This window comes from Thermobia domestica, chromosome 8, assembly GCF_964235325.1.
Source record: "Thermobia domestica chromosome 8, izTheDome1.hap1.1, whole genome shotgun sequence".
NCBI classification, from domain to species: Eukaryota; Metazoa; Arthropoda; class Insecta; order Zygentoma; family Lepismatidae; genus Thermobia; species Thermobia domestica.
In genome coordinates this window covers 33,629,266-33,773,444 of record NC_137461.1, presented here as the reverse complement: position 1 = coordinate 33,773,444, position 144,179 = coordinate 33,629,266, and the positions used below count along the sequence as shown (strand labels likewise).

General features: G+C 34.6%; 1 protein-coding gene across 1 annotated transcript; it reads left to right on the top strand.

Annotated features, from left to right (window-relative positions):
- The first annotated feature begins 52,999 nt into the window (after positions 1-52,999).
- Positions 53,000-89,889, top strand: LOC145691609 (uncharacterized). Its single transcript, XM_081767012.1, has 3 exons — positions 53,000-53,115; positions 72,053-72,197; positions 89,466-89,889. The coding sequence occupies exons 1-3, from the start codon at positions 53,073-53,075 to the stop codon at positions 89,608-89,610; spliced, it is 333 nt and encodes a 110-aa protein (XP_081623138.1). The 5' UTR covers positions 53,000-53,072; the 3' UTR covers positions 89,611-89,889.
- The last annotated feature ends 54,290 nt before the right edge of the window (positions 89,890-144,179 follow it).

The following is a 144,179-nucleotide window of genomic DNA, read 5'->3' as shown; positions in this document are numbered from 1 at the left end:
GCTCAGTGGTAGAGCGTTCACCTCCGGTGCTTGGGGTCCCTGGTTCGATCCCAGCTCGCGTCGTGTGGACTTTGTGGTGGACAAACACCGTGCTCGTGGGCTTTCTCGGGGCTCTCCCGTTTCCTCCCACTTTCTTCATTTCACTCATTTCTCATTATCACCGTCTCCTTTAGCCTAACCGGCATAACCGTGGGACGTAAAACTAAAGATTTCATTTCATTTTTATTTCATGTCACATCAATTTATCATCAAGCCCGTATTTAGGTAAGTGCTATTCTGTGCTCGAGCAAAGGGCGGCAGAATTTAGGGGGTAGCAAAATTTTGGATTTCTTTTTAAAATTCACAATAAAATAATATTTAAAACTAGCAACTCGTAGAGTCCCGCGCAAGCGCGAGAAAATATTTGTTTAATTCGCTCTAATTACAGTATTTAGTAAGTAGCCAGCTTATCTGATTATTTTTAAAATGTCATCCTCTCCCACCTCCACCCCAAGGGGTCAAGATGAACTTGAACATCATGAAAACCGATACCGTTAAACTCAGCGACTTTCAAAACTATGAATTCAACACTAATATCTGTCTTTTTCGATTACTATTAACCCTTTGCGGATCTCATTGTACAATTTGTACCATACGGGGTGTTTCATGGTACATTGCGTTATAACTCTCCTATTTGAGCTTTTTCGTCCGGTTTTTTTTTTTTTTTTTTTTTTTCAAGTCCAGAGGTATTGCAGAAGACATTACGGATGGTTTCACACCTTCCTGTGTCGAGACATAGGAGGTGATGACGTCATAAGTCTAAAATTTATATTTTCGTGTAATAATTTTTTTTGGGGGGGGGTATGTAAAGTATTTTTGGCGGGCTTATTTTTGCGCGTAGAAGATTGAAATTTTGCACAAACATGCAGTCCACCGAGTAGTATTTACCAGATTTTTTTTCAGATTTCTGCGTTAAAACAGGGGGGAATCCAGAGGGTCAAAAAGTTGAAAAAAGGGATATTTTTACCCAAAAATCCTGTTTTTCCTCATTTTCCCGCCTTAGATACATGATGGAGACAAGTGAATGGTACCGCCTGAAAGGCAGTTCTATTCTGAAGAGAATGATGTGCAACACATGGCCCTAGAGTAATTAGGGAAGTGTCAGGGAATTTTTATCAAAATATATTTCTGTATAGGGGAATTTTGGACATTTTCGGTACTATTTTTGTGCTGGCTTATTTTTGCACCTAGAAGATTGAAATTGTGCACAAACATTCAGTCCACCGAGTAGTATTTACCAGATTTTTTCATATTTCTGCGTTAAAACAGGGGGGTACAGAGGGGCTAAACGTTGAAAAAGGGAATTTTTTACCAAAAAATCCCTTTCACGGGATTTTCATGCCTTAGATACATAATGGGGATAAGTGAATGGTTCCGCCTGAAAGGCAGTTCTATTCTGAAGAGAATGATGGGAGAAACATGACCCTAGGGTAATTCGGGATGTTTCAGGGAATGTTTAAAAATTTCCCTCTGTATACGGGAATATGGGACATTGTCGGTATATTTTTTTTGGCTGGCTTACTTTTGCACCTGGAAAATTGGAATTGTGCATAAACATTCAGCCCACCGAGTAGTATTTACCAGATTTTTTTCAGATCTCTGCGTTAAAACAGGAGGGGTCCAGGGGGGCTAAAAGTTGAAAAAAGGATATTTAGACCCAAAAAATCCCGTTTTTCCTAATTTTCCCGCCTTAGATACATGATGGAGACACGTGAGTCATACCGCCTAAAAGGCAGTTCTATTCTGAAGAGAATGATGGGCGAAACATGACCCTAGGATAATTAGGGATGTCTCAGGAAATTTTTTACCTGAGATCATGGTGTTTTACGGTAAATTGGGGCATGGTGGGAATTCCTGATAAAATTTCTCCCGCCCTTGGTATTCAAGATAGAAACTTGAAATTTGGCACACACATTCAGTATACCAAGTACTATTTATCAGATTTTTTTTAGATGGCTACGTTCGCACAGGGTCGCTCCAGGGGGGCCCAAAATGCGAGAGAAAATTTTTCCCTCCGAAATTTTCCCTTTGACATCATTTTTCCCGCTCCTCGTATATGGTATGAGCATGAAAATGATATCATTTGAAAGCCAGCTCTATTCTGAAGAGAATGAGGTATGAACCATGATCCTAGGATAAATAGTGACGATGCACTAGCTGCTTGACTGAAAGTCTAAAAAATAGCCCCAAAACCCCGGATCTCTTAAGGGTTAAAATCTCGTCCCGGGGAGTGAAGTATGACCATGAAATTGAATTGGATTAAAACTGTCATTATTCATGTCAGCGACCCCTAAAGCTGTGAATTCAACTGTAATATAAGTCGTTTTCGGGGAGCGGCAAATTATTTAGAGCACAGGGGCTCACAATATATAAATACGGGCCTGGGTATCATACATCAAACACTGCAAAAATCACAAAATTTCAATTTTAAAAAAATCATGGGAATTTTAGAAGAAAAGAAACTGTATCGGTGTCGTTACTCTAGCTAGGTTTAACTATAATACCATATGAAATTACAATAAAAGTCAACATTGATATTTCACTCCTTCATTATCTCAGCCCTAAACTGTAGAACTTGCTAAATTTCGATACTAAACTTAGCGAGTAATTACAACCTATTAGAGTTGAATTAGGGCTTTCCGTGCTAAGAGACAAAATTAAGAAATTGAAAATGCTTTGAAAATGATGTTCGTTGCAATTAGTGCTCTCAACGGGTTGGATCGGATCGGGTTGAAGACAACCCGACCCGAGGTGACCCGATTGACCCGACCCGTTTGAGAGCACTAGTTGCAATGTTTTTGAATACCCCAGTCCTAAGCTGTACAAGTTTTCGCTAACGTCTGCAAAATCATTAATTGACAGGCAGTGCTTATCACAAATAACCGCCACTCACAAACTGGCTGAGATCAATTTTTTTTTTTAAATGTATATGATAATAGTATATAAAAATCTTTAAAAATTGAAACTGCTGAAGCAACCTTATCGATACCAAGCAACTTTATGTGGACTAGCCCATTTTTAAAGTATAGTATTTATTCTGGTAGTTGAAATCTTACATAATGTAGATGAATTTAATATTTTCGTATAGATTAAGAACTGCGCAGCGTACAAAATATGGTAACAAAATAATGTTTATTTTTGGCCAAAAAAATCACTTGGAGCTTTAAATACCTTTATTCTATTAATGAATTTCCATTTCGCTAAATAGTCTCGAGAAGTCTAATTATATTTGTGATGTTTTTGTGTTGGTTTTTACTATCAAAGGATCGTAATAAGCTTTTAGGCTAGTTTTAGACGGAAGCATTTATCGTAGCATTTCACGTAGCAGATGTGGCATCAAAAGTATATGGTTCTTTTACATGGTAGCATTTTGATAAACATCTTGTCGTAACGTAGCAAACAAATAACTAGTGAAGAGCGCAATTATGGCTCCGAAACTAAAACGTGAAGTAGCTAAAGCTATAGTGGTTGTAACAACAATTCTCGCCGGTTATGTTAAAAAACGAAAGCCACAAAGAAGTATGTGGACAAAGAGTATCCCTACTTCACTTCATTTTTCTTTACTACAATTCAATTTCCCACACAAAACAAAGAGCATGGATATTTGGCACAAAATCTTTCGCTTCCTTTTAACACACCACTGCGCTGCAATCGGACCAGAAATGCTGGGGGAAATGCTACGAAATAGGGCAGGTTCTATCGACAAGAAATGTCATAGGATATGCCATGGCATCGGAAATGCTATAGCATTTGCTACTTTATGCGGTAGGAAATCGATGATACGATTTTTCGCAAAATTCTGTGTACAACAATGCAATGCAAAAATGCAAAAGGTCATTATAACTGCTGTATTTATTATCGCAAAGTAAATCACAAATTTTGCTTTGCATTAACGCAAATCGTTTTGCAACGTGCGTGCAACTGAGGCCGAAATAATTATTCCTTTTCTGATATCGCCTGTGATAATTTTCATTACGTATTGCCAAAAAGATCGAATATTCCAAGGATGTTATAAATAGAGGATCTGCCCATATGCATCTTCATCCTATTAAATCGGTGAAGCCAAAAAGTAACCGAGCATCGGCACGTCTGATTGGCTACTCTCGTTTCTACCATAGTCTGATTGGCTACTTTCGTTTCCGCCATGATTGTTGGCTCAAAACATTGCGATCCTATTGGGTGGAATGGGCAGAGTAGGGGGTGGCGAAACTGTGACGTATGGCTTCAAGATTTTGTTGTAAGGGCAGATCCTCTATTTTATAAGATCCTTGGTATATTCATTCTTTTTTTCTTAAAAAAAACGTAGAAACAATCTTCAATTATTATGTCTCCGTTGTTTGACCCACTTTTGTGTCTACCATATTGCAAAGAGTTCAACTCTCTTATCTAATAGCGCAGACAAGGGAGTCAACACTGGGAAATGATAGGCTACTTAATTGCAATATGCAACATACGTTGTAATTGGCCATTTTCCCGAGCATTGGTCAACTAAGCATAACTACGAAAGAAGTAATAATGTGATTGGGAGTATGAAGACGAAGCTATTGGATAAATAACGGCAAATTATTGGTTAGCCAACAATAATTACACAGCCACACTTTAAACTACGTTGAGCTAACGTAATACTTTTGTCATTTTCAGATACAAATCACATGTCGTGCATTAGATTACTGTTGGATAAATGATAGCAAATTGCTAGTTGGCCAACACACACTTTAAACTACGTTTGGCCAATGCATAATTTTTGTCATTACCAAATGCCAATCATACCGACCATAAGTTTGGATAAATGACGGCAAATTGTATTTTTCAACTTCAATTTTGCAATTACCAATTGACAATTATGACGACCATTAATCTACGAGTATGTACGTCCCACCAAGTATGATGTTCGGGTTAAGTGTTGCCAGCATACCACTGCTAATCAACCTAGTCCTAGGCTATGAGCTTTGGTTCTTCCATAGAAAAACGTGTATCGTCCTTTGGAGAAGTTATCATTCCTATAGTCCATAATAATCTCTGAATCTCTAGTACATTTGTATGAGCCCTTTTTATATTATAGGGCTCATACAAATACCAAAGTTATATTTTAAGGTGATTTCTTTTGTAACTGTAGATTTCCTGCAGTACTCCGGCCCAGAAGATCCGATTAGGGACTGCAGAATCTTCAGAATACTTACCACAAGAAAATCTATACAGCTACTTTTTGTTCTATTTTCCTAATAGTAACTTTTCTGTGGACATTATTGTCAGGCGTACGTCCAGCCTCCAATATGAATGGTGGGCTGCACCTGTATTGGAACTATTGGAGAGTATAGTATTGTCCAGGATAAAAAAAATCTATTGTCTCGATTACTACGAAAAATAGACGAGTCGAGACGAGAGATATATTTTGAAATTCGAGAAAATTACAATTACTGTCTCATTTTATAGACGATTACCGAGATGCGACTAGAAATGTCTCACGTCTCGAAGGCAATACTAGTTAACCAAAGTCTTGGATCTGTTTTGGTGTTACGCAGCGGTGCAAATCTGTCTTCAACATTGGGGGGGGGGGGTAGACTATTTCCATATTTTTTTCTTTTTAAACAATGTTCAAAATATTCATGAAGTTGAAAAATAATGCTGTTGAGGATCAGGGGAGCAGAGTTCTCTTCAACATTGGGAGGCCGCAGTGTTTAGGCCTTTCTGAGTGCGAGTTGTTTTTCCCTCTCCGTTGTTTATGATGGTGTAGAAAACTTAAAATTGTGGCTTTTAACATTTGTTCTTTCTAGGGAAAGGGATGGACGCGGCAAATAATGCCATTGTACAGGGTAGTTAATTACGCCCCTGAACTTGGCACTAACGAGGTTTGATTTGATGCACTAATTATAAAATTAGTGTCAATCGTTAGTGCTTCTTAGTGCACCAACTCCTAATGTTAGTGCTTCATTAGTGTTGAAGCTACTAGTAAAACGCCTTTGGGGTGGCCAAGTTCACGCTGCAAACCACTTCAAGTACTAACGAAATAACTAGTGCCATTCGTTAGTGCTTCCTAGTGCACCAACCCCTAACGTTAGTGCTTCATTAGTGTAGGCTCTAGAGCCAAAACAATGGTACACTCTAGTCCCCACTTCAAGCAATAAGGAAAAATAGTGCCGTCGTTAGCGCTTCTAGAAAATACTAAAAGTTTCGTTAGTGTTTTACTATTAGTGTAGATATAGCTAGTTATAAGTCACGAAGCTCCCATAAGAAATCCATGGGGAATTTTCATTGCGTTAAATTACCGCCAAATTCAAAAGCACTAATGACCTCTTCTAGTGCAATAGTTAGTGCATCGTTAATGATTCTTAGTGCACCAACCGCTAACGTTAGTGCTTCATTAGTGTAGGTGTTGTAAGTTAAAAACATTTGGAAGCCAAGTTCACGCTGCCCCCCACTTCAAACACTAACGATAAAATTGGTACCATTCGTTAGTGCATCGTTAGTGCTTCTAGAAAACTTATTGTTTCATTAGTGCTTTACTATTAGTGTGGTTATGGCTAATTGCATGTTACGAAACTTCCATAAGAAATGCATGTGGAGTTTTTCATTGCATCGAATTACCGCCGAATTCAAAAGCACTAATTATCTCTTCTACTGCGATCGTTAGCGCATTATTAGTGCTTCTTAGTGCACCAATCCTAACGTTAGTCCTTCATTAGTGTAGGAACTACAAGGAAAAAACCTTTTGGGCCTAGCGTGAACTTGGCACCCCCACTTTGAGCACTAACGAAAAGATTAGTGCAATTCGTTAGTGTATCGTTAGTGCTTCTAGAAAATACTAAGAGTTTTGTTAGTGCTTCACTATTAGTTTAGATATAGTGAATTATAAGTCACGAAACTCCGATAAGAAATGCATGAGGAATTGCGTTAAATTACCACCAAATTCAAAAGCACTAATAATTTCTTTGAGTGAAATCGCCAGTGCATCGTTAGTGTTTATTAGTGCGCCAACCCTAACGTTAGTGCTTCATTAGTGTAGGAACTACAAGTAAAACCTTTGGGCCTAGCGTGAACTTAGCCCCACTTTGAGCACTAACGAAGAGCTTAGTGCAATTCGTTAGTGTATCGTTAGTGCTTCTAGAAAATACTAAGAGTTTCGTTAGTGCTTCACTATTAGTGTAGATATAGCCAATTATAAGCCATGAAACTTCGATAAAAATGCATGGGGAATTGCGTTAAATTACCACCAAATTCAAAAGCACTAATGATCTCTTCTACTGCATTTGTTTGTGCATAGTTAGTGCTTTTTAGTGCATCAACGCCTAACATGAGTGCTTTATTAGTGTAAGTGCTATAAGTAAAAAACATTTCGAGGGGCCAAGTTCATGCTGTCCCCACTTCAAGCACTACCGATAAAATTAGTGCCGTTAGTTAGTGCATCGTTAGTGCTTTTACAAAACACTTATAGTTTCTTTAGTGCTTTACTATTAGTGTGGTTATGGTTAATTTCATGTCACGAAACTCCTATAAGAGATGCATGGGGAATCATTCATTGCGATAAATTCCCACGAAATTCAAAAAGCACTAATGATCTCTTCTAGTCCAACCGTTAGTACATCTTAGCGCACCAACTCAAACCTTAATGCTTCATTAGTGTATGAACTACAAGTAGAAAAATCCTTTGGGCCTTGCTTGAACTTGGCGCCCCCACTAAGTACTAACGAAATGATTAGTGCCATTCGTTTAGTGCTTCTAGAAAACACTTATAGTTTCGTTAGTGCTTTACTATAAGTATAGATATAGCTAATTAGAAATCACGAAACTCCCATAAGAAATACGTGGGGAATTTTTCATCGCGTCAAATTACCGCCAATTTCAAAAGCAGTAATGATTTCTTCTAGATTAATCGTAAGTACTTCTTGTCGTGAACGCTTTTGTGGGGAATGGCTAGCATGTTAGTAGCTTCCCCTATGTTTCACCTAGCGTCTATACAATTGAAGCACTAATATTGAGAGTTCAGCAATAAGACCCACTAACGTAACAGTAACCATTACACTAATATATGGCTATTAGTGCTTTTAAATTTGGCCAAAGAATTTTACAAAATGGAATGTGCTACGTGTCTAAATTTAGCCCCGCACGCATCTCAAATCCTAAAAAAACGTTTCACATGGTTAGTGCTTCGTTAGTGGCCATTAGTACACTAAACTCTAACGTCAGTGCTTTGATTCACCTCTGTATTAGTGAATATCATTTTCGAGACTAAATTAAAATTTTTCGAATACTACAATTATTGTCCTACAAAGGTGAGATAGACGTCAAAAGTTTGTGCATCGTTATTGCTTCCCGAAACACGAAGCATTAATATTAGTGCTGTTATAGTTTAAGAGTTATCAGTGAATAATTGACTCGGTGTTAAATTTAATTTTAGCGAATTTTACAATAATTGTCCCACAAAGATGGAATAAACGTCAAAGATTAGTGCATCGTTAGTGCTCCGAAAAACACTAAGCATTAACGTTACTGCTATCATAGTTTAGGAGTTAAAAATGAATAACCCGGGGGGAGACAACTTTAGATCTTTAAATTTTAATACAATTTTGCGCTAATTGTCTGACAGAAATTGGACAAAACCAGAGGTTAGTGCTCCGCTAACTAAGCACTATTCTTAGAGTTATCATAATTTAAGTGTTATTAATGAATTATTCAAATTTAAATTTATCGCATTTTACAATAATTGTCTATCAAAAGGTAGGATAATCGCTAAAGGTTTGTGCTTTTTTAGTGCTCAAAAATACTAAGCACTGACGATAGTGCTATCATAGTTTAGGAGTTATCAGTGAATAACCGGACGAAACTCAATTAAAATTTATCGAATTTTACACTAATTGTGTAAAACTTGAAAAACCTGAAGTTAGCCCCGCTCGAGTTATTTGTTAAAACTCCTAAACTGTGATGGCACTGACGTTAAATGATTAGTGTTTCATGGAGCACTAACAGTGCACTAATCTTCGGTGGTTATCTTACCTTTGTATGACAATTAATGTGAAATTCGATAAATTTAAATTCAATCCTATCCGAATTATTCATGAAAGCACTAACGACAATGCTTAGTGTTTTATAGAGCTCTAAAAATGCAGTAAGCGTTTGTGTTAGACCTACATTTGTGGGACAATTAGTGTAAAATTGTTTAAGTTGAAAAATCTAAAGTTAGACCGGGTTGAGTTATTCATTAATAAGTCATAAAATATGATAACATTAACGTTAGTACTTATTACTTTTGAAGCGTTAAGGATGCACTAACCTTTAGCGTTTGTACTACCTTTGTGAGAAAATTATTGTAAATTCGATAATTTTAAATTCAGTCTCGTCCGAGTTATTCATTAATAATTCCCAAACTACGATTTCACTAATGTTAGAGCTAAGGTAGCATTAACGTTAGCGCTTTTTGGAGTATTAACGCTGTACTAACCTTTGACGGTTATTCCACCTTTGTGAGACAATTATTGTAAACTTCGATAAATTTAAATTTAGCCCCGAGTGTGTTATTCACTTATAACTCCTAAACTATGACAGAACTAACCTTAGGGCTCAGTGTTTTATAGAGCGATATTAATATTAACCACTGGTGTTAGTCCCACTTTTGTGGCCAAATTACTATAAAATTGTGTAACAGTTGAAAAATCTAAAGTTAGCCCCGCCCGAGTTATTCATTAATAACTTCTAAAATATGATAATACTAACGTTAGTGTTTAGTGCACTAATTTGCAATAACGAAGCACTAAACATGTAAAATTTGTTTTGTCTAAATTTGTCTTCGTTTTACTTTCAAGACCTTCATTTCCCTTCCTTTTCCATTTGTTTCTGTCTACTTACCTGAGGTGAGTATATCTAACCAAGTGAAAAAAGAACTTGAGGCACTTTTGGATATTGATATTTTTAATTGTAATAATAGCAATAGGACTTATACTACTACTTGGCTTTCGAGACTTGTGAGTTTTTAGAGGAGCTAACTACTGGAAAAATTACATTTTTGAACCACTGTAATATATAAATTATTATACAAAAAAATGAATGTAACTATGTGTGCCTGATCATCACGGTCAAATTGCAAAGTCAAATGAAATTACTTTTGATATATAGCTAGGCCTTAATCCAAACTGGGATGTTATATTGCTTTCATTATAATGCATAATATCATAAGGAGGTAGTGAGGATCCGAATTTTTTATTTTTAAAAAAATATCTCGCACGCCGTTAAACTTACGGAGCTGAAATTCAGTGTATTAAATCTTTATTGAAAATAAACAGAATGTGTCCTAGCATTTTTCTTTTAATTCTCCTATATGGGGTAGGGGGCACTTTCTATATACGGAAAATTGGTAGTGAGTTGGTTTGTAGAAATGATCGAAAACAATCGATGTTATTTAAGAAAAAAAATCAGAAACAAAAAATATAGTGCCTGGCTTCATATACCCATTGCTTTCTACTATAATAATTGCTGAAGCTTATGTCTATTATATGGAGCGCTTCCAGCACAGGGCAATCAAACCATAGGGGACGCGGCAGAAGTCCTAAAAGGCAGAAGTCCTAAACGGCATTAGACCTAAAATGCACAAGTCCTAAAAATTATTTCGCGGCACAAGTCCTAAATGGCAGAAGTCCTAAAAGGCACAAGTCCTAAAAATCATATCGGGGCAGAAGTCCTAAACGGCAGAAGTCCTAAAAGGCAGAAGTCCTAAAGTGCAGAAGTCCTAAACTGCAGAAGTCCTAAAGTGCAGAAGTCCTAAAAATCTCTTGTGGCGCTACCATCGCCTCCGTAAGAAGAATACTGTCAATCTGTTAGTCAAAGTTTTAGATATACTGTTTCATATTACAGAGCCTTAGTTCTTACAAGTTATTTGTATAAATACATATTCTATCGTTCTGAAATAATAAATAAATAAATAAATGAAGCCTATTGTCCTTTCTTACTCTTTCCATGATATATTTCTATGTTGACAAAATTTTAACTTTCTACCAAATGTGATTCCCAGATCTTTCATAATGTCTGTTTTTCTCTATTTCCACACCATTGACTTCATATTAGTAACATAATAATGTGTTTTAGTTATGTACTCCCATGCGCAAAAAAAATTGCACGTATACTGTAACTCACGATTTTCCGTATTTATTCCTTTTTCCTTACGTTTATGGGTAAAATTGAGTTATTAGTATGTGGAGATAATAGAGAGCAATCCATCTAAGGAGATATTTCCAAAAAATATAATAAAATAATAAAAATATAAACAAAAAACAAAATTATGCTCGGTTTTGTGTATACTGGCAACGATGATTTCTAGGGATTTTTTCAGTAGTACAGCACGATTGCGGAGGGAATTCAGTAGGGAAGTCGAGGAGATAGATACTGAACTAAAATGTTGCATTTATTGGTTAAAACCTAGTGTGTAGATTGCCTGCCAAATATAAATTAGCTTCTGTAACTAAGATGTCGTACGAAAATATAGAATTAAACAGAAAAACTCTTATGTTAAGGTTCGAAGCGATACGCACCATGGTTATGAAGATTATTTCTTAAGAAAAAAGAACAAACACAACGTAGCCTCTGTGGTTAGGTGGATAGAGTGGCGGACTCGTAGTTATTTTATTATTTTGACACCACATCGAATCCCATCCTATCCCATCCCATTTTTTTTTTTAACAAAACATTATTGGAAGTGTATAACTTTGATGTTAATAAGAATCGAAACAGTATAATAAGGAAATAACTTATTGATAGTATCCTTTAATCGACGTATTTATTAAGTATTAGAATACGTGTACTATTGTAAACAGTTATTGTTTTCAGTTTATGGTCTTGTATGTTACCCGCCCGTTCTTGAACAGCAGACAACTCACTTCGGATTCGTGTGTCAAGAAGAGGAAAAATAACATACGCGACCTTGACAGTCTTCCCAAGTTTACCCCTTGTTATATCGACATGACGTTACATCGAATGATGCTTGTTGCCGTGAAAAAAAGGAAGAAAGGAAAAAGCTGATGTCAAATTATCGTTTGTCTGTGTGTGTGTGTGCTTGTGTTTGTTTTTTCTTTTTAGAGTATTGACTTTCTCCCTCTCTCTCTTTTTTTCATATCCACAATTGCAAGAAATTATGACCGACCTTTGTGGGTTTATTGGGAATAGGACGATTTATTTTGGATTGCTAACAGACGACATTTTTTAAACCATTTGCTTTAAACTTTGGCTTTGAGGCTCTTAGCACCCACAAAAGGTCATTATAAACTATATAAGCAGTTCCCGTTTTCACCGGCCGCTGAAAAGATATTGGTGAAGAGAAAAGTGCTTGCCGTAAAGATAATGAATAAAAAAAAAAAAAAACAAATTAAAACAAATAATTTATAAATCTTTATAATACACTGTAAAGTTACGAGCGATTACGGCTAAGAATTTAACGTGAGATTAAAATTACGAGTATTATGTATTATGATTAAACAAATAATATACAATAAGTAAACTACAAGCAAATTATATATTTAACAACCTGAGTGCTTAAAAACAATTACTTTATTTTTAATTTTTATTTTTTTAAAATTATTTACTTTGATTAGATGGCCTTTTTGATTTATAGGAATGATTTTTTTAAAATTTTATTTATAATTTGCGCTAGCGGCAACGAATGAGAGTAGGGGATAATTTATATAACACTTGCGTTTTATTATGCACTGCACAAGGAGGGTGGGGATAAAGTCAGCCGGTTTTTTTCTTTTGGGCTTTTTTTTTTTTTTTTTTTTTTTTTTACAGAAATTTGGTTTTCTGTAAAAGTCAAAAACTAATTTGAGTGTTATGCTTATATTTACTAAATTCTAACGACGACAAAAACACGATTTCAAAATGTAATCATAAATCGGTGTAAGGAATGTTTTCGTTGAACAAAGCTAAATTATACAGATCTATGTATGCGGAACACGAATATTTCCAAAAGATAGCATGAATATGAACGATAATCATACCCTATTTCTACATTATATAGTAGCGTGAAAAACTGATATTAAAATGATATAACAAACAGGCAAAGCTTTTTTTCTAGCACGGCAACACATTAAACTTAACTCATTAAATTTTGGGAATTACAAATTATCACCTTACGTGTCGTTGTATTCCTATTCGTTTTCACGTTCGAGCGACGAAAGAAGAAATTGTAGTAATAGTGATAAAAATCGAATTCGAGATTTCAATGAATTCAAGTTTCACGCCCCCACATACCGAAAAAGTAATTTTGATGTCTGTCCATCTGTTCGTTTGTCGGTTCGTCACGCTTTTTCATGTATTCAAATAGAGGCCATACTGTTCGACGTATCTGGACCGAATTCTAGACATGAAGTTTTTATAACACTTTAAAAAAACTAACTAACTATATGGCCTATGGAACCCGGAGGTTCAATGCCGCGTTCACAAAAGCTCTCCACTGACTTCTATTCTTAGCTAACTGCATCCAGCTTCTACTTTGTATTCCAATCTCTGCGAGATCCATCTTAATATTGTCCTCCCATCTGCGCCTAGGTCTTCCTAATGGTCGTTTTCCGATTGGTCTTCCAGTCAAGACTTTGAAAGCATTTCTACTTTCTTCCATTCTAGCTACATGACCCGCCCACCTAAACCTCCTAGACTTGACGACCCTAACAATGTTGGGTAGATCATATAAATTGTGTAGTTCCTCGTTATGAAGTTTCCGCCATTCACCATTCCCATTCCTCTTGGGTCCGAATATTCGTCTCAGGATCTTGTACTCAAATACTTTCAGTCTATGTTCTTCCCTCAGGGTAAGCGACCATGTTTCGCAACTATACAGAACAAAGGCAAGATTATCGTTTTGTATATTTTAAGCTTCAAATTCCTCGACAGAATTCGCGACAACAAGAGATTTTGAACCGAATAGTAACACGATTCCCTGCTTTGAGTCGACATTTAATTTCTTCGTGAATATGATTTCCCTCTCTTAATATTGATCCTAGATATTTGAAACTATCCACTTTACCAAAAGTATTATTTAATATTTTAACGCATCCATAATTTGCTGTATTCCGGTCCCGACGCACTTCCATGAATTTAGTTTTCTCTGCATTTACTTCTAAACCCATGTCCCTGCAAAAGTTTAATAAGATCTCTGCATTTCTTTCTATTGTTCTCCTATCATCCCCTATTAAATTTACATCATCAGCATATGCCATAACCTGGTCAATACCGTTCAACTGTAGGCCCTGGTTGCTATCTTTGATTTTCCTTATAGCGTATTCCAGAACGAAGTTAAATAATAATGGCGACAACGCATCTCCTTGTTTCAGGCCATTTTCGACGTGAAAGCTCGTGGACAAAAATTTTCCTACCCGGACTTTACTTTGGGATTCATTTAAACATATCTTAATTAATCTAATTAGCTTTCTCGGTATTCCAAGTTCTGTAAGAACGTTGTATAATGTTTCTCTCCTAACCGAGTCGTACGCCTTTCTAAAATCAATAAATAGTTGATGTACCGGGGTATTGTATTCCCACTTTTCTTTCGAGTATTTGGCGAATGGTAAATATTTGGTCGATAGTTGATCGATTTCGTCTAAATCCGCACTGATAATCTCCAATAATTTCATCTGCGTATGGGGTCAGTCTTGCTAACAGAATATTTGAAAGGATTTTATAGGATGTTGATAGAAGAGAAATGCCTCGATAATTATTACAGTTTTGTCGCCTTTCTAGTAAATTGGAACAATGATTGATTCTTTCCACTCTTGTGGCAATTCTTCCTTGTTCCATATAAGGAGAATGAGTTTGTGTATCTTGTTCCACAATTTTTCGCCCCCAGCTAAAATTAACTCAGCCGGAATTTCATCTACACCCGGAGATTTGTGTTCATAACACTATCGTTTCGAATTCTATATCCTCCGACACCTAAAAATAAGGGTAGTTTACTGAAGGATGAAAATTTAAAATCATTAAATTGTCTCGAAAACGGCTGTAAAGATTTTGTTTGTATTTTTACAAATATAGTATGAATCATTGCTCTGAAAAAATACGTAAGGTGTAATTTACTGTATGGGATGCATTTTTTGAACAATTTTCTCAATCACATTTTATAAATAAATGTATCATTAATAACCTGACAATATGACACAACTCGTTCGTCCTGTAAACATTCAGAAGAGGTAGTTTAGCCTACTCTTCGACGATTTTCCCATTAACGCCTGACCCAATTTTGTTCATATTTCATAAATAAATGTTACATAAATAACCTAACGATATGGTATAATTCCATCATCCTAAAAAGCTAGAAGTGGTATATTACTTTTCGGAGCAAGTTTTACCCTACGATTTTGTCGATAATTTCTCTGGCAATTTTGTTCGTATTTCATAAATAGCATAACTCGTTTGTCCTGAAAATATATACAAGGGATATTTTATTCTTGGGGATGACTTTTTTAACGATTTTCTCAGAAAGTACTCAAACGCTTTTGCTCATAGTTCACATACAATTATCTGCTTAATAATTCTAATGTATGGCATAAGTTATTTCTAACAGAAATATGACGAATGGGTACTTTACTTTTGGACGTAAGTTGCTTCGAACAAAGTTTTCTAAAATACATTATTTTATTGGCATTTCCCAAATAAATGTTTCAGTAATAGCTGCAGCCTAACACGAGCCAGTTTAAGAAATTCGAGCGAGAAAATTCAGTGCGTTTCATCCGTACCCATTCTTAAATATATTTTTAAATGTTACACCCAATCACAATTTTCCTAAGAAAATCGAAACTTCTTTTTAAATGTGCCTTGCTGTGGCCAAATGGTTCAAGTCCATTGGTTCTGGATTTGATTCCCGGTGAGAGCTAGTGTATTTTTATCCAACGTTAAGGAATAGGTGCAAAGAGAAAAATGTTTAAACAAGTCTAACCAAGCTAATGAATAATACAAAGAAATAATACAATATTACGAAATTCTAGAAGAAACGTTGTTAATATTAGATATTTGCGTGTAAAATTCCAACCCATGACTGTCAACTCCAAAGGTAAGAAAGTGAAACATCCAATACCAGGTTAATCAGTGGTCTCTAGTTAAAGCTATCCTACTAGGAAGTGATTGAGATACCAAAAAATATTGTAATCGCTGGGAGACATGTTAGGAGAATACATTGGGTGAGAGAGTTTAATACTGGAACTCATGAATAGTCTCTGCACCTTCGTTTAATATTGAAGTGCGTAGGTCTATATAGGTTTGCATTGAAATGAGCATTAATGCACAACATCTGTTGAACATTACGGGGGGCTTGCGGACAGGTTTGCAGTACATTTTACGGGGTTCGATATTGTAACGATCCTAGCAAACTCCTCAGCCTTTCCGCACTGTACTCTATAAGTTAAATTCGTGCTTAATTAAAACTATGTGTTTAAATTTAACACTGTTAACCGTTAATACCTGTGCACAACGGGCAACAATCCGCCAGTAATTCTTTATTTTTGCCCTTTGTTTTAGCGCCATAAATGTCTTTGTTCATAAATTTCTTTGTCTATGGTTTTGCATATACGTAGCGTGGACATTAAATTTTGACTTCTACGCCATATGCATCTAATTACAAACACACCTATAGAACGAACACAACAAACTTGGAATATATAGTTTATGAATGGAAAATCATACACGAGGCGCTGCACGGGAGAGCAGTGTGCATACATATGGCAGTCAACTTCCTAAGAAATTTATAATAATAATAATAATAATAATAAAAACAGAAAACGAAACAGTTATTTACATAATGTATTTATTTAAGCATGGAAGTGCAATAGACTTAAGTTATTTCTCTCTCTCTCTCTTTGAAGGCAACAACCTTTAGGGTGCCAAGACGTAGAAAAGGACTTGTGGCACTCATGACTATAGAATGGTGTGTGTTTGGCATATCGGGTTCCTTCGTTGTTAGCCCCAGCTTTCTAGGCCGGATGCAGTTATTCCCGGTAGAAAATACAAGAAAATATACCTTTCTATTACTATTAAAGTAAATAATTACACTCATTCCCTCAACGTGATACTTGTTTAACTGTATACAGACAGCTGATCCATGGGAGAATCGTTGATAATAATAAATAAAATAAACTCGACAAATAATCTTGTAATTTGCTGGACACGCCAGTGTGCCTGTTATCCGGTTGTGGTACACTGGAATATAGGGTATGGCTTTCTATTTTTTCCCCAACTATTTTAACTGCTTCAATTGAAATTAATCTATAATAATAAGAGTGAATTTAGTCTTCTTACCATTCGATTTAGAAATGTCCTCTAGAATTGTATATATATAAAAATAATAATACTCAGAATTTTATAGAGTAGTTTGTTTTATTCGAAATGACATACTTCCTGCAACTGTTTGGGTTGGAATTCTTTGAAATCAAATCTTTAAGTTTTACGACCCACGGTTATACCGACTAGGCTAAAGGACACGGTGATGATGAGAAATGAATGAAATGGTGGAATGAAGAAAGTGGGAGAAAACAGGAGAACCCCGAGAAAACCCATGCACATGGTGTTTGTCCACCCCAAAATTCACTTGGTGCGAGCTGGGGTCGAACCAAGGATCCCATGCACCAAAGGTGAACGCTTTATCACTGAGCCACCGCGGCCCCTCTGAAATTATTTATAGGAGAGAGTGACTACTTTATGAAAACTTGATATCGAACACATTTGTTTAAAAATACCAGCTTTTTGTGAAATATTGCTTAATATTCAGGAAAACCTAAGTCAATAAAATAATAATAATAATAATAATAATAATAATAATAATAATAATAATAATAATAATAATAATAATAATAATAATAATAATAATAATAATAATAATAATCTTAAATTAAAAACTCTCTGAACCTAGTGCATTGGCACAATTCCACGAATTAAAAAGAGTTTGTTTACTTCTCATGTAAGTGTAGAAGGACTTAATCCCTGTTGCTTTCAATATACGAAGAAAGTGTCCAACTGTCAAATGATATGCTACATAAAATGCCCTATGCAACATAATGTAATATAGAGTCATCATTTCAGATTGTCTAAAGAACACTTTCGTTTTAGCAAGAAAGGAAGAAAATAGAAAATACTCAGTTTTAACCTAGTAGAAAGTTTGCAGATTTAAGAGAAAATGTACAGAGTTGTTGGATATTAAATGTAGTTCGGATTAATGGAGTAAGACACCGTAGTTCATTGTATGAAATATACTGGGAGTGACCAAGCCATTGCCTATAGAAATATCGAAAGAGATACGTTAATGGTGTTAGTTGCCAACTGTTGTAGAAATGAAAAATTTAAGGAAATTTCTAAAACTCTAAAATCACAGATCCAAATTGACTAACTGCTAAGTAAAACTGCTAAATCTGACTAAAGCAAAAAAAAAAAAAAAAAAGTCTTAATGACCTGTGTTACAGTTTCAGACACATCATTCTCATATCAAAACTACGATAGAAGTAAATTATGAATACAGGTGAATTTGCAGTTCTGGAATACCAACAAATGATTTTGCTAGATGTAAATTTTGGGAAAACATTTTTATAAGGTTTTAGATTTATTTATTGGTTTGTTTGTTTATTAGCTTCTCCATGCCGTAAACGTCGCCAACACCTAGTGGCCCACTTGCTGGTAAATTGCGATCGTCAATATAGCGACGCGTCGAAGGATTGCCGCTAGTGTGCCACTAGTGGCAGGGATTCGTCGAGTCGAAGCAGATATCTAGAATCGGGGATATTGAAGTTACCACCACGTAACAGCGAGGACTTCATTTTGATCCCCGCTCCTTTGATTTGTCACGGAGAATCGCAAAGGGACCAACACGAACTATCCCAGTCATGTGCATGCGGTTATTATTATATATTACTTTTCCCTGACGAATTGTTATTATAAGGACAATACTTGAGCTCCGGGGGTCAAGAGAAACTCCTGCCTTTACATCATGAAGTGAAAAATCTTGAGATGGGTGCGTATAATTGTATGAATTTAGTTGGCAACTGTCGCCGATCACTAGCAAGTGAATATGGGAGAACTATGAAAAAAGTAAATAGACGCTTGCCATTTTGTTATAAAATTACATGACGAGTGCATTTGATCTGATTCCAAACAGTTATCGTCAAATATACACGGTTAATGGAGCACTCTGATTAGAAATATTAAAAATACTTCAACGATTTATCACTCTACAAGCTATGTCTTCACAATCGCCTCCGTGGCGAATTCGGAAGAACACTCACCTAATAACCCTAAGGTTGGTGGTTCACGCCCAGCTCAGGGCACTTTATTTTTACTTTTTTAAAAAATGTTTGTAGACTAACCTTAATGCAAAGGCGATTTAACGTATTTTAGGGGAACAATTTTGTGGTTCGTTGGCGTTCCGTCGCTTCTCTGCCAGTGGTGGTATAGTTTTCAAAGCGGAAGTGGGACCAAGTTTTGGCTGCGGGATCATCAATTTTTGGGGACATGTCGCTAGTTGCCTATCGGTAGTCCACCGACGCTTACGGCATGGGGTTGTCCCCTCACAAGTGAGGCAGATTGTAATCGACCAAGAGTGTTTGGGAAAAATGGGAAACATCTTCCGACTTCGACTTCTGAATAATCCGTTTAGGATCAAGTCGAATCAAGGCTGAGTCACGGGAAGGTAGAACAAGTGAGGCAATCTTTCCAAGCATTACGCTGAAGAGCCTCTGTCTCATTCAAGACAGACTCTTCAGGAAAAGTAACAAGTTTATTACTTGTAATTTATTCTTTGAGTCAAAGTATTTTGCAATAAACCATCGTTTTGTAAGATATTTTTACGATTGTATACTATTAATTTCGAAAATTGTACACATAATATAATTTCCCATCATGGATTTGAAAAAATCAAAGTTCGAACAAAGAAAGATCTTCGATCCACATGTCTCTTTCATTGTTGATCCTTAATTTATTTTAGTCCTAGGCAAAGCGAATCGACGGGATGGCTCTAAGTGAAAACATTCATTTAGATGGTTAAGTAATCTGGAAATTCCTGCTGTTATTTCACGAAACATAACAAATCTTGAGAAACAAAAACAATTTTGCTTACCAGGGGAAGGGAATAAATCATCTGCTTACGTTTGCTTAACTAGGAAGAAGGCAAGGGCACCGATCCTAGGGGGCCGGGCCCCCCAAAGCTCATGTAGGCCCCCTTTGTATTTATGAATATACAATATTTGGCATAATTTGAATGCAATTTGCCTTAAAATCCTAATATATATCGTCTGCATTTGAATGCCCTCCCAGAAAAAAAATTTACAGAGAAATCGGCGCCCTTGGAAGAAGGTCTAGTGAAAGGAATAAAAATGTGATAACGTAATGCTTGAACAACTCTATCTAATGGAGCAAAGTAAATTAGTATTCAACACTTCTTTCAATTTTAAGCATTTCAAAGATTCTCGTAATTTAGTAGCGTCCCGGATTTGCATTTTTTAAGTACGGGTACTCTATCTATACCTTAACGTTTCAGACCACGCACTTAAGCCGCTTTGCCACAAGAGGCACATAGGAGTTTTTCTTTCGATTTCCTTAGTAATATTGAGAATGGTATGACTTTTAAAACTATGTTTAAAAAAAGAATACATATCGACACAATAAGATGATAATCTAATACCTAGGAAATATATTGAATTGTTTTTAATTTGTTCTCACGGTACCAAAACAGTATTTATTTTTTTTATTCCAGCCTTTTAATATAAGCATTTCACACTATTGTCTGTTCTAGGACAATACAATTCTAGTTCATGTATATGCTAGCTTTGGAAATACAGTAGAATTTCGCTTATCCGACATAAACAGGCAGGCAGAACGCTGGATAATATGGATGTGTTAAGAAAAGACCTGTTAAAAGTAAAACTTATAATATAATTTTACATATTACACATCTAATAATAATGTTTTATAACAAATAACTGCACTGCACTGAATCAGGGACGTATCCAGCGTGAGGGCCTGAGGGCTGTCCCCCTCCGGAACTCAAGCACTTTTTAATAAACATGCTTTTACCCTTTTGAGATTCTTTTATATCAGTTTACTAATAGTCAGTGTCCAAACTTTGGGCAATGTGCTGTCGTCTTGTTATAATTCTAAGAACATACATTAATGCCATTATACCATTTGGAATTAAAGAACAGGAATTAAATAGGATTAACATTTCTTTTCCGTTCTGTTTTTAACTTTAATATATTAGAACGATACACTCCATGTCTTCTTGCTATTTTTGTTATGTGATATACGTAGCAGACAGTTTTCTTTAGTTACATTTCTCTCGAAAATATGTTTCATTTTGTTTGTGCTATAATGCAGTTTCCAAAGTAAACCGGTTTATAAATGAAAAGTAGGAAAAAGTTTAAGAGAAATACAGAACTGTTGCATTATTATTATTATTATTATTATTATTATTATTATTATTATTATTATTATTATTATTATTATTATTATTATTATTATTATTATTGATATTTTTAAAACATTAGAATTACGTGCTTACGAGGATTCGTGTTGGGCCCCCTCCGAATAGAAAACCTGGATACGTGTCTGCACTGAATGATAGATGTATGAGTCAACGTGTAGACGGGCGCGCTAGGCGATATACTCCAGAGCATGAAAAATAGATTAAGATCACAACTTGCAGTTCTTCTTGCCGATTGGTGCTTTCTGCAATGATATATCGGATCATACGGTATGTGTAACAAAGGATGGTCGGATAAGCGAGACCATTGTGTGTTGGTGTTTCACGCACCTAAACCTGTAAAATGTTTGTATAAACGATTATCTTTCACTCCCTAGCTAAATTTGTGGGTATGATCACACACCTTGGCTCATAAAGTATAGTCTTATAAAGAAAAAAAATATTTTTTTTAGCTAAAAGCTAAAGGGAAGTCAACTTCAGTAATTTACTTTTTTTTTTTTTTTTTTTTTTTAATAATGGCAAACTAGTCTATTTCATCACGATAAATCACGTTTGATATTAAGATGTCTTTTTCTGTCCGTATGTATCCTTTACATTTTGTTGGAGACAAAATTGTTATTTTCCCAAGAAAACAGCGTGAGAGAAGCTATACAACAACATGAACGGAAAACAATAGCTATTACCAATAATACTGTAATCCTGGATATCAATAAGTTGTCCTTAGTATGTTGCTTCGGTTCTTATTAACATGAAAATTATAATGTTTTGTAAAAAAAAAAAAAAAAAAAGAATAGGATAGGATGGGATTCGATGTGGTGTCAAAATAATAAAATAACTACGAGTCCGCCACTCTATCCACCTAACCACAGAGGCTACGTTGTGTTTGTTCTTTTTTCTTAAGAAATAATCTTCATAACCATGGTGCGTATCGCTTCGAACCTTAACATAAGAGTTTTTCTGTTTAATTCTATATTTTCGTACGACATCTTAGTTACAGAAGCTAATTTATATTTGGCAGGCAATCTACACACTAGGTTTTAACCAATAAATGCAACATTTTAGTTCAGTATCTATCTCCTCGACTTCCCTACTGAATTCCCTCCGCAATCGTGCTGTACTACTGAAAAAATCCCTAGAAATCATCGTTGCCAGTATACACAAAACCGAGCATAATTTTGTTTTTTGTTTATATTTTTATTATTTTATTATATTTTTTGGAAATATCTCCTTAGATGGATTGCTCTCTATTATCTCCACATACTAATAACTCAATTTTACCCATAAACGTAAGGAAAAAGGAATAAATACGGAAAATCGTGAGTTACAGTATACGTGCAATTTTTTTTGCGCATGGGAGTACGTCATAAATTTTGCTTTCCTTGTGTTGTTTTGAAGTAAATTATTTTTACACATATATTTCTTATACAGAAGTCTTTCTGTAGCAAATAATTGTCATACTCTTAATTAACTACTCCTGGGATACGGCTGTTTCGGTGTAGGACGTTTTGGTGCAGGGCGTTTCGGTGTACGGATTGCTCGGTGTAAGGACGTTTAGGTGTGAGGCTGGTTCGGTGTAAAAGTTCTAATGTTTACACCGAAACGTCCACTCTTCGAAATGAAAATTATTCGTTAGGGAGAAATAAATTCACGAAGTAGAATATATAAATTAATAAATAAAATAAAAATTAAATGTTTCTGTAATTGGCAAGGGTTACTTATTTATAGTGAGTCCCCTCGCTTCACTCTATGTCAGAACTTCTTATATCCTCAAATGTTATAATTATTAATTGATTGGGAAAACGTTTTACGGTAATGATATATAGTAAAAAAGTGGGTGATGCATAAACATTGTGTACACCACACACACCTTATTACGGCAATAACTGTGCTCAAATCGCAAAATGCTGCACAATCTTTGAAAGAAAATTTTCAAACACAGGTGGTTTTTCTTCCAATAACCGCTTTTATATCATGCATACCCAATAAGATGAGCAAATCTAGGAAAAGAAAACTGATTATGAATCAGTGATGAGATCTTAATTATATTGTTACGAAGATGTAAATTCATGTTATACTTGTAGAGAAGGACAGTGTCAGAAAAATGTCTCAAGAAAATTTTTAACGGCCTAAAGAACACAAGAGGCTGAATCCTACCAGTTGTTCCTGCAGAAATTGTTTCTATTATGAGTTACTCTTTTGTTCTTAAAATAGGTCAAAGTTGAATTGTGACCACTCCTCGAAACTAATAACACAATGGACTTTGCATTAGACGCTTGAAGAAAAATCTCTTGGAACCATGATCTCACAAGACTTGATGTTAATTTTTCCGGATTTGATGCTTTTACAAGGATATCTTCAAATTTAAAGAGGTTGTGTTGGACTATAAGACCAAATGTTCCATTGTTTTCCTACAAAACAATTAAAAGTGTTGATAACAAAACATTATTTGCAGAAATTAAAGGCTGTATGATGTAGCTACGAGTCATAGAATTTACTGACTGTACCACACTTTCTACTGTTTGTGTCCCTGTAAACACTAGAGTACGTCCCGTCTGCATTTAAAATTTAAACCCATTGATCAGAGTTATAAATATTTAATTTTCCAATATGTGTTGCTTCACATTCGCGACAAATGCATTGGCATTTTCTTCTAACTTTTTGGCTATAGATTTAATCAAAAGTCCTGTTAAAATAAGTACAAAAAGGGGTTTCAAATCAGTCTGCACCTTCTCTCAGTAGCCCCTGCCAATTATAATTGTTCTTGGCTAACTGCAGAACATTTCAAACCAGAAGACTATTTGTAATTGTAATCATCATATTGGATCCGCCAATTTGAATTTTGTAATTTCAACGTCAGGTTCTGAATCACCTGTCCTAAAACCTCCTTGACAGTAAGCTGATCGTATCATTTAATCTTCTATTTTAATGATTGCTTTCTGTTTATGCTTGGAGGCCACCTCTAGCGTTCAAAGAGTGGTTTCTACCCTTAAACCCGCACCACTGCCAAAAATAAAATTAAAAAAAAGTGACGATTATTTTTTGATATTCTACAAGTATGCAAAGTTTCATTCAAATCAGTAAATTACACTTCCGTAAGTCTCCTTGTTAGTGCTGTTCAAATGGAAAAAATAAGTCAATTGGCGGATATGAAGTCAGAACAAAGAAAAAATACGCCGATGTTACGAAGAGACTGAACAACGTTTGTGAAAATTACAAATCTGACGATGTGATTACAGTCTTAAAAGGAATTGTGTACAATTTTAGATTCTTAGTTGAGTGATTCTATGTAATTATATTTTTTTCAACAAAATTCCTTTGAGTTGAGATGAGTTGATTCTGAGTTTAACGCCCCGTTCAGCAGTAAGGCTATATGAGACGTCCACATACTGATTAACGTGGAATCCGAACCACATGAGCTCTAACCGGAAATCGAACCCGGGTCTCCCACGCCAAAAATTCCTTTAAGGTATTATTCAGTTTGTATATATTATTACTGTGTCTCAGGAACTTTGTACAATATATTTATTTCAATTTAGAAATAATGCTGAATATTTTGCAGTAAATTTGATTATTATTCTATAAAACTCGCCTATGGACATCTCTGAATAGAAATTATTGTTGCGAATGGATTGGTGTTGTATTATTATCCTGTCTCAATAACAATGAGACTCAATAACAATGTTAATCAGTTTACACTATTCCAGATGGCTACACTATGACACTTCATGCCTGTTCATTACAAGCATATGATTAATGCAATCAAATATTAGGCTATACACCGAAACGTCCTTTACAGCAAGTGTCCTTACACCGAACCGTCCTTACACCGTAGCGTCCGTACACCGAAACGTCCTACACCGAAACATCCTAAACCCTTACTCGTTATCATTATTAATAATAATTTTAGGGTTACTAACATAGTTGTTACCGTTGGAATTAAATACGTTCATATTGGTATTGTGGCAACTACTTAGTACTGAAATGCTTTATCGAATATTTAAGTCTGTAGTTTGTAGCAGGGTGGCCATAGAAGTTAATGGCTTATAGCCCATAATGCGTCACTGAAATTTTAGAGGATCTTTGAAAAGCAACTTAATTGAAATTAATGAGAAATAAATATTTAAAATACATTTATTTAATACAAGAACATTACATTTAATCAATTCCGCAACCATGGTTGAGGAAGGGATGTATTAAAGTAAGAACCATTGAAATAGTGCAGAAGCAATAGCTGAGTTTTTTATAAACATATATATAAATGAAAGTATACTAGAATGTAACTAACTAGACTAGAAATGAAAGAATGTAACTATATATATATATCTATATATATAAAAGAGAACGCACAAATCCTTTGTTACCTCATCACGCTAATACGGCTGAACCAATTTCTTTTATTTTTGGGGGGTTATTAGGATTTGGACCCTAGATGGTTTTTATCATATCACTTTAATTTTTAATTACCAGTGTCTTGAGATAATTGACCATTCAAGTGTCCATAACGTACAAATCCTTTGTTAGCTCATCATAGCTAAATCTAACCGTATTTATATGCAACCCACATGACCGTGTCACTCGGCGGGTTAACATAAATGACAGGCGATATAATGTTAACATTCTTCTATGGTTTTTATCATATCACTTGAAAGCGAAAAAGTAAAAATTATCTAAGTAACAAAGTTTATTGCGTTCCAGGGTGACCGCAGCGAAGCGGGGTGAACGCTGCTAGTATATATATATATATATATATATATATATATATATATATATATATATATAAATGAAAGTAACTATATTTTAAACTTAACAACACTTGAACCACCAGACTGATCTCGACAAAATCTTTCAACATAGATGAGGTTCGGGCCTGAGATGGTTTTATCATTTCACTTTAAAGGTGCAACTTGGAGGAAGGAAGTGCGGATATATATTAAAAATTATCGATCTTAGTGTCGAACCCATAGTTTTCGGGGTTGTGAGATGAACACTGATATCTCCGATGGAGCTTAAATTCTAATTCAGCACTGCAACTTGGTGGAAGGAGAGGAAGATGTATAAAATGATCTAAAATGACCGCTATAAGTGTCGAATCCATAGTTTTTGCAGTCGCTGAGATGAACAGTTACACTTTCGATGCCGTTTAAATTCAAATTTACTCCCGCAAATTGAAGGAGGTACATAAAAATGACGCAAAATAATTGGTATTAGTGTGAATCCATAGTTTTTGGGGTCGCTGAGGTGAACAGTTACACTTTCGATGCCGTTTAAATTCAAATTTACTCCCGCAAATTGAGGGAGGTATATAAAAATGATGAAAAATAATCCATATTATTGTGAATCCATAGTTTTCGAGGTCGCTGAGGTGAACAGTGACACTTTCGATGCTGTTTAAAAAATTTTAATTTGTCCCCGCAAATTGAGGGAGGGGGAGATACATTAAAATGTTGGAAAATAATCGATATTAGTGTGAATCCATAGTTTTCAGAGCCACTGAGATGAACAGTAACATTTCCGATGCAGTTTAAATCCAAATTCAACGCCGAAACTTTAGGGAGGGGGAAGGGGGTGATATATAAAAAATGATCGAAAATGACTGATATTAGTGTTGAATCTATAGTTTTTGGGGTTGCTGAGATGAGCAGTGACACTTCTAATGCCGTTTAAACCCAAATTAAGCGCCGTGACCTGGGAACAAAGGAGAGGGGTATATATATGTATGTATATATATGAAATAGTATATATATATATATATATATATATATATATATATATATATATATGTGTGTGTGTGTGTGTGTGTGTGTGTGACCGATATTATAGTCGAATACATCGTTTTTGGGGTTGCTTTGATGAACAGTAACACTTCCGATGCCGTTTACATCCAAATTCATCTCCGCAACTTGTAGGCGGAGAGATATATAAAAATGATCGAAAATGACCGATATTAGTGTCGAATCCATAGTTTTTAGAGTCGGTGAAATGAACAGTAACACTTCTGATGCACTTTAAATCCAAATGCATCCCCGCAACTTGGAAGCGGATATATATATATATGATCCAAAATGATCGATACTAGTGTTGAATTCATGGTTTTTAGGGTCCTGAGATGAACAGTGACACTTCCGATGACATTTAAATCCAAATTCAGCACCGCAACTTGTGGCGGGAGAAGATGTGGGTATATAAAAATGGTCGAAAATCGTCGATATCAGTGTCGAATCCATACTTTTCTGGGTGGCTGAGATGAACAGTGACATTTCCGATGCCGTTTAAATCCAAATTCAGCCCCCATTATTACTCCTAAAGGGAGAAGATGACATGTAATAGTAAGTGAAAATGACTGATACTAGTGTCAAACTCATAGTTTTGGGGTCCCTAAGTTCACTGGTGACAGTGTTGATGCTCCTTACACCGAAAATGAAACTATTCTCCCCGTATGAAGAACGGGTATTCTGCTAGTCTTTAAGAATAACGAACGGAAGTTTCACATGTTAAATTCTTTAAAATATTTGTCGCTGCTCAAATCTACGCACTTATGCGGTGTATGTGTGTATATGTAAAGAAAATCCTTTCTCTTTTTGAGTTCTTCGAAAAGTATACAAATAATAAAGAGGTATTTTTTATCAGAAAACTAAAAAGTAAAATTAAAAGATGTTGCTTTAATTATTTTTCCTGCTAGCGAAATACGTTGTATGTATAGATGCTGCAGACACGTTACAGCAAATAAGATTAGCATCAGGCGAATAAATAGTTTTTAAATTACATTATCCGGGTTTTGCCAATATTTCCGAACAAAAGATTTTTTCTAATGGGTTCAAAATTTACAAAAATTTACAGAACACAAGGAAGATACGTGTATCCATAAAATAGATATTTGATTTTAACATACTGGTATTAACTAAAATGATTCTGGCCCTGTTATTTTAACACTTCCCTGCCATGAAACGGTAACTTTATAAGATTACTTAAGATAATTTAAGTGCGTCTATATTATTTAATCTAACTTCGATTATATTTCAGAATTTTTTGTAGCCATAACTCCATTCTATCACGGTGCTAACTTTAAAGGAATGGTGTAAATATATTTATTGCCATTAAATTTCCCTATTCTAATACAAGAAACATAACTACTCAATGATCTTAACTGTAAAGCAGTAATTATAAAATAGTGTAGTTTTCATTTTAAAAGCATAATGTGTGAAACATTCGAATATTTCAATTTTTCCCAATCTTTTCGTTTTTTTCAGGTTCGGGAAAAACGGTAAAAAACTGTTTTTTTAACCCAAAATTTCCTTTTTGTTTTTTCTAGACCTTTGCAACACTAGTCGCACATATTGTGAACATTCATCAGACACCAAGATATGATTCATCACTGAAACTCCTATTCTCCAATCATCAGCAGTCCAATGTTATTTGCCATGTGCCCATTCGAGGCACTTCTTTGTAATGATTGGAGTAATTTTTGCTTTCTTTCTTGGCCTGAGTGCTTTTAGTTTTTTGATACCTCTTAGCAATAGCTTTGGATCTCACCCACTGTTCCAAAGCATATTTTGCTTTGGAACAAAATATATATTATTTTAAACTCTGTTAAACTAACTTTTGTGACACACAGAGTTTGACCCTGGTTTAGCAGATACGCAGTAGTGACCAACAGATTCCCTTTTGTTGTATGTATATCTTATATAAATAAACAATCATCATCATTATATATTTCCTTTCTTATTCCATTTTGCAATTGTTAAATAAGATTAACAAAAGTTTGTAAGAACTAATAGCGTTATATTAACAAAGGTTCACCAAGTAGTTTATAAAATAATTTCGTCCTTATTTGTAATGGAATTGCAGGGGCTTATCGCCCATCCTTGTTAGGAAGAAGAAGCATATACAGTTTATTGCATTGCAGATAGCATACCCTACAGGGAAATTAAATTATAGGTCACACTCTATCACTGTACTACCACATCAAACTAGTAATATTCCAAGACAAGAACGATTGTCTTGTTCTACAAATAACACTAAACTAGCAAGTGATAACACAATACGTGTACAGAAACCAATAAATAGTCATTCAGGGAGTAGCCAGCAAGTTATTCTAGAGGGCCTTGATTTTTACAAACAAAAAACAAATCCAAAGTTTCTTTCAAGTTTATGAAAGAATTAATAACGCATAGATACATACGTATTTCAGAAGTGCATATTATTATTATTATTATTATTATTATTATTATTATTATTATTATTAGTAGTAGTAGTAGTAGTAGTAGTAGTAGTAGTAGTAGTAGTAGTTGTAGTAGTAGTAGTAGTAGTAGTAGTAGTAGTAGTATAGTGATAGTAGTAGTAATGGTAGTAGTAGTAGTAGAAGTAGTAGTAGTATATTTCATATATGCTACATTTCTGAGACTTGAGTCTTGAGAGTACGTGAAGTTAAAATCAAAGGTTATGTTACGGACCGCAAATGATGGCTTAACACCAAAAACACATTCCTGACCGGGACCAGGGGTTAGTCTGTTTTATGTTTACTAAACGTGTTTAATAATTACAGCAAATGAAGGATGTTTATAATAGAATGTGAAAGAATACAGTTTTAAAAGAATTAAACTACGTCAACATGTTAAAATAATTAAAAGAACCTAATTAATTAGCCACTTTGTACTCTAGTTTGCTTAACTGGATGAACCGAGGCCTAAAGGAAAAGAGTTTTCTGCCCAAATCTTATAAGCAGTGGGATATTTTAATATTATGGAAATTGACCCTCCTTCCCCTTAGAAGTGTAATTTTCAAGATGCTGAAACATATAGTATTTTATTACTTTTAGTTAAAAGTTCAAATACCGAGTTTCACGCATCTAGCTTAAACAAATCCTTCCTTAATTTATTTACATATTTTCTGAGTAAGTAATGGGGAATTCGAACATAAAAAAGTGCTCCCTTTGCTCTTTCCTTTTTATGTGTTCAATTTTCAGTCTTTTTTTAACAGGAAAGTTTATATGCCAAGTTTCATTTTACTAGCTTCAGAAACTTGCGAGATACACTACCCTTTAAAAAAATGTTGCCCCACCCTTTTTACGATACTTATTTCCAAAAATTATTTCTTATGTCCTGCTTTCATAAGAAAATTATATTTTATAATTAAAATTTAACGACTCTACTTGTAGTAGTATGCCCAAAAAATTAGTCATCTTTACTCTTTTATATAAGAGTACAGAAGATAAATACAGTCAAACAAATGGATTTCCATGAACAGTTTCCGATTTCTTATAACTACTTGATTCGTACATTTCTCACAAGCTGTGATTTTAAATTGACGCTCTGTCAAGGTCCAGGTTTCAAAAAAGAACTAACTGGAAATATAATAATATTATGTATTTGTGTACATGTGTAATATGTATAAATTTATTGTCTTATTGAAGCTTTCGTAATCTGGAAATAAACTTTTGATTTACTTTTAATATATAAAAATCATGCTCCCCTAGAAAAATTTGCAGGCTACACCCCTAAATGATTATGTAGTAATTTCTGCAAAAATGGCACAGGACCTAAAATTTAGGTCTAGTGCCTATATTTTTAGGACTTGTGCCGTTTAAGACTTATGAATGTCACTCACTGTATTGCATAATAAATGTTCTTTGCTCAATTTTAAATTTACTGCGTTCTTTATGTATACAGTTGGTATTTAATGTTCACTCGTGAAATGTCTAGTGAGCTTTTGTCCTAATTAAGTAAACCGGTGGATTTTTGTCCTACTCTTAATAAAATACGCTCCGCACAGTATATATTGCAATTCTGTATGTTTGCTTGGTTTCAGAAGTCTGGTAAAATATGCTTTTTAAACATTTTTTTATTATTTATTTATTTATTTATTTATTTATTTATTTTTGTTTTAGGAATTTGTCTTGGGATTCTCGTATCTCCATTCGAAAGAAACGAATTTCTTAACTAATTATGTAATTAATTCTTAGAATGAAATAGGTTGTATTATGTAATTTCTGTATAAGTGCAGAACAGATAGTGATAATAATAATCTTAGTAGTACAAATATAGCTGTTACTGTTGGAATTAGATACGTTCGTAACATTATTGCCAACTAGTTGCTGCATCGTCCCAATTTCGTGTGGTGGTGGCGAATTTCAGAACTAAAGCAAGTGAATGAAAAAGGCACAAGTCCTAAATGGCAGAAGTCCTAAAATGCACAAGTCCTAAAATGCACAAGTCCTAAAAATCATATCGCGGCAGAAGTCCTAAACGGCAGAAGTCCTAAAAAACAGAAGTCCTAAACGGCAGAAGTCCTAAAAATCACTGTTGGGGACTTCACTGAACTCTTGAAATGCGCACGTCAAAAATCATCACAGCTGTTAACACAATACACAAAATCACGCTGCTTAGCCAGCAGACGCCGCTTGTGGATCTTCTCTTGCGAACTATTTTATTGTATACCTCCGAATTCAACTGTGGGTGGGGCTTAGGGCCTGTCGAACAAGGTGTCGCTACAGTGCAGAGAAATTTTAACTTATTACAAGGGTTTTGTTTTCCACGTACAGTATCAATATATGGAAACTTACTTTAGAAGTTATATTGCGAATATGAAGTGCAATGAACAATGGACAATTCCTTCAAAACGGTTTTCCATTAGCATGTAGGGTTCTGGAGATAATTGCATGTGAAAATGACGTTTTTCCCCATTTTCATACCAAATTTACTCATTAAAAAATGATACTTTTTAAATTTTTGTTCTGAAGGATTTGTGCGGACATGTCTTGTGAAGAATATATATATATATAAAAAAAACTCGACAGTTCTATCTTTAGGCGTAACTGAGAAATCTGTTCGAAACGGAAGGTCTGTACTGCGCGTTTTTCTGGAGGTATGGAGTCCTCTTAAGGGGTCCTAATTGCAGAAGAGAGGACAATATTAAGATAGATCACTCACAAATAGGAATACAAAGTAGAAACTGGATCCAGTTGGATAAGGATAGAAGTGAATGGAGAGCTTTTGTAAACGCGGCATTGAACTTCCGGGTTGCAGAGACTATAGAATTAATTATGAACAACGTAGAAGAAGAACAAGAACATATTGCCCGCAGTAACACGCCGCATCATTTGCTAATTCTTGTTTCGTCTATGCTGACTTATTCAATACTCAAAATTTTGAGCATATGCCTATATCTAAAAAACGCAAATAATACCTTTATCATACACAATTAACCACAGTAGAAACAAGCTTTTTTAAAAAACAATATAATTAAGCTTCATGAAAAACGGTCAATAAAAACAATGCTCTCTCGTAGCCTTTGCTAAGCCTTACCTTGAAACAAGAAACAACTGATACACATCTCGCGTCCGAAGTCCAGTAAAGTCAAAACAACTGTCTTCAGCGACAAACTAATAGCTCACGCGACAAACACATTTCGTCAGAAAAACCACACTTCTTGTGTCTTCCACATGCAACGTTTATTCTTCGTATACAATTCAATGAATAATTGACCTCCTTTTATGTTCGGTCTTAATATATATTGCTTTGTATCGATTTACTCTGCATCAATATTTCATAACGAAAGACCATAAATAAGAACTACGTAAGGGATATGGTAGCAATTGAAGACAAAAATAAACACTAAAATCAAAACTTTGTTTTAGAAGTATTTCTTTTCTCTACTTTCAAGGTTAAAATTACATACAAACATAGTTTGATTGATCACCTATCAAATGGAGAATATTTATTCAAGTTTCTGTAAAGCCATTGCTATTTTGTGTATATGAATCACAAACCTTGAATATTATTGGTTTCTTTGTGGACAGAAAGTACGCAGAAGATTTATTATGTTTTCAGAATTTCGTTCCAGTTTTTTTTTTTTTTCAGTATTAATATCCAATATTAGTTTTGAATTTAAAGGTAAAAATCTTATATAATACTAGCTTTGATTACCCGCTTTGCTGGGTTGAAATTAAAACTTCAAATGCACAATTCCTTATGTCATATGTTTCGTAAAAATGACAGTAAAAATTAAATATTACTATTGTGGGCTGAATTTCGATTTAAATAGCATCGGAAGTGTCACTCTTCATCTCAGTGACCGGGAAACTTGAATTCGACACTAATATCGGCAATTTTTGGGTATCTCCGCCTCCCCCAAGTTGCAGGGCTGAATTTGGAGTTAGATGGCATCAAAAGTGTCATTGTTTATCTGAGCGACCCCGGAAACTATGGATTCGACACTAACATCGGCCATTTTTGGTCATTTTAATATCTCCTCCTCCTCCTCCCCTAAGTTGCGGTGCTTAATTTGGATTTAAACGGCATCCGAAGTATCAATGTTCGTCTCAGCGACTCCGAAAACTATACCGACTTTCATCTTCCTAAATTCAGGAGCTCATGAGATATCTATGTTTGGCATAAACTTTGAATCCATATCCCCCTTTAAACAACGTAACATGAGTAGTTCTTGGTTATACATAATAAAAACTACCTGGAACGTAATTTATGGACAAAAAGAAAATAAATAAGTAAATAAAATAATAAATATAATAATAATAATAATAATAATAATAATAATAATAATAATAATAATAATAATAATAATAATAATAATAATAATAATAATAATAATAATAATAAACAATGTTTTTAGTTTTCCGGAAGGAAACCAAAATTTCCTGGTTTTTGAGACCTCAAAAACACTAGGAGCAACACATTTTTTTTTGTTTTGTACATTGTAGCTGGCCCTCCTTCAAAAACGACGGGCCCCTCCTACTTAAACCTGCTGGCTACACCCCTGGAGATATCCCATTTATCGCACGAATTATGACCCCACTGCTTTCTTTGGATATGTATTTTAATGAAAGTAAATTGATAAAAATCCTGTTCGGATACAGTAAGTGATAACTATATCCAAAAAATCATTTAAGTCAGTTCAACCGTTTTCCCGTGATAGATCCCAAACAAGATGACTTTCATTTTTGTATAATAGAATATGGTCCATCTCCGTACAGCCCGTCCAACTAAATCAAATGTTTTAGCAAAGTGGAACTTAAACTGTATGATACCAAGTTGTATGCAACTTTTGAGTTAATTACATCATTTGATAACTCTATTCTAAAATAAAAGATGTTCTATTCCTATTCAACAATGCTTCAGAGAAAAACAAACAAAAATCACTGTGCGGTTAGAAAACAAATGTAACAATTGAATGAAGAATTGTAAACAAATGAGCAACAAAATTAAGTTTTGTATTTTATCGTTTATATTGCGTGGCAAAATTTTAGCCAACTTATTTAATCATATGATTATCAAAGATAAGTTCGATACAACATTTGAGGGAAAACTATAATCATGTATAATATGCTTAATGTTTCCTTAGCCTTTGTCTTAATTCTTCATCTTACCGCACAAAACTTGTGTAATTTTTAAAATCTCTTTTTCAGCTGGACTATAGGAAGAAAAGTTACCGAGTTTCGCAAACATGTAGGGAAGGAAACCAGCAAAATTCAACAAAAATTGAAAATAAAAGACAATAAAAATATAGTAAAAAAATCTTACAAAAATGTTTTAAAAAATAATGAAGCAAATCGTTATAAAAAAATGTTGTCAAAAATTACTTTTAAAGAATTATTAATGCATGACTATAAAGCAAAGCATGTGTAGCGCTCTCATATACAATCAATTTGTAAATTCTCCAAATATAATATAATGTTTTAGTTATTATTAGTATGTAATATCTAAACAGGAGTACAGGGCTAATATCAAGGGCGCCGATTTCTCTGTAAATTTGGGAGGGGGGGGGGACATTCAGATGCAGAAGATATATATATATATATATATATATATATATATATATATAAAGATTTTAAGACGAAATGCACTCAAATTATGCCAAATATTGTACACTCATAAATACAATAGGGGGGCCAACATGAGCTTTGGGGGCCCCCTCGGCCCTCCAGGATCGGCGCTCTTGGCTAATATACCGTAATTCTATATGCTATACCAGTCATAATATGAAATAACATTCTGCACTGTATTATAAATGTTTTATAATATACAATATATGAAATATTAAATTTTAGTATATTTTTATGCAGGGTATCTTACATAAAACCGGTACATCTCACGTACCGTTTAACAATATATTAATCACATTTAAATTTGTAAATTGAGATGCCCATACTAAAATTCTGATCTAATATGCAATTGAGAGTAAAACTAGCTGTGTAATGGAGAGAAAACTAAAAGTAACAGAAATAACCACGCTTAGCTTATCTTATGAAAGTAATGTTTCTTACACTAAATTAAAGAAAGAAAACTATTCAGAAGAAGTTGTCTTTATTTTTCTTCTTCAAGACAATATTAGTTTACATCTTATTTTTTTTATTATTATTTATTTCTTTTGCTGATATCGAAAGCATTTCTTTCACAAATTCTTCAAAAAAAAAAAAAAAAAAAGCATTCCCACTTTTACTTGTAAAATAAGAAAACAAATTTTTGCTGAAAACTCATCGCAACACAATGGATGTTGAAAATATTACAAAATTACAAAAAAGGTGAATATGTATTAATGGAAAATAAGCGCTGCAAAAGTAAACTACAAAATTAAACCTCTAATTATAAATAAAAAAATTCAATTTTGGATTAATTATTGTTTCTTTTTAAATTCGGGCTTATTTTGGGCTCATTTGATTATCACTCGGACTGGGGTCTAAATTCTAAACATATTTCGGACTCGGGTCGGGCCTCATATTATGAATTCACGGGCCGGGCTAAAAATTCCGGCCAGTGTAGATCTCTAGAACAAGTACACGCAAGAGGTAGCTACAAATGAATTTTTGAAAACGATTCTGTTACTCAAGCTTATATTATTTTCTATTTTAGTATTGATTGGTATAAAGCAAAAACAATAAGATATAGCGAGAAGCGGTTTCTTAGAGTTGACTCAGCACTGAAACAGTAGGATCCATTCATTTCGTGAAAACTCTATTCAAACGGAAAATTGTAACTATTAACTATTTTTGACTTCAATGTTGATCGGCAAAGAGCAGAATGGTAAGATGTAGTGACAAGTGATCTTGTGCAATCGATTTAGTGTTCCAAGAATAGATTCCATTTCTTCCGTTAATCCTCTATTGAAACCGGAAGTTGTAGAAATCAACCGTTTCCGGTTTTATCGTTCATAGCCACAAAATATAATAAATAGCATCAAGCGTGTTTTTTTTTTTTCGGACCGGTTCGATGTCTGAAAGAACGAAATTTACCTGTACCTGTCTAAGAAACGGGAAAGTGGTGTAAATTTATTACTACTTCTGGTTTTAATACTGATCTCTACAGAGTAAAAACGGTAAGCGATAATGAAAAAGGTCTGTTTTAAATCTGGGCTGAACACTCCAACGGTTTCCAGTTTCAACACTGGTCGCTAGACTTGCCGGATTTCTGAAACTCCAACAATGTTAACGCCAATATTTTATGAAAAGTTCTCGTGATAAATTCTTAACAAGAGACATGCAGAATGAAAATTTATGGTGCATGTTTTTCAAAATTGTAATATAGAATTTCTTTTTAACACCACTCAAAGTTCAAAGGAACTTACACTACATAAATATTACTATGACAAAGATAGCATTTTGATTTAATAATAATAATAATAATAATAATAATAATAATAATAATAATAATAATAATAATAATAATAATAATAACTGAGGAATCAGTATGAGGTATTTTAATCTCAAAATTTGCTGTTCAGTAGGTCAAATTTGCGTTCTAATTTCTCAAGCAACTCAGAGTTTCTCTCAAGTCCCGTTTCTGCTGTATTATACACATTATTTAAAAAAAAAAAAAAAAAAACATTTTTTTAACCAAAACAAAATTTAACAACTAACTTAATTAAATACAATACGACGATTCAATATACGATCATAGATGTCAACTCGTAGAACTTAAAAAGGTTGCCAGATCATAGATCTAGAATGTCACTAGACCACAATAAAAGAAAACACTAGAAGTTGTTAAATAACATTGGGACTAGAAACTAAATTTCTCCGTCTGACCGGGATAAAACACCACATCAGCCGGGATGTCTGGACGACTCGTCGAAACTGACTGTCTCAGCCAAACCGGGACATCTAGCAAGCCTACTGGTCGCCATAGTGAAAAATGATTATAAATATCGAGAAACAACCTTTTTTGAAGTGAGTTCGTTACCAGGAGAATAGATTCCATTTCTGATTTGATTCCTTTATTGCAACCAAAAGTGGTAAAACGTAAATTACTACCATAGAGCACAGATTCTCAACCTTTTCCACTGATATACCACCAAAGCATATTAATTATTCGTACGATCATAAGTCGTATGTGCCACCAACTGCTCCTCGCTTCCCACCAGTGGTACGCCTACCACAGGTTGAAAAACTCTGTCATAGAGCTACATAATAACAACTGTAAAAGGTAGCGAGAAGCTGTTTTTAATGTGAATTTAGCGTCTAATAAACTGGTACCATCATCTCTCATATTGCCCATATAGTGCATCCGGAAGTTATAGAGGAAGTACTTCCGGTTTCAATATTGAATTCATATAGTTTAGAAGTCTACTGTAGTGAAACAAAATTCGTTGTATATTGCAGATTTCGAAGTTTTAGTACGAAGGAAAATAACATGTTATATCTACATCAAATGGTGAGCACATATTGTTCGTACTCTTTTCTCCTTCAGAGCTAGTTTTTAGGAGGTATTGGGATTTAATATTGACTCATGACTTATAGGGCATCTGAAAAAAATATAAAACAAAAACTACAATCTATGTTTTGGATATCATGTCTTGAAGAACAACCACCTACAGTGACGTATGCAGTGGGATGGTTTAGGAATCCGGAACCTCCTCCCGACTTTCCTGTAAATTTAATCTAGTTTTGGGGGTGACAAAAATATTCTCTATCGACGTTAACTTAATCAAGACAATGTTAAAATGACAAATTTAATAATTTAACTATGCGAATACATTTCTGTTATAAACTGCTCTAATCTCAATGTTACTACTAGCTAAATAATGAATATTTTTTCTAATGAATAATGCTAGCTTAGGTTTCAAATTGTTGGCCGGGACATTTGAAACTTAAAAACGGCGTTATTTAGCTAACAGTAACATTGAAATTCGAGCAGTTTTCAGCAGGAACAATTCGTTTGGTCAGATTATGAAATTTTGAAAGTGCCCTGGCCAATTTCACGCATATGTCGCACTCTCGACTTCACCACAGGCCGATAGCCAGCCCAAAAATGTAGGGAGGTTCGGTAGAAGTTAGGGGAGGGGCGATCCAACCATTTTATAGTTCATCACCATATTATAGTTCATTTGCAAGCCTACCGTGAAAATTTTAGGGGGTCTGTAAAAATTTAGGGGGAGCCGGCCCCGCTAGACTCCTCTGGATACGGACCTGCTTTACCACCTGGTACAATGAATGATATAGCATAGATAAAAGCGATGGAACGTAATTTTGATGATATCTACTATTTTGTTAAGATTACAAGAACCAAATATGTCCCCGGATAATTTAGTTTTTTTTTTTTTGTGTGTCTTAAATTGATAAATGCTGTTTGAGACTGTACTATTCCTGCTTTTCGTCGTCTGCATATTATTTGAAAGTAGATTTATTTATTTAATAAATAGGCGTTATTTAAATACGTTACAATTTAGAATATATAGGTGAAAACATAAATTATTGCGCGTGCATTTACTGGCAAAAAGCCAGGTTCAACATTTAATTAAAATGTGTTGAATCGTTGCTACGAAACAATATATAACAGAATAAGTTTTTGTGCTACTGATGAAGGGAGGATCAAGATGGCTGCTAGACAGATAAGTATATGTGTGTGTAGCTCTCATTTTTCAATTTTTATTGTTAAACAGTCCTACTTTTAGACATTTTAAACAGTTTGATACAATCTTTAAGTTACTTAGAACAATGTATATAGACCCCCTATGTGTAGCGTCACTACCCTCCGCTATTTCTTACAATATTTAGTGTTAGCAATTTTACTTCGAACCGAATATTCGTTCTTGTTGACGAGTCATTTTGGTTACAGCTCATACTGTAACTTTTAAATCAATTTCCGGCACAATATTAAAACAATTTTAGTGATAAAATCGACATGGCTTTATTACTTCGACTATAACAAATAAATTCCCGCAAGAATAGAATAGAATTGCTACTGAACCAGGCTTGCCAACCATACAATAATTTTTCAATGTTATATACGATAATATCCTTGCAATTATTGGTGAATATACGATAATTTTAGAACGCATACCTTTTGCAGCTTTTGAACATGCAAGTAAATTGTAGATGTGCATTAAACAATACTAAAACACATACACTGAGGTCGTTAATAATAATTTCCGCTAAAATAATTCAATAAAGACCTGAGAACTGGAAAATGGCTACTCTGATCAATTAAAAAAAAAAAAAAAAAACATTTACGAGAGGGTGGAAATGTTGTTGTTCAGGTAATGTTAATAAAGATTTTTAAAAATTGTGAGAATTGTGATGCGGATTTGAAGTTTGAAACTGACGATTACTAGTTAAGTTTATTATATTTTATTGCTATTATTAATAGTATTATTCCTGTTTCTACAATTATCACATGCATAACGAATATACGATAATTTTAAAATACGAAAATTGATAATTTTGTTCTCTGAGGTTGACAACTCTGGAGTGATCTTTAGTTGAATCAAGGACGATGTTCACGGAACTACTGACGGAGAAGCAACGTTGATCTGATAATATTATTATTATTATGCTAGGGTGGATGAACCAAAGAGATCTCAGATTATGTGCTTTGTCTCTCATATACTACATTCGTGAAGAGAATTTGAGACCTTTGTCTCTCTTCTTTCTAGCGGTATGATCTGCACTCGACTTTATTTTAATACGCCTTTATGACTTTGTATAGTAACATTACTGAGTGAAAACAACGACGTAAGTGAACCATTAGCATCGTTCATTTGAATTCTATCAATTTCGAGTTCGAATTATGTGGTTGGGCATCCTATTAAGATTTCCAGGAACTTTCACAATTCTATGTTGTTCTTCTTCTACGTGGCGAACGTTGGGCTTGTACTTTCAGGTCGAACTGTGACCAGCTTTCTTTTACAATTGCTCTTCATGTTTCATTTATAATGAAAATTGACCCACACTTATATCTCGGACTATGTTAATAAATGCATTATATGAATAAAAGTTGTTAATAAATAAATGTACCCCTGGAGTTACGTATTTTTGAGAATTATTATTATTTCATAAATGAAAAGTCATATTATTTTGGAGTAACTGTGCACGCAGAAATATTTGTTGAGAGGGGTCCAACACTTGGGAGAAGGCTCCAATACTACGATACACTACGCCGCACTATTGAACCGATTCTATTCTTCATCCGGAAAGACTATAAGTAATTGTTAAGTACTGTCACCTATATTCTCAGAAAGAAAAACATAGAATTAGATTGTTTGATATGAAAAGCAAGCGTACAGATCAGTGGCGGATTCAGGAGGAGGAGCGATCGGGGCGATCGCTTTCCCCCCGCAGAAGAGAAAATTTTCTTATTTTTATATATAAATAAAAAACATTCCAGAGTTTGAAGCCCTTAAAAGTAGCTCTAAGTAGCAGTATGGCAACCCACTGCCCCCCCCCCAGAAGTCGGTCCTGGATCCGCCCCTGGTACAGATGTACAAGCTACAAGACTACATGAATAATTTGTCTGCTAAATAAGTATAAGTTCTATTAAGAAAGTGTAAATGTACGTCGAGTTTCCATTTTTTTTTTTTTTTTTTTTTTTTTTGCCGGGAAGATCTGGAGCCGGTATACAGTTCGCGTAGAGTATGTGTATATATATATTTTTTGTGCATTTCTTCATAGCTTGTCAATTATTGCTACTTTATATAGCAAGAAATATGTCTAAAAGGAAAGAAATCTAATTACTGAATTGTAATTGCATTTCGAAAAGTGACTTGATAAAATATCAATAAGCAATTAAAATGGTGACAACTCCTTTCTTGAAAGTTTTAATGAAATTATTGCATACTTTAAGTAAGTTCTTAGTTCCCATTAAGAATCAATCACTTATTCTGTTCAGAATAGAAATATTATTGTTGGTTCTCCTTTCGCTTAAGGTACTAATTTATAGCAAACTGTACTGAACTGTAGTAGTGTATCCAAACAGTACTCAAATTGCTGTACGCGCTGTACTTATATCACGTTATAATTGGATATTTGGAAGTAAGCTTAAAAATATCGATTTAATAACAACATTTCCTAGTTAGACTTACAAGACACATTCGCGAAGTGTCCCCTCGGGATTTGTGTAAAATTGGTTCAAATGCAAAGTTCTCCGCAGTCCAATCTACATTGTACTAATTTTAGGAGCCCATACCGGTAATTTGCATATTTATGGGTCTTCATATATCCGGAATTCAATCATACACTACTATAACACTCGGACACAAAATTGCTTTTAGTTTCTTTAGATGTATCTGGACATGAATGTAGGGATATGCAGAACAAATTGGATCAAGTGCTGCTTCTCTGACACATGTTACCAATCCCGGCCGCCATATTGGATTCAACTTTCGGTTTTCAAACGGGAATAGGTGAAAGTAATACATCATCAAATTCATGTTCAATTTTCTCGAAAAGACAAGGAGCTCAAAATTGAAGTGTAGAATTTTTGCAAGACTCTGGTGGTATCAGGAAGGTATAGGGCTGACACATCATGAAAAAAATATACTTTCCGAAATAAAGTAAATATCATGGCAGACGGGGGCAAAATACCAAAATACTTTCTAATGGAATATATGGGAGACTACATGTGACAAATGGATTTTTTTAGGTACCTTGGGTTCAGCCTAGGAAGCTGGATTTTCGACAGCGTGTAAATCATAAACACCGTCAAATAATAGTCAAAAACCACGGTGGAAACTTTTATAGTTTCCGACTACTCTGCCGGACAAAAAGTAAGAAATCGAGAATGTTTACTTGTTGTGTATGAAAGAATATGTCACAGAACATAATGTTCCTGTGAGTTCATCTTTCGAAATGAACCTTCGGATCAAAAACGTACCGTTGGGCAAAATACCACCAGATCACCAACATCATCCTCGCAGCAGTATAGTGTATAGGGAGCATAGTGCAGTGTTGGGTAAGTTACTTGTAAAAATGTAACGCGTTACAAGTTACTTTACTTTCTGTTAAAATGTAACGCGTTACTAACGCGTTACTTGCCTCAAAAAAGTAACTGTTACTTTACTTCGAAAGTAACGCGTTACTAATGCGTTACTTTTAGGTCCGAAACTTTGAATATGTGAAAAAAATCTTATTACTTCAGTTTTCCGTACTACTATTACTACTACTACTATTATTATTATTATTATTATTATTATTATTATTATTATTATTATTATTATTATTATTATTATTATTATTATTATTATTATTATTATTATTATTATTGAACGTTCTGGATCGATTTATGTAAATGCAAAGACAAACTTTTGCTTGACAGCTACATGAACATGTTCATGTAATGTAACATTGACTAAAATGCCATACTGCGCTACTCGTAGAGATGGGGACGAGTGAGTTCGAGCAAGTTTTCTTTGAAACTCGATTCGACTAGAAGCAAACATCTATGAGTTCGACCCGAGAACTCAGCTTGAAAAATTTCCTCCAACTCGACTCGAATTTGGGTCGAGTTGAGCCAAATCTGGTGTATAGTTTCGAGTACTCTCTTCAAGTATCTTACATAGACAATATAATTATTGTCAATGGTACTACTACAACTTTATTATTATTATTATTATTATTATTATTATTATTATTATTATTATTATTATTATTATAACACTGTGTATAAACATGAAAGATAGGCGGTTTATATCTGAATACTAAAAAAGTAGTTGATTGTCAACCTCGGTAATCGTGAAGTCTAGAAGTCAAGGATATGTTAACGAGCTTGTGAATTTGGATTGAGGGTCTAGGTTGAGTATTCGGGCTCGAGCCAAACATTGTTAAAAGTTATAGGGTACTAGCCAAATATCTTCAAAACTGCTCGGCCCGGGTTTAGAATTGTCAACGACTCGAGCAGCTCGGCTCACAGCTCATTCACTATCGAACCAAACCGAGAAGTGAGCCGAGCCAACAGCTTACCCAACCGAGTCGGCTAGAGCTCTTCGCTCAGTTGAGTCGAACCGAGCAGATGGCACATCCCAACCAAGCCAGCTCGACCCGATGGTTCACCCAAGCGAGCCGGCTTGAGCCATCGGCTCAGTTAAGCCGAGCCGAGCTAAGCTTGTTATAAAAATCTCTTGTAGTCTCGCTATAGAGACGCGACGAGATGCGAGCAGTGTCCCCTCTCGTGAGCAACACTAAAAGTATTCCATATTACTGCTTAGCTTACATTTCTCAGGGTTTTCGCTTTCCACTGTAATCAGGCCATGATTTCAAAACGAGTTAAAACGAGCGAGCCATTTATCATTCTCGACTCGACACGAAAAACATGAAATCCGCTCGGAACTCGACTCGAGAATATTACTTTTGACTCGACTCGAAACTCGACTTGGATTCGAGTCGAGTTTTAGCTTGATCCGTGCCCATCCCTATGCGTTAGAAAAATGGTTGCTTATTATTATTCTGCTAAACTAATTATATAATAATAACAACAATGTTGCTATGTAAAATTAAAAAGACAGAATATAGAGAAACATTACACTACAACTGACAAAATGAGAACACATGAATGTGGGGGTGAATCAAAACTTGCCAAAAACTCTAAAATCGATACAAGCTTTTTAAAGCTAGTTGTTCCAAACTCTATAATCAACGGGACTTTAGGATATGCAAACTGATCTAAAAGAACTCTAATAGTACATACCATTAACATTACATCAATAAAGTAGGCCTGCTCATCAGAACACAGTTTATTCATATTAACCCCTTTTTGTATGTCGTTAATTATGGCACCCTAGTTGTTGATAAATATTTCTCGCCGGGGCACCACTTTACTTTTAAATTCTGTTTACCACTATCTTCAGCTTTTAAGGAAAAGCATTCTTTTAAATGTTCGAACGATAAAATATCTTCGTTCTCTCCTTATAAATTCAACACCAATCAAAGTAAAATAGACTACAAGTACCACTGCACTCGTAGTTCACTCAGTGAATGGATTGGAGCTGTCTAAATCTATGACAAAATCTTCCAGGTGCTTGCAATCAGTACACGTGATTATCCCTGAGGCTGTCCTCATCTTCCAAAAACAGCAAGTGGTACTATTTTTTGTTATGGAAATAAACAAATCAAATTGTATCTATGAATGTATTTGCAAGCCTACCAACATAAAGTTCGTAAGGCGAAACGGGAAAATGCACATCGAGATTTCCCGTTCAGCATTACATTAAGATGAAAAGTGATAACAAGTTTTACATGCAAATTTCATTGCTAGAGGTCATAAGGCGAAACGGAAAAGGGCGAACAGTGCAGGAATCGTCGGTCACTGACATCGTTCATGCTCCATTGTTCCATTCTGAGAAATTCACTTACAGGAAAGAAACATTTGTTTCCGAAAAAAAAAAAATACATATATTGTAGTTACTCATCCGAAATGTAACGCGAAAAAAGTAACGCAAACTAGGTACGTTACTTAAAATTTTGTAACGCGTTACTGTTACAGTTACTTTGGAAAAAATGTAACGCGTTACTAGGAAACGTTACTTAAAAAGTAACGCGTTACAATTAACGCGTTACTTGCGTTACGTTACTTCCCAACACTGGCATAGTGTATAGCTAGTATAGGGAGGAAGGTGTGTGCAAGTGTAATAACCTGCGAGCAACGAAAACCACCAATAGACAGCATATCGGTCAGTTACGTTACGTACTGCGAATTGTATTTGTGGTATCGCTCATTTGTAGCGGAATGCCAGAGAATGTCCATAGGGTCTGTTTACAGCACTGTCCGCCTATTTTTTTTTTCAATCTGAGAGTGACCATTTCGGAGTGATATTGCTGTGATATGACCGTCAGTTAACGAGGATATTCTATCGCTGATTCGTTTCGTACAATTGTTCCTAACATTTGTTGTGAGAATGGCGAGTGTTCAGTCATCAGGGTGTGGATTATGTGAAAAATGATTTCGAGGCAAACGGAAACAAGCCATTGGATTTCAAATGGAGTTACAGGCCGTAAGTTACTTGCGTGGTTCGCTTGAAAAATCTTTCTGTTTTGTAGCAGAAGTTAATTATCTCCATTCAAATTGTTGGTGCAAAGTTAGAAACTTGCTTAAAGAAGTTCAACTGGCTAGTGCTGCTTGTGAGGAAACTGTTTCTGCTTATGCGGATATGATTAGTTGTGATATACAAACTAGACCTTGTTCATACGTTACTGAAGTTACCTCTGTTTCGGACAATTACCTATTTGTTTTCACTGGTGAAAAAACGAACAGTTTACAGTTTACATCTTCGTCAGTTCTGTTCCCATTTGCGACCAAGTGCCAACACGAGTATCGAAAACAGATTGGCAATGCTTCTAACAAAACTGCGACATGATTTGTCAAATAGTTTCCTAGCTGCAATATTTAAATACAAAGATGAAAGTGGAGTATTAAGAGCACTAATTATATGGAATTCTAGCAAATAAAATAGTGTTAGTTATGGATGGTACTTACATATATACTGAAAAGTCAAATAATTACAGTGTTCAGAGGCGCTTATACAATGTACAGAAATGTCGTCCTCTTGTAAAGCCTATGATGATTGTCACAGCGTCTGGGTTTACTGTCGATATTATGGCCCATTCGTTGGTGCAAATTACAATGCCAATATTACCAACTCTTTGTTCAGAAATGCTGCTAATAATTTACACGACTTCATAGAGACTGGTGACTGCGTCCTGGTTGATCGAGGATTTCGGTATTCCGTATCTGTATTTCAGGAAACAGGAGTACTTGCCAACATGCTGTCTCTTATTCAAAAGGTTTCAAAACATGAAGCAGCAGGTGCAAACTTTTCACATGTAGTCACCAAAGGCAGATGGCCAGTAGAAGCCAAAAATCGGAACATCAAAGTGAAGTTCAAAATGTTCAGAGTCCCCATAGCAGCGTTGGCACATATTCGTGCATCTTCTAATGGTTTGCGCCATGGAAAACCAGTTTTCAGCATCCATCACTAAAGATGCAAGATGCAAGAAGATGCAATGAAATGCAAGAACAAGTTGCTATTGTGCTTTCACGTGCTAATCTACCAAATCAACTCCAACAAAAGTTTACTGATTCGGGAGACATTACTAGGCAATATCAGCTTTGGACACCATTTGATGCTACTTCACTCAGTGAATTTCCTCGTCTAACTGCAGATGATTTATATGAAATAACATTAGGTATCGACCAAATCGAGAGTGCTCAGGTCTACGCGGCTGAACACATGAAAAGTGATGGCAGTTTTGAGTTATTTTATAATGCAGTTACTCTCAATATTTTAAGGTTTAAAATACAATCCCGACATGTGCAATCCTTACGTTACGTTCTTTTTGTAGAATTTGATGACACCCAGGTTGAATCAAAATCCATTGCTGGTTGGTATTGTGAGTGCCCAAGTAGAGCAAGGTTCTTGGTTGTTGTTCTCATATCGCCTCTGTTTTATGGTAGTTGGCAATAGGCCTCATTTATTTTCCTGCTGCCCACTTAAATAATCTTTTCGTTGACAGCACTAAGTTTGTATCAAGTGATCCACATCTCATTCCAGTCAGTGTCAATTTGTTTCATCCATGTGTCATAAGTATTATACAGTGTTTCCCTTTTTCTACAATTGGTCTGATTACGATTAGTCGGTTGTGCATGACAAGACATCAAAGAAAATACTAATTTTAGTTGGTGTAATATATCCATTTTTGGAGTGAGTGTAACTTTGTTTCATTCATGTGTCATACGGATAATGAAATGTTCTCGTTTTCTTCATTTGGTTTGCTGTCAATTTGTCATATTTTATATGTACGTTCAGAATTCGAAGAAAATATTAATTTCAATTAATGTCAGTTCCTAGGCATCTCCATGGATAACAATGCTCCATTTCCCAATTTTGTCTGGCACAGTACTCGGAAACTACAAAAATCTTGACCGTGGTTTTTAAAACTATTATTTGCCTGTATTTATATTTTACACGCTGTCCAAATTTCAGATCCCTAGGCTGAACCCAAGGTACCTTAAAAATCCATTTTTCACATGTAGCTTCCCATATACTCCATTATAAAATATTTTGATATTTTGTCCCCGTCCGCCATGATAATTACTTTATTTCGGAAACTATTTCTTTTTTTCATGTGTCAGCTCTATATCTTCCTGATAGCACCAGAGTTTTGCAAAAATTCGACACTTCAATTTTGAGCTCTTTATGTCAAAGAGTCCTTTACTGGTATAGTGAATTTTACTTTAGCTTGTACCGTTTGGAAGGTATTGTATGTTAAATCCCTCCAGGCACTTCGCTAATAGACATTGCAGAGTAATATCAGTTACGTTTGCATTTTTGATGTTGATAAATCAAAACAATTTCTAAGTGGAAAAATACTGTAGGTATAAACAAACTCTTTCCAACATCGGTGTCATAATCTTGTTATGTTTCTGTTACGTTACGGTGTATGTTACACTATAACAAGGAAGTATTGTATTACGGTCAAAATACTTAATGTAAATCCAGATACGACCAGATTTGGGTGAAGACCTACCATTTCCGTATTGACGTCTGTGTGTATGTATGTACGTTCAGAGAATATTTCGTCAATGGTAAATCACATAAAAGATTACATATACACACGGGACCCAGCACAAGGTTCTATTTGGTTCAATATTCGTGAAGGGCTTGACGTTTAACATACAATAATTTGCAAACGGTACAAGTTACTTTAAAATTCACTACATCAATAAATTTCCGAGAAAATTGTACATGAATTTGATGTATCGCTTGCATGTATTCCCATTTGAAATACCGGAAATTGAACCCAATATGGCGGATCTAAAATGGCAGCCGGAGTGTGTAACATGTGTCAGAGAAGCAATACTTGATCCAATTTGTTTTACATATGCCCATATTCATGTCCAGATACATCTAAAGAAACCAAAAGCAATTTTGAGACCAAGCGTTTTGGTAATGTATGATTGAATTCCGGATATATGAAGGCCCATAAATATGCAAATTACCAGTAGTGGCCGCTAAAATTAGTACAATACACATTGGGCAGCGGAGAACTTTGCATTCGAATCAATTGTACATGAATCTCGAGGGAACACTTTGCGAATGTACATTGTTAGAAACACGTCAGATGTCTGGGTTGGCAATTTGCAATAATAAACCCATATTACATTAACCGCTTCGGTCCATATGTCCACATTTATGAACAGAAATTGTTATTTTTTTCTGATCGTTTCGTTAAATTTGCTGGATTGATTACTGGCGTACACACGCGTGGGCGTCTGAACACCAAATACGTTTTTTTCGGTAATCTCCAGTGCAAGTGGCAGCCGCCCTTCAATTGTTTGAGATGGCAGGTGCTGGTGAAACACAAGCTTTTGTAAGTCGGAAAAATAACTATTATTTTCTCCCACATATATTATTGCTACAAACAAGTTTTTTTTTTTTTGTGACAAACAATTAATGTTTCAGACACTTGTTGGCGATTATTAGCTTTGCTTTATCTCTGATGAACAAAATCTAATGAGAAGTTATTTTTGATATTCACAATTGTGTACACTGGTTTCATATTTGATACTTGTTTCACTATATTTGTTCGTTATATTTTTTTATATTTGTTAGCTGCAAAATTGTACATAATAGAAACGGAACACGGTATTAATGCATTGAAAATTTCATTTTCATTATTAGAAAGTATAGGAAAATTTGTAACTATTCAAATTTCTAGTATTTGTGCTAATCACTGATATAACAAATATTCCAAGCATTTATCCAATGGTTTCATTTTTTACATTCTTCTGAAAGCTAACCATAGAAGATGTTCTAAATTTGAATCTGATATCGACGATTCAGATAATGATCCAGATTTTATGGATGATGACTCCAGTAACTCTAGCAATAAAGATAGCAATGGCGGAATTGCAAGAGACGAAAATGGTAAGCAACAAATTGTTTTACTTGCTATCTGTTCTAGAGAACTGAATTGTCTACACGAAATTATTTGGCCAAACACAGACAGGTCCATTTAGTTGTAGTGCGACATCTTCAAATTTGAATTTTAAGTAGCTCAGAATTTTGTCCATTTCTGTTCAACAAGAAAAAAATTGTACATTTCAAATAAACGACGGAGGGCAATTTCAAAATTTGGCTACTTCGATCACCTGTAGTGCGATATATTCAAATTCGAATTTTAAGCAGTTCAGAATTTGTACATTTTTGTCCAACCAAGAAAAGTTTTTCTATCATTCAAATTAACAAAGGAGGCACAATTCAAATTTTTGGCCACTTCAATCGCCAGTAGTGTGACATCTTAAAATTTGAATTTTCACTAGCTTAGAATTTTCAGTACTTTTTATATAACTAAATGGACGCGCCTGTGATTGGCCAAATAACTTTGTGTAGATAATTCAGTTCTTTAGAATATATAACGAATACAATTATTGCTTACCATTTTCGTCTCTTGCAACACCGCCATTACTATCTTCACTGCTACAGTTACTGGAGTCATCATCCATAGAATCTGGATCATTATCTGAATCGTGAATATCTGAAGCAAATGTAGAAAATTTTCTGTGGTTAGTTCTCCTAAGAATGAGAGGAACGAAATTATTGACTATATGGTTGTTTTTGAATAGTGAAAATCAAAATTGCTTTTTTCTGTTCCACACACACACAAAAAAAGGACATTCAGAAACACAACGTACAATGTAATATGTATGTTATGCTCTCAAGAAAGGAGAAAAATGTAAGAAAAATATTACTAAATAAAAGTATTATATTTAATAATAAAGTATTCAGTACATGCTATTTTAAGTTTATAAACGAAGCTGTTGTTTATTGTGTCATAACAATGGGCCTATGTTTAGCAGAAGGGGTCCAGCTCTTTCCTCTAAAAAAATGTTACAATTTTGGTAATTTCTGTTCACATTCGGTTAGTTTAGGTTAGGTTAGGTTTGTTTAGGTTAGGTTAGTTTAGTTTCTGTTATGTTATATTAGTGTAGGGGTCCCGCATAATTTCCCCCTCCCCCAAAAATGATAGAATTTCGCTTATTTCTACTAATATTAGGTTAGTTTAGGTTAGTTCAGGTTAGCTTAGGTTAGTTTATGTTAGGTTAGGTTAGATTTAGTTACTTTATGTTACGTCTAAGTACTTGCATCATTCATTTCTCCTGTAAAATTTGTGTTTTTTTACGTGCTTCTGGACCCCTTGTACTAAACATACTCCCAATAATGTAATAATATGTCAGAAAAAAGGTATAGTATAGCAAAAAAAAAAAAAAAAAGGAATAAAATATATCATAATTGTTCACAAATATTTAGATATGCAATTACTTATTATTGAACCAATGTCCACAATAACAAAGTATTCAAATTCTGAAAAGTAAATTTAAAAGTATGATTTTAAATGATACAAAAAAAATTGAAAGATGGTTTTAAAAGATTGGTAGTCTGGGACCGAAGGGGTTTAGAATGTATATCAACTACAGAATGAAAGTAGAGAACGAATAACAGTTGACTAGTTTTCAATATCTATTATGCTATTGGAAGTTATCTATTATTGATAGTTTGATATTATTGGTGAGCATATAGAGTGAGCAAAGAGAAAATGGAGAATAATAATTATAAAAAGTTTTTAGGAGAAGGTAAAGGTATTTTGTAGAAAAAGAATGAAATTAAATATTACGTTATCATGCCCTGTACATTGAAGAGAAAGGTTAATTAATAAAAGTGGATAAATATGAAAGAATTAATGAAATGGGGATAAAGGACAAAGTGGAAGGATTCCGGGATAACACACGGGTGTGATGTTTTCTCCCTCCCAAAAAATATACGATATAGGATCGAACAGGGACCATTTGTAACGTATATTGGAAACCACCATTTAAAATGTAATGTTTAATTTATATTATTACGTTACATTCCAGCCCACAGTCCGTGTAAGTTTTAAAAAATGTCAAAATGATCCAATCACATTAAATCAGGCACGACAAATTATATCACTATTACCTTTATTCTCCAAAACTTCATTAATTATATTTTTCTTTTTCGCATGTTATAGCAACGTTTTAAACAAGCAACTATATGCTGTTAATGTAACTAAATATAACCACAGATAAGATTAAATCCTTTTTCTTTCTATTTAGAATCAACAACATAGATATGTTCTTTTCTTCTTCTTCTTCTACACGACAGATTGTGTACTTTTATGCACCGTTGTCCAAAACCAAGATATAAAAATATAAGAAATTACAAAATAGATATATAATATCGTATATTCGCATCAGTGGTGAGAGCTCTAGTAATGTGATACTGTGCCTTTGAACATATTTTATGATTTGTTAGGCAAATAAATGAGGAAACAGTGTGCATTATGACTCATGAACATACACACTACGAAGGGGCGAAGAAAAATAATAGGAAGTGAAAGAAATGTGGGCACAGAAAGTAATTAGAGGAATTTGCTGGGTTGAACGGGAAACCAGTAAAGAAATCTTGGTAATGATAGGGTGTGTTGAAAGGAACAATATTGTAAACAATAGAAAATAGTAAATAAAATTACTTAGGCATTGCTTGAGGACAAATCTATTCTGAGTTCGTGTAGAATGAATAGTTGAAAGAAAATTTATTCTGAGTTACGTAGTAGACTAGTTGGAAAGAAATATATTTTGGGTTATGTAATAAAGAAAAGTTGAAAGGAAATATATTTTAAGTTACGTGATGGGGTGAATAGTTGAAAAAAAAATATATTCTGAGTTTTGTGATAAAATGGAAAGTTGAAATGAAATCTGTTTTGAGTTATGTGATAGAATTAATAGTTGAAAGAAAATATATTCTGAGTTATGAAATAAAAATGAAAAGTTGAAAAGAGATCTATTCTGTTACGTGATGGAACGAATAGTTGGAGAGAAAACTACGTATAACAACAACAACAACAACAAAAAATAGAATTCATTATCACATTTAAGGTAACTGCTACATTAAAGAAACAAAGTTGGGGCAGAAGGGTAGGTTGGGGCACAATAATGGTAGGTCTTTACTTATGGTATTAATGTTTTCATGGTTGTTCTCTTTTTTTATTGTAACATATAGTAATAAATGCTATTATTTTAAATTCAGGTTTCTTGGACCAACTTTCATGTACTGGATTACAAGCTTGTCTCCCATAATGCACCTGTATACTTATATATTTTGTTTAATGTCGGCAATAATAAGTAATTGTTCTATGAAAACTTTTACCAGATACAATAATAAAAGATGTATAGAACTGAAGAAGGACAACTGGAAAGTTGTTTCAGATATCCAGTGTGCAATGGCATGTAGCAAAGACAAAAGTTGTAAGGCATTTCAAACTGCTCAAGGGAAGAACAACAAGACACTCTGTAATCTGTGTAGCGTGAAGAAGTCGATGACACGCTATGGCACAGCTTATTATGAGAGATTAGAATTTGGTAAGTATAATTGTGTAATTAATAATGCTGTGATGTTTTTTCTCTACACTAGCCGATTACACATACAGTCATTCTAACTCTTGATGTATCGTACTAATGAAATACAACAGAATGCTTTATGGTGTTGCCAGACTACATAGCAGTGTTGCCACAATCCTCGCTCTGGAGTGGGCTGAAAAATAGTACCAAATTGAGACAAAAAGGACTGAATTCATTATTTTATATCACTGTAATACATAGTTCTATAACACGAAACTAAAAGAGGTAAAGTTCTAGACCCCCCCCTGCCAAGTCCAAATCAAGAAAGTGCTCTTTTTAAAAATTATTTTTAAAAACATCCAAATAGCAGGACCCAGTGGCATAACAATGGCCTTTGGCGCCCCTAAGCAAAATACCTACTGGCGCCCCCTCACCCATTTAATAGACCAATGTGTGACCATCTGTAACTTACGCGTATACGCCACATCTTACATTTGATTAGCTTTGGGCAGTGTTACCAATATGAGATATGAGAAAACAGGGCTAAAAATTCGCTAACTGCAAAAGAAAAAAAAAAGTTATCACGTCGTTGAGATTAGAGCCTAAATAGGTCAGTATCATCCTCATCCATTTATCGTCCTCATCCATTTAACACTACGTCATCTCAGTCAACATCAGGAGCGGACGAAGGCAAAATTTTCACCCTGCCAATGAGTCTTTGCTCCCCCCCCCACCTAGTCCTAGCCTATATTTTACATTTTATCACAGTGATGTTAGAAAATACGTTCGAAAATTTATTATGGGGTGCTCATTTGGGCGCACCTGACGTTAGCGTCGCGGGCAGTTGCCCGGTTTGCCCGACCTTTGGTGTTTGGAGAATTTGTCGTTATTGTTGAAAGCCTGTTGCGCAGGGGAATTTTATTTAGAATATAGTTAGTAAGCTCAGTACATGTAATATGGGACTGGCATCGTATTAATACGGCAATAATTAACTACTAGGAGGATTAATTTCTTAATCATACAGTGCTATAACCTCGACGAGTTTACAGTAATGCCAATAATTTGATACACAAATGTAATAAACTGCGAGAGAGGGGGGAAGGAATTTTTATTCTTGTCATGTTTGAAAGTGAAGACCGCGAAAACTTGGGGCTCCATTTATATAATTTGTTTCTTTTTTATTAAAAACCTGGGGCTCCCCCTAATATACCGAAACGTCCTGCGCCCGGAGGCAATGCCTACCCTGCCTACCCTATTGCTAGGCCGCTGGGAGGATCCCAAACAACCGTGGAAGTAGATGAAACTTTTCTCGCACGTAGGAAGTATAACAGAGGCCGCAAATTAAGAGAAAACAGTTATCATCTTCGGTATGTATTGCAAGGAAACCAAACGCGCCTCTATTTCAAAGTGACCATAAATCAAAACGGTATTATGGCCATATATGAAAATATATAGAGTAAATCAAAAGTCTGGACACGGTAGAATAAATCGAGAACTTAACTTCGGATCGAAAAATCAAAAAACACGTGTTTAGTAATATTAAAAAATCTATCTGATGAAACCAAACTTGACCCTCTAGATCCACCCCCTGGGGGTTGGAGTGGGGTCAATTTTGAAATTTCTAATAGAAACTCCAATTTTTGATTGCAGATTTGGATTCTACGGCCCAAACTATGTAAAGTTTCATCAACACTTTTCTGTCGATGCATAACATGGCGCAGTAATCGGGGAAAATAAATGGCCCCTAAATACTCCCATTTCGTTCATGAGCTTGGTAGTATTTCCGACCTTTGTTCTCGTTCAGTGTCACTGGTTCATTTCTCTGTACCTTCACGTCACTGGATAGAAGCACACTACACACAGACAGAAGACACAGAGAAAGGCACACCTTCTTCATTCGGGCTTCGGGCAGTATCAGTGTTGCAAACCAGAAAATTCAAAAGCGGCGAGTAGAGGACAAAAAATAAAACAATTAAAAGTAAAAAGAAAATGGAAGAAAAGTATAGCTATTGAAGTATCTGCTTATTGCACTATGGTGTTTTTTTGACTTCTGTGTCTAAGATGAAAATGTATTGATATAACTGTTTTCTAATCGCTAAAATATGACATTCATTAGGGTCGATTGTACCATTCTCTGATAAAGATAAATTATCGGAATGATCCAACCTTGTCGCGGTAGTAGATCTCATCTTACACAAAATAACACATGACCACTGCGACCAGTATTATCTTATCTGACGATTAAAAGATATCAGGATAGTGTGGAATTGGCCCTATAACGTGCAAATGTTCGAATGGTGTGAAATTATCAAAAATAGCCTGTAACTGTCAAGCTAATTTATGTTTGAAATAACGGGTGAACCAAAAGTTAGACCACGGTAGAGTAACTGGAGAAATACACTTCTGATCATAAAAGCGCAAAAAAACGTATTTAATATGTTTCAAGAAGCTATCCGATGATATCAAACGCAACACTCCGCCCCCACCTTCTGAAAAGGAGTGGGAGGCATTGATTTTTCAAATGGGAACTCCAATGTTTTATTGAAGATTCGGAGACTGCATCCCAAATAATGTAAGGTATAATCAAAATTTTTTCGTCGATATGTGATATCATGCTGTAATCGGCGAAATTAGATGCTCCCTTCTTCGTTTATGAGCTTGATATTAGCTCCGACCGTCTGTACAAGGTGCAGTATTTTGAGAAATACGCGTCGGATCAACCAAGTTATTCAATGGTACCAAACACGATACCGCACCCTACCGCTAGTTGGGGTTAGCTGAAAGATTTGGAATGGAAGCTTTTATTTCTTATTGCAGAGTCGGATTCTGCGCACAAACCTGTATAAGATTTAGTCGAAACATCGTTGTCGCTGTGTGACGTGCCGCTGTAATGGCGAAATCAGGAGAACTTCCTATATGAACTTTAATTAGCTTCAATGCTGTAGACGTGATAAAAGAAGTATACATGTGATCAAAAACAAAAGAAAATGTGTGACTATTGGGTTTGTTAGGGTGTTTATCGTTCCTTTTCCGCAGTCGGAAGACCCGGGTTCGATTCCCGGTGGGAGCTCATGTGGTTCGGATTCCACGTTAATCAGTAGGTCCACGTCTCATATAGCCTCGCTACTGAAAAGGGACGTTAAACTCAAAATCAACTCAACTCCTTTTCCGCAGTGGGATGAGAGAGACGGGACCTACAGTTGAAAGTGAGTTCCGAACCTCTATTAGGTTTTGGAACCGAGACGTTCCCCATGAACAATTGCCGACGAAGTTTGTCCGACCGTCGTCGATTATTGGGTGACAGCAGTGAAAAGGGTGTGCTAGTGCTGGTACAAAGGCGGCTGCCTATTTGTCGGCTTGGCAGCGAACACCGTGACGGCCCCGCCGCTGTTCAGGAACGGCAGCTATGAGACCGACGGTTGTCTTGGCCCAGCAGTGGCACGACGTCGTCCCCCGAAGCGACGGCATCATGATTTTCGCCATCATTTCGCCTGATTTGTGCGAATAGTCGGACTGCGACTCACGAGACTGCTCGCAGTCTCGCATAGTTTTAGATGGGTAAAATTATTATTGAATTCTTTCTTTACTTCTTCTTCTTCTCCTTATTATTATTATTATTATTATTATTATTATTATTATTATTATTATTATTATTATTATTATTATTATTATAGTATATTATATTATTATCTGCTAGTAGTTGTAGTAGTAGTAGTAGTTGTAGTAGTGATAGTAGTAGTAGTCTGTAAAGGGTAGTAGTCTGTAGTAGTATGTTTTATTTTTATTTTTAATCCTTTCATCCTTTAATTTTTAAATGTCTATAATGTGCAGTGGCGTATATAGGGGGGTGGCTTCCGGGCTTAAGCCCCCCCCCCCGAAATCTTACTTAGTATAGTAAAGTAAATGAAAAATCTTGCAGAATTTTCACATTTCCAGGCAAAGTCTCCCCGAAAGTTAGCAAAGCCCCTCCCGACACAAAATCGTAAATACGACATTATTAATGTGTCATCAATAAATTGATCACATCGGACCCTAGACAAGATTAGATTCTGTCGTTCCAATATAATTTCAAAACTAAAGGAGTTACCACTAAAGAGCATTGTGTGAACAAAGTGCACATTTCAATACATATGTACGGTACCACCTTAATTTCGTGGCATGGATGGGGCCACGGTGGCTCAGTGGTAGAGCGTTCACCTCTGGTGCTTGGGGTCCTGGGTTCAAAACCTGCTCTCGCCAAATGAACTTTCGGACAAACACCGTGTGCGAGGGTTTTCTCGGGGATCTCCCGTTTCCTCCCACTTTCTTAATTCCACCGTTTCATTCATCTCTCTCTTAATCACCGTCTCCTTTAGCCTAACCGGCAAAATCGTGGGACCTAAAACTCAAGAATTTCATTTCATTTTCGTGGCATGGAGTCCTCTTAAGTACGTTGATAGAACTTCAGTTCGGGATAGACATGACGAAGGTTATAGGCGTAACCTGTAATTTCGGCATTATAGTGGAGCATTTGTACAAGAATCGATACCTGTGTGTGAGTGTGTTATTCGTTTCATTATTGTTTTCTCTTCTCACATGCAACGTATGGATGTGTGAATTATAACACGTTTAGTGGCACGTGACATGGGATTGCAACATTGGGATGACATTGCTCGTTCGTTCATTCACATGTTAAAGCGACGTTCACCTGAGCGTTTCGTTTATAAGTGGCAGGTCATTAACGGTGACGGATCTGTTGGTAACGATTCTCGGTCTAACAGCAAAATGTCTTTCTTTTTCACCCCAAACAGTTAATTTACTTTCGCAGATTAAGGCGCCATATAATGCATCGACGGAAAAGTGTTGATGAAACCTTACATAGTTTGGGCCGTAGAATCCAAATCTGCAATCAAAAATTGGGGTTTCCATTTGAAATTTCAAAGTTGACCCCACCCCAACCCCCAAGGGGTGGGTCTAGAGGGTCGAGTTTGGTTTCATCAGATAGTTTTTTTAATATTACTAAAACGTGTTTTTTGGTTTTTCGATTCGAAGTTAAGTTCTCGATTTATTCCACCGTGTCCAGACTTTTGATTCACTCTGTATATATATATATATATATATATATATATATATATATATATATATAAAACGAGAAACAAATCAATCATCTCCTAGCTCGCTCCTCATGACATCACACAGTATGAGTAACGTGAGATGTAGGAAAAGTCTTACTGACCTGTTGAAAATGTGACAAGTATTTGTTAAATGGTGCTGAATTGGGTAGAATTGTACCAACTTTTTCATAAAATGGGCTGAAAATGCCAGCGTGGTATCAATGGGCCGATGAATGACAAAAAGGGCTGAATTTGGTACAATTGTACCAAGTGTGGCAACAGTGCTACATAGGCTACATACATGTTAAGCGAGTGACACAATAAGACAATTTATAAAAGTTTAAACAACTGTAAATACCGCCTGCTACTTGAACAGACAATGACAATTGTTTTTCACCATTGCACAGCAAAAAGGCTATGTTGTTCAATGAAGTTGCCATTTGACTTTGTTATATGTCGAGTAATAAATGTAGGTTTACCAGGCTGGAAAGGCCTTCTAACATTTTTACTACTTTGCTCAGTGTCTAGTATTGTTTTGAAATTTGTTGTATGGTGTGGCTTCTCTCTTATACTCTCGTAGTTGAAGCTTGATTTGGGAGTGGTTCGTTGTCAGATCTTGGCTAGGAGAGCTCTTTGTGTGTATTTTTGTAATCCAATTCACAGTGGCACGCTGTTTACCCAGGTCACTATTTGTTGGGAAACATTACCACTGTACACTTCTAGAGTTTCTTTAAGTGTAGTGATGAACTGTGTTTTCCTCGTCTTCAGAGAGCTATGGATGTGTCTCCGGATCATGTCTTCTCTGAGTAGTTCCTGTTGATGTTTGTTTGTTTCAGGGGCAATTAGCAGCATACGGCTGTATATTGTATGTGAAGTCTTTGGCAACTTCTCTTTCAGATATATTAGGAGAAAGATTTTTATGTGAATGCCTTTGTGTTTGTGAGGGTTAATTTGTGTATTATGTTTTGGTTGCTTGCTGTGTGTTCTTGTTTGGGATTGCAAATTGTGTTTCTTGTTGCGGAGATGTATATATGTATCAGGGTCGTAATAATGGGTGGGGTAAAACGGGGCCCCGTCGACCCATTAATTACTCAGTAAGCTACTGATTTTATTATTAACTTCTTATGTGCAAGTAAAAATCATTATCAATTTTAAAATTGCCAGCAATTTTAGTAATATTTTTCTGTTTTCTGGGAGTCCCCAAGCCTACACTGTAAAAGATTTCGCCTTAAATTTACTGACCGATTACCGTCAACTCTCGCTGCCATCCGATTACCCTAAATTTTACGGACCACCGTTTTTTCATAAAAACGGCAAACCGTATATTTAGAAGCAAAATAATATTGACCATGTTTAGGAAAAAATTTGGTACCGTATATTTTGCGGTAATTTACCGTAATATTTAGGGGGCATTTAAAAAAAAAGCACAGGTATGTTATTACCGTACAAGATTTCGGTAATTATCACACCCAGTGGCGTATTTAGGGGGGTGGCTTCCGGGCTTCAGCCCCCCCCGAAATCTAACTTAATATAGTAAAGTAAATGAAATATCTTGCAGAATTCTCACATTTCCAGGCAAAGCCCCCCCGAAAGTTAGCAAAGCCCCTCCCGAAACAAAATCGTAAATACGCCACTGATCACACCGATTCATTATCAACAGGTCCTTGACGGTCCAGCATGCCCTCTTGCTAGATCCAGTAATAATTCTTGCTGGGCAATATATATTGACCCAATTTTCATCGAATTGCTGGAAACTGTATCAGTACACACACTGGCTAGCAATATTACATACAAAAAAAGAAAAAAAAAACTACTTCTTGAATTTTATAGCTGAGTTTTCGCACGCTTTGAAGATGTAGTTAGAACAAACATCCATGTCCTTTTAAGGTATTCATAAATCGATATTCTGTTGCAGTGTTAAGACTAGCTTTATTGCATGTGTTTTCGCTATAAGTACCAGTAGACTAATAGATCTCCCAGAAAAAATAATGACAGCATGGGCGCCCGATGAAAATTTTCTAGGGGACTCATCTCCCTGGTTACTATATACTCTATTACATTTGATATTTTTTTTATTTGTACCGGTATTAAGAAATTTAATATGTTTTAATTAGCTAGGGAGCAACCCCCTGCCCCTCCTTCGGGCACACATGAGTGACAGTATACTTTTATTTCTGTAACAAAAAATTCCAGTGGATGCAACACAATTTATGTAACGCTGTACTAAGTACGGTAAACTACGAAGCACTTTTCCTAAATTTTTTTTTTCTAAGTATTTCAACATTGTGATTCTAATTCTAGCTTCACCACCACTCGTAGTTGTCTACATTATCATAAGACTTTAGTTTATACATCCAGCAGCTTCTTGGTTTCGAATCGTTGCACTTTGGAGCGATCTGCTTGCCACGATAGCCAACTCAAGTTTTGTTTGTCACCGAACAAAGTTCAAATATTAACATGGTGCTTTCCCATACATTACCTTGCTTACTGTTGAATTTCCAGGATATATTCAACAGTAGTAGGCCTACTGTATATATCACACCAGAAAACCACACACTAAACAAACAAACAAAAGAAAGAAACAAAACAAAACAAAGCACAATACATCCGAACCTACGCGCCACCAATCCTCGCTTCGAATGTGCTTTTTCTCTCCAATGCGCATGCCCGACGCAAGCATCTGACAGGAAAACGGTATCCTACCATTATTTTAGAAAAACGGTAAACCATATATTTTTCATGGTAGGACACACTTATTTTCACGGTTATTGGTTACAGTGTAGAGGCCTCGCTGAACTCGTTTATTACTCAGTACTGAATATTTCTATTGCTATTCACATGTTATGTATGGGGAAAATTATAATGCTAAAATTACCAGCAATTTTATTAACATTTTTTTGGGGAGCCACCAAGCCTATAGGGCCACTTCTTATGTATGAGAAATAATCATTGTGGTGAAATTCTAGATTACTAGTAATTTTCGTAATATTTTTTAGTTCTTGGAGTTCCTAAGCCCAAGGGGACCCACAAAACTCGTTTATTACTTTTAACTGAATATTTATATTCTGTTATTTATTTCTTATGTGGAAGAAGTAATCATGAAATAATTTTTGAAGATGTTCGAAAATCTCATATTTTTTTCAAAAATAGTGGATACAACATTTTACATACCAAGATATTTATTGTTCTCGGCACCCAAATCAACATACAGCGGTACATAGGGCAGGGCTATGATGGAAAATCAGTGATGAACGGAGTTCATAATGGTTTACAAGCAAGAATTAGTAATACTACTCCAAACGCTCCGTACGTTTATTGCTGTGTGCATAATCTGGTCTCACGCTCCGTACGTTTATTGCTGTGTGCATAATCTGGTCTTCGCATACGTATGGCAGGGCTATGATGGAAAATCAGTGATGAACGGAGTTCATAGTGGTTTACAAGCAAGAATTAGTAATACTACTCCAAACGCTCCGTACGTTTATTGCTGTGTGCATAATCTGGTCTCATGCTCCGTACGTTTATTGCTGTGTGCATAATCTGGTCTTCGCATACGTTTCCATTTTTTATGTTGTTCTAGATATTTTCCGTTTTTTCTTTTTAGTTCTACTGCTCCAAAATAGTCACTTTTAACTTTTGGTGATGAAATGGCTTCAAAATTAAAGATAGAAAGTCTAAAAAAACGTGTAATTAGATGGGAAACAAAACATACTACTGTTAGCAGAATGAAAAAGTGAATTGCTGGTGTTCAAGAGTTCTTTACTGCGATTTGTCTGACAAGTAAGAAAATCAATACTGAGTTGAGAGTAGCTGAGTCGTTAAAGAAGATAGAGAAATTTGAATCTGTGTTGATCCTAGTCATTTGGGAAAAGATCCTAATGTCCATGTATGTAACTTCCAAAAGTTTGCAGTCTTCTGATATTGATCTGCAAATAGCAGAGAAAAATCTGAAAAAAATCACTGCAGCACATGAGAGATCTTCGGGGAGTATGACGACTTATGTAATGGGCGCACTGTACTCTTGACGGGTTCTTTACCAACAGTAACTATATGTATTGTACAGAACTGTGGTATACAGAAGAGTAAATAAAATCGTTTATCTTTGATGTGATTTCGCAGCACCTTTTACAGGTTCTTTACCAATAAAACTAAGAATTTATTCTTGAAAGATTGTACCTTTATTTATATTGTGATGTTTCGGAAGGCGCAGCGGGACATGTCCCGGTATCCCTATGCGTCAGCACGGGCCTGCTCGACCTCGACCGCAAGGTATCTTCGGTATGTCTTTACCCTAAAACTGAACTGAAGGTCTTGGTCACCTTGCACAGACTACATGCAAACATACATACATACATACGGTACTTTATTATTACTACTACTACTACTACTGTTATTATTATTATTATTATTATTATTATTATTATTATTATTATTATTATTATTATTATTATTATTATTATTATTATTATTATTATTATATAATAGGTTTTCACTGCAAAATTATTATCATAAATGTTGAAATTACTATCATAATCATAGAAGTCGCAGAAAATATGCCATAAACTATTCATAAAAAAGAGAAAATTAGTTTTAGGAAACCCATGTATCTGACTTTACCTTCATCTGAATAAGTAAAGGGTACAAGCCACCACACTAAAGTTTCTTGCTCTCGCTTCTTAAATTGAATAATATCATACTAGACTTCCTACGGAAGTATTTACTAACGACATATGAACAAAAGTGTAATAAAGGTTTTCAGGAAACTTTGTGTCAAAGAAAACTCACTGAAGAATGTAATTACTTTTGGTGATTAAAATATCACCGGCCAGTGAATGTATAATGTGAGGCCCGACCCGAGTCCGAAATATGTTTTAGCGTTTATAGCCGAGCTCGGCCCGAACTCACATGATAATTAAATAAGCCCGAATTACAGAAACTTTAATCATTAACACAAAATTGTATTTTTATTGACAGCAATTAGAGGTCACAGAAAGAAGGGTGCAATATATATCGTTGTACAGTATATTTACAAAGTGAGGGCCGAAGAGGCCTGAGAAATATTGTTGTATGTTTAAAAATTTACAGCCCGAGCCCTGCCCGGGTTCGAAGTTATATATACTTAGTAGGCCCGAGACCGTGGACACCTCTACACCGTGAGTTGAATGCGAATGGAGATAAGGCGAAGATCAGTAGTTGGTGTGGGTATATCCAACGTACTTCCTGGTTGTGGCAGTTTGGTTACACCGTGAACTTGCATAAGAACAAAGTAAACATGGGACCTCCATAGAGCGTCATAAAGGCGTGTATACTGTACGAGTTCAAACTGGGATCAAATACCGCTGCAGCGGGACGGAAGATATGCCAGGCTTTTGATGAGAGTGTCATTACTACGCGGACAGTGCAGCGGTGGTTTAACAAGTGTAAGGACGGTGACGAAACACTCGGAGACGTATCACATACCGGAAGACCAACACATGTACAAAATGAAGATATGCAGGCAGGAATTAAGAAGAACAGTGGCCAGACATGTGAGGAACTGGCATTATAAATTCAGTGTGAGTGGAGAAACAATTTGGCAGCATCTACATCAACTTGAGTAACACTACAAGTTGGGTCGATGGGTCCCGCATGATTTGAGTCCGGGCCAGAAAGCAACGCGAGTAGACATCCGCGTTTCATTGCTGTCTCGTCTGAGGAAGGAGCCATTTCTAGACAGCGTGTTGATATGTGATGAGAAGTGGGTCCTTTACGAGGCTCCACGGCGCAGTCATCATTGGTTAGCATCCCATGAACTGGTTCCAAAACAGTTGAAACCAGCACTGCACCAGAAGAAAGTTCCTCCTGTGTGTTTGGTGAACTGCTCGGGCATCGTGTATCAAGAACTGCTACCAGCTGATCAGAGCATCAATGCAACTGTGTACTGTCAGCAGTTGAGCCATGTTCAAGAAAAACTCAACAATCTGGAGCCATCATTTCTCAATTGCAAAGGAGTCTCCCTATTACAGGAAAACGCTAAGCCCCACATGACTAGGATGACCCAGGACATCATTCTACGCCTTGGATGGGAAACACTATTGAATCCACCATACTCTCTGGACATTGCGTCGTCCGATTATCACCTGTTCCATTCCTTGGACAATCACCTTAGAGGACGCCAGTTCAAATTCCTAGTAGAAGTGCAAAATGCACTTGATACATTCTTCGCTTCACGGCCCACCAAGATCTACCGCGATGGAATCTTTGGCCTTCCAGAACATTGGCAGAAGGACGTCAATGCTAATGGAAACTAATTTTGATCTTCTACGCACGTCTTAAGTGATATATCGATGTTCGAGGGTGGTGAGTGATGAAGCGACAAAACTTTTGGTTACCTTCATAACTCCCAACAGTAAGCTACCCCTTCTGAAGTTTTAAATGAAAAATACGTCTTCTAGACTTTTATATGAAAGATGATTTATACCATGTGATAGATTTCGCAATGAAAGTAGTTATGAGATATGAACAAAATCAACTGAGTAGTTTTTTGAGAAAATCGATAAAGAAGAACTTACCCCTAAATGTGAGCTACTCCTAATTTTTATATAAACATATTCGTCTATATTATATTTTTGTTAACGAAATATTTATTTACAAACTGCTGTTGTATTCCTCCATTATGTTCTTTTTTTCTGAAAACATTGAAAGGCGAGCTTGTATTTCACATGCAGATCTTCTACCAGTATCAGTGAGTTGGAACATCTTAAAGAACAAGGGAATCTTTATAATACTTTGTTTGATATATCGTGATCCGTATCTCAAGAGTTCTACAGTCTCTTTCCTGTGCCAATCGAGAGACCAGGGTTCCATTTCTAGCAGGGACTCATGTGATTCGGATCCCACGTTAAGGTGTAGGTTCACGTCTCATATAGCCTCCTTGCTGAAAGTAATGCTAAATTCCGAATCCAACTTTATTTTGTGCCTTCAAAGAAAAATTCATAACTAAAAGTGAGTTACAAAGCTCAGCCTCAATTTTGATTTTCATTTGTGTTTTAGTAGAAATTTATCACAGGCAACTGAAATTCTAGGGTATTTTTCTCCCTTCTTTTCGAAAATTAGATTCTGAATCGATGAAAGGCAAGGTTAGTAACTCGGTTACAATTACAATTTGTCAGGATAGTGTGAAGCTAGTGTTGCCAAAAATCCGGTATTTTAAATGATACTTCAATTTTTTTTTACCTCCTTGTCCGGTTTCCGGTACGACCTCAAAACCGGACGATAAATATCCGGTAAATTTCCTCTTACTAGTCTTGTTCTCTATTCTATTCAGATTATTTTGGAGTGATGAAAGTGAACATGGTCATAACAGAGCTTATAATTCGCTTTGATATCAACCTGTTGTGCGTGGAATTTGCTAAAGAGTTGAAGGCAAAAAGATGTAGTGAACTTATCAAAACTGTTAAAGGTCAACAAAAGTGCATTTTCAAGAGCGCAGCTATCAGTGCTTCATCCTCAGCTACATCATCCAATTAAATAATGCATCTAGATCCAGTGAAAGTAGGTTATGTAGGCATTACAAGAGATTACCAGCCCCAGCGAAGCTGGTAAAAGTATATTTTGTGCATGCCATATAATTATATTGCCAATTATATTTGCTTTTTTTGTTTTAAATACGATGTATTCTTGATGGTACACTACAAAAATTACATGTGCCAACTCAAACAAAACTGGAATAAGTAAATTTAATAAAATGCTTCAAGAGTAACTAAAGTTATTAAAATCGAACTCCGCATCGCTCAATTTTATTTAACCACTTTCAGGGTATTGACATTTTTTTTAATAAGCGATGATGTCACAATCTTAAGAGTAGGCCTATACGCACTCCAGGAGGGCGTGCGGTATTTCCATTTTCAAAAGTTTGCAACTCTATGTAAAGAACGGTGGCATTTACTAATTAATTACCAGTATAACGGATAATTGAACTTCAGTTTCACTCATTAATGCTCAGTTGCACCAACTGAGGATTAATCTGTGGATAGGGATTAAACTCAAGTTAATCATCGAAGTGAGGATAATGTCTACGTATGGCAAGATAGTTCCCCCACTTTAGAAAATTGAAACAATGACTAGGTCATTCGTTTGTACTACGTTTGTACCGTTTGTACCGAAAAAAGTTTTGTTTGCACCCTGATAGTTTTCGAGAAAGAGAGGATGACGATTGGGCAGGCCCGTATTTAGGTAAGTGCTACTCTATGCTGGAGCACAGGAGACAGAATTTAGGGGGGGGGGGGCAAAATTTTGGATTTTTGAAAGATTTACAAATAGGTAATATTTAAAACTAGGAACTCACAGAGTCTGCGCAAGCGCGAGAAAATATGTTAGTGTGTTTTTTAATTCGCTCTAATTACAGTAGTTATACTAATTAGCTAGCTTATCTGATTATTTTTAAAAAGTTATCCTCTCCCAGCCCCACCCAAGGGATAAGGATGAACTTGAACATAATGGAAACTAATATCGTTAACCTCAGCGACCTCGAAAACTATGAATTCAACACTAATATCTGTCATTTTCGATTATTTTTTAAAATCTTGCTCTCTCCCTGGAAAGTGGAGTATGACTTTGAAGTTGAATTTAATTAAAACTGTTACTATTCATCTCAGCGACCGCAAAAACTATGAATTAAACTCTAATATTGCTCGTTTTCGGGGAGGCGGCAATTTACTTAAAGCACAGGGGCGCAGAATATATAAATACGGGCCTGCATTTGGGTGGGCTATCTTGGCACCAAGATAGCACCCCGTATTACAGCACAAAAAATTGAAATACACCATTCGAAAGTACATCGTTTGTACCGTTTGTACAAAAAAAGATTTGTTTGTACCCTGATAGTTTTCGAGAAAGAGGGGATGACATTTGAGAGGGCTATCTTGACGCCAAGATACCCCCCTTCCGTATCATAGCACAAAAAATTGAAATACACCATTCAAAAGCAAATCGTTTGTACCGTTTGTACAGAAAAAAAATCGTTTGTACCCTGATAGTTTTCGAGAAAGAGAGGATACATTTGAGATACTATCTTGTACGCAAGATAGGCCCCGTAATTTGAGTTTTAAAAATCTTGTCTGGACGGAGTCGTGGGGAGGGGTTCCTTGCTGACGTAACTGTTAAATAAAGTGTCATGGTGAGACGTGGCACTAACTTAACCTTTCCTACTCTACCCTACACTTCAAAATAATGGCTAAATATTGAATGTAAGGAAAACTAACGTAACAAAACATAACTTACTCTACCCTTCATTTGGAGCGTTTACCTCTAGTGCATGGGATCCCTGCTTCCATTGCCGGCCAAAGGGTACTTCCGTTTCCTCCCACATCCTCATTCCACCAATTCTTCCATCATCATTCACTTGCTTCAATCATCGTCTCCCTTAGCCTAAAGGCCATAACGTTGGTCGTTAAAAATTTCATTTCATTTTGATACCCTTCATTTAAAAAGAATGGTTAAACATTGTGCTAATGCAATCTAACCTATTCTACCCTATATTTGAAAATAATGGCAAAGGATTAAGCTAACATAATCTAACTTAACCTACAATACTCTACGCTGCGCTGCCGTGAGATACCATAATATTCTCTACTCTTCTCTATCCTACCCTATACTTGAGTGCAAAAACCGAACGTTGAATTTAAGATAAGACGGTATTTGTGTGAAGCTTAGCGTAGTTTGTAGCCAAACATTATTTAAGGAAAAGGGATTACCCGCGATTATCCGCTTAACTGGTGGATAAAGAAGCCTGATTTGTTAGAACATATGTATTCTTTTATTATTATTATTATTATTATTATTATTATTATTATTATTATTATTATTATTATTATTATTATTATTATTATTATTATTATTATTATTAGACCTAAAGTATCCATATTTGATTTGGTTTGGAGTTTAGCACCCCTTTCACCAGCGACGTTATATGAGACCCGGTTCTACAGCTTAACGTAAGATCCAAAGGGCGGATCTCCCACGCCATACCGCTTATTATTATTATTATTATCATCAGGTATTCTGCCTTTCGGCAGGTTCTGGGACTAATGAGGATTTTTTTCAATTTTAGATTTGGGCCTGGAAATGTTTCTTCCACGTCTGTTGATTTTCAGTTTCCTCTTTTAACTCCCAATATTTTGTCCTATCTTTCAAATCATGGGTCAGCTGTGTTCTTCTTCCTATTCCTCGCTTCCCTTCCATCTTTCCTTCTAAGGAGGTGTGTCTCAAGATGTGTCCAATCCAATTGGCCTTTCTATGAAGAATGGTGGCTAGAAGTGTCCTCTTCTCTCCTAACCGTTTTAAAACATCTTCGTTTGTTGCTCTCTCTGTCCATTTTATCTTCTCCATCTTCCTCCAACACCACATTTCGAAGCTCTCCAAATATTCTTCTCCAACTTCCGTAATGTCCATGTCTCTGAACCATACAATCCAATCTTGCTCCGTAACTTCTTAATATTCAGCCTACTAGTTAAGAGTGATCTTCTCTTGTTGAATGCTTCTTTAGCTATGGCAATTCTTGATCTGATCTCTTTGGTGCAGTAAGCGTCTCTCGTCAAAACACTTCCCAGATACTTGAAATTATCGACCTCTTCAAGTTCTCTTTGTTCTACTCTGATTCGTAAGGGCGTGTTTCCACGTGATATTCTCATAACTTTCGACTTTTCGATGTTAATTTCTATTCCATACAGTTTTCCAGTGTGAACTATTTTGTCAATCATCTCCTGTAGTCCTCCTGTTTTAGCTATTATAACCGTATCATCTGCATACCTGATCTTGTTAATGATCTGTCCTCCAATCTTGAAGTCTCCAGTTCTTATTAATGCTTCCTTCATTAAACATTCACTGTAAATGTTGAATAATTGTGGCAAAAAGCTACATCCTTATCTGACTCGTCCTATGTACAGGTTTTGAATGAGTCGTCGAACTCTCCAGTTGACTCCGATTTCTTTAATTATTTTCAGAAGTTTCGTCCAATTGACTCGATGAAGCAGAAACACAACTCTTCCTTTATATCAAGAATTGTTTCTGATACAATTCTCATCAATCGAAAAGCATATCTTGTGTTGGAATCCAAATTGATCTTCTTCTAATCTCTCATCTATCTTACTTTCCAGTTGCCTGTTCAGTATGCGTGCAATGATCTTCCCAATGTGGGGAATCAGGCTAATGGTTCTGTGATCGCTGCACTTCTTTGCTTGATTTTTCTTGGGCAATGCAACCATTGTAACATCAAGAAAATTCTTTGGCCATTCTCCAATCAGGTAGATCTTGTTAGTAAGTGAGGTCAGTACTTTCATTGCATTGTCTCCTAATTCCTTCAGCAAATCTACTGGTATGTCGTCGTCTCCAGTGGCCTTTCTCCTTCGCATGTCTTTGATTGCTTGTACTACTTCACTTTTCAATATACTGAATCCTTTTTCATCATCATTCACCTCTTCCCCTGCTTAGATCGCAATATCTTTGTGGCGGTTCTTCTGGTCATACAGATCTTTTATGTATTCCTCCCAAATTCTAAGGATTCTTTGATGGTCAGTGGTTACATTACCGTGTTGATCTTCGATACCGAACGTTCGTATACTTTTGTTAGCTGTCTCTTCTCATTCTTGTGATTTCCGGTACATCAGATCATATCTGCTGCGCCGTTGAAGTTCCATTATTTCTTCACCTATCTGCTCCATGTACATTTCTTTGGCTTTGCCCGTTTCTGTTCTCAATTCGTTATTCAGCTTTCTGAATTCATTGATGTCTGTGTTTCTTGCCCTTCTGCGTTCCTCCATCTTCTTAAGCATTTCTTCAGTTATCCATGCTCTTTCCATCCTACCAGTGTTATTGTGAAGTGTGTCAAGTAGAGTCTGTTTAACTTTTCCCGAAGTATTTTCTAGATTGTCAACCATATCTCCCATTGCACATAATTTTTCTTCAATCTCTTGTTTCACATCATCGTCGATATTTCTTAGTCGCTCTAAGTTCCATTTTCGATTTCCCCTCACATTTTTCTTGATCGATTTTAACCAGGTCTGCACTTCCGCTACCAGTAGATTGTGATCCGAATCAACGTCCGCTCCTGCATGTCTTTACGTCTCGTACACTATTCCTGAAACGTTGCTTCACAAGAATGTAATCGATTTGGTAGCGTTTCTTATCTCCTGGACTTTTCCACGTGTACAGCTTGGTTTTCCTTTTTTAAACCAAGTGTTCGTCACCACCAGATCATGTTGCCTATAGAAATCGATAAGCATTTGACCTTGTTCGTTTCTTCTACCTAGTCCAAATGTTCCCACTACCTTATTCGTAGCTCCTTCTCCTACTACGCTGTGGGAGTCTCCCATTACTATGGCGTTGACCTTACCTCTTCCTTCTTCATCCAATATGTCACTGATCTGATCATACATTACTTCTACTTCATTATCATCATGGTCGATTTTTGGCATATACACTTGTATTATCACAATATCCACTGATTTTGCATATAGATAGTTTTCCAAACATCAAGCGGTCACTGCAGTATTCCACTTTGATTACACTTCTTGCTACTTCGTTCTTCATTGCTTTCGCGACACCATTCTCGGGCTTATCGCCACCCGAATAGTATATTCTGTAATTTCCTGATACTATTTCATCTTTACCTTTCCATCTCACTTCACTTAAGCCCACTATGTCCACTTTATATTTGTCCATTTCCACTTTTAAATTTTCAAGCTTTCCCTCACGTCGTAGAGTTCGTAAGTTTCAGGTTCCCATGCTGAAATGAAAGTTATTGTTTTCTCCTCTGATGATTCTTCCCAGAGTAGTCCGCACCCGGAGATCCGAATGGGGGACTATTTTACCTACGGAATTTTTTAGCTCAGGAAGAACCATCATGTTTATTTATTCTCCTCCTTCGTGTCTTCTGGGAAAAAGATAATGCGGTAGTATTCCCATTTCCATTCCACGTCTCCATGCCGTTGACCATCTAGTGGTTCATCCGCCTTTTAGGACAGTTTCCCCTCCTAAGGACAAGAAGGTGCCCTGACCTCCACCCGCTCATCCGCCCTCCGAGAAGGTCGTTGGCACTTGGTAGAAGCTGACTCCTTATCCCGGGAGTCGGTCGGTCCCCACATACGTTAGCCGCCAAAACCGTTGCCCGCTTTCTCCCTCGAGGAGGTGAAGGTTGGAATTTTCTCTTTTAGGATGAGACCCGAAGGTTTTTCTCAAACCTCTCCAGTACTTTCAGAAAGCTCATCCCGTTTATCAACAAAAAGCTATGCGCTGTTATATAAGTTTTGAAAAGGAAATGTTTGTCCACCACCATTAAACATATTTGCCTTCCTGAGGAGTCAACTTCGGCCGCTTTGTTCCCATATTTAGTAAGAAAAGTTACCATATACTACGCCAATCAGTTTACAGTTGTTACTCCACTCTTTTGGCCAATCAAACGTATGATATTGTATGACGTCATATCGTAAACGTCATAGTTTTATACAGGTTCCGATTGTTCGTGGATAAGTTAATCTTTTCTCACAAAGATGCAACGATGTAAGATTCTTAATCAAAGAGGAAAGTAAGAGAAAGAGAAAAGAGAAGAGTAAATCTTATCCGATCTTAATCCTCGGTTTGTGCAACCGAGCATAAGTTTCTTTTCTAAAAATTCCTGCGTTTTCTATCAATTTGCGAAATCCGCCCACATATCTCTGTAGCTAGAAAAATGTTCCTATGTTCTTACGTTTGGCAATCTGGTTTTATTACGTCTGGCATATATTTAACCCAGAATGCATTTCTGTGATCTGATGATCTGAAGATTATGTCCATTATATGTTTCTGTAAATGTTCTGTAAATGTTTAACTCTATGTAAATCTCTTTGCAGTGAAATATGAGGGATGCTATGTTGATGGAAAAACAAGGACACTGAAAGGACCTGCGAATTATGATGATGTAAGAACACGGACGCCAGATGCATGTCGGGAGTTCTGTACACATCAAAATTATGACGTCTATGGATTAGAATATGGGTATGAATACAATGCAGAATTAGAATTTCGATTTTCGTATAAAAGGATATTAATATTATTGGAGACTAATAAAATGATCACATGAAGGGCGCAAGAAAGCGGATTATAAAAGTCATGGAAGATAAAAAGGACACGCTTTGTTTGGTGAAAATCGGGTAATTGCTACTAAAAGGTAGAGGAAAGCAAGGATGTTATAAATAGATGATCTGAACATATGTATCTTCATCCTATTAAATCGATGAAGCCAAAAAAAACAACCGAGCATCAGCACGTCTGATTGGCTACTCTCGTTTCTGCCATCGTCTGATTGGCTACTTTCGTTTACGCCATGATTGTTGGCTCAAAACATTGCGATCCTATTGGGCAGAGTGGGCAGAGTAGGGGTGGCGAAACTGTGACGTATGGCTTCAAGATTTTGTTGTAAGGGCATATTCTCTATTTTATAAGATCCTTGGAGGAAAGGGCATTGAATATCTTTTCTATATTTTTTCTTTCTTTTCTAAGAAAATATATTATTAATAAAAGTTAAAAGAATCTTGTTTGTGATTGCATCACCGGAAAATGGCCGAACCGTTTAAAATGGATTTTAGGGGATTATAGTTACCACCTAAATCGAACTGTGTTTTTTTTTTATCACATTACTTTGATTAAAAGCATCTCGGAAGGGGGCATCACGGGCCAAAATTTACGCGAAAAGTTGGGTTTCAAACGATCCTGTCAAATTAGGAAGATAAAACTTGGTATATAACCTCCTTATTAAAAATATGTGGACTCGTGCCATAGTGTTTTTGAAAATTCTCGTTTTAAGGAGGGAGGTATCATTTTCTACGATTTCTTTCTTCATATTGAAACTGACGTTACCTGTTGCTTGTGATCGGGACAAAGAGAAATAGTTAAAAATGAATTTTGGAGCATTATTAGTACGTAGCATTGGGCACGTAGCTTGAGCTGATTTTTTCGTGTTATTTTGATTACATAAAATGAAATGAAATTTTTAACTTTACATCCCACGGTTATGCCGGCTAGGCTAAAGGAGACGGTGATGATGAGAAATGAATGAAATGGTGGAATAAAGAAAGTGGGAGGAAACAGGAGAAACCCGAGGAAACTCACGCATATGGTTTTTGTCCGCCACAAAGTTCACTCGACGCGAGCTGGGATCGAACCAAGGACCCCATGCACCAGAGGTGAACATTCTACCACTGAGCATTTTGATTAAATAGGCATCCTAAGGAGGTAGAGGGTTCAAAATTTATTTAAAAAATACAGTATGTCAGAAGCTTGTCTAGTTAGGAGGATGAAACTCGGGATATAAACCCTTCAGTAAAAAATAGAGGCAGGCCTGTACAAGTGTTTTTAAGTTTTTTTTTTTTTTTTTGGTTTAAGGGGTGATATTTTCTACACGTTGAAATGGGTGACATCCAGAAGTCCTAAACGGCAGAAGTCCTAAAAATATAGGCACTAGTCCTAAATTTTAGGACTTGTGCCGTTTAGGACTTCTGCAGTTTAGGACTTCTGCCGTTTAGGACTTGTGCCGCGATATGATTCTTAGGACTTCTGGCGTTTAGGACTTCTGCCTTTTAGGACTTGTGCCGTTTAGGACTTGTGCCTTTTTCATTCACTTGCTTTAGTTCTGAAATTCGCCACCACCACACGAAATTGGGACAATGCAGCAAATAGTTGGCAATAATGTTACGAACGTAGCTAATTCCAACAGTAATAGCTATATTGTACTACTAAGATTATTATTATCACTATCTGTTCTGCACTTATACACAAGTTATATAATACAACCTATTTCATTCTAAGAATTAATTACATAATTAGTTAAGAAATTAGTTTCTTTGGAATGGAGATATGAGAATCCCAAGACAAATTCCTAAAACAAAAATAAATAAATAAAAAATTAAAAAAATGTTTAAAAAGCATATTTTACCAGACTTCTGAAACCAAGCAAACATTGCAATATATACTATGCGGAGCGTATTTTATTAAGAGTAGGACAAAAATCCACCAAAGTTTACTTAATTAGGACAAAAGCTCACTAGACATTTCACGAGTGAACATTAAATACCAACTGTATACATAAAGAACGCAGTAAATTTAAAATTGAACAAAGAAAATTTATTATGCAATATAGTGGGTGACATTCATAAGTCCTAAACGGCACAAGTCCTAAAAATATAGGCACTAGTCCTAAATTTTAGGTCCTGTTCCATTTTTGCAGAAATTACTACATAGTCATTTAGGGGTGTGGCCTGCAAATTTTTCTAGGGGAGCAGGCTTTTTATATATTAAAAGCAAATCAAAAGTTTATTTCCAGATTACGAAAGCTTCAATAAGACAATAAATTTATACATATTACACCTGTACATAAATACATAATATTATTATATTTCCAGTTAGTTCCTTTTTGAAACCTGAACCTTGACAGAGCGTAAATTTAAAACCACAGCTTGCGGGAAATGTATGAATAAGTTAGTTATAAGAAATCGGAAACTGTTCATGGAAGTCCATTTGTTTGATTGTATTTATCTTCTGTACTCTTATATAAAACAGTAAAGATGAGTGATTTTTTGGGCATACTACTACAAGTAGAGTCGTTAAATTTTAATTATAAAATATAATTTTCTTATGAAAGCAGGACATAAAAAAGAATTTTTGGAAATAAGTATCGGTAAAAGGGTGGGGCAAGATTTTTTTAAAGGGTAATGTATCTCGCAAGTTTCTGAAGCTAGTAAAATGAAACTTGGCATATAAACTTCCCTGTTTAAAAAAAAGACTGAAAATTGAACACATAAAAGGGAAAGAGCAAAGGGAGCACTTTTTTAATGTTCGAATTCCCCATTACTTACTCAGAAAATATGCAAATAAATTAAGGAAGGATTGTTTAAGTTAGATGCGTAAAACTCGGTATTTGAACTTTTAAATAAAAGTAATAAAATGCTATACGTTTCAGCGTCTTGAAAATTACACTTCTAAGGGGAAGGAGGGTCAATTTCTACAATATTAAAATATCCCAGTGCTTATGGGATTTAGGCAGAAAACTCTTTTCCTTTAGGCCTCGGTTCATCCAGTTAAGCAAACGAGAGTACAAAGTGGCTGATTAATTAGGTTTTTTAATTATTTTAACATGTTGACGAAGTTTAATTCTTTTAAAACTGTATTCTTTCACATTCTATTATAAACATCCATCATTTGCTGTAGTTATTAAACACGTTTAATAAACATAAAACAGACTGACCCCCGGTCCCGGCCAAGAATGTGTTTTTGGTGTTAAGCCATCATTTGTCGTTCGTAACATAATCTTTGATTTTAACTTCACGTACTATCAAGACTGAAGTCTCAGAAATGTAGCATATATGAAATACTACTACTACTACTACTACTACTACTACTACTATAGTAATAATAATAATAATAATAATAATAATAATAATAATAATAATAATAATAATAATAATAATAATAATATGTACTTCTGAAATACGTATGCATCTATGTGTTATTAATTCTTTCATAATCTTGAAAGAAACTTTTTATTTGTTTTTAGTTTGTAAAAATCAAGGCCCTCTAGAATATCTTGCTGGCTACTCCCTGAATGACTATGTATTGGTTTCTGTACACGTATTGTGTTATCACTTGCTAGTCTAGTGTTATTTGTAGAACAAGACAATGGTTCTTGTCTTGGAATATTACTAGTTTGGTGTAGTAGTACAGTGACAGAGTGTGACCTATAATTTAATTTCCCTGTAGGGTATGCTATCTGCAATGCAATAAACTGTATATGCTTCTTCTTCCTAACAAGACTGGGCGATAAGCCCCTGCAATTCCATTACAAATAAGGACGAAATTATTTTATAAACTACTTGGTAAACCTTTGTTAATATAACGCTATTAATTCTTACAACCTTTTGTTAATCTTATTTAACAATTGCAAAATGAATAAGAGAGAAAATATATAATGATGATGATTGTTTATTTACATAAGGTATACATACAACAAAAGGGAATCTGTTGGTCACTACTGCGTATCTGCTAAACCAGGATCAAACTCCGTGTGTCACAAAAGTTAGTTTAACAGAGTTTAAAATAATATATATATTATATATATATATATATATATATATATATATATATATATATATATATATATATATATTTTGTTTGACTTACAAAGATTATCATATTAGCAAAATGATTTGAAATAACACGCCAGGCATAAGATAAGCCTTGGGCTATATCGCTTAGAACCGTTTTAAGAGTGAATCTATCATTTATGCATTAAATTTCATTACTGGCTACTTACACGTTTCAGCCTCGTATTAGAAGTCAGCTTCTCGTGTTCTTTTGATATCCCACAATAACTGTTTTAATTGCACACTAATTATAGGCACTACAATTCACTAGATGCATCACGTCTTCCTCTTCCAAGGCTAGAGTAGCGATCAGGTTTGAGCCCACTACAAACCTCCTTGTGTGGCTACGTAGTCGGGATCGAACTTTTGACCTCTAAAGACAGCATCAGTGGTAGCCCACAGCAAACCTCTTTGCGTGGCTATATAGAACGGTATGGATCTCAGGACCTCTAAGGTAGGCAACCGTCACAGCCCACAGCAAACCTCTTTGCGTGGCTTATGGAGCTGAATAAAACTGAATTGAACTCTGGGCCTCTCTCTTCCGAAATCGAGGCAGCCTGTTAATCAAGAACTCGGCAAACGTGCACCACCTTGGCCTACCTTCCGAGAAGAACCTCCGTGACCTCAAAACCCGAAGTTTAAATACTCCTTACTGTTCTTGGTTTTTCAGGTCACGAACTACTTTCTGTAACTAAATTTTACTTGGGAAGTTAATTTTTAGTTTGTGTTCTGTGTCTTAATGCAGTCACGGAAACTTTTCCAACGGTTTCTTGTTAAGTTGTAAGAAAACACGGCTTTATTTTGTTTAATATTAGATTTTTTTTTCATTCTCACAGTGTATACTGTCCTGATCGTAGGTGATCGTTACATTTATTTTTTCCGCTTATATATGGGGCTTCGGCCGCTCAGTGATAGAGAGTTCACCTCTGGTGCATAGGGCCCGGGTTCGATCTCGACTCCTCCCATGTGAACTTTGTGGTGGACAAACACCGTGTGCGTGGGTTTCCTCGGGGTTCTGTTTCCCCCCACTTACTTCATTTCCTTCATTTCTCATCATCACCGTCTCCTTTAGCCTATCCAGCATAACCTTGGGACGTAAAACTCAAGGATTTCATTTCATTTTTACGCTTTTACTCGTACATAGAGTGTGTATTTAATGTTTAATCATAAAATATGTATCTAGTGGACTTTTGTTCTAGACATGAAAGCTTTTGGGTGGGTTTTGTCTGCGACCGAATGTATTGCCAGGTGACCATCAAAGTGGTATTTTCTCCATCTTGCTGGCCGCCTATCAAAGATTATCATCAAGAGTCTTACACTGAGAAAAAAATGTATGTGGCGTACTTAAAAAGGTAGGTTACATGCGTAATTCCTGTAGTTTTTAGACTTAACGTACAGCGGACATATAATTGAAAACGCTTGTTTTATAATACGTTCCGTATAAGTGTTCCATCTATACGTACTTTCCGTATGAAACAATATAGGCGGTCAGGATCTCACATACAAATGGACGTATATAACATATAGCTGACGAATGTAACATACATATATGTATGTAATATAAGGAAAACAGATGTCAGACATCGTGCAATGGCATGATGTAACATCTAAGGGCAGTGCGTATGTAGCATATGGATAACGTATGCTCCGCACTGATTTCTTTAGTAAGCAAGAGGATTCCGTATATTTGTACAATATACCGCTGTCCGGAGAATGTTTTTTTCTCAGTGTAAGAGTGGAGACTTTCATATGAGACAAAGATTGTTTCGAGACGAGATGGCATTTGCATCATGCCACAGGAGACAGCCTACAATCTTCTCTCGCCTCATCTCGTGGCAACATTAAATTAAGTAACTTTATCTTAGGAAGACTTTAAATGTCAGTAACAGTTGAAAACGTTAAAATAAATTAACAATTAGTGAATTCCTGACACCTATCGTATTTCGAGCACTGAATGTAGTTATTCACCACCAACAATTACATAAATGTTGCCACTAAGATGGAAATGGGAATATTTTTTTTTCTTTTAATTCCATGAGTACCAGTAGCGAAAAATATGACATTTATTATAGAGTTTGTATGAAGAAATAAAAAAAGTGTTTATAATCAACAAAACGATGTTCCTAAGAACGCAAAGAAAAGTAATTATTTTTTAAACAATTGCAGCAATTGCCCACACTGCTTGAATCGAATGTATTACTAAACTTCACATCAAGCAATGGAAAGTGTTGTTTTCGAAGCTCGTTTGGAGCAAGACTGCCGTCATGAAATAACCATGTGTTTCGTTTTACCTTCGTATTCTATCATCTCCGATACTTTTGCTGATTTTGCGTTTTATCAATGAATAATTCGTAAGTTGTAGAAAATTGCTCCATTTTATAAAGAAAAGGAGAGTTTCTACCGTAATAGGGACTTGAATCTACGTTCGTAAAATTGCAAGCATTATGCCTTAAACCTCTTCGCTACTCTGTTAACCTAGTAATGGTTCACAAAAGCCGTGAAATATTAGACAGTCCTTTTACCTTGTTATGAGAAATCATTTAATAAAATGAATAATTTACTCTCGTTGCTATCAATACTTCAATTCAATGTGAAATGTATTCGTACAGTATGAATAGTTTCCTAACAAGTAAATAATGCTTCTGTGTTTTAATTGATGTTTCTATGTTTTCTATTTTTTCTTTTCTTTTCCAAAGAACATCGAATGTACACATCACAGAAGCAGAGCATCTAGTGAACCGTAATCTACATAAAAGCTATTCACTTTGGAAAGCTATTTACTATTTGGAATCCCCTCATATTATGCAGTATATTCTTACGTTACTCTTCTGTCAATTTCTCCGAAGAGGAAAGCGAGAGGTCTTTTTCTTATGAACTCGGTGTCCTTCTGTTCTGCCTAAGGGCCCTCTAGCACTTTGTAAAAAATATTATAAATATTCTTATCTTTAGGCAGAACGGGAATTCCTAGGAATGTTTTTCTTCTTATTTGTAAGAGATTCTGTAAGAAGAATAACTATTTTTCAGATTTTATCATAAATTTTAAATGTTATTCTACTTGTTCTTCTCGGAAAAATGAGTAGATACAGTTTTGCTATTAGCAGTATTATTCACATTTATTTTAGAAAAAATGAATGTGATTTCTTTAAATATCTGCAGAGAAATGGAAAATTGATTGACTCAGTTGCAAGAAAGTCGTTTGACATTGTAACTGAAACAAACATAAATCAAACTTAATTCGGTCTAATATTAAGTCATTTCAAAACGAAATTTTTCTTAGTTTTCCATTAATTCATGCCCAACATGCTAAGGTTAGCAGTAGATAAATTTCACATGCCCAAGATATGTTTGGTCATACATTAAACAAATAATCCCAGAGGGTGCATAAGACGGCCCTTATCCCAGAGGGTGCATAAGACGGCCCTTATCCCCGATTATCTGACCTTTTGATTTGGTTGGAACTCTATAAAAAACATACAAGTATTTGAAAGTGTTATATTGATATTTAGAATTGGTGCTATTTACAAGCTTGTACATTGACAATATAAATATGAAAATAGAAGTGTTATCGCATATAGTATAGATTTAGGTATAGAATACAAATAAGCTTATAAGGTGATGCCGAAAAAGAAGTTGTGATGTACAGGAGTAAGACTCTTTCTTAAGGTACTCCTTATGCGTTCTCTTGCATTGCTTACTTAATATGTGGCCAAATATCTCTTGAGATGTGAACTGTGACACATTTTGCGTACTGAGAGCCTTAGCATGTTGGAAATGAATTTCTGGAAAATTGAACAAAATTTTGATGTGAAATGACTTGATATTACCCGCATTCGGTATATTTTATGTTCGTTTAAGTCATAATGTCAGACGGCTTTCCTGCAACTGAATCAATCGATTTTCCATTTCCCTGCAGGTGTTAAAAAATTACATTGACCGATACTAGTGTTGAATTATATATAGTATTGAATTATTTTTATGAATTGATATATATATATATATATCCGTCTCCAAGTTGCGGGGATGCATTTGGATTTAAAATGCATCGGAAGTGTTGCTGTTGATTTCAGCGACTCTAAAAACTATGGATTCGACACTATTATCGGTCATTTTCGATCATTTTTATATATCTCTCCGCCTCCAAGTTGCGGAGATGAATTTGGATTTAAACTTCATCAGAAATGTCACTGCTCATCTCAGCGACCCCGAAAACTATTGATTTGACACTAATATCGGCCATTTCCAGCCATTTTTATATATCTCTTCCTACCCAAGTTGCGGGCCTGAATTTGGATGTAAACGTTATCGGAAGTGTTACTGTTCATCAAAGGAACCCCAAAAACGATGTATTCGACTATAATATCGGTCATATATATATATATATATATCCCCTTCTCCTTTGTCCTCAGGTCACGACGCTGAATTTGGGTTTAAACGTCATTAGAAGCGTTACTGCTCATCTCAGCAACTTCAAAACTATAGATTCAACACTAATATCAGTCATTTTCGATCATTTTTTATATATCACCCCCTTCCCCCTCCCTAAAGTTTCGGCGTTGAATTTGGATTTAAACTGCATCAGAAATGTTACTGTTCATCTCAGTGGCCCTGAAAACTATGGATCCGCACTGATATAGATTATTTTCCATTATTTTAATATACCTCCCACTCCCTCAATTTGCGGGGATAAATTTATTTTTTTTAAACGGCATCGAAACTGTCACTGTTCACATTAGCGACCTCGAAAACTATGGATCCACACTAATATCGATTATTTTTCATCATTTTTATATACCTCCCTCAATTTGCGGGAGTAAATTTGAATTTAAACGGCATCGAAAGTGTCACTGTTCACGTCAGCGACTCCAAAAGCTATGGATTCACACTAATATCAATTATCTTGCATCATTTTTATGTACCTTCCTAAATTTGCGGGAGTAAATTTGAATTTAAACGACATCGAAAGTGTAACTGTTCACCTCAGCGACCGCAAAAACTATGGATTCAACACTTATAGCCGTCATTTTCGATCATTTTATACATCTTCCTCTCCTTCCCCCAAGTTGCAGTGCTGAATTAGAATTTAAGCTTCATCGGAAATGTCAGTGTTCATCTCAGCAACCCCGAAAACTGTGGGTTCGACACTAAGATCGATAATTTTTAATATATATTCGCACTTCCTTCCTCCAAGTTGCACCTTCAAAGTGAAATGATAAAACCATTTCAGGCCCGAACTTCATCTATGTTGAAAGTTTTTGTCGAGATCAGTCTGGTGGTTTAAGTGTTGTTAAGTTACAAATATAGTTACTTTCATTTATATATATGTAGTTACATTCTTTCATTTCTAGTCTAGTTAGTTACATTCTAGTATACTTTCATTTATATATATATATATATATATATATATATATATATATATATATATATATATATATATATATATATATTTATAAAAAAAAACTCAGCTATTGCTTCTGGACTATTTCAATGGTTCGTTCTTTAATACATCCCTTCCTTAACAATGGTTGCGGAATTGATTAAACGCAATGTTCTTGTATTAAGTAAATTTATTTTAAATATATCTTTCTCATTAATTTCAATTAAGTTGCTTTTCAAAGATCTTCTAAAATTTCAGTGACGCACTATGGGCTATAAGCCATTAACTTCTATGGCCAACCTGCTACAAACTACAGACTTAAATATTCGATAAAGCATTTCAGTAGTAAGTAGTTGCACAATACCAATATGAACGTATTTAATTCCAGCGGTAACAACTATGTTAGTAACACTAAAATTATTATTAATAATGATAACGAGTAAGAGTAGTTAATTACGAGTATGGCAAATATTTGCTACAGAAAGACTTCTGTACAAGAAATATGTATGTAAAAATAATTTACTTCAAAACAACACAAGGAAAACAACATTTATGACGTACCAGTACATAACTAATACACAATATTATGTTACTAATATAAGGTCAATGGTGTGGAAATAGAGAAAAACATACATTATGAAAGATCTGGGAATCACATTTGGTAGAAAGTTAAAATTTTGTCAACATAGAAATATATCATGGAAAGAGTAAGAAAGGACAATAGGCTTCATTTATTTATTTATTTATTTATTATTTCAGAACGATAGAATATGTATTTGTACAAATAACTTGTAAGAACTAAGGTTTTGTAATATGAAACAGTATATCTAAAACTTTGACTAACAGATTGACAGTATTCTTCTTACGGATGCGATGGTAGCGGTAGATTTTTAGGACTTCTGCCTTTTAGGACTTCTGCAGTTTAGGACTTCTGCCGTTTAGGACTTGTGCCGCGAAATGATTTTTAGGACTTCTGCCGTTTAGGACTTGTGCCTTTTAGGACTTCTCCCGTTTAGGACTTGTGCCGCGAAATGATTTTTAAGACTTCTGCCCTTTAGGACTTCTGCCGTTTAGGACTTCTGCCTTTTAGGACTTCTGCCACGTCCCCGTTGAAATTAGGCTACAATTCCCTTCTTCACGTTGAAAGTAATATTGGGTGTAATAGTGGGGTCGAACAGTCAGAAAATATTACACATCTGGCTACCAACATGCCCTTTGGAATATAGTTAGTGTATGAATACCTGAACCTAAAAAGCCCGGGGCAGAAATTTTTCTACGCCTGCTATCTCTCGTATGATGTCATCAAAATGACTGTCAAAAACAGTAAAAGAATTAATGAAGTGATTATTTAGATTATGAATTTCAGGATATTTTCCTTTCATGTAACTCGCAATGAGATGTAAAAATAATTAATTACGAAATATAATGTGACAATGACAAGATTGTCATTGTGGCCTACACAATCACCTGTAAAATCCAATATGGGAGAAATGCGCCTACCTGATTATAAAAAAAATTATGAACGCAAAACATACGAGCAAATTTTATTTCTAATGTTATTTTTGTAATGTTCTAAAATCAGTATCACTAAGAAGTAAACATTCAGATGTGAAATATTCTCTGATTGTTGTACCCCACAACATCCATACGTGAATATGGCAGCCATTATGTCTGTTATTGGGAAAGGAAATCACGCGCTAAACAAATAACAATATATGATGTAGAACCAGTAGCGGATCCAAGGGAGGGGGAGATCGGGGAATCGCCCCTCCCCAGAAGAGGAAACTTTCTTATTTTATATAAAACCCATAGAAACCCATTCTATAGTTTCAAGCTCTTAAAAGTAGCTCTAAGTAGCAGTATGACAACCCACCCCCCCCCGGTCCTGGATCCACCCCTGTGTTGAACTAATTAGTTTTCTAAAATTGATCTAATAATTTTGTACGAATGTTACTTGAAGGACCAAATGGTAATAATGATGTATCGCACGAAGATAAATCAGTAATTGCAGCACTGTCGATAGCCCGCTTATTAGATTCAAAAGTATAAGTGCAGTAGAAAATATGGTACTTGTGCCGATTATGGTCCGGGTCCCTAATATGGGCCACCCACCATATCTCTGCAGATTTACGTTGGCGCTATTAGATGAGAATATAAACTATGTCCTCATGAAAAGCGTATACATATTTGCGCGGCTCAGAGGACATAGTTTATATTGTCATCTAGTGACAACAACGTAAATCTGCAGAGATATGGTGGGTGGGCCATAATCGGTACAAGTACCATATAATGTAAAAAGAGTATTTCATTTCAAAGATAAAGAAACTCCTCTATTATTATATCTTGGGGTATAATATCTCCACAGTATTACTAGGAAAAAGGAAAATTGAAACTTTATGTAAATTAGGTTTGTCAGTTTCATATGACAGAATACAAGAAATTTCTGCAACTGTTACAAATATTGCATTGCAAAAATGTACCGAAGATGACGTTTTCTGCCCTTCCCGTTTTCGGAGAACACTTTTTCGTCAATGCATCAACAATCCATCATCATCAACAACCACATCGTCTTCTTTCCATGGGTTCAGTATAACTATCACACAGCATCCAGTATTGGAAGATTGTAAAGTTGATAAGTCTATCCAATTGAACATTAAAGATTGGAACAGTAAAATTGTCTCCCATTTACCTCGACCCTACACAACTATTGCTTCAGTGACTAAAATGAAGAGTGATCCATTACTGTCATTGGTTAATCTACATTATTACGATTAAGTTTATATCACTTAACCAAGAGAACTGTTTCTTCCATGGCTGGGAGCTCTTGAATTAGCACATAATGGAAATCAAAGTACGACGGAAATGCATGTTTCATTTGCTTCGTGTTACTAGAAGAATAATTCCACCACCAAGAAAAGATGTCACTCTACCTCCAGTTTTGAAAGAAGAAATATCATCTCCAGCAATGAATGGCAATTCACTTAATGGACATTGTTATTAAGGCAACATCTAAATTTAAAGAAGATCAAATACCCGTTATAACTGCTGATCAATCTGTATATGCAATATGAAAACAGTGGCAATATTCTTGCAAATACATTACAAAAATTTAGTAAGATATCCTCCTGTTCACAGTGCATTTCTATCTGGTCACTTTATCAGTTCTAGGAAATGATCACTATTTCCAGCAATATCAGACACACCAATTTCATGAGCAGAATATTAAGTTTATGAAGGACCATTTGAAGTCATTAATATTCTTGATAATGAATGTGCCTTACTGCAGTGGATGGTGCCAGGTCTTCATATAACTCAAATGATACTAAAATTTGAAGATATAGTCGGGTTGAGTACTCGAGTAAACGCTTCACAGGATCAACATTATGAAGATAGAGTTTCATTCAACAAAAAATTCCTTAATGATGTTAATGAAGTGATATTAGTTTTTGAGACCAGTGGAATCCCTTTGATGAAGACGAACCAGTTACTGTAAGGGGTACCAAAGTGCTTATGAGTGAGGAGGCAGTAAAGGCTGTGAAAGAAATTTATGAAATGCGTATTAATGTAATGATTACACAGTAAAAGATGGTTGTGTTAATTCAACTCAATTTTAACCCAGGGCAGTGGTTCCAGCGTGACTAACACTATGCCGTGTTAGTTCAACACATACCCCGCGGTGTTGGCGTTTAACACAGGGGGTGTTACGTCTTTAACACACAACCGGTGTTGAGCCGTGCCGTAAGGACTAATGAACCACAAAATTACTCCCTCAAAATATGTTAAATCGCCTATATGCGTAACGTGTTTGCATTATGCTGAGTCTAAAAAGCATTTTAACAAGTATAAAAAAATATTGTAGTGATGGGGGTAGGGCACGAACCCCAACCTTTCGATTATTAGCCGCGTGTTCTTCCGACTTAGCCACGGAGACGATGAAGAAAACGCTGCTTGAAGAGAGATAAATTGTTGAGGTCTTTTGAATTTGGCTAATCAGAGTGCTATTTTAAGCCGCGTATATTCGACGATAACCGTTCGGATAAGATAAAATATGCTCGCCATGTAATTTTATAACAAAATGGCGACTGTATATTTACTTTATTTTATAATTAATCCATATTTAATTTCAAATGTTTGTTGCTTCTAGTACACAATCGCTTAGAAAAAGAAGCAATAAATGCATCAAATGTGGTAGATGAAATTTTGCGTATACCTGGATTTGTTTAATTATTTCTTTCTACTGTGTTTGTAGCTTCAATTCATAAGCAAATATAATTAGATGCCCAACATATTTGGCAATCACGTAGAAAACAACACCGAAGATTCTACACTTGTGTTAATTTAACACACAGGTTGTGTGTCATTTCAACTACCGGCATTTGACACACAACTCCAAATGGAGAATGAGTTGTTCTAACCACTTGTTTGTGTTATATTTTAACACGATCGTGTTAACACATAGGCAAGTTGTTAAAATAACACAACGATTTTTTTACAGTGTACATACTACACTGTCTTATACAATGTCAGGTTTCAATCCACGAAATTATACCTAGAAATAATATTGACGTCTTCGATATAGCAAAGAAGAGAAAATCAAAAGTTTACAGGCTGATTTAAGTTTATTTTGCAGAATGTAGGTGTCTTCTCAAAACAGAGAAGGTGATGTAACGTAAGGTGAGGTAAGGTCCACTTTTCTCACACGAAAATCAATAATACCCACCATCCATTTCTGAGAATGAAATACTTAGGAAGACAGCCAATAAGTCAGATATATTGAAATGTATCTTAGGTGAATGTGACGATTTCACGTCAGTGGAAGGAACAGGCAATGACTTGGATGCTACTGCATACATGATCAATGGGCCAGCTATGGTTCACATTTGGAAATCAGAATTTGACAGATGGTTTGCAGATTATGTTGAAACCGTTTTCAAAAAGCACATTGATTATCTTTTTTTAAGCAAAGTTGATAGAGTTAATGTTGTGTTCAATCGGTATTTTAAATATAGTTTGAAAATAATACACAAGAATTCAGTGGCAGTGGAAATGATACTCATATTAAGGTAACTATGTCCACAATCATTCCCAAAAGTTTCAACAAATTTCTGCTTTTGAATGAAAACGAACAGCAGTTGTTTCATCTTGCCGCAGAAGAACTTGTGAAATGTGATTTTGAAGGAAAGGAACTCCTGAGTACCTATGATAGCTTGGTTAAAACAGTGATGTGACATCATATAATTTCCTGCTCCCACGAAGAAGCTAATGCGCAACTACTTCTTCACACAAAGCATGCTGCAGACAGTGGGCATTCAAAAGCAATTATAAGAACTATAGACTCCGATGTAATTGTTTTATCCATTGCAGCTTTTGGAACATTTCAGAACATATCAGAACTGTGGATTTAGTACGGCACAGGAAAAAGTAAACAATTTCTTCCTATTTATGAATTCTGTAACTAGTTGGCCACTGATTTACAAATGAAACTACCGGTTTTTCACTCATTTAGAGTATGTAACACAGTATCAAGCTTTTGCAGCATTAGAAACCGAAAAGTCTGGGATGCATGGACGCCTTTTAGAGATGTTAGCACTGCATTTGATCAGCTGTATGAATGAAACATCCCTAGAGGATCGTGTGTTACATTTGATAGAAGGGTTTTTTATTCCTACGTATGATCTTTGCTCTACTGTTACAAGTGTCAGCAAGTGTTATTCACTAAAAGAAATCCTGTAATTGAAAATATTCCTTCTACACAAGATACTCTTAAATAACATTGTAAACGAGCAGCACTTCAGTGTCAAATATGGAATAAATGTTTACTGCCACAATATCAGCTACCACAACCTGAAGCATGGGGATGGAGAAGAAATGGAGACAATAAATACAAGCCAATATGGGCGACAGTTAAACATATTTCTCGCGATTGCCAAGAACTTGTCGTAAGCAATGTATATCGTGTAAATATACAAGAAACAATTTACCTTGTTTACTGTTGTGTTCGTGTGAAGATCAGTGCTTAGTTAATGTCATTTAATACTAAACACTGATGTGGTAAATGCACGTTTCACCTCACGTTAGTATTATTTCAAAGTTTGTATTGTAAATTGAAACTCGAATATACGTTTTTATTTCAATTTCAATATATTTTTAAGTGTTATAAATACTTGTTATAAATAAATGGTACATAATAGAATTGAGGATAATGCTTTATAAAATCAAAACTAACTGATAAAATATTTCAAAGTGTTTCAGGACAAATCTAAAATTTATAGTAGTAATACATTTGTATGTAGGCCCTATACTTCGGTTGATTGAATCCTCATATGCAGTAGTAGCAAATGTTTCGATACAACATGGTCACCTAATCATATTTTTTCCAACTTCCATTGACTTCTTATATCTATATGTACTAATGCATTCAATTTTGACATTTATAGGCCACATTCATGTGGAGTAAGATTCTTGAGAAGGGGCGGATCAAAGATTTTTGTGAGTTGGTGTGAGTTTGAGAAACAAATTACGGACCTTATATATATATTTCCCCACTGAATGTAGCTTACATTTTGAGAATCAATTTATCATATTTAACGCTCACTGCTCATTTTTATCAATGATAAATTTGATAATTCATCTAAATAAAAATTAGATTTGTCTGGAAACAAGTTCAAGCTTCCCCTGAGACAAATAATATTGTAAAAAATAATAAAATATTTTCCTTTAGGAGCACTCCAGAGCCTCATTTCTGGATCCGCCACTGGTTTACAGTAAGCTTTATCTTTACACCGAATATATTTATACTTTATCATTTGTTTATTTGAAGACAAAGATACTGATTTTCGTGTCTTTAGTTATCATTTTATTTATCATTTATAGTTTCGTGACGTGATTTTAATGACGTCATGATTTGATGATATAGGGCCGGAGAAAATTGTGTCCCGGATGATTAAGTTTCAAACATTCATATACTAACTGCATGCCATGTAGAATGTTGGTAGCCACTCTTGAAGTATTTTTTCACTTTCTCGAACAATTCTACCTCACTACAATGATGAGCAAATGCAAGACCAAGACAAGGATCCGAGAGGTCTTGGATAACACTGGAGTCCTTGGTCTTGGTCTTGAACACCTTCTGTGACCAGAACTGTACACCTTGCACAGATTGTTTAGTATAACATTCCACTAGTGTCGTAAACTATCCACTTGCCACACGTGGGGCGCCTACCCCTTCACGTTCTTCTTGTATTTTGGAGGTCAATCAGTATAAGTACACTGTTTTCAAGACTTAATGTAAATGTGTGGCATATACGGAATTCTGGTACTTTTAGAATTAGGGATGGGTACGAGCGAGTTCGGGTGAGTTTTCTTTGAAACAGACTCGAAACAGACATCTTTGAGGTCGACTCGAGAACTCGGCTCGAAAAGTATCCTCCAACTCGACTCGAATTCAGGTCGAATTTCTTGTCGAGTCGAGCCAAATCCTGTTTGGAGTTTCAAGTACTCTTTTCAAGTATCCTTCATAGACAATATAATTATTATTAATGATGCTATTACTACAACTTATTATTATTAACATGAAAGTTAGGCGGTTTGTATCTGAATGCTAAAAATTAGTGACTGCCCATCCCTATTCAGCATAGAAAGGTATCGTGTCTAATCTGGCTACACATTGCAAAGCTTATGAACCCATATCGAACAGCATAATTAAATAGAAAGAAATAATATGTAAATTCTGTTCTCAATTTACTTCTTTTGCAGGTATCAATGCTTTTGCGATCATGAGGTACCAACCGACGAGTACAGGGCACCAGAAGAAGAATGCGACTTTCCATGCGAAGGAGATGCCAGTTTCAAATGTGGAGCAACATATCGTTTAAATATTTATTCAGTGACCTATGGATAAATAGATACGTATCAGATATTGACTCAATACAAGTCAAGCAGTGTAATTTGAGTCATTCTTCTGAGACTATATGATAACCTAACAAAAAGCGTAAGGACTATCACTCAAGATTGTTTCATTTATCTTCAAATACAAAGATTCTTTTAAAATATGTTCCACATACAACACAACTTGATTTATATTTCTGTGATTTTTTGACGCTTTAGTTCAGTGATCGCCAAACTGTAGACCACAAGCTACTAATAGCTCACGAGGACATTTTCGGTAAATCGCGGTAACGTCCGGTTGTCTAACCTTGATTCCACCACAGAGCTGACGCTAAGGACAGGGGGCGCTGACGACAACTGCTTGTTTCCCACGCACAACTGCCATTATCAGTCTCATCTCACAGTGATTGTACACGTGTGGGGTTGTGCACATTGGGCCTTATGCAGAGTCGTTTTGGTGTCTGATTAACGCTATAGTACTGGATTGACTAACGGATGGTTATCAAAATTGTATTCAGAGTCTCTGATTATGACGTAGTATTTGACGAGGTTAATCACATGTGACTAATTAATCTAGAGCAGAGGCAAATCTTCTACCCACGGTTTAGCGTGCAACACAACATTTCGTATTTCGTATATTTTCATTTTTACAGACTACGCATGCGCTCATCTACTTTTCCGTAGTTGCCACATTTATTTTTCTCATTCGATGCATTGGGGTTATATAAGTTAATCATACGCAAATTATCATTTTAGTTGTACTCAAAGTAGACTCTGAATACCATAATGTGTACCTTCCTTAGTAAAGAGTTAGTATGCTTACTAACTAGTCTGAGATTAACCCTCGATTAACGAATTCTCTCTGAATACCGCCCATTATGTTTTTCGTATGTATATTAGATATTTGCTAATATGAATAGTCTGTTCTCATATGATTTCATATTTACTAAAAATATAAGTCTATGGGCAATAAACAAATGTAAGATTTTTTAAAGCTGATAGTTCTTTTGGTTGGTGACTCACAGTAAGATTTAAAAATGGTACGGTATCTCAGAAGCCTTATAAGTTTGGCGACCACTGCTTTAGTCGATTGGAGGTGTTAGAAAACTACATAATGAACAACGTAGGTCTCGCTACCTATAATTAGCACTGCTGACGTAACAAATTGTTCAATTTGATATTTTGCCTCTTTACTGTTAAATTTTCTTGCTTGCTTTTTAAGCTGCAGAAATTTATGTCGAAGAGCTTAAATCTTTTTGAAAAAAAAAATTCTAATGTTCATGTCTTTGGCACCGCTACACTAAACATAGCTCCTAGTTTCTATTTGTGAAAACAAATTGTAAAAGTAAGAAACGATTAAAATTTAGTATGAATCTTCCTATGTCCTATCAAATAAATTGGTCAATTGAATGTTCAAAAATACTGCATAGATGGTTGTCTAATACCATCAAGTTTTTTCAAATTTGTAATCCTAATAGTTAGAAAATGTATAATGAAATTGCACTCGAGTCGGTAATCTAGAAGGAAGAAGGAAAAAGTGTAAACGAAGTATAGAGTCTATCATTCAAACGCGGCGTCTCCTGTATACAGTCTGAGAATTTGGCATAATGTAACAAATTGACTTCTCTAGAAACTACATACGATATATAAATATTAATTTTTAAGGTATTGCTAACTATGGTTAGAGTCAAAATGAGCAACAGAATATTTATACATCAATGTTACGGTACGTTTTCCACTACCGGTATCAGTGGGTATAGGTAGGCTATGAAGTGTTCCTTGCATTTTTTTTTACTTGTACCGTACAGTAAAATGAAATGAAATGAAATCTTCAGTTTTACGTCCCACGGTTATGCCGGTGAGGTTAAGGAGACGGTGATGATGAGAAATGAATGAAAATGGTGGAATGAAGAAAGTGAGAGGAAACGGGAGAACTCCGAGAAAACCCACGAGCATGGTTGTACCACAGAATAGTTGTTGCGAATTACAGTAGCTCTAATGACCTTATACTAGGTTAGTACCAATATGTAGATTATCAAAAATTTGATTCTTAGGTAAATTGAAGCATTGAATAATAATATTACACTTCAAACCAGGTCGGTAGTCAGCCCAAAAATGTAGGGGGGCGGTAGAAGTTAGCGGGGTTAGATCAAACCATATTATAGTTCATTTGCAAGCTTATTAAAAGATTACTTACTAGGTATGATTCCATACCGGGACCAAGTACCTGGGTGAAACCTATACATCGGAGGAAAGCCCTTACCATGAGAAGTACGAAACCATTTTCAAATCACGGGCAAACCCGCAATCGGAATCTATAAGGGGTCAGTTGGTTGGTGTTTGTGACCCTATGTATGGCATATTAGACTAAAATAAAAATGAATATTACGGTGCTTCACGTGTAAGCACCTGAGTCCATCATGTTCCTTTAGGCTCATTGCCAGAACTTGACTCGGACAAGGGTTTGGTAATATCATTTTGCACCCGACTGCCCATTTGGTCAGTGTTACCAACGAATTGTAAATACAATCTGGCAGACGGTTTCTCCACCACTGGGTGTATATCCATTCTATGTGACATAAACATCATTCGTCAATATAGAAATATACTGTGGATGTATTCCTCTCTCAAGGATCTTAGTTTGCCAGTATTGCCAACCAATTGTAAAAATGCGAAGGTGAAAACAGGTTCTGTAAGATGAGACGTTTATAAACCAAGCTTGACAGAAACATCACGCGACATTATAACAAAAAGGAGTTGATTGTGACCGTCTTCCAAACATTTTAGGTTGTCAGTATTGCCAAACAAGTGTAAACATGACAATGTTGCAAATTCAACAATGGAAACTAGGGTGGGTCACAGTGTAATTATGTCTGCCAATGATGTAGACCATGCGAAAATCTTAATGTTCGCGTTGGTTTGCAATATTACCAAACTGGAGTGATTGGGAGACGGGGACACACACTATCTTTTCCATTGTCTAATGCTGTTTATGTCATACTAGTTATATATTTGTTCAATGGCACGCACGCTGTTTGCAACATCGTGATGTTTTACTTGGTTGGTAACACTGACAAGTTTGACTGGTTGGGAGACGGTCACACTCAATATATTTTTGCTACTGTGTGTGTGTGTGTAATGTTTCTGCCAAGCTTGGTGTATAAACGTCTCATCATACGGAACCTGTTTTACACCATCTCATTTTCACAGTTAGTTGGCAACACTGACAAACTGGGATTCTTGGAAGAGGAATACGTTAACAGTATATTTTCTCTAGTGACGAATGATGATTATGCCACGTAGAATAGATATACACCCACTGGTACAGAAACCATCTACCACATTGTATTTACAATTTGTTGGCAACACTGACCAAATGGGCAGTCGTGTGCAAAGTAATATTACCAAACCCTTGCCCGAGTCAAATTCTAGCAATGAGCCTAAAAGGAACATGGTGGGCTCAGGCGCTTACCTGTGTTGCATCGTAACATTCATTTTTACTTCTGTCGAATATGCCATACACAGTGATGAAAATTGGTAGAGCGTTCACCTCTGGTGCTAGGGGTCCCAGCCCCCGCCAAGTGAACTTTGTGGTGGACAAACACCGTATGCGTGGGTTTTCTCGGGGTTCTCCCGTTTCCTCCCACATTCTTCATTCCACCATTTCATTCATTACTCATCATCACCGTCTCCTTTAGCCTAACCGGCATAAGCGTGGGACGTAAAACTCAAAGATTTCATTTTTACAGTGATGAAAATTTTCCGATTCATAAAAACATACTCCACTTATTCCTACATCGTTGTTTAGACGTGATGTGAGGTGGAAAATTTTCTTCTATATTTTTCCCAAAAATTTTCCGTTCTTAACAAAGATCATTGATCAAGGAACAGTTCCTCAGTATTCATAAAATTGATTGAATTCATGTATAGAAATCTTAAAAAGTGTAAGATCGTTTAAAGAATTTGAATATTTTCATGGCTCACACAATTTTCGGTACTATGTAGGAATAAGTGAAACAATTTTTTATGAATCGAAATATTTTCTGTCTAATACGAAAAACTTGAAGAACTTTTTATGTCGGAAAATTTTCATCATTTTGAAGAAAAAAGTAAAACAACTTTTTGTGAATTGAAAGTTTTATTGCTCTGTAGAAACAAGTGAAAGGAATTTTCATAGATCGGAAAATATTCATCACGATGTAGAAACAAATGCAAAAATTTTTCATAATCCGGACAATTTTGGATATTAAGTATAATGATGTTTGGTGGAAAATTTTCCACCATATTTCACTGCACATTCAGATATAAAATTAAATTCCTGTAGAGGAAAGTTAGACAGCAAAAAATTACCATAAAATTTTCTAATATTTGAAGTTGGGAAGTAAAAATATACAGTGTTTCTCTCTCTCTCTCTCTCTCTCTCTGTGTGTGTGTATGTAAAGTGCAAGGAACATACATCGAGTTCGTAGATAAGAAATACCCCATTCCAATATTTAATGTAACTAGAAATTGAAAAGAAACCTTTGTGAATTTATCAATTTCAGAAACAAAAAATTCCACTATTTCTTCACACGTAGGCCTGCCTATGTAATGAAATAACTACATAAAAGTTTCTTATGAAGATTATTTTTGTAACAGAAAATAAGAAAAAATGATTTTATTTTGTTTAACATTCGTAAATCATAATTTCAATATTTTAATTTCGTATAATCAACATCTTACACTAGATATTTGTATTGTAAAACTACCATTATTATGTATAAAAATGTATTAGAAATAATGACGATTCGATAGAACAAGTACATATAAGAAATATGTTTTTTGTTTTGTAAATTAAAATGAAATTACTTGTTGCTTTTAGAACGCAGCGCTAATAGTACAACATTTTATGTTTCTTTTATTATTTTATTGGAAGAACAGCTCCCTTATTAGCTGCTCCTTATTAGTTATATTTTACTTTCTCTTCTGAATGAATAAATGAATAAATAAATGTTTATTTCCAGAAAATGATCAGTATTTGCTTTCATGAGTTCTGAAACTCGAAGTTTGGGTAGTCAAAAATTTACAGTAGACACTTTATATTATATCTACTTATTTATAAATGTTGCAGTATGTAAACCTTTAAAAGTAGTAAAGCTATGAGGAAACCGTCCTATGCGTATTCAACTGACGAAGTCTAATATTGTAAGATCAAAGGTGGATTCTGAGGGAAGAACGCATTGAATTTTTTGAAACATTCTTGGAATGAAGAATCGTTAAATTTTCACTTCGTGGAACTTTTTGAGACAATATCTGTCACCAATAAATTTCACGGCTAAACAACGATGTAGGAATAAGTGGAGTATGTTTTTATGAATCGGAAAATATTCATGACTTTTAAAAAATTGAAATTTTAAATAATAGAATCCGGTTCCCGAAAGCTAATTGGAAAATTATAATTTTTTGCTGACTAACTTTCCTCTACAGAAATTCAATTTTGTAGCTGAATGTGCAGTGAAATATGGTGGAAAAATTTCCACCTAACATCATTATACTTAATATCCAAAATTGTCCGGATTATGAAAAATTTTTGCATTTGTTTCTACATCGTGATGAAAATTTTCCGATCTATGAAAATTCCTTTCACTTGTTTCTACACAGCAATAAAACTTTCCGATTCACAAAAAGTTGTTTTACTTTTTTCTTCAAAATGATGAAAATTTTCCGACATAAAAAGTTCTTCAATTTTTCCATATTAGACAGAAAATATTTCGATTCATGAAAAATTGTTTCATTTTTTCCTACATAGTACTGAAAATTGTGTGAGCCATGAAAATTTTCAGATTCTTTAAATGATCTTTCAGTTTATACCATTTCTATACAAGAACTCAACCAATATTATAAATACTGCGGAATTGTTACTTGATTACTGATATTTTTTAGAACGGAAAATTTTCCCGAAAAACGTAGCGGAAAGTTTTCCGCGGGAAATTTTTCACTTCACATCACTAGCCATACATAAGGTCACAAACACATACGATCTGGCCCCTTATAACGTCGGATTGTAGGTTTACCCGTGATTTGAAAACGGTTTCATATTTCTCATGGCAAGGGTTTTTAGACGATATATAGATTTTACTCAGGTACTTGAAATCATTCCTAGTTAGTGCTTCTTCATAGAGTGTTCGGCCGTCGTCACTGAGATCTAGAATTGTAACAGCCTATTTCCATCTACTCTCTTCGCATAATACACAATTCACATTGAAAACAATCAAAGCATTTCGAGGGCTACGGACGTTTCTAAGATTCCTCTTTAAGACAATTGAATAGGAGTTTGGCTCCCTGAACCTGTTTCTATATCGTTTACCATTCTGTATTACCGATTTGTTGGCTTTATTCAGCGCTAACCGCTAAATTATCAGTTCTCCGTCAATACATTATCTACTTCTGTCTAAGACCTTCTTATTGTGTGCTTAAGATTATACCGACAACCAACTTTAACAAGTTTCTGATCAGTATAGAAGCTTTTTTTCCAAACTTTTACGATAAATAACACAGATTTATCAACATGAAATGTTGAATGTAGTCAAAAATACCGACGTAATTTTAAGAAGAGTTTACAATTAATATTGTTAACGACTTAGAAGGATTTCGGATAAATTGTGACTTTTGCTTTATTCCCAACATAACTTATGCAAGTGTTAAAAGTTCGTATTGTCAGTGACATCTATATATATTGTTACACAGTTATGCCTCGAAGTCCTAAGCCGGACTCAAATTATGGGGTGAGACGCCCGCGCTTTTCAAATTGTGTGTGCAGCAAGGAAAAGAGATAAAAGGGAGAACGGAGTAAGTTGAGGTTCTGATTGTATTAGCAACCTGATGCCTCATTGACACCAACCCACACGCATGTAATAGTGGTATGACTCTGGCTTTGATTTACTCAGATCACAGCGCCGGGTCCGGGAATGCAAATGTAGTTAATACCACGCAAGCGATAAATACATGAAAACATTATGTATTTGGAGCTATGCGTGAAATAAAAACATGTACAAGTAAATGTAAAATAGAAATTTCAACCCCGGCGTGATAAGGAAAAATCATAGGAAAAACTAGACGTCTTAGCCACTATTGAGCATGCGCGTGAAAAAGTTCTCCAAGCTCGTCGAGGCTCGTGACGTAGCTTTCGAGCGACGTCAGACTGGCAGAAATGCGTGGGACGAAGCGCCTATATAAGCGAGGCCTGTTCGCCGACTCGGGTGATTCTGCAACCTACCGTCTACGAGAGTGTGTCTCCCCTTGTTACGGCCGCTCTGCATAAAATCAGGTATGTGATTATTTTTTTCAAAGTTCCCCCTCAACTCGGGATGAGCACCTTGAGAATGTTTAGTTACAAATATGAAGTTAGTTTCAACTCGAGACCAAAGTCCCTCTTCGAGAATTAACACTTTCCCTTTGGGCCAATGCAAGTTGCGATGTACGAAGTTTCAATTTCACTATTTTCAATAAATCGCGGTTTAGCATAAAAACCTTCTAGCACCCATTGGGTAATGTAGGGGTTGTGCTCCCTAACGTGATGTAGTAAGAATTTCAAGTTGTAATTCCAAGTAACCGATTTGTAAGATTCATCTGTATTCTCATTTTTATTTTTTTTCTGTTCTTATAAATAAAATGTAAAATGGATTGGTCTCTTTAATTTAGTCAAGCTATCCCTCCCTATCTAGATTCAGCTCACAGTCTTCATATGTTACCTGGGTTTCGATTTCCAGTACAAGCTCTACCACTGAAATACGAGTCTCCCCCCACTATTGAGACTATTAGTGCACTTTCTCATCATCTTCGAACCAGTAGGCCAAAGACGTTTTCAAGACCGAGGCTTAAAGGGAGTTGGACTCAGAACCAACTTTGTAATACTGGGTGGAGAGTAGAGGAGTGATCTCAAATACGATTTCACAAAAGAAAGTGTACACAAATATAAATGCCAACCTAAGAAAACAACATAACATAACAGTTTTATGGTGTTCGGTGTTCGCCGGGTAACCAACTGTGTGTTCTTGAATCTCTAAACAAATCTCTGGTGCTCGTTCACTTTATAGGGGAACCAAAAATCTCAGTTGCGTTTTAGGGCAAATCGCGAGTGATTTTTTTATCGAAGAGTTTTCATTATATAAAAGTGCACAGTGTACGCGAAGTTTTCTTTTGACTAGTCAAGTGGTGTATCTGAAATATGTAAAGTCAGTACAGTTCAGTGGCGTACTTGGACTAGGCGGTGTTCAGCTTATGACTCTGATATACAAGTATACTTTTTCTGCTCTAAGTAGTGCGTTTTACAAGGAGTGAATTAGCGACGAAAAAATTTTCTATTCTCAACTTCTCTCGCTTTAAGTTGCTATAAGTCAGCGGATTAGTTGCTAGGTTCCGCAGAGCAAGACTCAGTCGACCTCACGACGATTTCTTGTGTAGTGATGGAAATGAAAAATCGGGACGCGAGTGTTAAGACAGAATTCAGCTTTTGTCTCATGTACTTGCAAACCCTAAATCTGCTTATGCTTCTGCTAGCTTTGGCAGGGTCACAGTCAGTTTTATCTCTGGGCAACAGAACCTCCCGTTTTACGGGATGAAAGTTCGACTCGTTTGTCCGGCGATAAGTGGCTAATACCCTTACCACTTATTTGGGAAGGATCACAGGCAGTTTATCTCTAGACAGCAGAACCTCCCGTTTACGGGATGAAAGTTCGACTCGTCTGTCCGGCGATAAGTGTCTAAAATCCTTTCCCATGCAAAGCTTGGAGGTCACAGGTATCTTATTCTTTTGGTCCAGCAGGGCCCCTCTGCACTAGGGGTGCATGCCCGACGGCTGCCTGGGAATAACTGCCTAAACCTCTCCTTTATGCAAATGCAACACCAAAAATCAAAACGCAAGTACATGATCCAATGGTTCGATGTTCGTAATCCCCCTGTGTGAAAAAAAAAAAATAGTTAAAAAAATGAAGTTTAAAAAAAGAGAAACAAATCACATTCAACACGTATGACTATAATGGTAATCAGTACAGTAACTATACTGGTAATTAGCAAATCAGTAAACTCACAAACTCTTAATTCTCTTTATGGTACTAAAAGTTTACTCGTAAATGGTTCAAAGGCATGCTTAATACTATGGTTAGGAATTGGTGTTAAAAAAATCTACTATTGTGAGTTCACACGAAACCTCTTGACAATTTTAAGCTAGAAGGATATCCATGATTGTAAGGTTTCATACTACAAATTCCAAATCATAAAGCTTCGTAGTAAACATGGTTCTTTTATCTACTATTTTGTTAGTAGAACTGTTGTAGCATTTAAATGTAGCATAGTCAAAATGCATGAAATCTTACAATCCCGCTCTCTTGCAATTTATCCGTTCATGCTCTCCAAAATTCTTGAGAAAGTTGTTTTTTAGTTTCTTAGCACCTTACGTAAGGCCCGTTCTATATTAACCCTTTAACTCCCAGCAACTTGCCTTGGACAACCGTCAGGAGGATAACTTTCAACATTTTTTTGTTATTTTTTTTTATTACCGAGGTCGGCGGATAACTGTTACACAGTTATGCCTCGAAGTCCTAAGCCGGACTCAAATTATGGGGTGAGACGCCCGCGCTTTTCAAATTGTGTGTACACCAAGGAAAAGAGATAAAAGGGAGAACGGAGTCAGTTGAGGTTCTGATTGTATTAGCAACCTGATGCCTCATTGACACCAACCCACACGCATGTAATAGTGGTATGACCCTGGCTTTGATTTACTCAGATCACAGCGCCGGGTCCGGGAATGCAAATGTAGTTAATACCACGCAAGCGATAAATACATGAAAACATTATGTATTTGGAGCTATGCGTGAAATAAAAACATGTACAAGTAAATGTAAAATAGAAATTTCAACCCCGGCGTGATAAGGAAAAATCATAGGAAAAACTAGACGTCTTAGCCACTATTGAGCATGCGCGTGAAAAAGTTCTCCAAGCTCGTCGAGGCTCGTGACGTAGCTTTCGAGCGACGTCAGACTGGCAGAAATGCGTGGGACGAAGCGCCTATATAAGCGAGGCCTGTTCGCCGACTCGGGTGATTCTGCAACCTACCGTCTACGAGAGTGTGTCTCCCCTTGTTACGGCCGCTCTGCATAAAATCAGGTATGTGATTATTTTTTTCAAAGTTCCCCCTCAACTCGGGATGAGCACCTTGAGAATGTTTAGTTACAAATATGAAGTTAGTTTCAACTCGAGACCAAAGTCCCTCTTCGAGAATTAACACTTTCCCTTTGGGCCAATGCAAGTTGCGATGTACGAAGTTTCAATTTCACTATTTTCAATAAATCGCGGTTTAGCATAAAAACCTTCTAGCACCCATTGGGTAATGTAGGGGTTGTGCTCCCTAACGTGATGTAGTAAGAATTTCAAGTTGTGATTCCAAGTAACCGATTTGTAAGATTCATCTGTATTCTCATTTTTATTTTTTTTCTGTTCTTATAAATAAAATGTAAAATGGATTGGTCTCTTTAATTTAGTCAAGCTATCCCTCCCTATCTAGATTCAGCTCACAGTCTTCATATGTTACCTGGGTTTCGATTTCCAGTACAAGCTCTACCACTGAAATACGAGTCTCCCCCCCACTATTGAGACTATTAGTGCACTTTCTCATCATCTTCGAACCAGTAGGCCAAAGACGTTTTCAAGACCGAGGCTTAAAGGGAATTGGACTCAGAACCAACTTTGTAATACTGGGTGGAGAGTAGAGGAGTGATCTCAAATACGATTTCACAAAAGAAAGTGTACACAAATATAAATGCCAACCTAAGAAAACAACATAACATAACAATATATATATATATATATATATATATATATATATATATATATATATATATCACTAGATAAAGCACAATAAACCGGAAAAGGGATACAAGTTACATTCGTGGTGTTTGGAAACAAGCTTCTCATATATAGCATATAGCAAAATCTTCAGATACCCACTGAATTCCCAACAGAAATAAAGTGAAACATAATTGAAACTAGACTACAAACTTCGCCTAATCAAATTTTCATGTACAACTACTTTACTATGCATATTCACCTTTAAATTTATTCAAAGTTATTGTTTGACTTTTCTCTCTAACTAAGACATTTCTCTTCTATCAACCACAAAATATTATCAACTTTATGAAGCCACCTAGTAAGTGATTCGACACGTATATTTATCTAAGGGCATCTTACTAAATTGCAATAGCACTAATACCATCTTATCTTTTCATCGAAACATGCATTGTGCAATTGGTAAATGTTTGGACGAATTTATTATAGACTTATAAAAATACAAATATAAAATTTACAATTAACAGGTTCAGAGATAGAGAAGTTTAACTTCCAACGAAAATATCTACGATTAAATTGCATCTCCATACAGGAAGTATACACCAATGAGAATATTCACCAAAATATTTATCTGTAATATACCCTCCAAAACAATTTTAAAATATTAATTAACGTGACGTGTAAAATATTTTAGGAAAAGACTCAGTGTTTGAAGACAAAGTCAAAAAGTTATTCTGGATTTATTTATTTATAAATGTTTCAGTTACATTTATAAGTCCACTTTACACTGAAACAATGTAACAAAGTACTCTTCTACTAGCTAGATATTAAATTTTACTGGTGTATGTAGACAATACCTGCTATTATACATTACTTAAAGCAAGCACTCCATTCAGGACACACACACACACACACACACACACACACACACACACACACATATATATATATATATATATATATATATATATATATAGATAGATAGATAGATAGATAGATAGATAGATATAGATAGATATAGATATATATATATATATAGATATAGATATATACTTTACATATAGATAACCTATTTGTTAGAGCTGAATCGTTTGTTGATCCTTTAACAATTGATTAATTTTTTAAAATATAATATGCTTTGGTCCTGTAATCAGAGAAGAGAAACGAACATGTAACGAAATATTTAAATGTATTTCGGTATATCTTCAAAGAAAACAAAATACATTTATTTATTTATTTGCTGTATTATATTATGTACAAGTGCTCAATCGAGATAAAAGAATGTGAAATTTCTAATGGGAGATCAATTCAATTTCCTCTTCAGTTATGGAATTGTTTTAATATAATCTTGGCAATTACAATATCTTAGCAAGTTGAAAGATAAACATGATAACAATATAATAAAGCAAAGCGATGTTTATGATTTAAATCTAAAAGAATCTAAAAAGAGTAATATCGTTTTTAACACACACACACACACACACACACACACACATATATATATATATATATATATATATATATATATATATATATATATATATATATATATATATATTGCCAACCTATCTTAATATCGTTTCTAATATGGGGATTGATTTGCTTTATGACAGATAGGTTGTCCTCTGATCATTATCTGAAATAACAAGGAATTGTCTAATTGATTAGCATAATATACGAGAGGTTATAAATACAAATAACAAATCAACTTTACGTAGGTCAAAACTCATGTAGTTTCAATCTAAACGATTAATGTCAAGTGTACGGAGTGTGTGTGTTGAAAGAATATGTCAAGACTATATCAGATCACAATATCAACGTTTCTGGCTATTTACCACTGGCAACAGTTCTAGATAGGAAGAAATACCTTCATGGTTCTGCGTTGCTTCCTTGGGATGATGGACATCTCTTCCTTCCATACCATGTAGCCTTGGTGGAATTGTAGTCTCTCAACGACGACTCGGACTCTGACCCTGAATAGCCATCTAGGTCTTCTCTAGTCACTTGAGTTCTAAGCGAATCAAGAACTTAACGTGTCTTTCATCTAAACTGATCATGACGGATCTCTGCAACTGATCTCAGCTACTGCTCTCAGCTACTGACCCTGGCTACTGATCCTGTCTACTGATCCTAGCTACTGATGATCCCGTTCCTTCCTTCACAAGGTTTTCATTCTTCTTTTCAGTTTTCGAAATTCGCTGCATCAACTGATGACATCTCCGTGTTGTCCTATTTCGTTGTCGAAACCTCTTGGTTTCTGCATTGTCATCCAGTGATTGAAATCTCCAGAAATCCTTCATCTGCAAGTCTGATAGTTTTGACATATCCGAAATTTGTGATTGTTAACAAACTCTTACAAAGACTCATGACATGACAGTTTCTCAATTCTCTTTCTTGTCATAACAACATTACTTCATTTGCAGACTCGTGTCTTCAGGGTTATTACATAAACATAACATACAACATGCTTTTGTAATTTTACCTTTCGTCTACAATCTTTCTTAATTCTGACACATGAATCTAAACAAGATTTAATTTCTACCTAATAAAATATGCTTCCAATTAGATTAACTCCAAATTTTCAATAAGACGAATATTCCAAATATACTTGGGTTGACAATATATATATATATATATATATATATATATATATATATATATATATATATATATAGTGAAACCTCTCTAAAGCGGACAGCCGTGGGTAATCAATAATTGCCTGCTATAGAGAGGTGTCCGCCTTAGAGAGGTTTGAATATTTTCTTACGTAAATTTCTAAAGAAGATAATATGCAATTAGAAAAAGATATTTTAGCATGAATCATCTATTTACGAATATTACAAAAATGTTACTGTACCTGCATTATCCTCTGCCATTCGATACTCTATGTTCGAGGCACAACATGGAAATAAGATGTTATAGTTTTCTGCGATTTACACTTATGGTTATTGCTCCTTACTAGTTTTCAGTATATCGCTTTAATTTGTGGGTTAATTGTAGCCCATTAGTGTCTTTTTCCAGACGATATGCGTACACGCGGGCAAAAATACCAAACTTGTCTTGTGCTTGGTTGGAGATTCCAGCGGGACAGTAGCATAACGTGTCATCCAAAACGGCGAGCAACTGTCAATCACTTTTGTGTCTAAAACAAGTTGGGTGGTAGTGGAATGCAGGCAAAGGACATGCGAATGTTTTTAAACAGAGATTTCGTCTGGGTTGCTGAGCAGACAGTTGAGGAGGCAAAATGTTGTCACAATGCTTCCTTGATGACACATGTATGAATAACTAAAAATGTATTTTTACTGTACTTTTTAACTTGTTTCTAGAGAAAGTGTCCGTAATACGGAGGTAAATAATACCTATAAAAGACAGAAAAGACTGTCCGTGTCCGTACTAGAGAGCGTACGCTTTAGAGAGGTTTGCCAATATATTTTTTCCTGTTACAGTGTTTGGGGATTACAAAATATGTCCGTTACGGGAGGTGTCCGTTTTATAGAGTTGTCCGTTAGTAGAGGTTTCACTATATATATATATATATATATATATATATATATATATATATATATATATATATATATATAAAATAGCTATTGTGGTTTATAATTTATAAATTATATTTTATAAAATATATTTGAAAATAATAGTTAATTGAAATTCAGTTTTAAGAAAACGAGAAACTATTTCCAAATATTTCTAAAAGTATTTAACTTTCTAATTCTGATTCTCATTATGTAAATAAACTAGCTTTGGTCACCGATAGCTATAGGATTAAAAGCGTTATGTTGTTTTCTTGATCTTACAAGGATTGAAATTCAAATACATTATGTCAAGAGCATAACACAGCCTGATCATGCAAAGGACTAGGTAATTCGGATTTACATGAAGCTGATTTGATATTATCATATCTTCCATCTCATCTAGAATCAATTCTCCTAGCACGAAAATTTAAGTGATTACACCTATTATATAGATTGGATTGAACTTGCATTAATGTCATGCATAAAAAATATAATACAATTATTTATGTTTTTTATTTGCAAATATATTTTCATTTAATTATTTGTGCACATAATTATATAGATTCGTTTCTCCAAATATATACTAAGGCAATAGTACTTACCATTAGTGCCCAGAATTTCCCACTGGTATTTTGAAAACTTTTTTCGCCTATTTGGTCTTAGTAGTACTCGAAAATATATATTAGAATATTTTTGAAAAATATTAATTTTTATTTCTTGTTTTTTTTAGCCTGGCAACTTAAGTTCCCAACAGGCAACATATTCAAAAAAAGGGGAACATTTTGAAAAGTTACAATTTTCAAGGAGAAAATTCACTGGAAAATCGTAACTATCAAAATCAAATCAATCTTTCCTTTACAGACCCTCAATCCTTCCTTCTGGAGTCTTCCAAATAAATCCAGTTGCCTCTTTCTCTTCTAAACACATTGTACCCAAAAAACAGTGCTAATCCCGCATCAATATATCATACAAAGAAAATGCAACAATTCTATAACGAAACAGACCCCAAAGTTACTTTACGGTTACAACTAGCAATGCCAATCCATGAGTTTTTGCGCTATGACGAAAAATTGCCATGGCAACTTAAGTTGCCAAGGGGCAGTAATGGGTTAACATATAGAGAATACCTTTTTGCATATTCAGATATCTTGACCACATAAAATTAATGCTGTGTAAGAACACTAAGAATAGTTTCATATAGGCAGACCAATATGAATAATTTCTCATGAACTGCAAATGTGCTAGATTTTATTAAGTAACATTCAAAACTTGGACTTACAAATAAAGTGGACGTGACAGATCAAATGGACAAATCAAATCAAATCAAATCCAATCCAATGAAATCAAATCAAGACAATATTTTTATCCAGTGGTTATATAGCGAAGTGAGGTTCGTCCTCCATCTTCTTTCGTCCACAATTTAATCAACTTTTCGCATTAAAGTTACAATGTTACAATATAATTAGTTATAACAAAACACAGTGATATATATATATATATATATATATATATATATATATATGTGTGTGTGTGTGTGTGTGTGTGATTCGGACCTTGATCTGCATCTATAAATATAAAATCTCAATTGAAATTAAGAAAAGGAAAAAATATATCTTTGTATTAGAACAAGTATTTCTGACTTCTTTTCTTTGAAGCAATATGGGATCAACATCAAATAGAGAATTAATACAAGAAGTTCATATAACAAGTTATCCTATTGCTGTATAAAGGTTTTTAGATTCCAATACAGGCTCACTGCATGGTCCGTCTCTAATATCAACTGCTAACGACAAGTTGGTGTTATAGTTAGTAACAACTATCTACTAACTATATAATGCTCAAGACAAAACTCTTTTATATCTTGAGAATAGTTTATAATAAAATTCCAAACCTAAGATGGAAGAGATACGATTTCAAAAATTGGTATATGAAAAGGTAAATATATGCTGCTTCTCGAGTTGCTGCTTTTATGAATTCATATAAATATAGAAAACCTTACAAATTTATTTCTTTACTTATAGCTACAATTAACTGAGAAAAAATTACTCAATTTAAAGATATTTTACATTATTTTTCATGCATAATCAAGATATGTACATAAAGAAATATATATACTTATAAAATTAAAGGTACTAATCTTTCAAAATACATTAGAAAGTTCTCAAATATACACAAGAACCAGAAGTAAAATAGAAAAGAAGAAAGAAAGACTACAATTTTGTATTTTACAATAACTTATTCCAACTTTGCAGATGATAGAAAATTCATAATTTAAAAAATGTGGCAACGTTGGTCATGAATTGAGGTGGTTTACGTTGCCTCTCAACACGTCAAATTTGGTTTTCTTTAAGTATTCTGTGCAATCGTAAGGAATGATTGTCTATGTGAAACGAACATAACTACCTTCTTGTTTTCCTCTGAATTCATTTTATAATTCTTAATCTTATAGTTTAACTACAAATAGTTTTAATTAAAGCGTATTTGTAGTTAAAAATTTCCAATAGAAAGACAATTACACTTAATATTATACCCAATAAATACAATGCAATGCACCCATTAGCATTTCAAGGCTAAAGGATTTGTTCCCCTCAACTCTGTTCTCAAGTGTCATGTTCAAAGTCTCTCTAACTCTTGCTGATACAAGACGTCGTTTCTCCATTTTAAATTTAGCCCTGACTCTTCATAATTTGAAACAATTCGTGAGAAATAGTCCGTGAAAGGAGAATCACCTCTTACCTGGTAACAGCAAGGATATCGAACTGTTCCTTCTGGAATTATATAACAATGTTTTTTCTATGAACATTAAATCGATTAGCTCACCCATGTACGTGCATGGAAACATTATGCTGTCGTATGAACGTAATAAAATTTTCTCCTGAGAAAGTTCTACTACCATCTGCTGGAGATATTTTCCAGTTGTTAGCTATTGCCTTAGAAATTGTGTTATTTAATCGTTCAAAGAAAACCACGCCTTTAACATATGCTCCCCCAAAGGGTATACCGGAATGTAATAGTTCTTCCAATGTATTAATAAGCGGGTATCGTGCAAGTTTTGTAAGGAATCCAAATAATGAAGCTTGGTGTAATAACATGAAGAATAATCAATTTTTCTCGTTCTTACAAGTTAGAAATAAACTAACTTCCTTCACAGGATACATACTGACAACATGACGTCACAGTCTACAATCTCGATTCGTACTCTCTGAAAACTTAGCATGTTTAGCAAACAATTCACGAATACATAAGGTATGAGTAATATATGTGTCTGAAACGTTATTGTTTCACTGTGGAATTGTTTCTAAGCTCTTCCACTCCCACTAGAAATAATAATTCAGGCGTTCCAGAGTTTTGCCTATGCTTGAACATACATAACACAATTGATGATACCGAGTTTAAGTCAAACTTTAGTAAATCGAGACGAGACCGAGATCAACATATCAAGACTTATCCGAGAGTTCGGAAAAAACCGTGACCGAGACAGATAGTTGTATTTCGAGAGATGCCGAGACAAGACCAAGCCCAATTTTGATAATCTTGGTATCGTGTCGAATATTAGCAGAAGTTACTAAAATTATATATCTTACTCAACATTTGTCGTATACTATGTTGTATGTAAGATAATGGAAGGATTGCTCTCGGATAGTTTGTCATAGACGTGTTCACGGGAGAAAGGGAGACAAATGCCACCTCTAATAACTTGGTACTTAGGTATATAAAAATGTTTTCAACATCATATAATTTAAAGCTGGAATTCAATATATGTTATTCACTTTACATCCTTTGAAGTTGCTCCAAGACTACATTGCAAAAATGTTCCGAAACTTAATTTTGTAGAACAAACATTATGTTTCAATTTCCCAATAGCTTGGAAATTTTTCTGCGAAAGACATATTTAAAAAAAATCTTGTTGTTTTACTTAAACTGCTCGTATTGTATCACCTTAGTTCCGAAAAGTAGATAAAACGCTAAGATAGGTAAAGAGCTGGACTAGGAGCAGAAATTCCAGAATAGAGCAAGATCATTGAAAGAGGAAATCAATCAGAATATACCAGAAACCTGGTTAGAAATTTCAAGATGTAAATTAGTAGTTGGTTGGATTGGAATTTAGTGTTCCTTTCAGCACCAAAGCTATATGATACGTGGACCTACAGCTTAAGATGGAATCTAAACTACCATTCTGTACTGAAACATTTTAATGGTATCCTACAAGGATTCGAACCCGGAATCCCATGCTTTAAAGGCACTTGCACTGGCTAGTAAACTTTCCAGTAATGTAAAGTGTTGGCAATAAATAATTGGGTTGTAGTATTCGTTTTCAGTATCGAGGATATTTAAAAGAAAATCTATTGTCTGTAGCTGCTTCTCTTTTAGCAGCAAGGCTATATCAGATGTGAACTACAGCTTAACGAAAATCCGAACCCCATGACCTTTCGCCGGAAATCGAACGTGGGTCTACTACTCCAAAGGCCCGTACGTTAATCACTTAATTACCACCTGGTCCCTGGTTCCCAAACTTTCCTAGTCACTTTGTTTTCAAAAAAGTGGAATTAAACCATGTTCGTTCGACGCTACAAGAAATTGGCTACAATCTTACAGATATCAACATGGCCATAAAAGGGCCACTTCTTCGCAACATAAAGTAGCCAAAAACGTTCGTGCACACACTGGTCGTGCAGTGCTCTCTGTCAAGAGTCTCGTCATCATTCCCGTTGCATACTACCACGTATAACGACCACTAAATGTGTATTACTATTTAATATTTAATTTTAATCAATTTTATTATTAATGATTAAAACAACAATATTTAATTAGCTTAGTGCTTGTTTTACATATTTTATTTGTCGTTATAGCCCTCAGTCCGTATATTTATATAATCTAGGTTAATGTTTTATCAAAATCCATCTTAACACTTCATTTAGATATTACCTTTTTTATTGTAGTACGTAATAGATTAAACATTTACACACTTTCAAATGTTGTACATGTATATATCACAAGATGGATTCTCTATATATTATATGTTTTCCGTTGTTATGACGACTTACAAAACATGCCATATCACTATCACAACAGAACATCAATCATAATAACATAAAATAAATTACATCTATTTCTCTTTATATTTTCTTCTTCTTCCCTTTGAACAGCTTGTGCATATTTTAAGAGCACATTTTGTCATAAAGTCATTTTGAATATTAGATAATAACGCATTCCTAAAATCAGAATAACTATGCAAATTAACTTTAATAGTCTTAAACCAAGTTGAACTGGGAGGTAATAAAACGTGCAGAAGAATTTTTAAGAATTTAGATTCATCCACCCCCATGAGGTCACATTCATCTTCGAATTTTTCTATAAACGCACTAGCTGGTAAATCCTCAGATCTTCCACTAAATTTTGTAAGAGGTTTGATTTCAGTGACTCGAAAAAATTTACCTCTGTTCGTATCCTTCACATGTCGAGCATTTACAGGATGATTTCTTCCACGATGAGAGGAACGATTTATTCTCTGATGCTGAACACTATCCTCACTCTCTCTTTTTATCGAAGATCCAGATAAATCACTCTCTCTCCTATTCCTTCGTTGGTGATATTGTGTTGTTTCTATAATGTCATTAAGAACTCGGTCAATATTAGCTCGAGCATTGACAGGATCCTCATTAGCAGGAACAAGTCTTACTTTGATTGAACATACTTCTTTTTGTAACTCTCGGATCTGGCTACTATGTTCGCTTATTTGGTTATTATGTTCATTAATTATAGTTTCTACAACTTCAAATGAATTTTGCACTTCGGTGAACCTACGTAGTATTTGTTCCATTTTGTGATCACTCTGTTCAATTCGCTGATTTGTATTCTCAATTTGTTGTGATAAATGTTGACTATTACTGTCGAGTTGTTGCTTCAATTGTACAATTTGCTGATTCATTTGCTTACCAAAATCTTGCTTGAATTCTTGATTCAATTGCCCTATTTGCTGATCCATTTGTTCACCAAAATCTTGCTTCAATTTTCCTATCTGCTGATTCATTTGTTCACTGCTTTAATTGTCCTATTTACTGATTCATTTGTTCACCAAAATCTTCCCTCAATTGTCCTATCTGCTGTTTAATAACTCACTGTCCTATCTGCTGTTTAATATTTCAGAGGAAGTGTGCATTTCCCTATTACCAGTTGCTTCTGATGTATTTTCACTACCAGGAAGACTTGTTTTAGTATTTCTGAAAATTTTCCTTCCACTCCTTAATAAAGTATATTCCGTTTTGATGTATTTAATAAAACTACTACGTAACCTTAAAATCAATCTGCAGGTTTTTATTTAGGAGATTGTTTACCTATCTTCTCACAAATCACTTGAACTCCCGGGCGGAAATACCAATTTATAACGACCACTAAATGTGTATTACTATGAAAAACACCAGTTTGTAATGAGCTTAATGCTTGTTTTGCATGTTGTATATGTCGTTATAGCCCTCAGTCCGTATATTTATATAATCTATGTTAATGTTTTATCAAAATCCAATTAAACACTTCATTTAGATATTACCTTTTTTATTATAGTACGTAATAAATTAAACATTTACACACTTTCGAATGTTGTACATGCATATGTATCACAAGATGGATTCTCTATATATTATATGTTTTCCGTTGCTATGACGACTTGCAAAACATGTCATATCACCATCACAACAGATCATCAATCATAATAACATAAAATAAATTACATCTATTTCTCTTGATATTTTCTTCTTCCTTTTGAACAGCTTGTGCATATTTTAAAAGCACATTTTGCCCGTAAATACAAGTTATTATATAAAAATTACACAATACCGTTACACACGAGCGGGAAGTACTGCACAATCCTGTGCATGAGTTACACTCTTGGCCATAAACATTCTCTACTATTACTAATACAGCTAAAAAATAAGTTCTTTTAATTATAGTAAAAGTGTAGGTGTTCAAATATTGGGCAATATGATTCGATTTTCAAACCCACATTCTCGTCTAAATGCGTCACAATATTTTAAAAGCTGGCTGGGGTGCAGAAGCGAGGTATACTTGAAAAGGCACACCTGTGTGTGGACCAATGAGCAGACGGCCCAATCCAGGCCTGATTACGCATAGCTAAACAATGAAACGATATAGTTAGTTACACTTCTAGAAATTAGTGGGATTCTTTGAAAGATTCTAGTCAGTATTCTTTGAAAGATCTATTATAATTTGGGAGAAACAAGAGCATAACTCAATAATAATATTTCTTCTTTTCAACTAAGAGACTTTCTCATTAGTTACAAAATAACTGTAGTATGTTTTCAAGTATATTCAATTTTATTTTTAAATATTTGAGGTAGTAATAGATTAGTTTCAAGTTCATTATTGGTCACAACCAAATAATAGATTTTCTCATAAGTTCATTATTTTTTATAACCAGTCATTGTTGCAAAATGAAGATATTTCCAGATACTTGCTTTGGTATTTGCTACTTCAGATAACTCACTTACAGTAGTTTAACTCTTTATAATTGTAAACCATTCAAATAAATGCGAAACACACATTTGAACACAGAACTGAAAGCTATTTCAGATATCTAGTAATCTATGTAGTGTTCTAAACATCAACTTGAAATGAAGTAATTCTAATTCAGCATGAAATTAAACATAATAATTGGGACGAATCCTTGCTATAAAATTACTATTAACAAACCTTTTTTCATCATTAATCTTTGTGATTGTAATGATAGTATTTGCCTAAATTCAGAACTATAATTAGAATGAATATGGTAATTTTGTTCTAAATGGCTATAAACATTTTAGTTTCATCAAGACAAACTTGCTGATTATCACTGCAGGTTTTCCGTTCTCTTCTATACACTACATAGAATGTGTGTGTACATGTCTATTACTACAATTTTCAACTTCTATTGACGAAAGTAACTTATTGGGCATCTAAATTCAATCTTCTTATATTTTTTTTGTTGTAAATTGAAACATAGAAATGTAATGAAAACATATATTTTTAGGCTATCTGATTATTTCTTTTACATATTTTATAAATACACAAGGGAAATAGTTTGAAAGAATTGAATACTATACATTAAACAGTATGAGCGCGTCCTGAATCGTAAGGACTAAAATAGCAATCTTTAAACTCCTTACTAAAATATTTTAAAGTGACGTCGTTAAAAAATATTTGCCTATTTATAGACCACATTGTGTTATTCGTCGGAACATTTTAGTTGATTATACACATTGCTGGTCAAATATGTAATAAATTAAGGAAGTTTACTCTGACGAGTAGCAACAATTACCTATATTAAATGTGAATGAAAAATGCATAATCGTAAAAAACGTACTTCATTACATTATTTTTTCTCGCGAAAACTGTTCTTCAATTACTACTTAAAATGTATTTAATAAGATTCATTATGTTTAAGAAGGGAATTCTGCATTATCAGTTTTATTTTAGTAAGTGGCGTGATTCTCGTGAAACATCAATTTTAAGGTTTATAAAGAGATTTGTTCCGTTCTAGCTTTGCGAGAACTACATAAGAGCTTACACATTCAAGCAAAATAGTTTTATTCAACTTGAAAATGTTCTTTCGATTGGTATATGCATCGTCTTTATAAAGGGTATATATATATATATATATATATATATATATATATATATATATATATATATATATATATATAGAGAGAGAGAGAGAGAGTTCTATCTATACTTATATATGTATGCATGTATGAATGAATGCATGTATGTATCTATATCTATATATAAAATTGCGGTTAAATTGTTTACATGATATAATATAATGTTGAGGGAAGTCAAACTGAGTCGAACAGCGATTGTTCTATCTTGATACAAAAATTAAAAGCTCTAACCAAGTTTTTAAGAATCTCGTCGAATTAATATGATTCTTTGTGACGCTAGAATATGTGCAATAGAAAACACACTTCGTCTAATTGTTTTTAGACGAAGATAAGTTTGGAGCCAGAAATTTCTGTGTTGCTTATAAATATATCACCAAGTACTGTATTGTTTATCACTAATTGTAGACGTCGGCACTGTAGGTTTAGTTGCATAAGTAACAAGGATAAGCTCCTATAATCTTTGAATGTATTCATCAATAACCGTTGTTTAACCATAACAGGGTCAGAAAATTGTGCTTTCTTCTATGCATACTATGTTTAATGAGATATACCTGGGACTCCGAGAATTTCGGAATAAAAACTTAGGACAACCTATGAAAATTTACAGTATAATCAGTTATGTATTTGTTTTTTGCTGAAATATCAGGATTAATTAAATAAAAGGTCAACGTTCACCTAAAGTGAATGACAGAGATTAGATTATTTTAATTACTTAATAGCTGAGTATCGATGAATAATAAAGAGGCATTTTTAAAAATATTTCGCGAATTATACTATTTATTTCCCTTTAAGAAAAAATAAAGCTTTCAATTTTACCTCCAACGATTATGCCCTGTAGGCTAAGGGAGAGGAATGATTAAAGTAAGTGTGTGACGATGGAAGGATTGGTGGAATGTGAGTATAGGAGGAAATGGAAGTACCCTGAGAAAACCCACGAACACGATCTAGTCCACCACAAACTTAGTTCGCCTGTGTTCGAACCAGACACACTATGCATCAGAGGAAAACACTTTACCACTGAGCCACCGTTTCGCTTTCCTTTTCATTAAAACCGGAACATTTGGAGTTACCAACAGTTTTTAGAGGGATGAAAATGGTGTAAATACGGGACTGTTGGGGCCCCTAAATATATAGTAAAATTATGATTTACTCTTAAAGATTAATTTTGGTTAACTATAAGATCATTCATAGTTGAGACAAATATAAATCAACAGAAGACATTGAGTTGATCAAAATCAGACAAAATTTAAGGCAAATTATCATGCGTAGTTTTCGAAAAATGAACACAAACTAATTTTAATGGCGCTAAAAGACGTTGCTAATTACCAATAGCAATTGACATTTTTTATTGTGCTGGATCGAACAATGTTTTTATTTACTCTATATATCGTATAGACCAAAATACACTGTCAACTTGAAGATTGTTTATATTTTTGTTGATCTTCCCCTTAGATAAAATTGCAATAATTTCACAATACTTTACAGTGAATAATTTATGCTAATACCAAAGTGTTGGGTACAGTAGGGAGGAAAATATTTATTATTCAACATAATATAAACAAGGAAAGTAAAATGATTAGAACTATGCAATAGAATGGAAATTTCATTCTGAGAAACATTTAATAAAGGTAGAGAAACGAAAGGTGAGAAGTTCTACAATATTGATGAATGATATACCTTCAATAGCTCGTTCGTGGCGATTGAGATGATAGCAACTTCTCTATTTGTAGCAACCACCTGGTAACAATGATAGTTACGTATGGTTTGTGATGATGATAACATTGGGAGACTTAAAAGAGAAAAATAAACCTTCCACAAATGCAAACTAAATTTTCAATAGTTTTATTGCTGAATACGGTTACAAACAATGAACGTAATGATATGTTATTCAGACAACATACACTTTTAAAACGTGCATAATTAAGAATATTATTAATTTTAGAATTTCAATGCTACTTTAATATATACAACTAAACAATTGCAAATAACCTGGAAATACCAACGTGCAAGCAATATATTTTACAAAGTGATTACATTTTTACTTATTCAAAAAAAATCTGATTTAGAAGTTATCTTGATTTAATGTACTCTACATTTCATCAACATATTCAAATGTATCTTCAATATTTTACTACGCTTTGTAAAACTTCTTTAAACTTTACAGTGACCACTCGGACGGATGATCTAAAATATCAGAACTTTGTTAAATACATCTTATGTTTTAAAAAATCACCTATAGTTAAGTCATTTGTATGACGGACATTTTACAGATCGTGGCAAACGCCTGTATTCAATATGTATGAAAGCCCTCCGAAAGTCAAGCTAACTGAGAATAATTCTACTAATATTTTAAGACTTTATATGTAAATACTATAACGAAATACTTTAGTTTGCATAATATTTACCTGTACCGTGGGCAAAAAGTGTTCATAAATATGTAATATACTTAGTAGAATGTTCATTTTAAATTAACAAAAAAGAAGAATGTTTTTAATATCTGTAAGAGAGATTATTATGGGATAGTTGTGACTACGTACATGTTATGTGTTGACCTAGTCAAGTGAATTTATGTATTTTACGGTCTTAAAAAGAATATTAAGACATATCAAGCAATAAAGGTGAGACTAATAATCTTTAATTATCTGAGTTGATTTTTGCATTGAGAAAAGTAATTATCGCTTCGTAATTTATATGTTACAAAACGAACCAGGTTGACGACGATTTTCTATAGAGTCGTTATAAAAATTTGGTTTACCAAACCCGGGACTTTTGAAAATTCAGTTCCCGAAGAAGGAAAGTAGGGCTGAATTTACTTGGATATTACCATTTATGAATACGAACTTAACCGTATTACGAAGCGGTAAGGTCATCAAAAGAAAAATGGATAGTGAAATAGTGCAACAGGAATCTAATACCAGTAATCCAGATGAAATTAGTGCAACGCCAAGTTTGTCATCTGAGGATCGACTTTTGTTAGCTGTGCAGCGACAAATTATGCAAATGACGACTGAGATAAAACAAATCATGGAACATTTATCTTCATGTGGCGATGGATGTAGTTGTCCCAAGCACTGGAATTCCAGATTTAAATTAAATAACGGAATTTTACTCATTAAGGATTTTAAGTTCAAATCTAGGAACAAAATTTGTATTCCACCTACGTTAACAGCACGCATCTTAAAGGCCTACCATGACGATTTTGGACATTTTGGGTATGTAAAGGTATATGCCTTGATTAATAAATCTTTTTATTGGAAAGGAATGCGGACTCAGGTCAAAAGTTATATCAATGACTGTATCGAGTGTATGCAAATTAAGCATAATTATCAGGCTATACAGAGACCAATGCTTTCTATAACCCCGGAGAGACCACATTCATTCCTATCGATTGATTTATATGGACCGTTACCCAGAGCAGCTACTGGAGAAGTTTATTTGTTAACAACAATGGATATCTTTTCACGATATGTGGTAGCCTACCCCTTACGCAAAGCAACCTCCGCTGCTATAGTGAATAAAATTCTAAATGTATATATTCCACATTGTGGCCCTATCGAGCATATATTATGCGATAACGGCTCACAATTCAAAAGTGATGTGTTTCTCAAAGCCATGAATAAGGCCAACATTAAAATTCATTTTGTGACTCCGTATCACCCAAGTAGCTCCGTAGTAGAAAATGTACATCGCAATTTCGGTATGTTGTTTCGGCACTTTTGTAAGGATAAACATGCTGAATGGATTAAGCATGTCAACCAAATTACGTACCTTTTGAACCATTCTATATCCGACACTTTAGGTGTGTCTCCTGCTAAGGTACATAATGGCTCTGATGTAATTTTCCCTGTGGAACAACATTTTGGTGTCAAATTAGGAGATTCGACAATTATAGACTCATCCAATTTAGTGAATATGGTTAAGATCCGAAGACACAACAAGTTTTTGAAACGTAATTCGCAAGTAGAGTCTTTACAAGAAGGAAAATATCGGATCAAGGTCAACGATTTAGTTTTCGTTAAACAACATCCGCAGAGTAATATGTTGTTAAAGAAAATCTACAAATTTTGTGACATTTTCTCAGGTCCTTATTTATGTTTTAAGGAGATAAATCCTAAAGTCTTTGAATTGTTAAACGCTAAAACGGGGATGTCAATTGGACTTCGCAACATAGATGAGTTAAAGGTTTGGAAGCCTACTCCGTATACAAAGGAAAAATGGATGCATTTAGTTAAAGAGTTAGTATCACCCAACATTCTTGATCAAATAAATAAGAATGAAAAATAACAATAATAATGAAAAATGTGTTCATTTAATAACAAAAGGGTGTCTTTTGTTTCTTGTAAAATAAATTTATTTACTTCCATTTGATTATTTAAACGTAGGTTATGTTTAATTTTTATTCTTTCTTATTAATATGAAGAATCATAATTCAATTTATAATTAGTTAAAGACAAAAATTATTTTATATTAGATTGATTTGTGTTTAATTATCAAAGATTATGTTATGAATAAGATCCATTCTATAAAATCAATTATTCAATGACTACCTTGAGTGAAATTCTTTTTTATTTTTTTGGACATCTTAGTGCTACTATGTATACATTACAATTGCCACCTCTAACTTATTTGTTATACAATGCGCCCGAAAAGAACAAATATTATTTGTCATATCATCGTTTGTAATAATGATCGAAACTAGTAATCTTGATAGTTTGTATTTCACCCTCGTTAATTATATTTATAAGCGACGATGTTTTTAATGATAAAGAATAAATAATAATGTAATAAAAGAGAAATATTAATGAAATCAAAGATTTATTGTAAATGTATTTATGTGAATGATAATAACTAATATTTTATATATATGAGGGTTAATCAAAATGTAATGTACGAGGTGTGATCGAAATATAAAGAACATACGTAATGTACGAACATTAATCTAATCAGACCAGTGGTTCTTGAATATAAAAGCCAAGCCCACTCATGACTTTTATATTCAGTCCCTTTATCGGGCGACATTTTCTATAACGAAATACTTTAGTTTGCATAATATTTACCTGTACCGTGGGCAAAAAGTGTTCATAAATATGTAATATACTTAGTAGAATGTTCATTTTAAATTAACAAAAAAGAAGAATGTTTTTAATATCTGTAAGAGAGATTATTATGGGATAGTTGTGACTACGTACATGTTATGTGTTGACCTAGTCAAGTGAATTTATGTATTTTACGGTCTTAAAAAGAATATTAAGACATATCAAGCAATAAAGGTGAGACTAATAATCTTTAATTATCTGAGTTGATTTTTGCATTGAGAAAAGTAATTATCGCTTCGTAATTTATATGTTACAAAACGAACCAGGTTGACGACGATTTTCTATAGAGTCGTTATAATACCCCGCGGAATATTTTCATATGGCAAAGTACATTACTGCTTACATTGAGTTTGTATCAATTCATAAGTACTTTATAATAGTGTAACTCCCACTTCGTATACGTTTCTGTTAGATTAAACTCTCAAAATAAAATAATTATAGAATGTACCTGGGATAAAACGTGTGTTAATACAAAATTTGAGAAATTTCTAAATAAAAGGTAAACATGTACTAATACAAAAAGCAGTTTTTCGGTCTTGTTCTGTAAAATAAACATCATTCCTCTTATAAATAAATCAAAATATACGGTTTTGTTTCCACTGACAAGATACATTCGCGAAGTGTCCCCTTGAGACTTGTGCAAAATTGATTCAAATGAAAAATTCTCTCCCACCCAATGGGTATTGTACTAGTTTTAGCGGCCCATACCGGTAATTTGTATATTTATGGAGCTTCGTATGTATATCAAAGAGTTCAATCATACACCATTATAACACTTGGACACAAAATTGCTTTTAGTTTCTTTAGATGTAACTGAACATGAATGTGGGCAAATGCAAAACAAATTGGATCAAGTACTGCTTCTCTGACACATGTCACCCTATGACCGTCATTTTGGATCCGGTTTTTCAAATACGAATAGGTGCAAGTGATCCATCGAACTCATGTACAATTTCTCGGAAATACACCGGTGTAGTGAATTATACCGTATCTTATACCATTTGGAAGGTATTGCATGCCAAATCCCTCCAGGCACTGCTCGAATAGACATTGCAGAGTAATATCAATTACGCTTATGGTTTTGATGTTGGCAAATCAAAAACAATTTCTAACTGGAAAGATACTGTAGGTATAAACAAACTCTTTACAACATTGGTGTCATACTCTTATTACGTTTCTGTAGTGATTGTGATTACTTCCATGTTATATTACGTTTCTGTAGTGATTGTGATTACTTCCATGTTATATTATAACAAGGAAGTATTGTATTACGGTGAAGATATCTAATGTAAATCCAGATAGACCAGATTTGGCAAAGAACTACCATTTCCATATTAACGCCTGTGTGTCTGTATATATGTACATTCAGAGAATATTTCGTCAACGATAAATCACGTAAAATATTACATATACATACTGGGCCCTGTTCCGTTCAATATTCGTGAAGTGCCTGACATTTAACATGCAACCCCTTGCCAACGGTACAAGCTACGGTAAAACTCACTACACCAACGAATATCCGAGGAAATTGTATACAAATTTGATGTATCACTTGCACCTATTCCTATTTGAAAAACCGAAAGTTGAATCCAATATGGATGATCCAAAATGGCGGCTGGGGTGAGTAACATATATCAAAGAAGCAATACTTGATCCAATTTGTTTTGCAGATGCCACACGTTCATGTCCAGTTTCATCTAAAGAAACTAAAAGCAATTTTGGGTCCGAGCGATATACGATGTATGATTAAGTTCCGGATATATGAAGGCCCATAAATATGAAAATTACCTGTGTAGGCCGCTGAAATTAGTAGAATACACATTAGGCAGAAAAGAACTTTGCATTTGCATCAATTTTACATCAATCCCTAGGGGATACTTGCAAATGTACCTCTTGAGTGTATAGGGTTATACTGATAAACTGTTTTGAGAAATTTCTGATCAGTAAACTAGGTTGTAGAAAGAAAAGGAAGAATTTTATATCTTTGGATTAGAGGTAGTATTACATTTTGCTTTTCTTTGACGCAATATGGGATCAACGGCAAATAGAGAACTCAGTGCGAATTTGATGTTTAAGAAAAGATCATGCACCAAGTTATCCTGTCACTGCATAAAAGCTTTTTGATTCCAATACAGGTTCTCCGCATGGTAATTCCCTAACATGAAGTCCTAACTACAAGTTGACTTTATGGAAAGTAACTATTACATACTAACTATGTGATGCTCAACATAAAACTCTGATATGGCATGAGCATAATGCATAATACAATTCCAGATCTAAGATGGAAGAGATACAATCTGAGAAATTAGTATATGAAATAGAAAATATGTGTTGTTTCTCCATACTGCTCTTATGAATAGATATAAATAAAAACATTAAAAATTTATTTATTTACTTAAAATTATCCTTAAGTGAGAGAAATTACTCCAATTAAACACAGTTTACATTATTTTTCATGCATAACCAAGTTATATACATTTACAAATATACGTAATATGCACACACTAATAAAATTAAAGGTACAACATTTCAAAATACATTAAAAAGTGCTCAAATACACACAGGAACTAAAAGTAAAGAAAAAAGAAAAAAAGACATGAATATTGACTACTGAATCTTTGTGTGTTATAATTAATTAAATAATGACATTGTAGATGATAGTAATAACTGGATGCAATTAGCTAAGGATAGAAGTCAGTGGAGAGCTTTTGTGAACGCGGCACTGAACCTCCGGGTTCCATAGGCCATAGAGTTAGAGAGAGATGATAGTAATGTCAGAAATTTAAAAAAATGTCAGCGTTGGTTACAAATAGAGAGGGTTTACTGTGGAGCTCAACTTTTCATATTTTCTTTTTCTAAAATATTCTGACCCGTCGTAAGGAATGACTGTTTATGCAAAAAGAATATTACAACTCCCTTGTCTTGCTCTGAATTAATTTTACAATTCTTACTCTTAATAAAATATTATAAACTAGTAACTTTAATTAAAGGGTATTTGTAGTTCACTATTTCCAATAGAAAGACAATTGTACTTAATGCTATACCCCATAAATACAATGCATATGCACCCATTAGCGTCTCAAGGCTAAAGGATTTGTTCCCCTCAACTGTGCTAGTAAGTGTCGTGTTCAAAGTCTCTAACTCTCTCTGATATAAGATGTCATTTCTCCATTTTAAGTTTAGCCCTGACTCTGCACAATATGAAATAATCCGTGAGAAACCGGCCGTGAAAGGAGAATCACGCCTTGTCCTGTAACAGGAAGGAAATCGAACTGTTCCTTCTGGAATTATATAATAATGTTTCTTCCTGTGAACATTAAATCGATTACCTAAGCCATCTACGTGCATTAAAACGTTACGCTGTCGTGTAAACGTAATAAAGTTTTCTCCCGATAAGGTTCTATTACCATCTACTGGAGATATTTCCCATTTTTCAGCAATTGCCTTAGAAATTGGATTACTTAGTCGTTCAAAGAAAGTAACACGTGTAGCATATCCTCCCCCAAAGGGTATACCGGAATGTAATAGTTCTTCCAATGTATTAATAAAAGGGTATCGTGCAGGTTTTGTAAGAAATCCAAATAGTGAAGCTTGATATCCAGTGTTCAAAACTAGGGAAGTCATTACCCATAGCAAGAATAAGGACATGCATTTTCTGTTCTTTGGTGGTGGAGTGCCCGATATACCTAATATTAATTGTAGGTTGTAGAGAAAAGGTGATCTAACCATTAATGAATTTGATGAATACTTCATCGCTCTTGCAGTTGCTTGAACAGACAAGGAAAATACAAAGTATGAGATTACTAACAATAACCAAATATAGAATCTAAAAGGGAATATAATAGACATCCACATTGGATAAAGTTTCGGGATCGGAGCAATAAAGGAATATCCAGAAAAACTGCCGGTCATTATTGTGTCAAACAAAGTGTTCGTTTTTTCTACAGTTAAAGCTTCACAAAAATATGCATCAAAGTGGCGACAATATAGACTTTCAAATGGGCGTAATACTTCAACTTTTCTACTGTTTACCAAGGGATAGCGACATTGTCGAGATCTTCCTTTCGGTATAAACTGATCTAACGAGAAATTTGATTTGGCATTGGTCTCGATTTGAAAATTGAGCTTTCGTGATAAAACGTCTATTACGTTGTGTGTGACTCCTTCTACAATATATTCACCCTTGGAACCTCTCTTAAGAAAGGTTGACGGATAGCTATTACATAGGAAGAATGAGAGGTTACATCCATATAGATCTTTTATTTTATTAGGGTACAAGTCTACCCCAACGGAAAATTTCCCATTTACCCATTGATCCAGAAGAACTGGATCTTTTGCAGATTTACAGTGATCATGTGAGAATGGAAAGTAGGTGAATATAGAAATTTTATTACTAATACTGAGCTGGTGCTTGTTCATTCCCATGGTTACCTCAGAATGCGGAGCTGCTAGTAGAACGACGTTGTACACGTTTTGTTTGTACAAAGCTCGGGAAACATTTACAATGATGTCCATATTGAATTTCAGATTTACAAGTGCAATTAAATACTTTCTGTTGGAATTCCACAGATAATTATATTCTATATATTTAAACACTTGTCTAATCATAATTTCGTTGTGTACTATGAATACGTAGGCCACTTCTCTCTCTGCGAAAAGCCATGAGTCACGAAATGCTTGTTTCTTAAATGCTTTACCATATCTGAAATGAAATTTTAACAGTGGCTGGTTGTTGTGTTTTATTATTTCGGTTTCAATATCTTGTGCCATCCAGTATTCTTCCACAAATAATAGTATACTTCTTGAGTTCAGCATGTTTTTCTTGATAATGTATTTTATGCATTTTCCTTGTTGTACTTCAGTGTCTGCAAGCCTAATGTCTCTTAAGTGGATTTTAGCCGAAGTGAGCATCATTATTAACTGTAGTAAGATCAGGTTCGTAAATATAGAATTCATGATGCCTTCTTCCTGGAAAATAAACTAAATATTTATATTGAATATACAATGTTAATGTAATACATCAAATCAATATAATGATCGGAATTTCCATAGTCCGATGACAACAAAAAAATTTATAAGTTGTAAGTTAGCGCTGCTAATTCGGAAAAGGAGTATGCTACTATATACTATTTGGAAAATCTCCTATTCAACAAATACTGTCATTAATGAATTCCTAAATTTTAAAAATTTTTTAAGTTCCAAATATCCGTTTACAAAGCGAAACGTCTAAAAGTTCTGGAAGTTGTAACATAAGATAGGAGCATAAAGGAAGATCTTAAGGTGGAAGACCATCAACTAGAATACTTACATTAACGTAGAAACTATATTGTGATACTTGGATAAACTTCCACAAATGCTATTTCTTAATTGAATTTATATTCAAAATTACAAAAACACATTTTAGGAAAAACTATACTATTTTTTATTATTGAATTATATTAAATTTTAAATGATTGTAAGATTTTCTGATTAAATTCTTTCTAAATAAAAATTAATTTATTGTTTTGAAGAAAATGAAATTAAATATGCATAGATCTTAACATATAATCCTAGAAAACATACATCTAAAAGTACTACACTATAAATACATTTATTATATATTTATTTCCATTCTGTCTTATATAGTTACCATATCAAAGTTATTTATGCCTTCATTGAAAACGTATTTCTTATCTTGTATACAATTTAGTGCGAGTTTATTCACTTCCACACTTATTAACTCATGGTTATAACCTTTAATTAAATTCGTCTTTATATATTATTAACTTTGCTTGAAAAACAGTCTTTGTATTCATTAAATGTGGACTCCTTATATACTGTATTTTCTTAACACTGTTTGGTTTTTCCAAATAAATGCTTTATCTGTTGGATAGCTGTGTATTCCTTTAATTTGATTACATTTCCGATCTTAATCCAACAAACTCTTCCATAACACCAGCCCGTGAAGCTTTTCCTGCTAAAGTAATTTTATGCGAATTACGTTAGATTTAGTGTCCTTATGAAAAAAATAATACCACTTGTTTCCTATCGTGTACAGAGTTGTCATAAGTTCTCACGTTTATGCTAATTGAGCTTCGTTTTTGTAAATGAGATTTGAATTGGTTGCATGGAATGAAGGTATGGACATGTCTGAGATAAAATATTGTATGCCCTCTGTTTTGGAGAGGATTAGGTAATTTTTAAGTAACTTCTAAATAACAAATATAAAAGTTGTAGTTCGCACATCACCAGTGCCAGACAAGATCAATACGCCAAATTCTTTTGTCCGAGATGGGATTCTGGGAACGTGTATCATGCCTTTGTCTATAAGTTACAACGTGCACTTGAAGTCGATCCATGAGTGAGTTTGTGTTAAAACTTTCAAGTGGCAGTGAGGCTGGGAGGCGGACATGTGTGAAAAAACCAAACTCTTTCGATTATATATGTGGCCATTATACAATTAAAGGACAGAAGTGAGATACTTCGACATATATAAAAACTTCTACTTGGCATATTTTAGCATGGAGTTAGTTGATCAGAACAAGAATTTCGCACCTCATATTGTGTGTAAAACGTGTATAGAAAACCTGCGGCAATAGTACAGAGGCTTGTTGCCATCAATGCCATTCGGAATCCCAATCGTTTTGGCTGGAACAAAGAAATCATGTTGACCACTGTTATTTTTGTGTATGCAGATTGTCCGGTTTCAATACGTAAAACAAAAAGCACATTGTATATCCGAGCGTTCCGTCAGCCATAACTCCGTACCAGATAGAATCGATGTTCATGTCTCGAAACCACCAATACAGTTACGAGAGAGTGTGTCTTCGTCATCTTCAAGTGCGGAGGATGGTGATGATGATACCTTTATACCGGATGTTGAAGATGAAACTTCACGTCTTTATAATCAGTGTGACTTAAATGATTTTGTGCGTGACCTAGGGCTCACTAAAGAAAAGAGTGAACGTTTAGGATCAAGATTAAAAGAGAGTAATCTTTTACATCCTGGTACAAATTCATATTGTTACAGAATTCGGAAGGAAGAATTCAGGCAGTTTTTGTTCAAGAAGAAAACCTTGTGTCTTTCGGTGATATCCCTGGCTTGATTCGTCGTCTTGGAAGAGTTTACCAAGCAAAGGAATGGCGTCTATTTATTGATTCGAGTAAAAGAAATCTCAAAGGTGTTCTTCTGCACAATTGGAATAAAGTTGCTTAAGTGCCAGTCGCCCATTCAACATCTCTACCCGAAAACTATCACAATTTATTTACGGTTTTTGCAGAAATTGAAGTACAATGAACACAGTCGGTTTCTCTGCTATCATTTAAAATTGTGCGGTATCATATTGGGACAGCAAGCAGGTTATACAAAATTTCCGTGTTTTCTATGTGAGTGGGAATCTTGGGACAAGGATAGACACTAATTAGTTTCTGAGTGCCAGGAGCAAAAAAAATGTAAATCCTTCATTAATTGATCCTCAAAATGTGTTATTGCTCCCTCTACATATAAAATTGGGAATTATGAAGCAGAACGTTAAAAGTTTTGATAGAAGTAGTCCCTGCTTTTGGTACCTCTGTCAGAAATTTCCAGGACTGTCGGATGTCAAAATTAGTGAATTACATATTTTTTGTTTGTCATTTAATGTTTTTAATAGGTTATGTTATTTTCAGTCAGATTGAGACACATTTTGAGGATCTAAGAGATAGTCTTTGGGCTGGTAATATACATTTTCTGAGTATTGACAATCTACGTCTAATATATAATCACTTTCATAATTGTGAGGTATGTTTGTGAGATTGATTGCTTTTTTCTTTTACATATAACCGTTTAAATTCTTTATAGCTATATATTAACTAATCACCGATGCTTGTAATTTATTTGCTTTTAAGTACATTTAAAGGGAATCCTATCATTTTCGTTATAATCTTGCATATATTTATTGTTTTCCATTATATATCTTTTTAAATACTAATTATTCCCTCATTCCACACCATTCTCTAACACCAAAACCATATTACAACTACTTAAAAAATTCAGTTCTACAATAGTCATTTTTAACATCACATTCCAAGCTAAACCTGAAATAGTTATTTACCAAGCAGGATCAAGTTCATAAGCTTTTGTGAAGTGAATGTGTAATAGAAGTAACTGTGAATTTAATTCGCTAAATTCAATTATTTTATTAAATTACATTATTAACCAAAGAAACATGAACTTTTGAAAATTCATTGAAAGAAAACTTTGATCAGGATTGTACATTCTCAGACACCTGTTGTAAATGCATATTTGTTAAATAAACTCGACTAGCTTCCTTCTTTCCTTTCCGCATACCTTCAAGCATAGCCTGAAACTTCACGATTCATTGGCTCTTAGCTCATCATTTCTTCACCCGAACAAAATCACGAGGAACACAAAAACAAGGGGTATTCGACACACGATTAGGATAGGTGCAGGATCGACGAGAGAAGCGGATCGCACCGTTGGAGAATAACCAGCTCCATAGTCAAGAGTACCATTCTGTTGGTTTATCACCGCAGACGCATTAAGCTTCAGCAGACAAGTAGAATGAAGGTGTAGGAGGACATCATCATAAAGACGCATTATCGACGCCCCTTGCAGATCAACAGGATAGAGATCCAGATGTTGACTGCCTCCAGCTTATCCAGGCTCTTCCAGGGGAAAACATTCATCGTTCCAGATGACTAGGACGACGCCAGCTTCGTTGGATCTATCAGGCTAGTGCTCATCCTTTATCTTTTAATCTTAACCTTTCTCTCTCTCTCACCTTTTCCCTACTAGTCATTTTTCAAAATTAGAAACATTTGAATTTTATTTAAATTCAATCATAATTTAGTTATTAAGTACCGTGTTGTGCATCAGTTCCATCCCCAATAGTTACTTTATTCTATGAGTATTTTTAGAGATTATTCTGAGCTACAACTGATGGCACAGCACCGGCACACTTTTACGAATGTTTTTCAAAAAGTTTGAAGCACATCTGCTAGTAATAACACGTGTCTTTTCAAATACAAATCATGGTATTATTGTAGTTTTTGGTCTTAAATCATGTTTGCACACCAAATCGTCTTCGTATTTTCATGGTCTTTATCATTTAATTCTGTGTTACTTAGCTTATTGAAGAATGCTTTCTTTTTTGATAATTGTTTTTCTTAAACTCGCCTCAATCATCAACGTAAGAGTATAAATGAAGACCTATTAAAGATTTAAATCGTTCTTGGCCAGGGTAGAACTGTTGGGATGAAGTATTAGTTCTGTTGTTAATTTTGATGATAGTTCGTCTAAACTAGGAGCGATGAATCTAAATGAATTTTAAAATCTTAATTTGATAGTTCATACATTTTTCCTGAATGATGTATATTGTTCTTCGTTATTAGATATTAGATCTAGTTCTTTCTTGCTACATCTAAGCTCTCATAAGCAAATGTGAGTCATATTGTGTCAAGTTTGTATTATGATTGGTAAAAACTTCGGAACTTTAACTTTTAAATTACAATCATTTCAACGATTAGCTATAAACTCTCCTGTTATAGGATCATTATATTTATCTATGATTTTTCAGTATATTTTTCATTACAATAAGAACATATAGATATATTGAATTGTTTCTCTCGTTTTAATGGTAAAAGTAATGCATTATTTTATTAAATGTTTGTTGTTTGGCGTTGATGTTTGATATTTGTTTGGTTTTCTTCTTGATCATTCTTTTTAACGTCTTAGCTGAGTTCCTACCTTTACAAATGACGGGATTTGTTTTAGTTGCATCGCTTTCACACTATAATAATATAATTCTGACGATTTGTGCTGTTGATTTTTACTCTTATATGACACGCTTTCTGTGTAAAACTTTTCAATAACAAAATATTCAAAATCAGAATAAATCGATAATATTTGTTTCATCGTATATTGATAATTCTTAAATTTAAGATATGTGCCCTATTTTGGCATTTCTACTTTTACTTTTGAGGAACAGTATTGTTCATGTTTATATAAAGCATTTTGTCAGTGAAAGTATAACAAACATTTGTCACACATGTATTTTAGTATTTTTCCTTATTAAATTAAGCGAAAACTAGTTTGATCAAACTCCTAATCTTACAGAATGTAATTTATTTTCTTTTATATATAATACATTTATATGGTTGTCTTTTTAGTTTTGTGTGTGATACAATATGTAGGTTAAATAGGTGGTCACAGGTACGAGCGCATTAACGAAAATATCAAGTATATTTTTTTTTAATTTTTGAAATATTATATAATTTTACAGAAATTTAGTATCTGCTAAATAATGTTCTAAGTTTCTCAGTTCTTTATTTCTTAGGTACTCAATAGGCATTATATTTTTTACAGGATACAATGTTTTATATTTAATATAAGAAACATTAACAATAATAATAACATATTTTTTCTTAATATGTTTTGATAATTATATAAAATGAATATACCGGTAGTATTTGAAACATGGAATATAAGAAGTCTTTACAGGATAGGGTGCTTAAACCTGTAAGGAGTGAGTGAGAGAAATATGAGGTAGACCTAGCAAAAATTCAAGAAGTTAGATGGAAAGGAAAGGGAACAGCAAAATCTTTATGTTCTTTTATGGGGAAAGAATTAAAAGTCACCAACTAGGGTTTCTCGTTTACAATCGAATAATATCAGCAATTAAACAAATTGAATCTCTTAACACTGCAGTGGTCGCGCAGTATATTTCTGTAGAACAGGTGTTTTATTTTTACAACCCGGAGCAGTTGGCTTCACGGTCGACCTTAAGCGGTTATGTATCTATCTCAGCCAATCTTCTGTACATTTCAGTCTATTTTCAGGGCTTGTTCTGGCACCTGCACCGTTTTGGTACACGATTTCATTAGTGTTCTATTATTGTAGTTCGCGCGACTATTGATATGGTAGGTTGTTTCGTATTATTGATTTATTTTGTCTTACAATTTCACATTACTTTGTGGAATAAGTGCTTGAATATATTTTAAACCTCAGAATATCAAAAAGAACAGGTGCGTCTTTGATTATAACAGGCAGAAAGTGACTGTGAACGTATATTTGGGATCGAAGACATGGAGGAGCTCGAGGAAGATTTTGTTGAAGAAACATTTGAGTGCATTGATACCGAAAATGTACGAGACACTATACCGGAAGAAGAAGTAACCAGTCCAATACAGGCTAGTGTTGAAGTCATGGGTCCTGCTATGCCACCTTTTCTCGACACACGCGAATTTTATATCGATAAAATGTAGAACCTTCTCGCTGGTATGTAGATCCCATAATGCCAAGAAACTCACAAACTCCCAATTTGAATTTAATTCCAGCTTTTCGTAGGCTCGACCCACAAGACACTGCTAAAATGCAACAACTCCTACTGCATCATTTGTATGCCAAACTGATGATAAATTGATGATGAACGTAGCTGATGTTAATGTTCTTAATATATTTAAAGCAAATAAGAAGGATGGGAATATCAGACGCAAGAATTTTCTCCAGGATCTAACTTTTGAGTTGATAAAACCAGTAATAAGCCGACATGTAGCCATGGGATCCTTGCGAAAAAAGCTTCGACTCAAAGGAAGACTTCTGCTTGGCTTCAGTGAAGGTATTTCAATACCACAAGAGAGAGGAAAATTTTTCCTTTGAGGTTCTGGTCAAGAAGAAACTCAACAAGAAAAAAACTTGTGGGAAATGGCGACATGGATATGCCCAGTCCTCCAGAAAAGTGTATGTGACGATTGCTTGGAGCAGACAATCTTTGAAAAAAGTACATTTAATCATTCTAGCTGTATGATCTATCATCAAAGAAGGCTTATTCTGTTATTTCACTACTTATACTTAAATATTTATTTGATTTTTGTTCAACATCGTTCATATGTTAAATACGATGTACGTAATATTTATTTCCGTCAATATTCTTGTATTAATTAAATAAAATTTTAAAATATTTTAAAACGTGTATAATACTATAACTAACATACCGAAGACGTAATATTGCTAAAAACCATAACACTATACAAAAATACTTATGTCACACACTATATCAACAAAATACTTATGTTGATCACATATAAGTACACAGAAAAATACAGTCTAGCTTAAGTGATGCTAGGTCGTTCAGAAGAGCTGACTGTAACTCATCACTTCACAGTGGCAGCGATAGTAAAAGATAGATTATCATTGAATAAAGGAAATATTCAATAAGTGAAAACGGTTGTGTTTAATCTAGAAAAATTAAGAGAGAGCCAGGCGAGGAGGAATACAGATTAAAGTATCGAATAGATTATCGATTTCAGAAGGTTTGGAGTGCACTAGTGTTGAGCTTGTTTTGGTTGAAACTAGGGTTAGTATTAACATTCCAGTAAAAGGAATTTTTGGCACTCGGAAATAGATAGAAACATTTTCGACCAGGAATGCACTGAACTAGCAGAGAAGATAAAGGAAGCCAAACTGTGCTGGCTACAAAATCCGAGCGGCGTAACGTCATGAAATCTCGTTGACATCAGACGTAAAGTTTCCAAAACTTTCAGAACAAAAAATGTTAAAACTAAAATTAATGAACTTCAGGATAATAGTAGAAAAATATCATTCGAGGCATCTATAAGGGTATCAATTGAGGAATTTGTTGCAATAAGATCGTAAGACTGAAACATGCAGTTGGAAAAAACGATGTTGAAAATTTGGGTAGTGCTTTTTCTTACATAAAACAATGTGATATGCAGCATTTTATTCTGATATTGAATTGAAATGTTACCAGGAGGCTAAACAAGCATGGCGAAAGCCACAAATATGTTTGATGCAAAAAGGGGGTAAACTTGCTTACGCCCTTATTACATCAAACTCTTCAATTAATTTAAAGAATATTTTCAACCTTGAGCTTATATATTAAATTCTGACTGATACAGATAGCATCTTGAATAGATGGAAAAATTATTTTGACGATTTGCTTAATTTGCAGTCAAATACTAATGTTCGTGGAAAAAATTGAAATGCACACAGCAAAACCGTATATTCCGGAGGCTAGCAAAACAATGAGAAATCACTACAAAGAAATTAAAGAAAAACAAACCTATGGGTGTAGATGAAATACTGGCTGAGTTAATTTTAGGTAAAGGGGATAAATTGTGGAATCAGATACACAAACTCATTCTTCTTGTCTGGAACAAAGAGGAATTACGACAAGATTGGAGAGAATCAATCTTTCTTCCAATTCACAAGAAAGGCGAAAAAACTGATTGTAATAATTGGAGAAGTCGATTATAAGAAGGCCCTATCCCACAATTTTGTGATTTAAAGAGAAATTGAGTTTTAATGTAGAAAAGTCCAAGTGACGTAGATATTTTAGTTTGTAGGAGTAGATTCAAAACCATATTGCATATTTCACAATGTATTAAGTCCAATGAGTAATAATAGGTAACACTAGTTGACACTTCAGCCAGAAAACTCATGTTTCATGGAGGAGTGAGATTGGCCCTTCTTCCACCAAGCCCTTCAATTATTGAACATATCTCTCCTGTCAACTTCCCATACAATACTCTAAAACATTTTATTAGCAATATTGATTCCATACGCAAATGTAATTATTGAAGAGTATCAGTGCGTATTTACGCAAAATCTATCAACTATCGACCAGATATTTACCATTCGACAAATATTAGAAAGTAAATAGAAATACAATACCCAGGTACATCAATAATTTATTGATTTTTAGCTAGACCTACAGCTCGGACAGCGTTATGTAAGTTATGTAAATGCAGAGTGCTGACATGACGCTCCATTTTAAGAGGAATTGGTTAACGCAGCTTTCTTCAGAGAAATTTCATACGCACGTGTATGATTTTGACCCGAATTTATAAAGCCACGTGTTGTAATGCAAGCATCTTTGGTAGTATAAAATAGTCCAGTCTTTTGGTCAAGAGTCAGTGAGACGTGAGGAGTTCGTAGACAGTCAAGTGTCAGGAGACAGAACAGCGATAACAGTTACTGTCGAATAAGTAATGAGATATTGGAACTGCAAGAATAACTTAACAATCGTGTCATAGACAACTAGTAAACTGGATTTAGTGCTGAAATACTCCAAACACTGCAGCATTAAGCCGAGTGGATCTTTCGTGAATTGGAGCTCAAAATTCATCAAGTTGCAGGTATGAACCAGTTACTTTTTTCCTACTTACACATTGAGAATTGATCACACACTTAAATTTACATAACTTATATTTCGCTACACAAACACACACTTTACACACTAAATTTTTGAACAGAATACATGTTATCTCTTGTGATAACCAGTCTCTTTTATTTACCTCTACGGTTCTCTTCTGCCGTCTCAAAACAGTAGTGGAGAAACCCCAAGCTCTATGTCAAAAGCAGATTATAAATGCGTTCTTAAAAGCATTAGCAAGACAAGGTATTTTAGGATGTGCCTTAGGCTAATGTCACCAATCTGAGTTCACTCAAATTCGCTCTACCAAAATTAAGGCTACATTCTACTCAGATTTTAAGGAGTAACAACCCAGGTTGACAATAACAAGCAGAGCCTAGAGCTGAACGGGATTCACCAGGTTCTGGAGTATGCTGATAATATAAATCTGATAGGAGAACAATGTAAAGAAATGGAGAGGTCTTATTAAATGCTTGGAGAGAAGTGGGTTGGAAGTAAATGCAGAGAAAACTAAATACCTGAAAGTTCGTCGGGATCGTAATACTGCAAGTTATGGATGTGTCAAAATATCAAATACTTTCGACAAAGTGGACACTGAAATATCTAGGATCAATATTAATAGAGTAAAACCATATCTTCGAATTAATTATTTTTCAAATAGCCGCAATAGAGCTCAGGATCGTGTCTTGTGTACAATCGCTACTCAAAAAGAAATTAAATCAAAGGCTTTAAGTGTAATTTACACTTTTCCAAAGATATATCCTACTAATTTTAAAATAATAATTAGGTAGGAATATACAAATTATTTTGCAATGTAATATCATGAGACAGTATCGATTCTGTTATTCGAAGGAAGTTTTCGAAAAACTTTCCAATTATTGTAGCACAATAATTGGAATTTGGTTTTTTATTTTAAATTTCAAAATATGATACGAAACAGACATTCCAAATTTCACTCACGCCTTGCCAGGATGCTTTTGTTAGCGCTAATTCTACAATATTCATTGATTTCTATTAGAAAATATAGAGTTATTGCAATCGATTAAAAATTTCCACACTTGGTTGAAGTCTTCTATTCTTTGTAATTTAGTCTTTGATTCTCAAATTTCGCTACCCTTATGGTACCGAAAGCGCTTCAAGTACTCGTTCTGAAGTTATCGAATTATGTTTTTTATTATTGTCAAGTAAATCAAGATGCTTTCACTAGCGTCATTTGAGATTTTGCTAAGCCGAAGGTAGGGTACTTAATATTAATATTAAGTCTTATATATAAAATGACGTTCATAAATAAGCACTTTTCATAAAATTCCCAACACAAAATAAATATAAACTAAATTTATAACAAACACAAATCTTCAGAAGGTGTCACATATCGCTGGTTGAGTATAAGTAGATTCACACAGTATATTCAACTTCTCTAAGGTACTTGTTCTGAGCTCATAATATGCAATACTAATAGTATTAATAAAAGTCATCAATAAATAGTATTAGTCAAAGCTTGCGTTCCAGTATAATCAAACTTTCTTAAAACTACTAGTATCGAGCTAATAAGTGGTGCTTAAGCAAGTTTGAGTTCCATTAAAATATATATTTTCAGCCAATTTTAAATTACAATGTCAACAACAATAAGGTTATTTATCGTGTGTTCTATTTAAATAAAGACTAAGGTAGTTCAATAATCACGAGCCAAAACTAGGGTAAAGCCACGTTGAAACTTATAAAGGTAACCAAGAAAGTTCTGTTAATTTTGAGGAAGTGTGTGTTCCATCGGCCCTCACACCATGAGTTGAATGCGAATGGAGATAAGGCGAAGGTTAGTTGTTGGTGTTGGAATATCCAACATACTACCTGGTTCTGGGAGTTCAGTTACACCGTGAACTTGCAAGAGGACAGAGTGAACATGGGATCTCCACAAAGCGTCATAAGGGCACCTACGCTGTACTAGTTTAAACTCGAGGCAAACGCCGCTGCAGCGGGCTGGAAGACATGCCACGTCTTTAGTGAAGACAAGCAAGTACGTGGAGAGTGGAGTGGTGGTTTACCAAGTATAAGAACGGTCAGAAAATACTCGAAGGCGCACAACGTGCTGGAAGACCAACACATGTACAAAATGAAAATCTTGAGGCAACAATTGAGTTGAACAATGGGCAGACATGTCATGAATTTGGATTAGTATTCAGTGTGAGTAAAGAAACCATTCGGCAGCACCTGTACCAACATAGGAAGCCGTACAAGTTCGGTCGATGGTTTCCACATGATTGATTGCAGGTTAAGAGGCATCGCGAGCAGCCCCCTGTGTTTCTTTGCTGTCTCGTCTGAGAAAGGAGCCATTTCTGGACAGGATGTTGACATGTGATGAGAAGTGGGTCCTGTACGAAGCTGCACGGTACCGTTATCATCAGTTACCATCCCATAAGTCTTTTCCAAAACAGCCGAAAGCAAGAACTGTACCAGAAGAAGTTCCTCCTGTGTGTTTGGTGAACTACTCGCGGCATCGTGCATCGACAACTGCTCAGCAGTTGAGCCGTGTTCAGGAAAAACTCAACACTCAGGAGCCAGTACTTCTGAATCTTAAAGCGCTCCTCTTGTTAAAGGACAACGCTAAGCTCCACGTGGCTAAGATGACCCAGGACACCATTCTACGCCTTGAATGGGAAACAATATTGTATCCGCCATACTTTCAGGACATTGCACCGTCCGATTATAACCTGTTTCATTCCTTGTACAATCACTTTCGTGGATGCCGTTCAAATCCCTAGTAGAGGCGCAAAATGCACTTGATACTTTCTTCTCTTTACGACCCGCCAAGTTCTAAAGTGATGGTATCAATGACCTTCAAGAACGTTGGCAGAAGGTCGTTTATGCTAATAAAGACTATTTTTGATCTTCCAGGTACGCCTTAGGTGACATATCGATGTTCGAAGGTGCTGGGTAAAAGAGGGACAGAACTTTCTTGGTTACCTTTAGAACGAACCTGAGATATTTCAGCGAGTGATTAGGATCGACCGATTAATAACCAAACGAATTTTCAATTTTATGTAGTAAATTACTTCAAGATTAAATTTATATATATATATATATATATATATATATATATATATATATATATATATATATATATATATATCACTATAATAATGTTCCAACTACTCTATCTCGGTCATTCAGTTCGCGTGATCCATTGCGTTATTGAAACAATACTAGACGTTTTCTTGTTTAATTTTTCGTTTTACAGACTGAATGCATGGTAATAAAATTTAAAACTGCAATAACCTAGAAAATAATTTATACAAGCAGATGCATACCTTTGAATTATGTGTTTTTTCTCCTATTGTCTTTTCTTCTTGCCTACCGTAGATGATTGGCAAGAACCAACAAAAACACATCATTAATTCATGATCAATGTTTAGAATTAATGCTCAAATCAAACTTTGTTCGTGTTTACATATAATTTTCTTGCGTAGAAATTATTTCACGAAGATATGTATTTCACTGGAAAGATTTTGTCCTATGAATAAGACCGTCCATTCGCTTTGTACACTACTAACTGATTCTAGTTCATTTTACCTACGTGTTTTAGTGTACGATGAGAAAGTGATAGAATTGAAGCTTTACTTTTTTTTGTTTTATTAATCTTTAATACGGTATTTATCTGATTTAGGAAATGTTGAAGATATTACGGGATAATTTTACTAGTTGATATTTTCTAGTCAACTAACTTGTTAGTAAACATTGATACTTAGAGGTTTGTTTACCATTCACCAATAACGAAGTGAACTTATTTTTGAATATCAATTACGTAAGATGTAAGAACGAAATAAGGGATAATAAATCAGTACGAAATAAACGACATACGAAATAAAGGATAACGAAATTATATAACCTAAATAATCACTCTAAGGGTTACTTCCTCAAATTAAATGTTAGTCTAGCGCACCAATATAACTGGAAAATTTTGCACTCTGTACATTGCTGTTGATTAGATGCTAATGTTTTTCGTTATATGTATTTATAATAAAATAGTAATTATATCTATAAGCAGGTAATACTTATACATGATACACTTACTTATATCTAAGTAATGAAGAATTCGTAAGAAACTTCAAGCTTCTCGAAAGAAATCTTCGTTCAGTATAACAAAGTTTTATTTTAAGAGTGCAAGATATGCATGTACAATAAAATAAAGAAAAAACTTGTTTTGTACGTAAGAAATGCCTTTTAACCTTAAATTAAATGTTCAAATGTAGTCAAATCTTCAAAATAATTGCTTTTCCAATATTACATGTGTGAAATTTTCCCTGATAATACCCTTCATAAGCCAAATGCTATATTGCATATGCAGCTAAATGAACAGTGGCACTAAATCAGTATACTTTGAAAAAGCTATTGTAATTTGGAAAAACATCAACTGAATATTATTTTTTGTTTGCAGCTAAGCGACTTTCTCATTAGCTACAGAATAACAGTAATGTGGTTTCAAATATATTCAATTTTATGTTTATACATTTCAGAAAATAGTAGATTAGCTTCAACTTCATTATTTGTTGCAACCAAATAGTATATTTTATTATAAGTTCATTACTCCTTATAACTAATCATTATTGTTGCTAGATTTTGATGTTCAACAGTGTATAATTTCGAAGCGTTCAAATAAATGCCGAACAGACATCAGAACACAGAACTGAAAGCTATTTCCGACATCTAATAACTTAGGTAATTTTGTAAACGCCTACTTGAAAAGGAACAATTCTAATTCTGCATGAAATGCAACATAATAATTGTGTTGAATTCTTGCTATAAAATTAATTTGAACAAACCTTTTCTGCCATTATAGCATTGTGATTGTAATGATAGTGCTTTCCTAAATTTAAAACTCTAACTAAAATAAGTATTTTAATTTTATTCTAATTGGCTATAAATAATTCAGTTTTATAAAGTAATTGTGTTCGATTTTAAGTTTTCCGTTCTCTTCTCGTATTTTATTTACATGGAATGCTGATCTAAATTAATTTCTTATTACTACAATTTGGAATTCCTACTGACGAAAATTAACTTATTGAGTATTTAAATTCAAGAGTCTTATTCAGACAGATTCATTGCATTTCTGTGTAAAATAAAACATGGAAATTTAATGAATGTGATTATTTATGACGGATTTTATGAATACATGAAGAAAATAAAGTTGGAATTCATTGAATTCTATACATTAAGTAAAACGAATGTATCGTAACTCACAAGAACTATCAAGACATTGGTAAAATATAGTAAGTCGGCGTTTATGAAAAAATGCATGTGTATAGAGTACGTTATGCTTTTTGTGTGAACTTTAAGCTGTTTTGCAAGTTTCTTGACAAATGTGTAATAGGTAAACCAAGTTTACCCTAACGAGTAACGATAACTACCTATAGTAAGTATGAGCAAAATATGCATAATCGTAAAAATCATACTTTATTTGATTATATTTTTTCTGGCTAATACTGATCTTCAATTCCTATTTCAAATGCATTTATTATGAATTATTATTTATCATTAATTGATTTAGACATTCGATTGTGGAGAACTCGGTATCCCAAAGCCTGTAAAGTATAGTTTAGACACTAATATAGCAAATGAAGGTCTGCCACAATGCCAAATTTGACTCCGATTGAGTCACCTATTTCTCAACTTTCCAACATTAAGAAACAATGTCCTTATAAACACTCGCTAATTTAAAATGAAAACCTTTATGATAAACCTATAAACCAAAGAATTTTATTACGGGATTTGAATAAAATAGACTCAAAATGTCTACTTAAAAATATCATATAGACTAAGTGTTGTGTAGATCAAGTTGAGCATTAATTTACATAACTGCATTACATCACTGCATTAATTTACATTACGAAGATACCAAACAAATGTTTTTAGTATCAACATAATTTCTGTTTAAGAAGGAAGTGTTTGTCTTCCCGTTGTAAATGTAATGAACTTGTATTTAGCAAATCTACGGTAAACTTAGAGCATTTCTGCAAACTTGATCTTGAGCATTGGTGACTGATAATCCTTCTATGGTCATCACCTTCTACAAGTGTCTCTTTTTTTTTGCCAATCTTTTGGATGGATTAATTTTGTGATCCACGTGACTTGATTTTACAGATTGTGTGTAATGTGATTGGATCGATTGAAAAGTTTTTTGGAATCTTATTGGACAGATTTGTTCCCCCTTAAAGTACAGGAGGCCTGTTTTGAGCGTCTTTGATCATGGGGTCCGTTGTCAACCTTTTTGACCAAACACATTCCTTTCATATAATACGAGTACTAGAGTAATACAGGGTGTTTCAAAAGTCTCATACCACTCTTTTAAAATCCTTTCAGATGTATTTATATTGAACTTGATGTAGGAAATATACAATAGGGCTAAGGGTAAATCTTTTCAATGATCGTTCGCTGACGGCCGCCATCTTGAATTTCATTTTTTATTTCAAACAATAGGTGGGTCATGTGATAAATGACCTTAGAATATAATTTGCTCAGGATATCAAATCTGAAATCAGATTTCATGTATCTTTATTTGATAAGTTATGAACAATTACAATTGATGATTACCTGTTACACAATGTGCTGCACATGTGCTTCGTAATATAGCTGGGGAATTTCGCTCACAGGAATACGGATGCCACTTATAGCTGTGTAGCACCCTGCACACTGAACTGAGACTCACATTACATTGCATGGAGTGACTGTATCGTTGCTGTGGGTGGGTAATGTCTTTATTACCAGCCCCCTCTCAGAAAGTTCAACTTTCACGAAGACTAAATTTAAAAAATCGCAAAGAAATAATAAACAAGGAAGTTGTCCTTCCAGAGAAAGGTATTCCAATCAGATATGTATTTTACAACATCGCTTAGCGCACGTAAAGAGCTGGAAAAGTGATAATTATTAAGCACATTTGAATATTCAGCCTTCAAATGTTGCAGGATTAAGTAGATATTTAACTCGATAAACAACATGTTGGAATAAAGTCAACATAACAAAATTTATTAACAAAACAAAAAATAAAAAAAGACTCAAAATATAACAAGAATAGACTTTCTATAACTGGCACGAAGAATAAAACACATGAATCTTAACTTATTATTCAATTATCCATTTCATACATAGTACACTTTCTTATTCCATAACATCATTGTACACCTCATGTTTTAACTTGAAATCGGTCTCAATATGGGTAATGCATTCAATTATCAGTACAGTAACGAGATTCTTCAGTATATTGAATGGCTAAGTATTGTACATTAAATAATCACGTATAGAATAACGAGTGATAACAATACTAATAACAATAAACTTTTTTAACAAGTAATAAGAGATATGTTTTACATACCATTGCAGAGGATAAGTGATGGGCCCTTTCACTTGTTCTGTATGCATTGCAGAGAAGACTAATTAGCCAATCAGAATGCAGAACTGAAATCAGGAGACTTCTTACCAATAGCTATGGTACCAGATCACTCAATTCAAAAGTAGCCAAATATACACACATATATATACTATTTGCTGCAGTTCGACAAACGAAGTAAAAAAAGTGACAGGGGAAAACGGACCGGAAAAAATAAAAGATGAACAGCGCTGTTCCATAATTTACCAAATATTCCTTCTAACTATAGTATAATGTACTTAATATATATAAATACAGAGAAGTGAGGGGTCACTACCCCACAACATCCCCCTCGAAAAAGAATGAAAAATATCTCCGAAATATTTTTCATCTGCAACCAAATATATAAGTAACTATATACTCGTAGTAATGAGCATGAAATGAAACGATGATGAAAAAAGGGTTAGTAGTGAATGAGTTATTATGGACATGAACATCAAATATACAATTCAAAACAAAAATATCTTGTTTTGCAATTATTTTTCCCCGTAGTAGTAGTTATAGGTTCTCTGTACAATTTAGCAAGCGTAGTATGTGTTATCTCTACCTTATTATCATCGGTTTTACATAGTAGAGTATTCATAGTCAGATTAGAGACAACAGTTACCGGCCCCTAGAATGTATATACTAGTGATTTTGTGATTGTATCCTGGAAGGACGATTTTTGCTGGGAGTTAAGCAAAACACGATATCCCACAGCAAACGTTGCAGGGATAGTACGTTTATTATATATTCTCCTACGATCTTCCTAAGTCTTATTCATATTTTTGAAGGCCTGTTTGCAGATCGTGTTACTATTTGGGGCTTCGAGATCCTCTGATGAAATTTTCGATTTACCGTTAATGTATCAATATGTTCGCTTCCCAGAAATCATCTGAACACCGAAAATTTTAGCTCTGAATTTTAGCTCCGTATTCAACGAAAATGGAGTTGATTTATAAAGTAAGTACATTTTTCCTTTTCCCTCTCAAATATGAATACAAACTCGTTTTTTTTACCAATTTTATATATTTCTCAACAGCGTTTCCACATGGAAAATAAGGTGAACATCGAATATGTTTGATTTCGTTCCCGAAAAGAAGTTCTTAAATTCCACTGAAGAACATGGACCCCTGTCACTAGTAAGTGCACAGCAATATCCAAAACGATAAAAGATATCTGTTAGGGCTTTTATAACAAGTTTACTCGTACAATTACGTAACGGCACGAGATGTAAAAAGCGACTAGCGTTATCAAGACATAACATCCATAGCTACATGGGAGTAGTCCCGCTAAATTGATATAATTATGTCCACTTACCTCAGAACAATACTCTGAAATTAACTGCCCTGGAGGTAAATAATTTCTTGCCTTGGAAAGTTGGCACTCATCTTGACAGGAGAGGACGTATTCACGCAACTCCTCGTATGCGTTTTTCAAGTAAAATATTTCGCTATCTTCTTATGGCTTTTCAAAATTCCGAGGTGTGCACTGTTGGGTAACATATTACGAAAATAATTTAACAACATGAGAACAAGTAAACGGGAAACCAAGATATTATATGGAGACGCCTTTGCCTTAGTTTTATGATACAGGACGCCCTTTATAATTTTACAATCTTCAAATTCCCCTCCATGGGTAGACACTTTTTGATAAAGATCTTTAATGTCATTCTCAGTTTGTTGATACTGTGTCATATCTGTATGCGCCAGTGGCAAACTCCACGAACTGAAGATACAATTTTCACAAGAATTGATGTAACAGGGGTCAACATCTACATCTGTGGAATTAATTTAATAAATTCGGGTCAAAAAATCTACTTGAAAATTCTTCGCACTGGAAACATGTACAATCTTGAATTCAAATAAGTCCTGCACAATACTTGCGTACCGCCCTAAATTTTTCGCATTCCGGAACATGTGCACAAAAGCGCTATTATCAGAGAAGATGGGAAATTCATTATTCAAAAAAGAATGAAAACCCATAACTGCATTATAAATAGCAAGTAATTCTAACTGATAGATCGTTCTATTAAAATCCGCTGACTTTAGTATCTTATTAAAGAAGAATACCGGTTTAAGCAACCCATCGTCAGTCTTTTGAGACAATATAGACGCCTGAGATCTTAATGTAGAATCAACGTCTAAGTAAAACATTTCATTTAAATCCAGAATACACGAACTAATCAGTTTTTCAAAGACTTGTTTTTTAATGCATGGCTAACATCTTGAGCAGGCCCCCAGACAAATATTTTGCGTGGAGAACAAAAGTTCATTTAATGGCGCAATAATCCCCGCAAAATCAATGAAAAAATTAGAATAAACATTCAAAAAGCTCAACATTTTACACAAACCTCGTCTGTTCTTAGGAAGTTGAATGGCCTTAATAGTCTCCAATCTATCAAGTAACATCTTAATTTCACCATTCTCACTCAAAATCCACCAAAATTCAATTTTTGTTCTCAACAATTTACTCTTTTCTGGAGAAATGGCAAGTCCATTTTTATAGAAACGAGACAACACTTCTTCCATAAAAACATTATTTCCCTAGATAGTGCTTCCATAAACTACAATATCATAAGCATAGAACTTGGTATCCTTTCCTCGTATATCTCCGAGATGTAAAGCATATCCAGATTTTTTATTATTATTATTATTATTATTATTATTATTATTATTATTATTATTATTATTATTATTATTATTATTATTATGAAATTAAAACGTTACACGCATACCTTGCCCCCGCAAGGACAATTTAAAGCTATACGCTGGAAAGAAGAAGAATATAATTCGCCCACTAATAAGAAAATAACAAACTTATATTGTTATAGTTCAATTAACTGAACAAGAGTGGGAACCTATTAAATACAATATCTACGAGAAAAATGCTCTATAGCACGGCAGGTAATCTGTGGTCTACAATAGTCAAATAATAGAGTTAAATCGAATATTATCAACTTTATATAACCGAACATAAACAATATAATTACATTCAAAACTATGATGGTACAAGCAATAACGCAAAATGAATGGATCTGAACCAAATATTACACTTGGAGCTCAACTATAAAAGTCATAATTCAATATCGCCCAGCGATAACAGAGAAAACACAAGCACCATGTTAAATGGCGTACTAGCTTCCAATGAGAAAATCCAATAAATAAATAAATAAACTACTTACAATGATTATTCCACTTATAATCCATAGCATTCAAATAATAAACTCTTAATTTCACATTCATCATATATACTACCAACACTTATTTTAATTTAATAAACCGATTAGGTTGAAAAGATTCAATTTTGGCACCAAAGATAATTGTTATTCTTCCTATTCGATAGCAACCTGTTCGACGATCCCAGGTAACGCTGCATGTGAACAAAATTTTCATTCCAAGAAGTACCACCAGAGGTCATAGAGCCATAAATTTTCTTGAAATGAATTATTACAATTATGTCGAAAACTTATTATTTTCATTTAATAGCAGAAAAATCAAGGCTAATTATGATTTATAATTATTATTTTCAAAAATCCACAACTTTAGCGGTTTAATGACATGTTACACACACCCGGCCCTCCCTAATTAAAAAGTTAACCTTTTTCATATTAATGTTCCTAAATTGTAATCCGTTTAATAAGCAATTGCCATATGGTAATTACTCATAAGTTCACCGTTTGTTAATTCCAATCATTCACTCTATCATTCATAGCAAACTCCCAAAAAGAAAAAGAAAGAAAGAAACGAACTAAACAAAGTCGAAAACCAAAAATAACCAGAATCATCTGTCACCACAAAAAATCATTCACTCATGTAACTCTACATCTAATCCATCACCCGTTGGTAATTATGGCAATTTACTCATTAATAAATTATAATTTTACAGTCTAAATTATTTTCTAATCTTGTTTGACAACTGGTTGAGTAATTCCAAAAAAAATATTTCTCGTAAGCATTGTCATAAACTGATTATCAATAGCAAATTTAATAATTTTACTCGATTCAGAAATGTTTATCACAGTATTGATTTTTTTTACAAATATGAACTCTCCAGAAACTAGTAACATCCATTAACGGAATATATAATAAAATCATATTACTTATATACAGCTGACAAATTCTGGAATAATTGACAATATCTGAAAGCAAAGTTATTCATGTACACATACATACATCAATGGTAGTCGCTACAATATACATTGCTGCCCTGCAATAGAAACAAAAATTACTATTTAAGCAAGACAAATAAATAACACGCAAACATTTACACAAAAAATTAAAACTCTGGTAATGGTAACACTCTCTAATTCAAGATACTCCCATTAAATTGGCCGGATATTTTAGGTTCCAGTTACATCTCTTCTCTCCCGATACTTTTTAGTAAGAGCTACATGTGATCTATGAACATAATTAGGGTTAGCCTCTGATTTAATTTGAACACTGTTCTGACTAAGGAATTTGACTAATGTATATGGGCCTTCCCAACGATAAGATAAGCTCTTATTAAACTTGTCCACCAAAGATAACATAACTTGAGATTTTATTAATAACTTATCTCCCACCTTATAATCAGCAGGAATTCTCTTTTTTATCATGTAACGTCTTCCTTCTCTTCCACGCTAGCTCTGTCTTACGCATCGCTGATGCACAAATTTCACCCTTCTTCTTATCCACAAATATTTGATCCTCATTCCACTTAGTATCAAGCGGGTCACAAACATTATACCCGTATACTATATCAACTGGACTACACTTTAGTTCTGTGTGGATCGAATTATTGATTGAAAATTCAATTTCCTGTATACCCTTATCCCACTGTTGTTGCTTGTTATGGAAAAATATCTTTAGCCTGGTTTTAAAACAACGCACATACCGTTCACTCAAATTCGAAAAGGCCGCGTAAGGGAAAATCCTAATATCTTTGATCTCTTGATTATATAAA

Coding starts and splice junctions, on each gene's coding strand:
- LOC145691609 (XM_081767012.1), top strand. CDS start 53,073: ATGACACGCTATGGCACAGCTTATTATGAGAGATTAGAATTTG. Junction 53,116..72,052: donor TTATGAGAGATTAGAATTTG/GTAAGTATAATT, acceptor ATCTCTTTGCAG/TGAAATATGAGGGATGCTAT. Junction 72,198..89,465: donor GTCTATGGATTAGAATATGG/GTATGAATACAA, acceptor CTTCTTTTGCAG/GTATCAATGCTTTTGCGATC.